This window comes from Nicotiana tomentosiformis, chromosome 2, assembly GCF_000390325.3.
Source record: "Nicotiana tomentosiformis chromosome 2, ASM39032v3, whole genome shotgun sequence".
NCBI classification, from domain to species: domain Eukaryota; kingdom Viridiplantae; phylum Streptophyta; class Magnoliopsida; order Solanales; family Solanaceae; genus Nicotiana; species Nicotiana tomentosiformis.
Window position 1 is genome coordinate 113,864,742 of NC_090813.1, and position 144,179 is coordinate 114,008,920.

General features: G+C 37.9%; 5 protein-coding genes and 2 long non-coding RNA genes across 9 annotated transcripts; 3 read left to right on the forward strand and 4 right to left on the reverse strand.

Annotated features, from left to right (window-relative positions):
- Positions 1–2,279: 2,279 nt before the first annotated feature.
- On the forward strand, positions 2,280–3,552 carry LOC104090767 (uncharacterized). Of its 2 annotated transcripts, none has more exons than XM_009595942.4 (2): positions 2,280–2,909; positions 2,991–3,552. In XM_009595942.4, exons 1-2 carry the CDS (start codon positions 2,430–2,432, stop codon positions 3,054–3,056), a joined length of 546 nt encoding a protein of 181 aa, XP_009594237.1. In that variant the 5' UTR covers positions 2,280–2,429; the 3' UTR covers positions 3,057–3,552. The 2 variants fall into 2 exon arrangements, with proteins under 2 accessions (XP_009594237.1, XP_009594238.1); XM_009595943.4 differs by having other exon boundaries at positions 2,282–2,909; positions 2,994–3,552.
- Positions 3,553–11,310: 7,758 nt separating this feature from the next.
- LOC104090768 (B3 domain-containing protein Os01g0234100-like) lies at positions 11,311–16,626 on the reverse strand. Its single transcript, XM_009595944.4, has 7 exons — positions 16,023–16,626; positions 15,819–15,923; positions 14,778–14,809; positions 14,521–14,683; positions 14,223–14,429; positions 12,402–12,492; positions 11,311–12,298 (listed from the first exon to the last, which is right to left on the reverse strand). Exons 1-7 carry the CDS (start codon positions 16,272–16,274, stop codon positions 11,562–11,564), a joined length of 1,587 nt encoding a protein of 528 aa, XP_009594239.1. The 5' UTR covers positions 16,275–16,626; the 3' UTR covers positions 11,311–11,561.
- Positions 16,627–19,214: 2,588 nt separating this feature from the next.
- On the forward strand, positions 19,215–23,286 carry LOC104090769 (uncharacterized membrane protein At3g27390). Its single transcript, XM_009595946.4, has 9 exons — positions 19,215–19,581; positions 19,692–19,800; positions 19,877–20,072; positions 20,168–20,301; positions 21,007–21,295; positions 21,390–21,496; positions 21,584–21,758; positions 21,998–22,446; positions 22,544–23,286. The coding sequence occupies exons 1-9, from the start codon at positions 19,497–19,499 to the stop codon at positions 22,773–22,775; spliced, it is 1,776 nt and encodes a 591-aa protein (XP_009594241.1). The 5' UTR covers positions 19,215–19,496; the 3' UTR covers positions 22,776–23,286.
- Positions 23,287–40,804: 17,518 nt separating this feature from the next.
- Positions 40,805–42,232, reverse strand: LOC138905237 (uncharacterized). Its single transcript, XR_011413526.1, has 2 exons — positions 41,733–42,232; positions 40,805–41,631 (listed from the first exon to the last, which is right to left on the reverse strand). It is a non-coding gene; the product is annotated as an uncharacterized lncRNA (long non-coding RNA).
- Positions 42,233–45,980: 3,748 nt separating this feature from the next.
- On the reverse strand, positions 45,981–47,832 carry LOC104089708 (cyclin-dependent kinase inhibitor 7-like). 2 transcript variants are annotated; one of them, XM_009594671.4, is made up of 4 exons: positions 47,130–47,832; positions 46,848–46,888; positions 46,534–46,692; positions 45,981–46,399 (listed from the first exon to the last, which is right to left on the reverse strand). In XM_009594671.4, the coding sequence occupies exons 1-4, from the start codon at positions 47,463–47,465 to the stop codon at positions 46,324–46,326; spliced, it is 612 nt and encodes a 203-aa protein (XP_009592966.1). In that variant the 5' UTR covers positions 47,466–47,832; the 3' UTR covers positions 45,981–46,323. The 2 variants fall into 2 exon arrangements, with proteins under 2 accessions (XP_009592966.1, XP_009592967.1); XM_009594672.4 differs by having other exon boundaries at positions 46,117–46,399; positions 46,534–46,689; positions 47,130–47,829.
- Positions 47,833–74,681: 26,849 nt separating this feature from the next.
- Positions 74,682–76,025, reverse strand: LOC138905239 (uncharacterized). Its single transcript, XR_011413527.1, has 2 exons — positions 75,859–76,025; positions 74,682–75,175 (listed from the first exon to the last, which is right to left on the reverse strand). It is a non-coding gene; the product is annotated as an uncharacterized lncRNA (long non-coding RNA).
- An 11,433-nt stretch (positions 76,026–87,458) lies between these two features.
- Positions 87,459–88,673, forward strand: LOC138905429 (uncharacterized). Its single transcript, XM_070193954.1, has 4 exons — positions 87,459–87,617; positions 87,814–87,875; positions 88,028–88,247; positions 88,488–88,673. The coding sequence occupies exons 1-4, from the start codon at positions 87,459–87,461 to the stop codon at positions 88,671–88,673; spliced, it is 627 nt and encodes a 208-aa protein (XP_070050055.1).
- Positions 88,674–144,179: the final 55,506 nt, after the last annotated feature.

Sequence of the window (144,179 nt, forward strand, 5' to 3'; positions counted from 1 at the left end):
AAGAGCCCACCATTTATTATGTTGTAACGATGTTGCTTCGTCTTCTCGGTCATTTGATAGTGTATTATTTAGTTCATTATAAAAATGATAATTTTGTATCAAATTTATTTATGTCCAGGACTATAGTTTGCGATAATATAATGAATGTTATTGATAATGGTATTGTTGGGTATTTGTGATAGTTTTTAGAACTAGTGGGTATAAGTCATGTTCCATGTTTTTCCAAACCAAACTTCACTCAAAACAGATGTCCAAACACATTTTCATCTTCAACCAAACTTCACCCAAATCAGATTTTTCAGAATAAATTTAGAAATTATGGCCAAACCCTAGCTTAAAAAAAGTTTTTAAAGTTGTGCTGAAAAATAAGTTTTGGAAGTTAAAGTTGTGTTTGGACATCAACTTAATTATTTGAAAAAAAGTTGAAATTTTGTGAGTGGAATCAAAATTTTCATCCAAAAACTGCGCTAAACCAGCTTTTGGAAAAAAAATTAAATTGTTTTTCAAAAATTAATCATATTACATGAACAAATAAAGTTTTCAATTTTTTTTTTAAACAAAAATTGCCAAAATTTATGGCTAAACAGAAGCTAAATGACTTGCAAGTTAAATGATGTATTAGTATATTTTCTTGACCCTTTTCCTTTTCACTGAGATAACATCAAAACGCAGAAATGAAACACTAGACTGAATTGGGCAAATCACAACTTACACGTGAGAATTAAGTTTTTAAAATAGAGCATGTACTAACAGCTTCGGCACCAATATATAGTAGCAATTAAAAACTTTAGGTTATAAAGTTTAATTAATGGAGTTTAGTAACAAGCACTAGTTTAAAACTGGTTAAGATCAAGATGACGTGGTCCCCCTGCCAGCTCATTCAGTGCTACTCAATAAAATACAAGTCAAAGGTGAGTCAACCAAATTAGCCCATGGATGCCATCTGCAGCAGCATCTTCTGCGTCTCTCTGAATTCTGTAACCAAAAGCCAACCTCCCCTTTCATCGTTTTTGCTCTGATTTTCTGCTTTCTGTTCACACTCTTTTCTCTCTGCTTGTCTTAGCTATTTGCATTTATAACATTTTTAAGCTGTTGACAAACCCAATGCCCCATCCTCTTTATTATCCATCTTTACTCTTATCTTTGAATCTTTGATATCAAAGATTCATTTACTGCCAAGACCCCACCTTTTTCACTTTTATATATATATATATATATATATATATATATATATACTCTTCATATTTTAACAATATCGCATGCATCCCCAAACCCAAGTTTGAATGTATGTAGTACTAAATAGTGTCAAAGGATGGGCACTTAAAAGCCGAAATAATTTTCAACTCTAGTCAAATATTTTGGTACCCCCAATCAAAGAAATGATTTTAGGAATGAATGCACGAAACACTGTATAACGGTACGTGTAAGAGATAATGAAAAAGAGATGTCATTCAAAGGCACTAAGAGAAGAAAACGTCCAAGAAAAAGGGGCAATGTATGAAAACATAATGAAGTGACAAATTGGCTTTCCTTTGCCATCGGATTCTATCCAAGATTTAATGGTCAGAGGAAACACACTAGATTTATCACTCAATGCCAAACTAACACGTGATGCCAAAAACCCATATCACATCTTGATATGACGTCCATGTACATCCAATTTATAGTCAAAACTTACAAAAAACATCCCCTCTAAACTCTAACAGTGTAATATTTCTTTTGAAGCAGGAGCCAGATCCAGTACGGGTCATCATATAGATATTTTCTACCAAGTGTATATTTTATTCAATGAGTATTAGTACTAGTTTAACTCATAAGGTTAAAAATGCATTGAGTTTAGTGTCAAACATTTTAAAGATCAATTTCATCAAATTAAAATTCTGAATCTAACTCTATTTTAAACTAAACCCTCCCAAACACATCATAGAAGTACAAATGATAAAGATTCTTTCGTTTTTAATGGGACGTCTTCTAATTGAATTCTGAAAACAGAATACCTTTTAGTAGGAAATATTTTTTTAATGGGCCTTATGCACGAATTTGAATAAATCTACCTAATGAATTTTGAATATCGGATGTATATATAACTTTAAAATAATGAAAAACGTATATTTTAGCAGTTTCCAAAATTATAGCAACAAAAATGTATTTTTTGTATATATATATATGTATTGTATACAAAATTATATACTATATTTTAAATACTAGCGATATGAACCAATTTTGTAACGAAAAAGCTCCTCCAAGATCGCAGGGCCTCTACTGGTGATGATATAAATACAAACATCTACTGGTGGGTAAGTAAGAGAGAAAAAAGGGTCCCCTATGAGCAGGGTTGTTGGGGTCATATTTCGCAATACCACCTCAAATTAGTACCAATATGTTGGTCTCATACTTCTCCTCCTCATTCATGGCATGCTTACAAAAATATGTACAACAACAAAAATAACTCCACTGACCACCACAAGTTTGTTTCTTCAATGTCTAGTCCTAGAATCTCCTTCTCCAATGACTTCATCGATTCATCTCAACAACAACATCATCAACATATGATGAAGAATGATACAACGTCCTACTATAGAGATGCTCCTGTTTCCTCTGACTTTGAATTCTCCGTCGCTAATCATTCTATGATTACTGGTGCTGACGAGCTTTTCTTTAAAGGTAGGCTTTTGCCTTTCAAAGAGAAGAAGAGTACTACTACTACTACTACTCTAAGAGATGAACTCCTTAATAATGACGAAGATGATTTTACTTTGAGGATACCCAAAAGTAGTAGTAGTAGTAGTTCTACTAGGTGGAAAGGTTTACTTGGCCTCAAAAAATCTCATATTGGGTCCAAGAAAATCGACAAGAAAAATGAAGAAAAGAGGTCTGATGATCTTGTTCATGCCACCAACAATTCCCAGGTACATTTATGCAACAAAAATAAAGATATAAAGATTTTTTGTCTAGTAAAATGAAGATTTTGATATGAGTGTTTTTTTCAGCAGGAAGCATACAATGGCTCTGGTAGTGGATCCAGTTGTAGGGATATGGATTTTCGTTTTAATTGATATTGTCTGCAATGGCCATAACAAAGATTTTAGGAAAGGTATTTGGGGATGAAAAGGCTTCTGTTTTTTGGTTCAATTTTGAGAGAATCATACAGATTCTGATTTATATGTGGTTACAAGCCTTGGATTTTAAAGCTCATCATTTGTCCTATGGTGTTCTTTCGTTTCAATCAACTGTTAAATATGTTTTAGTATTACAAGTTGGGGGGATTTTTAGAAGTTTGAGTTACAAGATTCTCATTGGCAAATGAGATTGTTGAATCATAATTTTCATCCCAAAATTTCCAGATGAAAAGACAGCTATACTGCATTGCGACTCCATAATGATTGATTGAGAAGGCGACCCCCACTGCCATTTTCCCTTGTAGTGAATTCTTGATTCCATTTTACTCAATTCAATATGTTGACATGCTATTTAATAATTAATACTTAGTGTAGACAAACTATAGTAGTAGTATTGTTCCTAAATACTAATACTAGTATAGGACATGACCAATTGTTTCTTATTTCCTTGTTCTTTTGCAACCATGTTGTTATTTGTTAGTACTAATAAGGAATAGAAAAGAAGTCAAGCAGTCAAAATGACAGAGGGGGAACAGCTGGAAGAGAAGAAGCACAAACCTCCAAATTAAATTTCACTTTTACCAATCTGAATCTGACTCAGAAATTGATAAATGTGCAATTGAATTGAATTTTCCTGTGTTAGAATATTACAGTGAGATAATGCCATAGCGTGGGAGTTGCCGGTCAAAGCGTACTTAGCTACTCTTTTCCTCTGAGTTCATTTGGCAAAGAAGCTTATTGGTCAACTTTTATCGATTTTTTGGTTTTTTTTTGTATTCAATAATATTTGATTTTTTCAAATATAAAAAAAAAATTAACTTTTATTTTTCGAAGTTATCCTTGGTGTAAAAAACCTAAGAATATTTATTATATTTTTCAACAAGTTAAAAAAAAACGCATAAATTCATTTATTATTCATATACAAATTGTGATGTTTTAGCTATTAACCATTTTGCTAAGTATCACCAATTCACCATAGTTGGTTTGCTTGTCTCTTCTTATTTTTAAAATATCAAATCAATTGGATGGTGCTATACGAGCCACCAGTCAATGATTGAATATATTTAGGCCAAGTACTAGAATTGGCAGTCTCTATGACTCTATATGAATTTGGCCATAGTTTGCGAGTTGTCAAATTTCATCATTTTTTGGAAAAGTTTTTTGGATCAATATTAGATTTTTCTATATGTACTATGTCTTGATATTACTTCTACTTGCTCAATATTTGAGGTATCTTTTGTGAGAGCTCTGTTAACACCCCCCTTCAAGTAGGAGCTCGTAGATCGGACTCCCAACTTGCCCAAAAAACTCTGATGAAGAGGTACTGCCAAACCTTTTGTGAAGATATCGGCCATTTGGGCTGTAGTTGGAACAAAAGACAAAGAAATTAGACCATCGAGCAGTTTTTCACGGACGAAGTGGCAATCAATTTCGATGTACTTTATTCGTTCGTGAAAAACTGGGTTTTTCGCTATGTGAATTGCAGCTTGATTGTCACAATGGATAGAGACCGGAAGCGAAGGGGAAATGGATATGCCAGCAAGAAGACGAACAATCCATGAAAGTTCTGCTACCAAACGTCGGATAGATCGATATTCAGCTTCTGCCGAAGACAAAGAAATCACTTGTTGTTTCTTCGATTTCCAGGAGACGGGGCATCCACCTATGCTTAAGAAGAAACCACTAACTGATCTTCGAGTATCCGAGCAAGATGCCCAATCTGCGTCACAATAACCCAAAATCTGAAATGAAGGCTCGGATGAGAAGAAAAATCCCAAACTTGGATCATTTCGAATTATCGAAGAGTATGTAAAGCTGCCTGATAGTGTCCAGATCTTGGAGATTGCATGTATTGGCTCAAGGTCTGTATAGTAAAGGATAGATCTGGTCGGGTATTTGTGAGAAAATTTAGTTTCCCCAAGAGCCTCCGATAAATGATAGGATCAGGCAAAAGCTCACCAGAATCAGCAGTAAGCTTAATGTGTGAATCAAGCGGAGTGCAAACATCTCTCGATTGTAGAGAATCAAACTCAAAAATGAGGTCAATTGCAAATTTCCTCTGAGTCAAAATGATGCCTCCATGCTCGTGTAAAAGTTTCATGCCTAGAAAATAACTTGCTTCTCCTAGGTCCTTAATTCGAAATTCAGAATCAAGGAATGATTTTATCTCACTGATTTCTTCTTGATTGTTTCCTGTTAGGAGAATGTCATCAACATATACGGCTAATATAGTCGTTAGAGTCCCAGATGTTTTGAAGAACAAGGAGTGGTCGTTGACCGAAGAGGTAAAACCTCTGGATCCTAAACAGAGGATAGTTGAGCATACCATTGGCGTGATGCTTGTTTCAAACCATAGAGGGACCTGCGAAGACGACAGACATGGGAAGAGCTTGGAGGTGCAATTCCTGGTGGAAACTTCATAAACACTTCCTCGTCTAAGTCGCCATGTAAGAAGGCGTTATTAACATCTAACTGGTATAAGTTCCATCCCTTCTTCACTGCAACAGTTAACAAACATCTGATAGTTGTCATTTTCACCACTGGTGAAAAAGCCTCTGTGTAGTCTATTCCCTCTCGTTGTGTATCTCCTCGTACTACTAGCCTTGCTTTGAGGCTTTCCAAACTTCCATCAGATTTGACTTTAACTTTGTACACCCATTTGCATGGCAATGCTTTCCTTCCAAAAGGGATTTGAACTACTTCCCAAGTGCAATTGGATTCTAATGCCTCACGTTCTTTTGCCATAGCTGCTTGCCAACCGGGATGAATGTCTACTTCTTGGTAAGTATTTGGCTCAGAAATTTGGCATATAGAGTTAACAAACTATTGATTTGGTTGAGAAAGTGCAGAAAATGAGTAAGAGTGAAACGGGGTAAAAGGTGGGTTTGGTGAAATTACTGAATAAGCAGCATTGCATATGTAGTCTGATAAATATTTAGATGCATTATGCTCTCTAGAAGATCTACGTAGCCCATCTGCTGGAGCAGATTCAACTCTAGATGTAGACATAGTAACAATAGGGCAATCTTTACCTCTAGGACTAGAAGATGATAAAGAAATAACACATGGTGTAGTTACATTAGGTGAATTAGATTCATGTTGTGAAGAAAAAATATGCATTCCCTCATCAGAGATAGGAAAACTGGTTGGAAACAATTTTGACATAGGAGTAGAATAAGAAAAAGGGAATATAGACTCAAAGAATTTGATATCCCTAGAAACAAATACATGATTCGATTGAATGTTCAAAATTCTATATCATTTCTTTCCAAAAGGGTAACCTAAGAAGACTCCAGGGATTACTCTAGGTTGTAGTTTATCTCTATTTCTAGAAAGAGTAGAGACAAAGCATAAACAATCGAAAGGCTTCAAATGAGAGTAATCTGGCAATTTGCCAAACAAAACTTGATAGGGTGATTTATTATTTAGAACTCTTGAAGGGAATATATTAATCAAGTAAGTTGTTGTTAGCAAACAATCACCCCAATATTTCTTTGGTAAATGAGACTGGAATAATAAAGCTCTACATTTCTCTAATAAGTGTTTGTGTTTTTTTTCAACTACCCCATTTTGTTGTGGGGTTCCAATGCATGATGTGTGATGAACTATCCCTTTAGAAGTAAAGAAATCTGAAAGATTTATTTCTGTCCCTAACTCACATGCATTATCTGATCTTATGATCTTAACCTTGGCTGAAAACGGTCTTTCTATAAGAGTTAAAAAGGATTTAAGGGTAGGAAAATCATTAGACTTTGTAGACAAAATATAGGCCCAAGTTGCCCTTGAAAAATCATCCATAATAGTAAAAACATATCTTTCTCCCTTGTAAGTGGGAACATTGTAAGGACCCCATGTATCTATGTGTAGTAATTCAAAGCAATGTTTAGAGCTAATAGAGCTTGTTGGAAAAAGCAATTTGGACTGTCTTGCCATTGGGCATATGTCACAAGGAAAAAATCTGTTTATCTGTTGATGAAAGAGATATATTCTTTATATTCTTCACTGCATGATAAGGTAAGTGCCCCAATCTTAAATGCCAAAGTCTGTTGGAATTCATAGAATCAGAAACTGCAGTTTTATTCATTTTTAAACTTTCATTAGATGGAAAAATTCCTCTTACACATGTTTGAATAGACTCTGGGACAGAACTACACGATTGAACAAAAGACTTTGAGTTGGCTGCACTACAAGTCTTCACATGATTTTTAGGGAAAGGAAAGAAAGGATTATTGGACACTCTAGACTTAGTTGAATCAACTTCCGGCACATAGAGACCAGCAAAAGCTTCACCAAGTACCATTTGCCTCTTCGGAGAAGGGGCATGTACAAGACATTTAGATTTAGTAAACAAAACATTAGAATTTAGCTGCTTACATAATTGGTTAACAGACAAAATATTATGGTTGAAAGAAGGAATATAAAGAATATTATGTAACTCAAGTTCAGGTGAAATTAATACACTCCCTAAACTGTAGACTTTGACTTTATAAGAATTTGGTAGTATAACTTGAATAGGGAAAGAGAGTTGTTTGAAATTGTTTAGAAGTGTTTTATCATGAGTCATATGTTGTGAGGCTCTTGAATCAATTATCCAAAACTTGGATGTGATAGTTGTAAAACAGGAAATAAAGGTGTGAAAAGCAGTACATTTACCCACAAAGTTGGCACTTGCATTAGCATCAGAACCTAAAGTACTTATGTTTCCAACCTGCACAGATTGTATCATCTGAATCAGCTGCTTACTCTGTTCTTTTGTGAACCCCTATGGATTCATTAGGCTAGGTGCAACATCTCGAGTGATAACTGCTCCTCCTCCTGATGTTTCACTTTCCTCAATCACTACTGCATTAGCCTGAACATTTCTAAAGTTTCTCTTTGGCTTAATGAACTTGAAAAATAGTGGGTACTCAACCAGTTTATAACATTTCTCTTTCTGGTGTCCCTGCTTCTTACAGTAAGAGCAGAAGTTGTTTTTCCTTGCTTCAGTGTTACTATTATAATTTCCACCCCTATACTCGCTATTAGTTTTTTGTGCATTAACATTGAAAGCACTGGGCTCAACCGACACATGGTGACCAGAATGTACCTCCCTTTGAGACTCTTCATGTAAAATGATTAAATGAGCTTGTGTTGTGGAAGGAAGGGGCTTCATCATGAGGATGTTTCCCCTTACTCCAGAATATCCATCATTGAGCCCCATCAAGAACTAGATTAGCTTTTGATCTTCATTCATTTTGTGATTGTGAATTTTTGCTCCACAGTTGCACTCATACCCACAAGCCATGAAGGTATTAAGAACTTTCATTTGATCCCAAATTCTTTTGAGCTTGGTAAAGTATGCCGCAACATCATTTGTTCCTTGCAAAATGTTGTTAAGTTCTTTTTGCAGCTGAAATAACTTTGTACCATTAGCTTGGCTATATCTTTGTTCTAGCTCAGCCCAAAGTTCTTCAGCTGTTTGAGAGTAAATGACACTTTCTGCTATATCCTTGCTTAAGGAGTTTAACAGCCAAGCAATGACCATGTCATTGTATCTCCTCCATTGTGCAAAAAGAGGTGAGTTCTCAACTGGTTTTTGACATGAACCATTGATGAATCCTAGTTTGTTTTTAGCAGAAAGAGAGATTAATACCCCCTTCTCCAATTTCCATAACTGGTTCCATCGAAACTGACATTAATAAGGTTTATTCCAGGAGAATCAGAAGAGTTGAGAAAATATGGATGTGTTCCATCCACCAAATTTGAAGCTACTACTGTGGTATTTCCAACAGCAGCATCAAGGATAGTCCCGGGTGTGACTTCTCCAGATGAAATACCAAATTCTGAAGCAACAACTATAACAAGGAAATGATAGAATAGAAAGATGAAGGAGAAAAAAACAACAAAGGATAGAGAAATAAGATCTCTAAATTAGAGCACCTGCTCTTGATACTATGAAAGCAAAAGGAATCTTTTCACCTTCCTCTTTCAACGTATCTTTCTATATGGTATATGTACTTCTACTTATACAAACAAAGGGGAAAGACAAAGAGACAAAGACCCATAAGCCCATAACCAATTCTGTACAAAAATAAGAAAAAAATGATAAAGACCCATAACCAACTATATTTTATACAACTAGACAACTATATGTACTATGTCTTGATATTGCTTCTGTTTGCTCAATATTTGAGGCATCTTTTGTGAGAGATCTGTTAACATTTTCAATGCTCTGATTGCTCATGTTTATGAATTTGCCTTTTAACCATAAGAGAAAAGTCGAGCCATTTTGGTAACCGCAGGAATAGAAACGAGATACTTTTTTTCAACGAAGGATAAAATTGCTTTGTTTCACATAGTCAAAGGGCATTTTTGACCCTTTACCCAAAAGAATACGAAAGTAGACCTCCGGGGAAGTGTACAGTTAGCCACTTATTAGAGATGCCTTTATTCTTTAGCCACTGTTTAAAATATATTTACTCTTTAGCCAGTGCTTAATAAAGTTTTACTCGCCCGGACGAAAATTCCTCTGTGCTAGACATGGGTGCTGTGTAAATATTAAGGATATGGTGTCCATAACTTCATGAATGTTGTGTAAATATTAAGGACAAAGTGTCATGTATTTGCACCTTCTGTTTTTAAACTTTAGGACATCATGTCCTTAACTTCATATGTGCAGTATAAATGTTAAGGACATGGTATCCTTAACTTCATGTGTCCAGGGTAAATGAAAAGGACATAATGTCCTTAACTTGTATTTGCACCTTTTGTTGTTAAACTTTAGGACCTCATGTCCTTAACTTTATATGTGCAGTGTAAATGTTAAGGACATGATGTCCTTAACTTCATGTGTGTAGTGTAAATGTTAAGGACATAGTGTCCTTAACTTTATAAGTATTGTGTAAATATTAAGAACATGATGTTCTTAACTTCATGAATGTTGTGTAAATATTAAGGACAAAATATCATGTATTTGGACATTCTGTTGTTTAAACTTTAGGACATCATGTCCTTAACTTTATATGTGCAGTGTAAATATTAACGACATGACGTCCTTAACTTCATGTGTGCAGGGTAAATGTTAAGGACATAATGTCCTTAACTTGTATTTGCACCTTCTATTATTAAACTTTAGGACCTCGTGTTCTTAACTTCATATGTGCAATGTAAATGTTAAGGATAAGGTGTTCTTAACTTCATGTGTGCAGTATAAATGTTAAGGACATAGTGTCCTTAACTTTATAAGTGTTGTGTAAATATTAAGGACATAGTGTCCTTAACTTCATAAATGTTGTGTAAATATTAATGACAAAGTGTCATGTATTTGCACCTTCCGTTGTTAAACTTTAGGATATTATGTCCTTAACTTCATATGTGCAGTGTAAATGTTAAGGACATGACGTCCTTAACTTCATGTATGCAGTGTAAATGTTAAGGACACCATGTCCTTTATATTTATACATCACTCATGAAAAAGGGTAAAAGCGTCTTTTTATATTAATTTAATAGAGTAGTGGCTATTTTTGCTCATTATTAAAAATACTGGATAAAAACTAAATATCATGTTAAAAAGTGACTATCCCACGCCATTTACACTAGACCTCCTATGTTCAAATCATTCCTTTCTCTTTTTGACCTCTTAAATCATCAAAATTAACGTTTTTAATGATTTTCTTGGATATCTCAGGTATAGTTTGAAGTGATTGATAGCCTGTTTGGTCAAACATTTGAAATCGATTTATTTTGAGAAGTATTTTTTTAAAAAAGTGCTTTTTCTAGAAGTATTTTTGGTGAGAAGAAGTTGGTATTTAGTTAATTAATTTTAAAAAAAAAGTATTTTTTAAATTTTAAAAAAAGTGCTTTTGGGTTTAAAGAAACTTTGCCAAACAAGCTATGAATTTGATAATACTATGTCTGGTCCATTTTAAACAATTGAAGATTTTTGCACATCCATTGAAAAATCACTTAATAGTATTAATAAAAAGGTTTGTTTGACTAAATCACCATTTATTCTTCTCAAAATGAATAATAGCTGTTGAAAAACTTCTAAAAATTTGTATATATCACATATTTGAAACGAAAATTTAACGCTTTCTTAATTATCTAAAGTGGCACTTATCTTTGACTAAATTTGTTTGTTTAATCAACATTTAAAATTATAGCGGAGGTAGTATTAAACAATCCTTTGGAAAATTTTGTTTTAATCCAATGATCAAACAAAACTGGAACAGTGATCATAGAGTCTTGAAAATGTTGGTATACCAGTCCTTGGAAAATCTTAGCTAGGTCTTGAGGCTTACATAGTACTTCAACACAATAACAGCAGAGTTTAGCAGTCAAAAGTACAATTATCATGCTCTCTTAGCTTGATATGTAGTAGTAACTAAGTACAGACTAAGAGTTACTAACAACATTCTCCATTTGCTGCATACTGCATAAAATAAAGTAGAAACATAGAGAACACTACCATGGGGCATTAACTTCTCCTTGGAACATAAGCTCATAGCTCTCAGCTTTTGATTTCAGAGCCTCAACATCAGCACCATATGTTTCAGAAGCTTTTTTCAGTTCCACAAGTTTTGTTTCAAGATTCCTCATCTCATCTTCAGCTCGAGACCACTCGTTTTTAGCTTCCCAGTACCTCTTGGTGTCTGAAGCACCTTCTGAATCAAATGCAAGACTCACCAACCAGCGCAGACGAGTCCTCAGAAACCCAACATTCATGCCCAGAAGTTCAAAAGATTTCAATGACTTCTCCCATATATCAAATTCCATTCGCTGGGTGGTGAGCTTGCAAGCTCTTATCGCATCGGCAATGTTGACGACTTCAAAAATCACACCAGCAACCAACTTACAATGAAGGCCTTGTAGAAGACGATCATGAAGAAAAGCGCTTTTATTGCAGCATAACTCGTAGTACTTTCTTCTTATATCTTCAGGAAGTTCAGAGTTTATGCATACTCCATTCACCAAAATGTGGAACTCCTCAAGGCTCTTAATGTCTCTAAAATTAACAGCAAGTCCAGAGGACCTTGAGCCCTCTAAAATTTCTGAAGCAACCTCATCGCTATCATTTCCCGACTGTGCCTCCAGTGCCAGAAGTTGTTTACTCAGATCCGCCTTTCGTCTCCTCCTATGCACAACAGTTATGGGAAGAGACTTCTTTTGACGCTTCTTTAAGTTATGAGCAGAAGCTCCCTCTGACATGTCACAAGTTGGAAACAAGTTGCTTAGAAGGACCACAAAAGACCGCAAAATATACTATGTTTCACAGTATGACCGGTATAAAATTTACTTACTGACCTGCATCACTTTGCTTGGGTGGTGCATCCAAATTTAGAAGGCTAAGAGCGCCATCCACCTCCTTTAGATCATTCGCTCTTATGACGTATACCTATGAATTCAGAAACAAAGTTCAGATTAAGATTGCTGCTAAAGATCTGTGAATTTGAAGTTAGAAAAACCTATTCTTCAATTTCCACATTTCTGCTTCACTTCATGGTGACAATTCATACTGAGATGGCGTATAATATCTGATAGTAGACCTATGATGAAAACCATCATCACTTGCAATGGATTTTATCATGCTGTTAGCTGGATAAGAATTCATATAAATTCATAGAGCAGTTTTTTAATAGCCCTAATTCAATCAGAAGTTGACTCTCAAGCCTGTAAAATTGGTAAACATCAAGTGCTGCTACGGAAATAACGTATTTGTGATTCTCTATGCCCCTAATAAACAGCCGTTGCACAAACTCAATAATCATCCCCACCTTCAATTGTTTAGACTGTGTCACTGTGGCATACAAATGATGTTGTCTGCCATAATTATGTTTATCCACTACGACATACATTTTCCACCTTCTCCATTCTTTGCAGTAAAAGGAATTGCGACATACATTTTCCATCTTCTCCATTCTTTGCAGTAAAAGCATGCACTCAATGACAAGACTAATTGGTATCCTCTTATTTTTGGTACCTTAAAAAGAATCCACAATATTTCGTGGAATGTTTCCTCGAGTAAGACTAGCAAGTGCATACCTGCCCTCAATTTTAGGTACCATGTGACCCAATAGTTGAAAACATGTAAATTCATACAAATAGTATCGCTCATATATTTATTCCTACCAAAAGATACCTTGATAGATGCTTGGCCTGTAAACAGAAGCTCCTTTAAGGATTAAGTTTGCTTGCTCCAATGTTTTTCCATAGAATCTAATGTTGATCAATTTTTAAAAGAGTTAAACACACATGTTGACATATAACTACACAAGCTAAGTTAAGGTCACAACAATCTCCTGAATGGTGTGAAATATAATATACAGCTAAAATTCCATCTCTATCCACAGTTGAGTCAATTATTTTATGAAAAAAACTCTTCCTACATGAGGAATCAAGGTATGACTGCTTATCTCGTCATTAGATGCATCTTATGCTAGCGTAGAACAAGTTAGATTACTTAACCTTACTTGGTTGACATCAATGGTGATGCCGTGCCAGTTTGAAGGCTGTTAATTTCAGTTCTAGGACTTAGCCGACTGTTATAAATCCAGTTGTTCAACTGCTAAAGCGAAGGCATATGGGGCTTAACGTAATGCTGATAAGACAGTGTCCAGAGACTATTTATGAGACCTTAGCAGAACAACACTGGGAACCAAGCAAGAAGTGTACCACGGCAAATAGTATACTCTATCTGGATCCACGATAGACTAAAGAAAAATGAATCCTTTACCGGGGACAAGCTCTTCACAGAATACAGATACCTACAAACCTTACAACGATGATAGTTCTCTTTACAAACCTATAACAGATTAACATGCCTGCTCTCCATGATTGACTTGAATAGTTCAGCACCGGCTGAAATTGTTTTTACTGCAATTCACACTCCTGTTGCAGAATTCTGATAGACGTGTCACATGTGGATAAGTTGGTTTTACATGGTGACGTCATTCTTATATGCCAGGAAATGGGAAAAAGAAAATCAATCCCACTTATCAGTAACCGCAGTTATCTGCTGCACTTTGTACAGGTAGATGGACTAGTAGGCTATGGCATATAACCGATGCATAAAGCTTAGTTCAAACATGCAAAAAGATGTTTAAAAAAAGAAACTTGGAGTGTCACCTTGAATCTAGTAGGCGCAACTAGTTGGAAAACTAAAACATCTCCCTCAACCAACTTGTGAGCAGTGCAATACTTTCTCCATCCTGCACTAAGTCCGGTCTTTTCAGCAATATATTTTATCTCAAATTCTTCGCCGGTCTCGCTTTCAAGAATAACTGGGGTGTCCTTTCTTGGTAGATGGTTCTTGCAAAATGGCACCGGAAGTCCCTATTGTATGGATGGTAGTAAACAAAGTTACAGGGTTAAGTAAATATTTCCTTAACTAAATCCAAAGCTAAGTTGTTTAGACAAAACTCACCATCCAAAAACAACTACCAACATGTGATCTAACTAATAATTTCATGAAGCTGGGATATTCATTCCCTATACTTGACAGGAACTCCTCTGCTCGAATGATGATTGGTGATTTCATTTGGGTAGCACTACCAGACCCATCAGCTGTAGCCCTCTCTTGTTTGGTGCTTAATGAAAATACAAAAAAACTGTCACTCTCCAGTATCAAAGGTTACAATTGTGTAAGAATATTCAAAGAATATGTTATACAAAAACACTCACATAATTGACTTGCCCCCAGCATCAGCTACTGCCTGCTCAAGAATAAGCGGAACAGCAATAGAGCTGTTAATATCATTTATTGGTACATATAAACAGTCATGGAACGCGACTAAAACTATATAATGTAGGAAATTTTGTAAGATCACAACTATTTTCTGAATCTAAAATTGGCATAACAACAGAGATCTCCTGAAATACTATCTTAATATCGAATGCAACAGTTAGGAAACTGATACCCAGTAAAAGGGATTACTACCAAGTGAGCTACGTATTTGGCATCACGGAGTGGGAATGAGAATGCAGTTTGCACTTTATAAATCTCAAATTTTGTAACTTATTTTGTTATTCAAAATAATAACAGAAAAACTGAAAGCTCATTTCCTCCCATTATAGTATTAGCCAATGGGAGTAATCTGAAGCCACTCCAGATAGTCCTAGACCAAACTTAGACTTCTAGTTAGCAAATACAAATTTTTTATGAGTTTGAATCAACTTTAAGTCAACCCCAATTAAGCTCCATTCATGATGTGCTCAGCTGTCACAACTAGTTTCATCTCCTGTAGTGATCACTCCAACTTTAGAAACTCTACGTCATATTACATTGCCACCCTATTTAAACTGATCAAATCCCTAATAAGAACCAGTTCACATTTAGATTTAAGCGTACAAAAAACCTGAAAGGACTAATTAACGAAACCTATAACAGAAATAGGTCTTTTCAACAGGGAAATGTTGTGGTTGCTTAAGTAACTTGATAGCCGGCTTAGGCTAGAGACAATGCGGGTTTCATTTTACATCAGCCTGTTTGCTAAAATTTTCCCGTCCCAGGTCCATGCAAGTTGCAGTTGAAGAGATCCTAATTGTCAACGAGGGTCGAGCAGTTAGAGAGACTTGGTGTTGCAAATTACTGTAGCAGTTAGTTGAATCTTTATCAGCAAACAAGAGGGAATAAATGTAAGGTTATAATCAGGCTAGAGTATAACAACAAATTTGACCAAATATCAAGTGATCCATAGTTGATTTAAGAGAAGGGTATCTCACATTGTTGGATTGAGAAGCAGAAGGTTGTTTCTTGATTGCCCTCCTCCTGATGGGAATTGGTGAAATCTGATCAATCATCTCCTTGGGTTTCCTCCTCCTTTTACCCTGAACAACATTGGAACCCAGATCCAACAATCAATTCAGTAAATCAAGACTGGCAAAGAGCAAAACAAAACTTGTACAAATTAGAGCAAAAAGAAATACCAGCAAGGAAGAAGAGGGAGTTTGAGCAGATGGGACTACAGAGTTAATTGGGTTGGAAGCATCAACAAGATTCAAATTGTTGTCTTTGCTTGAGTTGGGTATTGCAGAATCAGGCTCAGGTTCAGGTTCAGGTTCAGGGAGTTGAGTTCCAAGTGGTTCCTCATCAAAAACTTCCTTCTTGGGCGTATCTGGATAGAAAATACGATGTTCTTGAGTTGGGTGTTCACTTCGATGAACTACTTTTATCTTCATTTTGCTGTAGGAATTAGAATAAAGATTGTAGCAGATCCTGTTCCTACCACTTCTGGCTGGAAAAACTAGAGAGAGAGAGAGAGAGAGAGAGGGGTCTTTTAGCTAGGTATTCGGTCGAGGGTATATTAGATGGCCGTTTCGTTTGGTTGAACGGTTAAAGAGACGTCCACAAAACACACAATTACAGATGCATTTTGTGGTTTGATCTTTCCTGGATTGCAATATTACTGGATCCGTATAAACAAGAATACTGCAACAATGGGATTAGTGAGGGGGTGAGTTTTGGGGACTGATTTACTGTTGGAGTATCTAGTCTAGTTATGGTTATTAACGATTCTTAGCCACCTGGTTTACACGTGTGTTACTTTAAAGCTTAACACTCCTTGGATTTCCTGACACTGGAGAAAGAGTTGGTTGCCAGTCTTAAGTCTAGTCTAGTTAAACACGGAATAGACTTGGGACTAAAGAAGACCATTCGTTGTGACATGAATGCCAATATTTTGCAACAATACGCATATAAGGAACAAGCAAAATCCATACTACCTATACCTTATTTAGTCGAGTTCATACAACATAGTTTAGTACTTGTTATAATTAGAGGATGGTATTGAACATTTATTTACCTATTAACGAGCTAAAAATTGGCTCAATATTGGCCGACTACCTACTTCAACAATGTATAACCAAAACCATAGTATTCTAGCACTTAGTCATAGATGTTGCAATTTGAGTCAAGTACTAGTAGGTTAAATACTTATTCGTATCCAGGCTAGATTCAGTGCCCAGGACCCTTTTCAAGTATCTCTAAACAACACTGAAATTAAAGAAGCTTCTCAACTTAGTTTTTGCACCTTGATCTTATGTTGCCTTTTGCTCCTGTTTGAAGAAAGCCATCAAACTAGGAGATCGCCAAGAGTACGGATAGTCATGTAAACTCTCTTATCGTTTTAATTCCATACGCGTAATTTAAGTATCCAATTTTCTCGCAAGTTTAGCTCCTTTTTTAAAAGAAAAATTATATCTAGCGAATTCACAATCATCAAGTGCAATTGGAAAATATCAAAAAAGAAAAAGGACTTACTCGTGACAATGTCAAGCAAGAGTGCTACCTGGCTTGGTCTCTAATCTCTATTGATCAGGTGCACTTAAACCACATACTAAAATAGGTAAGACTTTTAATTTCCTCTTTTATTTATGGTAAAAGACTATAATAACTATACTTGACTTATATATAAAGCAAATTGATGGGGATCACTAATCACTTAGGCCAATTTTGTGGCTCTTTGGAAATTGTATGAAAGAACTATAGACAACTATATATATTGTAATAACTATATACATGCAATTCAGTAGATTAGGGACCAAGATTTCAGTTAAATAAGCAGAGTAAACTTTCATGACTTTGTAAGTACTTCCACAAAATTTGAGCAGGTCAGGTTTTGTCTAATTTGCCTATTCAAATGATTAATGATTCTAGGCATGAATAGTCAATAGAAAACGTTATTGTAGAGGTGACTTTGTTCGCTAAAGTTTAGCGACACCCAACTCTCTCTATATATATGAAGTGAAGATTAAAACAACCAATTAAACGATAGGAAAGTGTTGAATTACCCGAAAGGGACGGTTAATTAGCTGTTTGCTATATTCTTAAGCTTATAATTATAATTTTTCAACTGAAAGATTTTCTTTTTGACTGAGGTTTGGTGATAATTAAGACAAAAACAAATCATTCTTGGAATAGAAACATGTATTAGGTTAGTGGTTATGTTTTTTGTGTAGTTGCCAGAGGGGAAGAGAATTGGTTAGGGAAAATGAATTGACAGGTTTTGGGACAATTTAGCTAAAACATGACGGTGTCTTCACTTCAGTCAAAATTAATGGCCTGCTTGCCTTTGACTATCATCTGTGGCAGCCCCCGTCGGAGGACGGGAACTTTTCTGTTTTGTGCTTCACACGTAACCCACCACATGCCTCATTTGCTTCTTATCTTATCACTATTCAGTTCACGACTATTATTTTCATAATCTTTTGGAATAAAAGCACATGTAATTAAATACAAAATATTCCCCATATATATATCTGCACCAAATGCAATATCTAAGGTTGCTTATTTTTCCAAAAGAACAAAAAAAAAAAAAAAGAATTGGTATAACCCCCATTTCTCATCTAGTCACATTACACAGGAAAAAAATGGTATTTGTAGCACTTTTCTTTTAAAAGAAATTTTGGATATACGAGTAAGCAGGTGAAGTGTGAGGGAATTTTGTTATGTGTAAGTTGAAGATGCAGACATAAGTGCAAAGACTTTTCATAGTGCCATTTGAAGAATCCTAATTATTCGAGCCAATATGTTATGAATGCCAGATAATCAAACAAAAAGAAACAAACTACATAAAATTGCAACTTCAATTTATAGTAAGGAAAAATGTCAGATATATTCTTCTACTATCAAATATTATTTACAGTTACCCTTCGTCAATCAAAATAGCCCCCTATCGTCTTACTATCGAACATATTTACCCCTTATTTGACGAAAGTGACACGTGGCAGCCTTCTAAATATTTTTATTACCCAATCAATTGCCCATACTGGATACCCGATATTTATAACCCTAAACCTGCAGTCTAAGTTGTAATATCTAAAATTAGATATTCAGCTTCATTTTTTATGGATTTCTTGCAGTCTAAGTTGTAATATCTTAATCATTTGAAAATAGGTAGCAGAACTTCAGGTGCATTAATTATTATGAGAAGAAATCAAGTACTAGAAGCTATTCCTTTTGAAGCATTAACAATATTTCAACTTCTTCGCCTCTGTTTCTAGAAGACAATCATATTTTATTGGTGTTTTCAGGCAATTCAAATTAAGTTGCCTGACTTTTTTTTATGAAAGAAATAACCAAGAAAGAAAAGTCTGCATAATAATTGATACTTTAAAATTTAACAAAAGGGGCACGCCAAATTCATGTACAAAATTATCTTCCAATGACTCATCCCTAAGCTAAATTAGCACCTTCCTTACGTCATGGACCAAGGCAATAACTCTTAAAGAGTCTTTGTTTCAAGCTAATTGGATTAATATCATAGTATCTTCTTTGTCTCTTGATCCAGAATCCTGCCCAGCTTCTCTCTTTTTGTCTCTCATCCCAAGTTTAATTTCAACAAAGTTGTCCTTCTTAGTTCATCTCCCCAGTTTCTGTTTTTTCTTGACACAAAACTAGGCATGTCCAACAACGTGGAAAATTGGTTAAATGCCGTTTATGTGGTTTTTGCGTTTTGCTCTGCTTTATTTTTGGGTGCTCTTAAAAGTTAGTAATCTTTTTTACCCTTTCAAGATTTTTAATGTATGAATTTGTGATTATGTGCTCAGATTTTCTGTCTCATTTTTGGTTCTCAATTCCTAAATTTGATGATGCAGGTGTGTTAGTGGGTCCAATTGCTGGCCTAATTCTTATTGTAGGGAATGTTGGAGTGATCCTATGTCTCTTCCCAGCACATGTTTTCTGGACAGTTTACACCCTTGCCAAGTAAATGCTTTTTTTAGGTCATTCATTTATTCTTTTTTTCCCTTCGTCTAACATGGATTTCTTCGTTATTGAACAGGACAAACAGATTTGATGCGCCACTTAAAGTTGTTTTCTTGTTTGCTTTGCCTGCGTTATTTGGAATATGGTTGGTTTTAAGCATAGCTGGTACTGTTCTTGTGGGAGTTGGATATGGCTTCTTTGCTCCCTGGGTTTCTGCTTTTGAAGCTTTTAGACATGACGACGAATCAAACAAGTTTATTCATTGCATTGTGGTAAGAATCCGTTCTTGTTTGGTACTGCAGTTTAGTTAGTATTATAATGTCTTTTTGTTGATTTTAAAGTTGTTTTTGATTTGGTCAACTTTTAGGATGGAACATGGGGAACCATAAAAGGTAGCTGCATTGCCGTCCGAGATTGTGCCGATATGTGTTATCATTCTTATCCAATGTATTTGAAAGAGCTGCGGGATTCGCCTTCTTCTCTTGACCTTCAACCTTTTAGGTTTGTTTCTAATTTTTCTTTCTATAGAAAAAAAGAAATAGGGGAGAATCATAATGAATCTGTCCCATTGTTATACACGGTATCATATGCTCATTTTCTAATAGGGACGTATTAATATTCAACTTAGCACATAGGACTAGTATTGTGAGGGAAAAAGTCAATGAACTATTATTGACCCAGATAATAAATGGGGTTGACTTTCCCCGTGCCCTCAATAATTACATTAAGATATTTTCGACACTAGGAATAGTATACTGAGGAAGAAAAGAAAAAGAGTAGCAATCAAGAAAAAGAAGATGGAAATAAGGTAATGCTAAGTGTAGAAAATGATAAGACAAAGTCTGAAGAACTGATCAGTGAAGATGAGAAATGTGTTTGGATGAATTCTAGGAAGTTTTATAAGTATTAAGTAGCAGACATTACCCAAAAATAAGGTAGATGAAGCCATTCAAAAAGAGATTAAATTATGTGTACGGTACAATATTTTTACACCATAAAGATAAGATGGCCTACAACAACAGGCAACCATCTATAGTAATCCTAGTTGGGTAACTTATGTCGTAAAATAACCTGCTTCAAAAGGTTAAAATACATTAATAGCCAGCAGATATATAGTTGAATTGAATGGTGGATGTCCAGGGAATTGAATACCAGTATTTCACAATTCACACATTCTATAGTAATATGCTTAATCTTGTATTGCAGATTCATCCATGTACCAGGATGTATTATGGTTGGTTTAATGGGACTGATTGTGGAAATTCCTCTGTACACTGCTATAGCCGTAGTCAAGAGCCCATTTATGTTGTTCAAGGGATGGTACAGACTCATACATGATCTGATCAGTCGCGAAGGTCCATTTCTTGAAACTGCTTGCATTCCTGTTGCTGGATTGACAATCCTTCTGTGGCCTCTTGTTGTCATTGGAAGTGTTGTAATGGCTATTTTCTCTAGCTTTTTCATTGGATTATATGGTGCTGTTATTGTCTATCAGGTAATTAATTTATCCCTTTGCCCCATTAGTTTCTTTATTCTTCTATTTCAGTGTGACAGTCGGATTTATTATTAGTAAAACTCTCTGAATTCAGGAAAGGTCCTTCCAAAGAGGTGTTGCTTTTGTGATTGCAATGGTGGCTGAATTTGATGAGTATACAAACGATTGGCTTTATCTTCGAGAAGGGTCTATTCTTCCAAAGTAATTACTCAAGTTCTTAGTTTTTACTCTGTGCTGTTCTCATACTTGTTTCTTATCTAAGTTACTGATCATCTTAATCTTAGCCAGGCCTCATTATCGAAACAAGAAGTCATCCAACTCGTCGGAGTACTCTGTGAAACGAAACGGTTCAGTACAAGGCAGATTAAACTCTATATTTGCTGAAGCACCTGCAATGCTTGTGCCAAGCCTAACTTCATCTAGATCAGTTAGGGAGGCAATACAAGAAGTAAAAATGGTGCAGGTATGCTTTTCTTTCTGTATTCTTTTACATGTTTTTTTGTAGTAAAAAGTATGCTAGAAGACGACACTTTCAGGCTAATTAGCAAGATGCATAAATGTTCTACTCGAGTAACATCCTTCTATAAGACTCGATTAAGCTTTTAGATAAGATGGTCACACAATTCAACAACACTGAATTCTATTTTCTTGTCTAGGAAATTATGAATTTGGGTAATTGACATCTCAGGAAAAATGTAACAGGTGTGGCAGAACATGATAAGATCATGTGAAATAAGGGGCAAGGAATTATTGGACGCGAAAGTGATAACTCCCAGCGACCTAGATGATTGGTTGAAGGCGAAACATGGACTTGATGTTGCAGTCGTCAATGTTGGTTTACCATGTTATACATTTCTACAGATCATCTTCTATTCCATTAAAGCTGGATCATACGGATTGTTCCTTCTCGAGGATCTTGAGATCACTCACCTGAACAGACCTCAAGACAGATTATTGGACTGGTTTTTCCAACCAGTTATGGTCCTAAAGGAACAAATTAGAGTCCTAAGTCTAGAAGAAGGTGAAATGAGGTTTTTAGAGAAAGTTGTACTTTTCGAAAGCAATTCTGAACGCTTTAAGGCCTGGGAAAATGGAAGCTTGGCGCCTCAAGATTCTCTAAGGGCTGCTCAAATTGAAGGCATAAGCCGAAGGTACGCCTCTTCTTTAAATTTTCATTAACGTTTGCAGTTGAAACTAGATTTGAGTGTGGTGGTACAGTAAATGATGAAATTATGTTGCTTTTGGCAGGATGGTAGGAATGGTTAGAAGTGTTTCTAAGTTTCCTACTTATAGAAGAAAATTCCGACAAATAGTGAAAACATTGATCATGTATTCCAATCCTAAGGAAGGTTCCACGCGATCCATTTCCCAATCTGTAACGAAGAACAGTTCCACGCGATCCATTCCTCAGTCTGTAACCAAGAACAGTTCCACCAGATCAGTGTCCACGAGATCAAATGGCTCCCTTGAAATTGTTTGAACATTTTGTGGACAATTTAATATCATGAGATCAAGTCTAAGGTGGATTAGTTCTGTAAGTCATTGCATTGATAAAGTGAGTTCAGTTAACATTCATTCTTGAAACTTGAAAGACTTCACAAAGTAGGCTAAAATTTGAAATCCAAGCTCAAGTCTCTGCCTAGGGACATCTTCGGTAGCTTGAAGATATCTTGACAGAGATAGCCAACAACATCAAGAAAGGTTTAAGGCGTAGAGTCGTAGACCATACAGTATTATTCGAGACATTCTATCAACGGAAGATCTAGAGGGACGTTTCAGAGATCATATTTGTCACAGGAGGTTCCTTCAGAGATCATACAGAGTTGTTTTTAGAAATACTTTCTTCTTTTTTCTATTTCAGTTATTTTTCCCTATTTGAAACTTGTAAAGACATGGGTTTTTGAGTGAGGTTTAGAGTTGGATATGGTGTAAATTCTTTTATTCAATTGCTAAGATAGTGGATCATTCTAAGTATTTTTTTCTCTTTTCAAGATGGATATATTTCAATATGCTGTAGAGTGGATAAACTGGCCTAGTTTCCCTTTTAAATGCAGTTCAATTTCTGCTTCCTCTGTTATTTGGGGGGGCTTAAAATAGTGCTTAATAGTCTCAAGACAAATGAAGTTCCCTTCTGGAAAACCTTGATTAGAAAGTAAGACCAAAGCTGGTGTTAGAAATAAGGCTACAGCGTTATGGTTTAGGCACTTTAACAAATTGTTCCTTCAGTGGAGCAAATGGCTTATTCCAGAAATAGGAATTTTGTGCTGTCGTTCTCAGGAAAGGGCAATTTCTCAAGATTGAAGGCTCCAGAGGTAGACTTACACAGTTACATACATAATTTTCTTCTACCATGCACTCTTGTTGAATTTAGTTAATCTGCAACCTTCTTCTGTAATTAAACTATACTCCGATCCGTGTGTTCACAGCTGTTCAAATTAAGGCTCTTTTAGTTTTGCCTAATCCATTATTTTGCTGCACTAATATGACTCTCAAAGCTAATTAGCTTTACTTTTATGCCTATTAAGAAATCCAACAAGGAAAATCTAATTAACTACTATAGTAATTTTGGGTTAATTTCACTTATGGTCATTGAACTATCTTTCAATTTCACTAAAGTCATATAACTATTTTTTGTCACTTAAAAGTAATTAAACTTTATCATTGTCACTTAAAAGTCATTTTGCCTCAAACTCCTACCATAAATATGACATGACATTAAATTTTATGATAAAAATCCAAAAATAAATGCCACATAAGTTAATATGGGTCATACCCATTTTAGATCCATTTATCCTTTAATGTGATTTGATCCATAATCCAAATGAGTTTCGATAAAAAAAACATTAATTCCACATTAGTTTAAAATAATTATCCTATACTATAAAGTTTTGTCTTTTCTGTCACAGCACATTCATAATTATTCTATACTAAAATAATCTATGCTAAAAAATTCTTATGCTGTTTGTATGCCACATCCGAGTCATTCATAATTATTCTATACTAAAATAATCTATGCTAGAAAATTCTTATTTTGTTTGTATGCCCCATCCGAGTCATTTTAATATACAATAGTATTTTAGCTTCAGTAGAGTTATAAAATGACTCAAATGGGGCATACAAACAAGATACGAATTTTCTAGTATAGATTATTTTAGTATAGAACAATTATGAATGTGCTGTGACAGAAAAGGCAATACTTTGTAGTATAGGATAATCATTTTAAACTAATATGGAATTAAATTTTTTTTATCGAAACTCATTTGGATTATGAATCAAATCACATTAAAGGATAAATGGATCTAAAATGGGTATGACCCATAATAGCATATGTGGTATTTATTTTTGGATTTTTATCATAAAATTTAATGCCATGTCATATTTATGGTAGGGTTTGAGGCAAAATGACTTTTAAGTGACAATGATAAAGTTTAGTTACTTTTAAGTGACAAAAAATAGTTATATGACTTTAGTGAAATTGAAAAATAATTCTATGACCATCAGTGAAATTAACCCTAGTAATTTTGCTAGGGGAAAAGAAGTCGAAAAGACATGCAGGGAGATTAAACCAATTATGGTTCCAAAGTACCAATAACTAAAATGAGATCTCCATCCTTTCTGAAAGTTGTATCTTCCAACAATTTTTAAGTGATTCAACTCCCCTTGCAACTTTTATGAGTTTTTCTCTTAGTTGTCCCTTCGTTTAAGTTTTAACAAGTCTTTTCACTTTTGAATGAAGAGTTGAAAGTACAGATGCTGTTATAAATTACGAGAAATGACCAATAAATATATAGACTATAGAGAAATAGCTAATATAAAACTATACAAGAAAAAACGCGCAAATAGAATTAATATAGTTGAATCCATGATCTATAAGCCGCCTTACTGCCTTAAAGTTTAAAGGCTGAGTTTGACAACTGAATATTGTTATTCTTTGGGCTTATAATTCATTATACTGCTCTTGCTTCATTCATACTTGAATTGGAAACATTAAAAGCAATTAAGGTTAATTTCTCCATGATGCACTCCTTAAGCTATTTTCATATCTTTTTGAAATTTAACATAAATTTCTAATTTCAAAATGTTTTACTAAAATTGAAAATACGTGAATAATTTATCGTTGTGAATCTGGTGGGTATCTTGGTACTGGTGTTTTTAAAAGGCTTTTTGGAACTCGTCCGGAGCTCGCTCCTGCGACGAGTACTATCAAAACGCCTTGAGACTCACGTGTGAGGTTTAGTTCTGTGAGGCTTACGCCTCAAGCGCTTGATTACGCGCCCTAAACACACCTAACGCCTAAAGCTCGGGGCTTGCCCAACAGTTATTATTCAAATCATGTGTCAAATTTCCTAATTAGCATTATTGACCCTCAAAATTCTTTAACAATTGAATGATTAAAGTTTTTTTTTCATGTATAGGAATATGAAGATTGAAAGTAACTCAAATAGCGAGTCATAATATTGCATATTTACTAATTGAGAATAACGTGAAGGTGAATATAATTTGAACATTCTTCTAAAAACGATCGCCAAAATTTTATATTCACTTGCTATTGACCTTCATGTCTTAGTTCTATGTCTCTCAAAATTATGAAAGTTATATTATTTTGCCATTTGAAAGTAAGTTTGTATTTACTCGTGAAGGAGTAATATTTTAAATTACAGCACTAGTGAAGTTTATTAATTATTTACTTTTAGGAATGTAAAATATTTAGTTTAATAATATTTATAAGAAATTATGATTTTCTTATTATTTGAAAGTGAAAACGTTATAATTGAATTGTCTCATAGTAACATTAACATTATTGATTGTTTATTCCAGTAAAACATGCTAGATGTTTTATTTTCTATGAGTTTTTTTAATCATTTGTAACTTTCTTAAACTTTTAATGTACTTCCTATTTTTATGTTATTATGCTATTTTATTAATTTATAAAATAAAAAATTTAAGGATTCATGGAGCTTACGCCTCGCCTCACGCTGCCGTTTTTTAAAACACTGCTTGGTACAATTTTGGAAAAATAAATAATTTACCAAACTATGATATTGGTACAATTTTGGAAGAATAAAATACTAGATAAAAAGGCATGGCCGACTTCCTTTATCGAGCGGCTCTCTCTGTTGACGATAAAAGCGATGGTCCGGGCTGTCTGAAATAAGTGGTAATGTTTCTCAGTCCTAATCCTAATAAATACCACGTGAAGCTCGTGATCGCCCAGATTCCTAATGCCTTAATTATTTTATATAGTATAAGTATAGGTGGACTCAAGATTTTAACGTGATGGGGGCATCACTATTCTGCTCAACAAGTACCCCTTAAAGACTTTTAGTGTTCAGGGTGTCAAATCATTTATATAATAATTTTAATATATACATATATATATATATATATATATATATATATATATATATATAAATAAGATTTTTACCGAAATTTACGGAATTTGGTAGGCGGTGACCTCTCAATAATATTACACATAGGTCTGCCTCTATGCATAAGCAGACCTTGGTCTTGTGGCATTAAAAGAAACCATGAGACGATCTGCCAAAATAAGTGCTAATGGATGGCGGTATTTTATTTTGTTAATAGACAATCAAGTAAAAAAGAACACAAAAAAAGCTAACATCAATGGATCCACATTTAGCACTAAGGCACTTTAACGCATTTATGCTAGTAACAATATATGCCCCAATGGTGATACTGTTAATATCTGTTCGAAAATATATTTTTTGCAAAATAAAACGAAAGGAGAAACAAAAGACTGAAATAAAATTAGATAAAAAAATGTTCCGAGCCCAATAGAAAATTGTGTTTTCTTAAGGAATTTAATTCCCTCACTGTTGCCCGAGTTGTTGGATTAATTCTTCTCAGGATAGAACGGAACAACTATTCAGTAATACTGGCAATGGAAATTACAGAACCTCGTCGAACTCAACAAATGGCAGTAAATCACACTGATGCTTACATTTTTTGCTTTTGAAAGACAGTGCAGAAATGCAAAATAGAGAGTGGAGAGTATTCAAATTTTTGGTGGTCTGAAAGTGAGACCAAACCTCTGAATTTATAGCCAAAACGTTTGGGTTAAATAGGTGCGAAAGCACCTGTTCACATGAGTTACATTTTCGGCAAAAAACCTTTCTATTTGGTCGCGAATTTTAATTTCAAAAACGACTGTTAGGCGTTAGGAAATTATCCGTGAAAATATATCAAGAAAAAAAAAAAAAAAAATAACGGAAAACGGGAAATAAATTTGGTCCAAAAAATTATCAATCAATCGTCCGAAGCCGAAGTCGAGGCGAGCGACGACGACGAAGTGAGACACCACTTCTTCTCAACTCTTTAAGAGTTAGAAGATGTGCTTCCCTATATAAGCACAGAGATTTTCTTTCCTTTTTCCGATGATGGAAAAATTGCATTAGTAAAGGAAACAACTTCAAACTTTTCTTTTCCCTCCATTTTTCATTCACACCTCTTATTATATAAAACCCAACAATCTCCCACATGAATGGGGAATGGCTATCTAAAAATATGCATGCATTAAAAACTGTGTGATTTACAAGCAAAGATTAATTGCACCTCGATAAGTAGATTTTCCTTTGAACTTTCCATAGTGAACTTATGTCGGATATACTCGGTCAATCAGTAGATTTTATATCTTTGAACCTCGAACTTTGGTGTATAACTAGACAGCCATAAGTCACACAATCAACCCTTTAACCGCATTTGGTTCTCATTGTTGTGTTCGTTTCACCCATGAACACCGCCTGGCTCATAAGTGCGTAGAGAATGGCCTTACAAAATTCTCCTTGAAGCGGCTTACACTTCACACTTATATAGGTGATTCCTAAACGTGTTATCCCATAGATACACTATTTGATATACTCCGTATCAAACTTAGAAACCATTAAAAAACCTTAACGCTTTATCCTTGGTATTGAACATCGTCTCATCACGAGAATAGACCAAAATTTTATTTGACAATGTTGAATTGTCACTAATGACTTTGTTTGATCTCCTTGAACCTAGATCTTGGGATCTCTAGTCTTCTAGGTAGAGTTACCGCCACAGTGATTTGTCCTCGGCCATAGTCCCATTTCCTTCTATGATTTATCAACTGTCTCTATATTTGTAAGTGGATCCGACACATTATTTTTTGATTTTACGTAGTCAATTGTGATAATTCCACTAGAGAGCAGTTGTCTAACGGTATTATGTCTTCGTCGTATGTGACGAGAATTTCCGTTATACATAACGCTTCCAGCTCTTCCTACTGTCACTTGACTATCATAATGTATGCATATAGGAGCCACTGGTTTGGGCCAAAACAGAATATCTTCCAAGAAATTCCGGAGCCATTCAACTTCTTCTCCAGCCTTATCTAAAGCTATAAACTCATACTCCATTGTAGAGCGATCGATGCATGTTTGTTTGGATAACTTTCAAGAAACTGCTCCTCCACTAATTGTAAAAACATATACACTTGTGGACTTTGTTTCTGATGACCCAGTGATCTTATTTGCATCACTATATCCTTCAATTACCGTAGGATACTTACTGTAATGCAAAGCATAATATTGGGTATGTTTTAGATACCCCAAAATTTGTTTCATTGCCATCCAATGAGTTTGGTCGGGATTACTTGTGAAATGACTCAGTTTACTTCCTGCACAAGCTATATCAGGTCGTGTACAATTCAAGATATACATTAAACTTCTCAACACTCGAGCATAATCCAATTGAGATTTGCTTTGATCTAGATTCTTTGTAAGAGACACATTTACATCAGTCGAGGTATTTGTCAACTTTGAAATCCAGATACTTGAATTTTTCCAGTACCATTTTAACGTAATGAGATTGAGATAATGCTAGTCCTTAAGGAGTACAATGGATTTTAATTCCTAAAATTAAATCAGCAACTCCTAAGTCTTTCATATCAAACTTTCTAGCAAGCATGCGCCTAATAGAATTTATATCCACAATGGTTTTTCTCATTATTAACATATCATCAACATATAAACATACAATGACTATATGAATTGGAGTGTTTTTAATGTAGACACATTTATCACACTCATTAATCTTAAATCTATTTTCCAACATTGTTTGGCCAAATTTCGCATGCCATTATTTGGATACTTGTTTCAATCCGTAAAGTGACTTAACAAGTCGGCATACCTTCTTTTCTTTTTCGGAAATCATGAACCCTTCAGGTTGTTCCATATAAATTTCTTCCTCCAAATCTCCATTTAAGTGTTACACCCTATGCGTCCCAAGGTGATGTATAATGTATATGAGACTTGTTAATCATGATTTAAATGAGTTTAAAGTCATAATATGACTATATATGATGTTTGGATAAAACATATAAAGTTTGGGAAAAATCGGATTAAAGTTGCGGAAAAACCAACTAAGGATTTGCCCTGTAATAAAGCTTTTTGAGAAATATATTTCGTGTGCTATATGAGGTATTTTTGGGACATATTATATACCAAATTTAAGGTCTTGGAATGTAGTTTCCAACGCTCTTAACCGTTCGTTCATACGATATCCGAATAGAAAGATATAAGCGTCGGAAGATGGGCGAATTAGAGGGTGCCAAGCTAGCACCTTTTGACTTTTCAAAAGTTGTTATATTGCTTTAACTCGTCTCTCTCTCTCTCTCTCTCTATCTCTCTCTCTCTCTCTCTCTCTCTCTTCATTTTTACACATAATATGACTAGAGAACTCCATAAAAACGGTCCTTGAGTTCTCTAATAGTGCTTCAAATAATACTAACATCCCGGGTACGAAATCGAGAATCGATAACATCAGAACGATCCCTACGACGTAAGTATCGCTATATTACCTCTCTTTTTCTTTGTAGTTTGAGTTTTGGAATGTATTTGATAGTTAATAAAAATTCCTAATTTCTGTATTTAAACTTTAAAATATCAATAAAAGTTGATAAATTCATTTCCTAATAGTTAGATCTCATGGGACGGTGATCGAAAGTCGTGAGTTCGAGTTATTTGACTTGTAGTGGACTATTTTGTGGGTTATTTTGTGTTATTTTTGGGCTGTCTATTGTGCTGCTGATTTGTGGAGTTTGGAAGGAAAAAAGGGCATGGAGAAACGCCACATGAGGTAGGGTAGTAGGTTGGTCACTCGTCGTTGTAGTTACTAGCTAATTGATAACTTGTTGATTGGGTGTATTATGGTATAATTGGGGTTTTGTTGTATTGAAGGTCCTGAATTGTAATTAGGTTGGTTTTGAGTTGCTGATTGTATTATGTTTTTATCTCGCCTATAGTAGGCTTGAGGGAGCAGTAAAATTAAGGGAAATGTTGTCCGTTTTAAATTTTAGAATCGAGTTATCGTTTGAGATACGTAATATACTGCCCGTTTTATTTTAGAATCGAGTTATCGTTTGAGATACGTAATATACTATCGCCATCTAAATTGTACACGCATTTTTTTATTAATGGGTTGGCGCGCTAGTTGTCATAAGCTTGTTGTTGAGTTGCATTGACGACTTGAGTTATGTTAAGGCTATCCCTTCTTTCTTTTTGGCATGATCTAAATGATACAAACGAAACGAGCAAAATACGCAACTTTCATAAATAACCCTATTCATAGAAATACTAAGGGTGTCTATATTCTTGATTCCCTATGTGAATTATTATTATATCCTCTATTCATGGGTCTCAGAAAAATACGTATTTGATAAAGTTTGTCCGAAAGACATATTAATTTTATGATATTCGAGAAATCTTATTAACGTATTTCTTATGCATTTCATGCATTTATACATGTACATTGACGCATGACCAAAAGGCGTTATATACGCGTATATTATATGTATATGGGATATAGGAAAAGGTTACGGCATCATATACACACCACCACTTGATCAGCTAATATATGTTAATGATTTTGCCTATAGTGGCCGAGATTATACGATGAAATGCCCTCAGAGGCCTGATGATGTTATGTACACCTATACCTATGTATAATATGACATTTACATGCACGTGCATGACATTATAAATATTTCAGGATTCACAAAGTTATTTAGACTCATAGGTGGAATTCTTTACCCCATGTTTCATCTATGTCTTTTATGTACTGATTTTCATGTTTTACATACTCAGTACATTATTCGTATTGACGTTCCTTTTTGCCTGGGGACGCTGCGTTTCATGCCTGCGGGGCGCAAGTAGACAGGTTGACGGTCCCCCTTCTTAGGATCCTTGATCAGCGAGAGTTGGTGTGCTCCATTTGATTCGAATCTGCTTTGAGTTTTGGTACGATGTGTTTGCATACATATATGGGTACGACGGGGCCCAGTCCCGTCCTTTATATAGTTGTACACTCTAATAGAGGTCTGTAGACAATCATGTATAGTTATATAGTATGTGGTCTTGTCGGCTCGCCCTACCATATTCCGTATATATATATATATATATATGTGTGTGTGTGTGTCTTTTGGGCATGTTTTCTCACGTAGGTTGTTCATATGGATTAGTAGTTTATTTCCAGATGTTATACATGGCCTACAATTATTTCATGTTTATATCTTAGACGAATGCTTAGGGGTGCTCGATAGGTAGAACTAAGGCACTCGTCACAGCCCATCGGTTTGGGTCGTGATAAAAGTGGTATCAGAGCAGTTCTGTCCTAGGGTTGTCTACAGACCATGTTTAGTAGAGTCTTGTTAATAGGTGTGTTGTGCACCACACTTATAGACATGAGGCTACAAGATATTTAGGATGGTTACTTTTCTTTCTTATCTTAGATCGTGCGATATAAGAATTCATTTGCCTAACGACATGTTATGTTTTCAGCTATGCCCAAGAAGGCTACAGCCGCCCAGAAGGGCAAGTTCGTGGATGATGAGACTACAAGTAGAGCGCCACGAGTTACCAAGTCTCGGGGAGAGTCGCATAGTGAGACTCCATCTCAGACTTCATATACCATGCCCTCTCTAGATGAGATCCGAGGGGCACCCGCTCCAGTACCCCTAGCTCCTCATTCGACGCTAGGAGGTTGGTATTGGTCATACATATAGGGCCATTAGTGCGAGGGTTCGTGATTTCATTAATTTTGACCCTCCGAATTTCACTGGAGCAGATCCAAATGAGGACCCTCAAGTATTTATCGATAGGATGCAGAGGACTTTGAGGGTAATGAAGGTCACTGCGACTGAGTCAGTTGTGCTAGCTTTCTATAGACTTCGGGATATTGAAATTACTTGGTATGAGTCTTGGGAGTTGTCCAGCGGTGAGGATTCCCTTCCAGCAGTATAGCAGGATTTTACAGAGGCTTTTCTTCGTTATTATTTGCCACCAGAGCTTAGACGGGTCAGAGTTGATAGGTTCTTGACTCTTCGATAGGGTAATATGAGTGTTCGGGAGTACAACCTTCAATTTGATTCTTTGGCTAGGTATGCTCCCACTATTGTAGCTAAGATGAAGGATCGGGTTCACCAGTTCGTGATGGGGTTGGAGTCGCACCTTCTCAATGTCTGTATGTCGGTCTCACTTCATCCCGGCATTGATATTTCTCGTATTCAGGCATACGCTCAGGGTGTAAAAGAGCGTAAGCAGAAGCAGATGGCTGATCGTGAGCATGATAGGGGATAGAGTAAGAGAGCGAGATCTTCAAGTCCTTCTGGTGAGTTTCGAGGTGGTCAGAGACATCAATATCCGAGGTATCTAGCTCAGCCATTAGCTAGTACACCCCCTCAATTTTTCGGTAGGAGATTTGATCGTTCCACATATTCAGGGCCCAGTAAAAGTTACAGGGCTTCTTGTTCTCAGTATAGGGGTGAGTCAAGTCAGATGAGGCCACCCATGACACGACGTGCTCAGTGTGGTAAGCATCATGTCGGGTAGTGCCTCGTGGGGTTGGGTGTTTGTTATACTTGTGGTTATCCAGGCCATGTTATGAGAGATTATCCGATGAGAGGTGGTGCAGGTATAGTTCAGCCAGCGGGATTTATAGATTGTTCATCATCATCAGTACGCCCCCTAGGCAAGGATCACAGGCACTAGCCGGCCGTGGTAGAGGCAGAAGTAGAACATCTAGCTCGAGCGGTCCTCAGAACCGCATTTATGCATTAGCGGGTCGACAGGATCAGGAATCATCACCTGATGTTGTTACAGGTATATTATCAGTCTCCTCATATGATGTATATGCATTGATTGATCCAGGTTTCACCTTATTGTATGTCACTCCGTTGGTTGCTAGCAAGTTTGGAATAGAACCTGGGTTGATTAAACCTTTTGAGGTGTCTACACCTGTTTGGGGATCTAGTGATAGCTAGACGGGTATATAGAGATTGTATAGTAGTAGTTCTTAGTCGTTCTACAGTAACAGACCCGATTGAGCTAGATATGGTAGAATTCGATATTATAATGGGTATGGATTGGTTGGCGTCTTGTTATGCTAACGTTGATTGTAGATCAAATATGGTTCGGTTCCAGTTTCCAGGGGAGCCAGTTCTAGAGTGGAAATGTAATACTGCATCGCCGAGAGGTAGGTTTATTTCCTATCTCAAGGATAGGAAGATAATCAAAAAGGGCTATATTTATCACTTAGTTCGGGTACCGGATGTGAAAGCAGAGTCACCGACCCTCCAATCTATTCCGGTGGTTAATGAGTTTCCCGATGTTTTTACCGATGAGCTTCCAGGCCTTCTGCCAGAGTGGGAGATTAAGTTTGCTATTGACACATTACCAGATACTCAGCCGATATCTATTCCTCCTTATAGAATGGCACCTGTGGAGTTGAGAGAGTTGAAAGAACAACTGGGGATTTGCTTGAAAAAGGCTTTATCAGACCCAGTACATCACCGTGGGGAGCACCTGTGTTATTTGTGAGAAAGAAAGATGGTTCCTTGCGGATGTGTATTGATTACAGACAGTTGAATAAGGCGACGATCAAGAATAAGTACCCACTCCCGAGGATTGATGATTTATTTGATCAGTTACAGGGTGCCAGGTGTTTCTCAATGATAGACTTGAGGTCGAGGTACCATCAGGTAAGAGTTAGAGAGAAGGATATTCCGAAGACAGCATTCAAGACCAGATACGGGCACTTTGAGTTTCGTGTTATGTCATTCGGTTTGACCAATGCCCCAGCGGTATTCATGGACTTGATAAACCGTGTGTTCAGGCCCTTTCTAGATCTGTTCGTGATTGTATTTATAGATGATATTTTGGTTTATTATCGTTCAGAGGTTGAGCATGCAGATCATTTATGTACTGTGCTCGGAGATCTACAAGAAAGGAAGTTGTATGCAAAATTCTCTAAATGTGAATTTTCGATGAATTATGTAGCCTTCCTTGGTCATATTATTTCGGGTGAGGGTATCCGAGTCGATACACAGAAGATTGAGGCAAATGAAGACTTGGCCTAGACCCACGGCACCGATAGAGGTTTGTAGCTTCCTGGGTTTGGCAGGTTATTATAGGAGATTTATAGAGGGGTTTTCTTCCCTTTCAGCACCATTGACAAAGTTGACTCAGAAGGCAACCAAGTTTCAGTGGAATGATGCTTGTGAGCAGAGTTTCCAGGCATTGAAGGAAAGATTGACTTCAACACCGGTTCTAACACTTCTAGAAGGGACCGATGGTTATGCTATCTATTGTGATGTCTCGGGCATTGGATTGGGTTGTGTATTGATGCAGCATGGTAAGGTTATCGCTTATGCTTCTAAACAACTAAGAAACCACGAGAAACATTGCCCGACCCACGATTTAGAGTTAGCCGCGGTGATTCATGCACTAAAGATGTAGAGGCACTATTTGTATGACATTCATGTTGATATCTATACAGACCATAGGAGCCTTCAGTATATATTCAAGAAAAAGGAATTGAATTTACGTCATAGGCGATGGTTGGAGTTACTAAAAGACTATGATGTTGATATTTTATACCATCCAGGAAAGGCGAATGTAGTAGCCGACGCCCTCAGTCGTAGATCTATAGGTAGCTTATCATATTTACAGCCAGCGAAGAGTGAGATAGCTTGTGAGATTCATCAGCTAGCTAATCTTGGAGCTCCATTATTAGATTCAGGTGGATACAAGAGTTACTATTCAGGACACGACAACATCCTCTCTAGTAACTGAAGTGAAGGAACGCTAGTATAAAGATCCTGTGCTAGCTCACTACAGAGATACAACCCCTCAAAAGGAGAAGACATCATAGGAGATCACAGGAGATGGAGTCCTTAGATATTGAGGTCGATTATGTGTTCCTAATGTAGTAGGGTTGCGCCAGCAGGTTATGGGAGAAGCTCACTATTCTCGTTATTCAATTCATCCAGGAGCGACGAAGATGTATCATGATATCAGGGGAATATACTGGTGGGACAGAATGAAGAAGGATAGAGCAGAGTTTGTTGCTCAGTGCCCTAATTGTCAGCAAGTTAAGATTGAGCATCAGAAACTCGATGGATTATTGCAGGCTATAGAGATTCCGACTTGGAAATGGGAAGTGATTAACATGGATTTCATCATAGGCTTACCTCGTGCCCAGCGTAAGTTCGATTCTATTTGGATTATTATTGATAGACTTACAAATTCAACATATTTTATACCTATCAGGACTACGTATTCAACAGAAGATTATGCAAGGATTTACATTCAGGAGATAGTACGACTTCATGGTGTCCCAATATCTATTATCTTAGATAGAGGTGCTCAGTTTACAACTAATTTTTGGAGGTCCTTCCAAAAAGGATTGGGGACTCAGGTGAGTCTTAGTACAACAATTCATCCCCAGACAAACGGTCAGGCTGAGCGTACTATTCAGACACTGGAAGATATGTTATGGGCTTGTGTGATGGACTTCAGGGGTAGCTGGGATGATCATCTTCCACTTATTGAGTTCGCATATAATAATAGTTATCATTCCAGCATTCAGATGGCTCCATACGAAGCTCTTTATGGACGAAAGTGTAGGTCTCCGATTGGATGGTTCGAAGTTGGGGAAACTAAGTTAATAGGACCAGAATTGCTACAACAGTCAGTTGAGAAGATTAAGCTTATACGTGAAAGGCTATTAGCAGCTCAAAGTCGCCAGAAGTCATATGCAGATAATTGACAACGAGACTTGAAGTTTCAGGTAGATGACTGGGTATTCATAAAGGTATCACCGATGAAAGGCGTTATAAGATTCGGTAAGAAAGGAAAGCTTAGCCCTCGGTACATTGGACCTTATAAGATCATACGCAGAGTAGGCCAGGTAGCATATGAGTTAGACTTGCCTTCCAACTTGGAGTCAGTACATCTAGTTTTTCACGTGTTTATGCTCTGCAAGTGTATTAGAGATATTTCTAAAGTTGTTCCAGTTGACAATGTTCAGGTCACAGAGCATCTATCTTATGAGGAAACTCCCATTGCTATACTAGATAGACAAGTTCGGATATTGAGAACAAATGACGTAGCTTCAGTTAAAATGCTTTGGAGGAATAATAATGTGGAGGAGATGACTTGGGAATCTAAAGAAGACATGAAGTCTAGGTATCCTCACTTGTGTCCGCTTCCGGATGAGGATCGGACTGAGACATCACAGCCTTAGGTACATACATGGTACTAGATTCTTATGTTAGTTAATTTCATTAGTTGTATGAGACCATTGGTGTTATTGTTGATTGTGGCCCTGTGTGGCTTTGTATTGTTCGGTTTTCTGTCTGACAGGTTAATAATGGCACCATTACAGAGGAGACTCTGCCAAAAATATCTATAAATGTCTGGGAGTTTAACATTCGAGGACGAATATTTCTAAGGGGGGAAGATTGTTACACCCTGTGTGTCCCAAGGTGACGTATAATAAATATGAGACTTGTTAATCATGATTTAAATAAGTTTATTGTCATAATATAACTATATATGATATTTGGATAAAACATATAAAGTTTGGGGAAAATCGGATTAAAGTTGCGGAAAAACCAACTAAGAATTTGCCTATAACAGAGCTTTTTAAGAAATATATTTCGTGTGATATATGAGGTCTTTTGGGACATATTATATACCAAATTAAAGGTCTTGGAATGTAGTTTTCAACTCTCTTAACCATTCATTCATACGATATCTTCATAAAAAGATATAAGTGTCAGAAGATGGGCAAATCAGAGGGTGCCAAGCTAGCACCTTTTGACTTTTCAAAAGTTGTTATATAGCTTTAACTCGTCTCTCTATTTCTCTGTCTCTCTTAATTTTTACACATAATCTGACCAGAGAACTCCATAAAAACGGACCTTGAGTTCTCTAATAGTGCTTCAAATAATACTAACATCCCGGGTACGAAATCGAGAAGCGATAACATCATAACGATCCCTACGACGTAAGTATCGCTATATCGCCTTTCTTTTTCTTTGTAGTTTGAGTTTTGGAATGTATTTGATAGTTAATAAAAATTCCTAATTTTTGTATTTAAGCTTTAAAATATCAATAAAAGTTGATAAATTTGTTTCCTAATAGTTAGACCTCACGGGACGGTGATCGAAAGCCGTGAGTTCGAGTTATTTGACTTGTAGTGGATTATTTTGTGGGTTGTTTCATGTTTCTTTTGGGATGTCTATTGTGCTGCTGATTTATGGAGTTTGGAAGGATAAAAAGGGCGTGGAGAAATGCCACATGCGGTAGGGTAGTAGGTTGGTCGCTCGTCGTTGTAGTTATAGACTAATTGATAACTTGTTGATTGGGTGTATTATGGTATATTTGGGGTTTTGTTGTATTGAAGGTCCCAAATTGTAGTTAGGTTGGTTTTGAGTTGCTGATTGTATTATGTTTTTATCTCGCCTATAGTAGGCTTGAGGGAGCAGTAAAATCAAGGGAAATGTTGTCCGTTTTATTTTCGAATCGAGTTATCGTTTGAGATACGTAATATACTATTGCCATCTAAATTGTACACACATTTTTTTGTTACAGGGTTGGTGCGCTAGTTGTCATAAGCTTGTTATTGAGTTGCATTGACGACTTGAGGTATGTTAAGGCTATCCCTTCTTTCTTTTTGGCATGATCCAAATGATACAAACGAAATGAGCAAAATATGCAACTTTCATAAATGACCCTATTCATAGAAATACTAGGGGTGTCTATATTCTTGATTCCCTATGTGAATTATTATTATATCCTTTATTCATGGGTCTAAGAAAAATATGTATTTGATAAAGTTTGTCCGAAAGGCATATTAATTTTATGATATTTGAGAAATCTTATTAACGTATTTCTTATGTATTTCATGCATTTATACATGTACATTGACCCATGTCCAGAAGGCGTTATATATGCATATATTATATGTATATGGGATATGGAAAAAGGTTACGATGTTATATACGCACCACCGCTTGATCAGTTGGTATATGTTGATGATTTTACCCATAGTGGCCGAGATGATACAATGGGATGCCCTCAGAGGATTGATGATGTTATGTAGACCTATACCTATGCATGATACGACATTTACATGCACGTGCATGGCATTATAAATATTTCAGGATTCACAAAATTATTTAGACTCACAGGTGGAATTATTTACCCCATGTTTCATATATATCTTTTATGTACTGATTTTCATGCTTTACATACTCAGTACATTATTCATACTACGTTCCTTTTTTTTCCTGGGAATGCTGCGTTTTATGCCTGCAGGTGCAGGTAGACAGGTTGACGGTCCTCCTTCTTAGGATCCTTGATCAGCGAGAGTTGGTATGCTTCATTTGATCCGGAGCTGCTTTGAGTTTTGGTACGATGTGTTTGCATACATATATGGGTACGACGGGGCCCAGTCCCGTCCTTTATACAGTTGTACACTCTAATAGAGGTCTATAGATAGTCATGTATAGTTATATAGTATGTGGCCTTGTCGGCTCGCCCTACTGTATTCCGTATATATATATATATATATATATATATATATATATATAAATATGTATATATGTCTTTTGGGCATGTTTTCTCACGTAGGTTGTTTTTATGGATTAGTAGTTTATTTTCAGATGTTATGCATGGCCTACACTTATTTCATATTTATATCTTAGACGAATACTTAGGGGTGCTCGATAGGTAGAATTAGGAAACTCGTCACGGCCCATCGGTTTGGGTCATGACAAAAAGAAGGTTGTTTTCACATCCATCTTATGGATTTCAAGACCATACATGGCGGCTAACACTATTAACACCTGAATAGATGTAATCCTTGTTATCGGTGAGTATGTATCAAAATAATCAAGACCTTCTAGTTGTCTAAACCCTTTGACAACTAATCCTGTCTTATATTTGTCAATAGTACCATCACCTTTCATTTTCCTTTTGAAAATCCTCTTAGAACCCAAAGGTTTGTTTCCTCGAGGAAGATCAACCAATTTCCAAGTATGATTACTTAATATGATTTTATCTCACTATTGACTGCCTCTTTCTAATATTGTGCTTTCGAGGAAGACATTGCTTCTTTAAATGTTTGAGGCTCATTTTCTAACAAAAATATCAGAAAGTCTGGTCCAAAGGAAGTAGGTTTCCTTTGACGTTTACTACGTCTTGGATTTTCCTCATTAAACGTACTTTCCTTTGCTTCTTCACGAGGTCGCTTAGAATTTTCACTAGACGACTTGCATTCATTTTTATATGGATAAATATCCTCAAAGAATTCAGCATTATCGTATTCGATTACCGTATTAATATGTATGTTAGGATTTTCTGATTTATGAACCAGAAAACGATATGCCTTACTATATCTTGCATATCCTATGAAAACGCAATCAACCGTTTTCGGTCCAATCTTTACCCTTTTGGGTTTAGGAACTTGTACTTTAGCCAAACACCCCCACACTTTAAAAAATTTTAAGTTGGATTTCCTACCTTTCTATTTTTCATATGGAATGGATTGTATTTTGCTATGGGGAACTCGATTGAGTATTTGATTAGCTGTAAGAATAGTTCCCCCCCCCCCCACAAGTTTTGGGGTAAACCCGAATTTAGCAACAAGGCATTCATCATCTCCTTTAAAGTTCTATTCTTTATTTTCGTGATTCCATTAGATTGCGGTGAGTAAGGGGCAGTTGTTTGGTGAATAATGCCATATTCCAAATATTTTTCTTCAAAAGGAGATTCATATTCGCCACTCCTATCACTTCTTATCATTTTGATCTTTTTGTTTAGTTGTGTTTCAACTTCCTTTTTGTATTGCTTGAATGCCTCAATTGCTTCATCTTTACTATTAATTAAATAAATATAGCAATATCTAGTACTATCGTCAATAAAAGTTATGAAATACTTTTTTTCACTGCGAGATGGTATTGACTTCATGTCGCAAATATCTGTGTGAATTAATTCTAAAGGATTTGAATTCCTTTCAACTGACTTATAAGGATGTTTAACATACTTAGATTCCACACATATTTGACATTTCAAATTATCGCATTCAAAATTAGGCAATACTTCCAAGTTAATCATTTTTCGTATAGTTTTGAAGTTGACGTGACCTAAACGTGCATGCCATAAATTATTTGACTCAAGTAAGTAAGAAGAAGCTTGAACTTTATTGATATCAATACTATTACATTCAACTTGAAAAGACCCTCAGTTAGGTAACATTTTCTACATACACATCATTCTTACTAATTACAACTTTTTCAGAAACAAACACATACTTAAATCCATTCTTGATAAGAAGTCCAGCAGAGATCAAATTGTTGCGAATTTCAGGAACATAGAGAACATTGTTTAGAGTCACAACTTTGCCCGAAGTCATCTTCTAAGCTATCTTCCCAACTCCTTCAATTTTTGTTGTTGCGGAGTTTCCCATAAAGATAGTCTTATCGGGCCCTACGGGAACATAAGAGGCAAATAACTCTTTGTTAGCACAAACATGGCGAGTGGCTCCAGAATCAATCCACCACTCCTTGAAATTTCCTACCAAGCTGCATTCAGATAACATGGCACATAAGTCCTCAATTTCATCATTCTTTTCAACCATGTTTGCTTGACTCTTCTTCTTGTCCTTTTTTGGTGCACGACAGTCCACAGCTTTATGTCCAACCTTTCCACAGTTGTGGCAATTACCTTTGAACTTCTTATTTCTCGGGTATTTCTTTGGACCAGATGGCTTCTTCCGCTTTTTGTTGCTTGTAGATACTTCCTCAACTATATTTGCTCCCATTATTGTTGAGTTACCACGTGACTTCTTTTCAGTAACATTGTTGTCCTCTTCAATCCGCAGACGAATAATAAGGTCTTCAAGCGTCATCTCCTTGCACTTATGTTTCAAGTAATTCTTAAAGTCCTTCCACAGCGGAGGCAACTTTTCAATAAATGCCGCAACTTGAAATGCTTCATTTATGACCATACCTTTAGTTGTAAATTTATAATTAGTAAAATAATCAATATCTTGAATAAAAATATTGACTCGGTTTATACCTTCATAAAGGAGATCATGAACAATAACTTACAATTTTTGGACTTGTGTTATGACAGATTTGCCGTCAACCATTTTGAAATCCAGAAATTTTGCGGCCACAAACTCCTTAAGTCCAGCATCTTCAGTCGTGTACTTCTTTTCAAGAGCATTCCACAACTCTCTTGATGTTTTCATGAAGCTATAAACATTGTACAAGCCGTCTTCCAAGCAACTTAAAATATAGTTTTTGCATAAGAAGTCAGAATGCTTCCATGCCTCCGTGACCACAAATCGTTCATTTTCGAGAGTTTCTTCTCCTAAAACTGGAACGTCCTCGCTGTTAAAGCGCTGCAAATTGAGTGTGGTCAGGTAGAAGAATATTTTCTGCTGTCAGCGCTTGAAGTCCACTTCGGCAAACTTTTCGGGCTTTTCTGTCGGTGCCATCGCAGGTGCAGGCGTTGTGCGACTTGAAGACGCAGCCAATGCAATATTCTATTGGTCCGTACTTGTTGTCATTTTTCTGTAAAAGAAATTGACACAACCAGAATTAGTAAGTTGGTGAAGGTTTTATATCTTCAAATCGAATACAAATAACCAAGTAAAAAATTAAAAGAATTTTAATCTCGGATTGAGAAGAAAGCCACAAAGACTTTAATCTCACGGGAGTAAAAAAATTAACGATTTTAATCTCCAAAACGGGAGTAGAAAATCGTTAGATCTTTAGTCTCCCAAAGAAGAAAGTAAGATGAATACAGAATATAAAAAAAAAAAAAATTCTTAAGCTTGTAGAAGCAGAAACAAAAGACAGAAATAAAATCAGATGAAGAACGTTCCGAGCCCATTAAATCTAAGAAGCCGAGTCGGTGGGTTGGTCCGGGTGGAGAGAAAAAAAAATGAATTGAACTTAAAATCTTTTCTGGATATATCCATTTTCCTGGAGAGACAGATAAGATATCTCGATATACCAGCGTTTTGATACCACCAGGAACAGGAAAATGAAATTCCAAGGAATCCAAAAAAGTAAAAAATTGGATCTATGTCCAACGGATTACACCTAGCAAGAAAAAGTTTTTTGTTTTAGTTCGACATGTCGTCACATACGAAATAAGGGACGTTATAAATTTAGCAACCCTTTTTAGAAAATTGTATTTCCTTAAGAAATTTAATCACATCACTGTTGCCCAAGGTTGTTGCATTAATTCCTCCCAGGATAGAACGGAATAACTATTGTGTAATACTAGCAATGGAAATTATAGAACCTCGTCGAACTCAACAAACGACAGTAAATCACACTGATGCTTACATTTTTTCTTTTGAAAGACAGTGCAGAAATGCAGAAGAGAGAGGGGAGAGTATGCAAATTTTCGGTGGTCTGAAAGTGAGACCAAACCTAAGAATTTATAGCCAAAAAGTCTGGGTTGAATAGGTGTGAAAGTACCTGTTCACATGAGGTACTGTTTCGGCATAAAACCTTTCTATTTGGTCGCGAATTTTAATTTCAAAAACGATCATTAGGCATTAGGAAATTATCCGCGAAAATATATCAGGAAAAAAGAAAAATAAATAATGAAAAATAAGAAATAAATTTTGTCCAAAAAATTATAAATCATGAAACCGAAGCCGAGCAGAGCGACAATGACAGCGTGAGTCACCACTTCTTCTCAACTCTTTAAGAGCTACAAGATGTGTTTCTCTATATAAGCATAAAAATTTTCTTTCTTTATCCGATTAGGGACAAATTGCATTAGTAAAGGAAACAATTTCAAACTTTTCGTTTCACTCCAAATCTTTTCCCTCTATTTTTCATTCACACATGTTATTATATAAAACCCAACAGATATTCCAGAATTTAATGGTATAAATAAGAAGCAGCAGGTGCACTACCCAATATAAGGAAGGTCTCGTCAGCAGATCCAAGAAGAATGCTTGTGTAACAAATGATGAAAGCGTAGTTTTTGGGTAATTTTTACTGTTGTACCAGCCCTTTCTGTTACAGCAACCAAAAGTCAATTGACGCACGACCCGCTCTTTGCCGTAGTTTTTTGGTTTTCAATCTCAAGCCATTAAATATATTAGGGAAAAATACTACTCGGGCCTTTAAAATTTTTTGTATCAGTCGTATTATGCAAACGTTAATTAATCGTAAGATATACTATTACAAAAAATATTTAACCATCAACGAATTTTAACCCAGATGATCAATCGATGCCTATTAAGAGACTAGCCTGTAACTACTTAATTAATGACAAGATTTTGAAATATTTTTGGTGCATAAAACTTAGTTCCAACTCAAACTGGTAAATTTCTCCCATCTCAAAGGTGTGTTATTTTCCACCTAACAGGAGGCACCTGAACTTTATGTTTGGTTGAAGCTTAGTTGCAAGCACAACATCTGTCTCTTAGTACTCTTTGGACAACTTTTAATCAGAAAAAGAAAATTTACTATCAAACCTTAAAAAGAATCTCTATTCTAAACGGAAAAAAGGTATTCAACACATACATGCTTAGAGAAAACATCCTATACCAAATCATATGTATGCCATGTTCGCCTACCCTCACCTTTTCATCTCTCTAGTGTTAGATCTATATTTATTTTAATGATGCAAAATAATATATCTTTTATGTGCAAAAACACTCCTGAAGCAAAGTACATCAATCAAGGATTTGGTAGAAGATTAATGAATACACTCCTAAAGCAATGGAAAGGAAGCATCGAAGATTTGAGACAAAAAAGGAAGGAGTAGCGGAAGTTCAAAGGAAAAATCAATCAAGGATTTGATAGAAGATTAAGGGAAGATATTATAGGAAGGACCTTAATCAAAGGAATTCAAGATCGCAAAACTATGCACTGAAGATTCCTCTATCAAAGGAGGACAATTAAAAGCCGGAATTAAGAGATCTGATTTGATTCAAATAACGTGAATATCTGCTCAGAAAAGGAAAAATCCAATCAAGACCACAAGTCAAGGCAAATCAGCAAGAGTAATATCTTATTTTTGGAAAGAATCACTTTATTATTCCTTTCTCGGATCAACTCCCTTGGGTTTGCAATCTCTCAAGATAAGTCAAGAAGACCTCCTATATATATATATATATATATATATATATATATGTACCAGCTTTGAAGACACATACTTTGATCATACCAATTTCATACTTTTTGTTCTACTCTAAACAAGCATTGTAATCTTAGCAAAGTTTACTGTGTAATCAGTAGAGAGAAGAAAGAGAGAAAAATATTGGTGATGCATTGTATCACGAGCGTACTTAGATTCAGAAGTAAGTTGGTGTTCGAGATAACATCAACACAATTGTACGAAACTTTCAAGGAGCTTTGAAGAGAGAACACCCTTGCAACCCAAGGGGACTGGAGTAAGATTCACATTGAATCCAAACCAGTATAAAAATTTGGGTGTCTTTAATTCCTGTATTTTACTTCTGCTTTCATTTATATTCTGTCTTTATTTTCAGTCGACTAATTGGTAAATTAGTCAACCACTTAGGATACAAAAAGAAAAACCGACAATTCACCCACCCTTCTTGTACTTTCATATGGGGCTTGGTACTATGAGAAATGAGCATTCATGAAATGCAAGCATTTTACTAGTTTGGTAATTCTGAATTCTAACTTGTGCAATTAAAATCAATCGATCTATTAATTCAATTATTTAACCCGAGGAAATACTATATAACCAGTGTACTATTCCTCAATCACCAGGCCAAAAGAGTGTAGAATACTTGACCTCTTCTTCAACAACTTTACTCCATGCTCATTTTAAAGTTTAATGGGCTATACTTCATGTGTCTTTTTCCGGGGGCTAGAAAGAGCACATGCGAGTTAGTTTTCGTGCATAATGCCTTCACCAATGAAACCCAAATTACCAAAAGAAAAAATAGAGATGGAATTTGGCCAAGTGCGTAGTGTACTTTGATCTGCATGGAGAGGGTCCAGAATAGTCAAAGCCCACATGGGATAGGATAACCTTTCCATTAAACACGTGTCCGTAACTTACACGGCAAGGCCTACTGCCGCGTTTTCTGTACTGTAAGATATCACTGCCTCCAGCGAATATTCTAGTGCTCCTCTTTGGACGTCAGTAATTAGTCCCATGTATTCTCACTACCAGAGAATGTACATTCGAACAGAATCACCAAAAATCATAGACGAAATATTTCAGTGTCTTATTGGCGAACCAATGTCTACAACGGCCTATTTACCGAAGAGCACAATTGCATTGCTCAATTACAAAATTCACCCAATTATATTGTGAGAGTGAATACATTAGGTATTTTGTGAGGATTTAATAAAAAAGAACCTTTCTTCTCATTTATCAATTGTAAATTTGGAGTTCAGCTTCAGCGTGCACAACTTCTAGATGCAACTAATTTTAATTAACACAAAGGGAGACCGGTTTGCTCCCATACGTGGAAAGAAAGAAGAGAACTAACTGTACATATCCAAACTTAAACCATAAATAAAAGAAAAAAGGAGAAAAAGAGAGAATTATTTTAGAAGCGCAAATACTTAAAATATACTAGGAAATACTAGAATCAGTGCGCTACCAGGAAATTAGATTGAGAAGCTCGTACGTGGTCTTAGCTTGTAAAATCGTGTTGTTAATCTTGCTAATCTCCATTCATCTTCATGGTTTTATAGTCGATCGGACCCACTCGTAGTGACCTTCCAATGGCTTCTCCTTCACAAAGTCAAAGTTGTACCTGAGCCAGCACGCAAATTTTATAAGAATTTGTTATACAATGAAGAAATTAATAGGAAGGAAAAAAAACAAACTTCATAATTAGAATGTGTTAACGCGAATGTCAGAAAAAGAGAGAGAGAGAGAGAAATGTACTTTTTGGTAAATCGTTTAAGGATATCTTTCTCGGCTGCAGCAAAGAATTCTTCAAGGTCAGTCTCCGAGGGCATTTTTTCCGCCGTTAGTCGGCGGCGAGAATTGGCATGGTGTGGTCTCGTCGGTGACTCTATTTGGCGTAGTTCAGCTTTAACACTACTGCAGAGAGACGTTTTGTAAACGAAGGGTGGAATTGAAGGCTTCATAGAGAGAGATATTTGAAACGGCAGAAAGGAACTAAGCGGCTGCTGAAGTGAAGAGACGGGGAGAGGAAATATATATAAGCATGAAAATATAAAGAGACGCATATTTACCTTTCTTTACTCTTCGGCGTTGCAATCTCCACTGTCTCCTCCTGTAAATTCAAAATTTCAAAATTCAAATATTCAGACCGTCGGCAATTTCACCCCCTAAAAAACAATAAAAATAAAAGCTATGAACATCACTAATTCAACAGAATTTATAGTGCGATAAGACAATTCAATACACTTTAAATGCAGCAAGTTGATACGATTAAAATTGACTGAATCATATATATACGAGTGAAAGAATAGAATAAAAACTGGGAAGTAAAATTCGAAGACTTTTGCACATACTTCCAGATCTAGGGATTTCGAGCTTTCATAACTTGCACAGCAAGATGCTAATAAAGCGTCATCAAAGTTAGAGCTAAGAGCAGCGTGAGAACTGAGCTCGCTCGTCGGAGTAACTAAACTCTCCTGTGCAACTGAAATATGTTCAGAGTGACTTCTAACACAAGCTACAGTTGATGAGATCTCTAAATCACCATCACACATCTTCCTCTTCTTTGAACGGCCGGCAACCTCTGAAACCTCCCCTTCAGCTGATGCTGTCATCTTCACTGCTACCTCTTCCACCTGGCCAACCGTCATTTCTCCAATTCCCTTCGACTTGCTCTTATATCTTCTCATCGATGTTTCAGTTATATCTCTCCAATTACAATCCTTCTTTAATTTCCCGCTATTACTTTCGCAATAATTTTGATAGTAGTATTAATTTCTCTCTTCATTGGAGTACTCAAATTCTATGCAATCTAGAATTTTTTTTCTCTCCCAATTAACGCTTACGTCTTATTTAAATTCTCTCTTCGTCGGACACGGATTCTTCTTTGCTATAAACTACTGGAATTACAGAATTTTTGGACACCAGAATCGTACGATCTGAAATGAGGATATCTTCTTTTGCAGCAGCAGAAGCAGCAGCACTTTGTTTCAGTGTGGGGGGGAGAGAAGAAGTGTTGAGAGACGGTGATGGTGATAATGATAGGCCAATTCCATTGAATGATTCGATTGGGTTCGTGTATTATTGGTCGCTTAGTCATGTGGTCCATACTTCTAATGTGACGGGGGATCTTTTTCCTGCCGTAACGGCATTCTGACATCCGTTAGGGAGCTCGAATAAACAGGACTGAAGTCATAACGTTCCTTTTCTCAAAACTGTTAGAGAAATTTGCCGGAACATGGATAATACTTTCAAAGGCATATTTGGAATAACAGATACGGTTACAAATGGGATGGACAAGAGGAGTAAGATTACAATTTTCCCCAAGTCACATTTATTTCTAGTTTTACTTTCAGACTTTTAACCAAAAAAAAACATTAAATAATTTTAAGTTGGAAGAATGAAGATACTCCTTCTCCAATCTTAATTTTTATGTTATTAAAACCATATATGAAGGTTTTGCTTTTATAAGTTAAATGAAATATATAGTTGAGGATCAGTGTTTTAATATTGTCAGTATTTTGTTGAAGCACGACCAACAACAAGTTAAATGTTGATGACCCATGTATACCACTTGAGCATGTGGAGTTTAATAATTTTCTCTTATGTGGGGCCTGAAACATGACTATTTTACCGTTAATTTAATACTTGTTAGCCAAATAAAATTAAAATAAATTATAATTACTCTCCCCGTTCACTTTTACTTGACACGTTTTGATTTTTCATACCTCTTAAGAAATAATAAATGAAGTGCATAATTTACCATGATACCCATATTAATTGATGCATATTTTATTGAATTTGAGAAAATGATTTGAAATGAGTAATAAATATTGTGGGTATAACAGAAAAAAAAATTGTTTCTCTTAATATACGTAAAGTGACAAGTAAAAATAAAAATTTATTTTTAGTATACTTGTCAGTAAAAGTGAACTAAGCGAGTAATTATCTTAACGTTTTGGATTGACAGCGGAGAACACACACCCCTTCTCTTTGGATTAACGGTAGTAGTAGTAGTAGGGAATACCATTGAAAGTTAACAGGTGAATAATAATTGTCACAGAATATTGGAAATATCAAAAGTACTCACTATTTATTATATGACGCCAAACTTGTTTGTGCGTTGACGAAATTTTTGGGAGTAAAATTAAAGCAAGGTATAAGACAGAGAAAAACATGAATAGTTTCCTTTCAAAAATTAAATAAATTCTTAATGTAGTTCGGGCAGAACTGCAGATATTGAAACTTATATCTTATTCTGTCCTTTCACTCTTATATCTTATTCTGTCCTTTCACTTCCCTTGAGCTTCAATAACTTATAACCTAGATACTTTTTCTATAACTTGAGTTATGAGTCTAAATTTTATACCTTTAGGTCAAATAGATTTTACTCCTTTCGGTCCATAGAAATGATTTTCTAGCCTTTTTAATTTGATCTGAAATAAGTGGTTTTTATAAATAAATAAACTATAATATATTAATTATTTTCTTCAAAAATTATCCTTGTCAAATAAATGCTTGAACAAGTTTCTAAGAAGTATTTCAACACCTCTTTGCATTTTTCAATTCATAGGTTAAAGGAGAGAAAAAGAATCTCTTAGTCAAATAACCTTCTTATTAACGTTATTAAGTGACTCTCCTAATGGGTGGTATATGCCAGTGTCACGATCCAAATCAGAGGGACGCGACGGGTACCCAGTGCCTTACTCAACCGAGTACCCACATAACGTATCTTTTTTATCATACCATCATGCGTAAATAGGCCGGAAAGGTAGTCATGAGATAATCAGAATAAAACATAAGGGAATACTCGACATAGGACGACCCAACATAATATACAAACTTATACATGTGACATACGGGCCTATAAGGCCGACATAATCATTTGTACACTCAAACATAGGCCGACATAATCATTTGTACACTCAAACATAGGCCGACAAGGCCTTACAAGTATCCATATACATGACATCTATCTACAAGCCTTTAAGAGTACATAAATGTCATAAGGGTAGGGAAAGGGCTCTGACATACCAATCAATTCATTTCCAAAGAATATTGACCAAATAGGCAACTCTGAAGCAAGTGAAGTGCACCAACACCTTCCGCTGAGCTGATAGCCTAATAAAAGGACCGTCAACCTGTCTATGGGGACCTGCGGGCATGAAACGTAATGTCTCCAGGCAAAAGGGACGTCCGTACGAATAAAGTACCGAGTATGTAAGACTGAAAGCATAAGTAAGAACAATAATGTACAGAGAGATAGAGAAAATATAACCTGTAACATCTGAGTACCTTTGAGGGCTACTGACATGAAATGCATGACACATATATATACATAAGCTTTTTAAAATATTTGCCTTTGTGGTCATCATCATATTTTTAGCAGAGGATCTATCGAAAAAAGTCTCTCTGCCCTTCCAAGGTAGGGGTAAGGCTGTGTACATCCTACCCTTCCCAGACCCCACTTGTGGGATTATACTGGGTGGTTGTTATTGTTGTGGTCATCATCATCATCATCATATCATACCAGACCGAAATAGGTTCAGAAAAAGCGTACCTGGCCATTATTAGGCTAGGCAGAATCGTACCCGGCCACGTAAAACTCGGTAAAACCCAACTGATCAGTGGTTGTACAGTAGTTGTCATTTTCGACCGACTATAGCGCGGCTCGGTAGAGTAGAATTGATGCATATATATAATGCATGCTAGACTCATGGAATCACGTTCTAAACTTTTCGAAGTGACGCGGGCTTGTTACACCTTCGATTAACATTATGGACATTCATACCATCAATATGGACCTCAATAGGATTTAAGGATCATACATACAATCTTAGAATAACTTGATAAGAAAGGAACAACATGGACAACCTTAGTTGCTAGGAGTAGATCCGTTATGAAATAGCGTATCGTTTAAATTTATTTCACTTTAAATCATGCCAAAAGAAAGAAGGAAGTGCCTTAACATACATGTATGATCTCTTCCTTATTCCTCAACCAAGCTCAACACAATTCTTGCGTCTATAACAAGTAAAATGATATTGTCGTCAACATATAATGTCGTACCATCGTATTTGGCTAGTCGTATAGCTTGCGAAAAATTGGGCAGCAACTCCCCTGTTTTTACTACATTCTAAAGACCACTAAGGGTCATCAACATCCCAACAACAACAACAACAATAACCAACAATAGCAATAACAATAATATAATCCAATATGATATTCTCCGATTACCTTAACAATCATATTGAGCGGCAAACTCGTTTTTACTAATAACAAAATATAAATTGAATCCAACTCTTAATCCATAAATTAGTTTACAACTGTTAGAACATCATACTTATATGTACTATATTATTCCTAGTTCAAAACATCCACAAAATACCTTCCAAAACAGCCTTATACGCCTAGCACCTTAACTTTTATCGCCAATCACTTGTTTTTCATCTTTTCTTCTTTAATAAACTTAATTAAAGCCTACAAAAGCTTAACAACAGCAGCCACAATATTATCAAATTATTTCTCATAATTTCCAGCCACCCCAAACCATATATTTAGCCACAAAATAGTACTACCAAAAAGATAACCATATCCCATATTCTTTCAAGTGCTATCTTATGGTTTTTCACTCATACAATAGAACTAACACAAGATTAACCTTAGGCACAATCAAGAAAATATTATACATACCTTGGAAAGAAGCTACAACTCGAAACCCCATCTCAACTTAGCTCCTAGTAGCCCTCAATCACACCACAACATCATAGAAGTATTCTCTTGTAGTCTTTAACACTTTTGATGATGATTTGAGTTGATTCCCCTTGAGTTTGGTTCTTAAGATCTTGGGATATGTTAGAGAGAGAGAGTTTTGTAGAGACCTTGAGCAAATTTTAGGTGAGAAATAACCCGAAATGAGGCTGAAACATCTTTTAAAAAAAGTAAGGTCGGTGGTCGTCTCAAGTGGGTCCCAACAGGTGCTTCTTGTACAGCTTTGCGAAAATGTGAATATATCTCTACTTCTACATTGTATTGATTAACGGTTTAATGCATAGGAAACTAGACTCGTAGATATTAAATTTGGTGGGGAGATCACCCCGTAATTCCAAGTACATTGAGAGAAAAGCTCAGTAACATCGGACCTAAATTTCATGAAAATTTATGAACGTAACTTGTGACAACTTTTGTTTCACAACTCGCTTGGCTTCAAAATTTTACACACGACTCTCATACGACTAAATTACCTCATGACATTACCTTCTTATCATCCTAATCACCCTAGTATCACGTCACAAATACAGGTTATAATACTCCCAACTTGTCGGCTTTCGACGAAACTTATTTTCTTCAATTCGATTAGCGTCTTAACCTTCCAACCCTCACAATACTTCCTTAAAACTTGTCTTAACCAATCATTATCTTTGTAAAGTTATTTTAACTCTCCCTCTCATATTGATTTACTTAATATGAATTCTAACATGAAAGTACGGGGTGTAACATCCTTCCCCCATTTGGAACATTCATCCTCGAATGTAAAGCAATCTTAAAGGAGAAGCTAGTCCTTTCAGATTTTGCAAAAATTTCGATAGAGTGTCCTCTGCAAAAAAGACTATCCCATACCTTGTGTCCAAATAATTTTGCTCTTGAAAATGTTGTAACTCTTCAATTCTGAATATCGATTAATCATAAAATGAGTGTTAATCAAAATCACATGTCATGGGTTATGAAGACACATGGCCAAGCTACAGTCATCAAGAATCTTCTATCTGAAGCAACTGAGGGTACTTAGAATTTATCTATTCTCCAGCTTCCCACGTCTTACCTTCAACGTTCATATTCCTCCATGATATCATTACGGAAGTCACTTTCTTGGTCCCCAACTTGTTGACCTGCCATCTAAAATTACAACTAGAACCTCTTCGTAAGACATGTTCTCTGCAATCTGAACATCATGTGCTTCTGCAACATAGATTCCTGATTCATTAATAGCAACTGGAATCTTCTCCTAAGATCGACCCTCTACAACGTGTATATCATTTAATGCATTTCTTCAATATTGGAACATGATAACCGGATGAACGGATCCTAATTCTGAGGAAAAATTCAATTTTGTCTCTTTCCTAGGTAGTTTGGAGTGGCTTTATATATGTCTTGATTAGCTTGTTTCATTAAGTTACTATGCTCTTCATGAGCGAAGTTTTCAAGAAGGCCTCATTATCAACTCGAGATTTTCTTAAGTCTCGTCGTCGCATTTTAAGGTTCAACCTATGACGCTTCTAAGCACAAACACTCTTGAAATATGCTGACTTTTCTATAACTTGATACGTTAGATCAGGTAGAATAATTCTATCTTTCAAACTGCCTTATGAGGAATCTATATTTCCTTCTGCATCACGCTTTATAATATTTTCTTATGATCCTCCCGCATGTATAGATACTACTATAGTTATTGTTGTGCACTACTCAATAGTCGGTAATTGATTATCCCATCCTTCTATAAAATTTGACATCTTAGCTTGTAACATGTCTTTAAGCATCTGAATTGTACGTTTTACTTGCTAGAATTATCTTATGTACCCATGTTTCTTGAGAGGGATTTCAGAAGCTATCTGTAACTGAGTACCTTTATTAACTGTAATCAAGGCAGAAATATTTTGTACCTGATCTACCTTCTGCACCCTTCCACTTTACATAACCTTTAGTAAGTTGTCCAATAAAAATAAACTGATTTTTATCAAACTAACCACAGCCGTCCGTGTGGAATCGAACTTGCTATATTTGTAACGAATCTTATACCAATCTTTTCTCCTTTCCATATTGGGTTACTTTATTTGTGTCAATCTATTGGGTTCCTGATATTGTATTTTGTCCGATCAGCAACTAGAATATTAAGCTACGAACCCTACAATAATTTCCTTCATGTCGTCCTACCAATGTAATCCTTTGACATCATGGTATACTTTTGACGTTCCGAGATGAATAGAATAGCGTGAATAATGAACCTCTGTCCCAACACGCAATCGGCCATGATATTTCAAGAACCCTCCTTCAATAGACTCAAAAAGTTTTAGTTATCTCTTGTCGAATACTTCTTTTAACTTTTCCTAAAACGAAAATCTTCCCTATCTACAAGATATGACTCTACCATATTTGGCCATTATATTTTTATTATTGAGTCTACCAAGCATATTTCGAACCTATTAATTGGTGAAGACCTCTAGTCAACCCCTTTTTCTTTTGGGGCTTGCTCATTTATCAAACCACTCATGACTTACGACTAAATGCATCCCTTACAATTTTAGTTCCGCTCTTTTTATTCTAGTTCTAAGCCGTCTTATATGAAACATGTATACCATTATGGTTCTCTATTTCTCCTTATATTTCTCACTACCCCTAGTTGTCAACGACATCTTATTTATATTATGATATTGCTTATTTGCAACTCTAATCTAATCCCCACACATTCTGAATCTCTTGTACATATAGTTCTAGACCTTATATATTGGTTTCCATCTTTTTGTTACCGTAAACATTTGACGTATTTCTTCGTTGGTTTAGTTTCGATTTATAGAAGAAACTGACGTTGTGAAATACCTTACCTTCATACTGCTTCTTTCTACTTCATCCTTTCCTTATTGTCTATCCTAAGTCTTATCCTTGATGTCGACTTTATTGTTTCCACGTTGATGGTTTCTCTTCTTTAGATTTGTTTTCCCTGAAATATCATACTAACTCACTTGTTCTTGTTGTCATCTCGATTATCCCTCTTGGTTGCAACATTTAGACATTACCATGGTCTATCTTTAATTTTAAGAGTCATCGTACTTGGGTCCATTTCTAACTCCTTATGATTATTCTTCCTTCTCCTTTCAAGCTCAACAATTTCCTTTAGAGTTATATCTTCCAACTTTAATGAATTCTTTACGTTAAAATTCCCATGTATAAAGTGTTTGACTATACTTATCTTCTATTTATAAACCAATATTGTCTCTTTTCCATATCCTTTGTACCCGTGCATTACTTTAAAATTGCTTATACACATTTCTGTCCCAATACTCCAATCTTTTTGTTGTTAAACAAAAATGCTCTTGACTTAGTGCTTTACCACCTCATCTCCCCCCTACCCCTAGGAAAATAGTTCAATGTTTAACGCTTGAAGTCCTACTCGTCTTTTCGCCTTCCATAGGTCTGTATTCCTAGTAACTTACAATTTTCCTATGGGTAACCTTTCTTCCTCTGAGACAATTTATAGGGGTCTATACATGTAACGAGTCATACGTTCTTCCTGGCATGCCTTCTTTCGATGAGTTTAACTTTAGTTCACTTGGCTTGTCAAGGAGATCTTTATAAATTTCTTTTAGGGTTCTTCTCCTACCGATCCTCTTCCTCTTTCTGCTGATTCACTCATTTTATCACTGCAATGCTAGCTAGTGTGGGAGCCCTTTGAGTCTCTAATCGGTACCTTAGTTCTAGTTCATCCTAAGACATCCTCTGATATCAGTACCTCGCATTTGTATGGTTAAATTGACCTTCCGATAATCCCCGTTAAAATTACTAATCCACTTTTAATGAAAACGGGGCCCATATTGCTTTATAACCTTAGAGCTCACTTGCCTACGAATCTTATTGTACTCCCATACTTTAACTTATGTCCCTTAATAGTCCTCCATATTCACTCATATTGGTCTATTTGGTTTCGCACAAACCTTTCACAACATTCCACTTCTCGTTTCTTTCTGAAGTAATTTCAACAAAACATCCTTGATTCTCAACTTCTCGTACTCTAACAGGCCTCACTCTTTAGTTGTCTAATATTAATTTATTTATCTGATCACATGCAAGTCACTACGCAACTCCAATCTGCTATAACCTACCACCATTAACTGTCCTGGCCCTCTTAGTCCATCCCATAACTTCATCAAAATCATCTCATAGAAATATAGATGACTCTTGCTCTCTAAACTCATGAGGTTGTGAATTTCCTGACCATTCAAGGGCTCTATCACTATCAGGGGCTCTCTGGTGACGCCAATCCTGAGAGGAAACCAACTGTGTCAATATATGTACTGTTGTTCTTACATAGACAAGGTCGATGGTGGAACTCAAAGATTTAATGATGCCAGAGCCTCCCTCGATTCCTCTAGTACTAGTGGAATCGGGGCTATCTGAGGGAGTGACTCACCCTGATCCTCGGACGGATCTATCTCAATAGAGGGTGTGCATATCATACCTCCCCCTAATCCTTCCTTAACATCCCGACTAGCCGCAACTCTTCTGGGTAATGACATTTTTGTACAACCTATATCAACATATACATTAGACTCGATTCCCTACAACTACGATATTTCGCATGATCTAGAATTTGAAAGGAAGGGAACAATCCTAAATGTCCCGCACACTCCTGTTTATAAGTGCGGCGCGAAACACACTCATAAATAAGACTCTACTAGACACGGCTTATAGACATCCCAAGGACAGACCTGCTCTGATACCAAGTTTGTCACGACCCAAATCGGAGGGACGCGACGGGAACCTAGTGCCTTACTCAACCGAGAGCCCACATAACGTATCTTTCTTATCATACCATCATGCTTAAATGGGTCGTAAAGGCAGTCATGAGATAACCAGAATAAAACATAAGGGAATACTTGACATAGGACGACCCAACATGATATACAAACGTATACATGTGACATACGGGCTTATAAGGCCAACATGATTATTTGTACACTCAAAACATAGGCCGACAAGGCCATACAAGTATCCATATACATGACATTTGTCTACAAGCGTACACAAACGTCATAAGGGTCGGGACAAGGCCCCAACATACCAATCAATACATATCCAAGGCATACTAACCAAATAGGTAACTCCGGAGAAAGTGGAGTGTACCAACACCTTCCGCATAGTTAATATCCTACTAGGAGGACCGTCTACCTATATATGGGGACCTGCGGGAATGAAACGCAGTGTCCCCATGCAAAAAATATGCCAGTGTGAATAAAGTACCGAGTATGTAAGGCTGGAAAGCATCAGTAAGAACATTCATGTAAAGAGAGATAGAGAAGATACAACATGTAACATTTGAGGGCTACTGACATGAAACGCATGACACATATATATACATAAGCTTTTAAAAATATTCACCCTTATGGGCATCATCATCATCATATCATTGACGAGCGCAAAACACACATTTAATTTGTGCTCGCTAGTCAAATATAGTATAGTATAATATCATGTCCACATGGATTGGATTTAAACAGTATTCTCGTAGTTTGTAGCTAGATCGCTATTCAGGAGGACCAACAATGGGGATTTATGTAATTAATAATCTAAAATCTCTAGCTATTGACTAGTGACAATCGCAACAAAGGTAAGCAATAGAGTTATCAATGAGAGAAAATATGGGTTGATAGGATATGTACAAGATAATTGTTCGGGATCTAACTCTAGATAATTCACTCCTAATATTCAAGTGAATCTCTCGAATTAACTTAATTATTAGTACAATTGTTTAGTAGAAACTTCTCTCTCGATTAAGTCTCAACCTCACCATATGAACCAATTTAAGCTCGGTGAAGATATGCAAGAATTCGTAATGGATTGGTCTTTAGGTGAACCTCTTTCGATTATTCTCCTAACTAGGTTTAATCAATGATTCAACTAGCCTCTTTCGATTACTTAGCAGAATCTATGAACTCAATCAACAATATAATGCAAACATATCACAAGTTATGTCTCTTTTGATTATAAGAATAAGTGAATATAGATGCAATAATTAAATCTTTCAAAATGATTCAAATACATAAAAATAGAGTTATAATACACAAACAATCATCAATACACCAAATCCATCAAAACCCAAAAGGATCTACTCCATAGGCATGGAGAAGTTCTTCACAAATATAATTAAAGTATAGGAAAATATAGATTCAATCCAAACCCGGATCTTGAGTGAGGAAGGAATGATGAAAACCTTGTTCTTGTGTTCTTCCAACTCCTCCTTAGCCTCCTTGGCCTCATTAGGTCGAAAATCTGTCAAATGTCTAGAAATAGTATTTTTCCCACGTATTTAACTATCCCCCAAATAAACCCCAGATAAAAATATCCTTTTTAGCAGAATTGGGAACATACTCTAAGAATTTTACACTACCGCGCCGGATGCCGTGCCGCACCATGCGGCGCGCTTGTGGAGAATTCCAGAACATTTGAAAAGTCACTTTTTGGGCACATTTTGCACAGCCGCGCCGCACCTCGCACCGCCCAATGCGCCGCGATAGTTGGAGATTTGGGAAAATGTAAACATGAAAGTTGTAGCCCTTTTACATAGCTTTCCAACGATATATTATGGTGCCCAAACGGATTTCTGAGCGAAAAGTTATGCGCATTTTACTCGACAATGCACACTATGTCTGCTCGATTCTTCCTTTCGTTCTTAAAGTGCACTATCATCCGTTGATCCCCGAATACAATTCCAACTTAATCCTTGGACTTTTACTCAGACTTCAAAGCTCCAGAATAGCTTGAATTCATTCTATAATATCTAAATAACTCGGAATCACTCCTACACGGCATAAAACACACAATAAGTGTAAAACACTGCTAATTAAAGCTCAACATGAGTAAAGCGCAATAAATTAGAGTGCAATACGCGACTAAAATACAGGATTATAGCCTACCATCAACACCCCACACTTAAACCATTGCTCTTCGAGCAATCAAACTATACTTCACATAGACACGACCTTTTAAACAACTCTCCTAACTCATCACACCAAGGATAATAGAACAGATTAAGCACAATACCGTAACATCCTCGATTCAAGATTTTACTCAAAATCACCATGCATTTTTCACAACATGCTCACTTACTCTAACACAGAGGTCAATGACATTACCTTTCCTTCATGAATCAAGTGCCCTCACCCAACAATAGAGAGTAGTTCCTCACACAATAAAAGTTAAGAATAATTAGGAACTCAAGATAGAAAAAATTCACTCACTCTCAGAACAACATTCATATGCCACAAAAGATCCACCATAGTCTTGCCCGTAGTGTACTACTCTACTAATCGAGCTTGTTCAGTCAAGGATCAAGTAGGACTTTAATTGGTTGTAATGTAGGTTGCGGGACGGGTAGGATACATTTAGATATAAGAGTAACTACACCTCTCTAAGCACTTTTAATACATATACTTAACCTTTAAACCCCATACTTATGTTAAACCATAATTCCACCTTCACATCTGTATATGTTCCCAAATTCTTTAAGCATAAATACATCAAGAGTTACCACTATCAATGAATATAAATTATTTTTTTCTTCATCTTCTTTTTCGATTCAAGTGGCTCATACTTTTTTACAACAGTGCACCTATCTCCTTATTTCAACATTTCCACTCAAAAGCCAAACCAACCACCCACACTTCAACTTTTACAAAGTTCATACCAATTTCAAGTGATCATGAGAGGTAAATGGTTCAAACAGCTAAGACTTATAATGTGATTACCAAAGAAATAATATTACAGGCTCAACGGGGTTAACTACGATACATAACAATTTTGTGGGTAACATATATAGTTGGCTCAACAAACAAATGCCTATATCACTTCCACGACTAAACAACTCTACTATTTCGCTTTGTAAATACACGGGGAAAGTTCTAGACATTAATTGCACTACACATAATACACAAAGCCTCACACACACACATGGCACAAAGCTCACTCAGGATCAGACTCATCAAGACACTCTAATCAATGTAGTTAAGCAAAGTTAAGAACATACAATTCAAGATGTTTATACAAGAGTCAAAAACTGAGCCTAAGCGTCACAACTAAAGCACATATTATTCTCAAGGCATAAAAGTCAAGAGATATTGCTTTCATTTAAAATCCCAGCACAAGATCTCCTACTCCTAAAATAATTAACTATAACCGGTTCAAACAAAACCCTTGGAAAAGAACCGCGGCACAAACAAAAACCAAAGGGGGAATTTATACACTACCTAACAAAAGAAAATCTTTTTGTCTCTTTCCTTCGACTTTAGTCCCTCAAGAAACTTGTCGAATGATATCCATCATGGGGAAAAATCGAAAATTTTAAATTTTTTATAGTTTTCCAATTTTTTTTTCTATCAAGCTACTACAAACTAACATACAAAACTAACACTAATACACACACAACATACATACAAATATATCAATATACACACAACATACATACAAATATATCCCCCACCCACACTTAAAGTTGTGTCATGTCCCCATGACACACCATTACAAGCATAAGGTAGAGGAAACTTCCTTGAATCTCTGGTCGGGGTCTGAGTCGAAGTCGGGCTCCATTCTTTGCTCCCGAACTAGTGCACACATCCATGAGAATAACTTCTTATCAACCTTATTAGGGTACACCCCGTACTTATCAACCTTCTCCTTTCTCACCCCCATTTTTACATTCATCTCGAAGGTCATTGTCTCCTCACCCACTCTAAGCATGAGCTTTCTATCATGTATGTCTAATATTGCCCTGCCCGTCGTTAAGAATAGTCTTTCTAAAATAAGGGGGTCTATTTGTTTTCATCTATGTTTACCACAATGAATTCTACAAGAATTACAAACTTATCTACCCGAACTAAAACATTTTTAACTATCCCCTTAGGTATCAAAGTTGTTTGGTCAGCCAACTGCAAAGAAATTGGTGCTGACCTTATCTCTCCAATCTTATGCTCCAGCTTCTTGTAAATAGACAAAGGTATTAAATTTATTGAGGCACCAGAATACATAAAGATTTATCAAATAAGAGTGCCTAAAGAACAAGATATAGTGAAACTCCCTGGATCTCCACACTTTTGAGGGAGTTTATTTTGTAAGATTGTGCTGCAATGCTCTGTGAGCTTGACAACCTTCGTATCTTCTATCTTTCTTTTCTTTGTAAGGATCTCCTTCAAGAATTTTGCATAAGCTGGCAATTGTGAGAGCACCTCTGTGAATGAAAAGTTTACATAAACCTATTTCAGTACATCTAGAAATCTCTCGTACTGATTGTCCAACTTTTCTCAAGTCACCTTTTGGGAAAAAGGCAGCACAGGCATATACTTGCTCTCATCGGGTTCCTCCCTTCTTGATTTTTCATCATTCTTTTTCTCAGTTTTCATCGAGATTTATTCTTTTTATCAACATCGCCCTTCACCTGCTTCCCACTTTCTTTTACAAAGTCCACATCATTTTGGATCGGGTTGGAATCTTTCAACACTTGCCCACTTCTCAGAGTTACAGGATTCACTATTTCTTTGGAATTTCTCTCAGAATCAATGGGAAGTGTTTCTGGGGCTCTCTCCAACATTAGAGTGGCTAATTGTCCAACCTGTTTTTCCAGTCTTCGAAAAGATGTACTCAATTCTTTGATAGCTGCATCATGGGCATCAAACCTCTCACATGTCTTGATAATGAAGATCTTCAATAGATCTTTCATGCTAGATTGATTTGACTGTGGAGATTAATACTGCTGCCTCTGCTGATTTTGAAAACCTGTAGCTCCTTGTTCCTGGAATCTAGGGTTGTTTTATTGCCATGCATTTGCAGTACCCCCAAATGAACTCCATGAAAAGTCGGGGTGCCTCTGACCCATTGCATTATAGTTTCCTACAGCATTCAGTTCCTTAGTTAAGGCTTGACAATCATGGATGAGGTGTCCTCTTCCACATATATCACAAGTTGCGTGGTGTACATTTTGCATCGAAGCTACAGTTAGCATCCGTATTTCTTTAGCCATATATAGCATCAAGTTGTACTTGCGCAGATGTAGTAGCATCAACTTGGTGAACACCAGTTGATTTTCTTCTTTCCACTCTTAGAGGGCCACTGATTAGCATCTTCGGATAATTCATCAAGAATTGTAACTATCTCCTCTGGAGTCTTCTTCATTAAAGGGCATCCAACTGCATTGCTCAAAGTTTTACGCGAGGCTGGTGTCAATCCATCCCAAAAATCCTGAAGTTGCATACAGAGTTTAATTCCGCTATGTTGACACCTTCTAACTATTTCCTTAAACCTTTCCCATAGCTCAAAGATAGTTTTATTCTCTTTCTGGCAGAAGTTATGGATTTCTCTTCTAAACTTGCTCGTCTTAGCTGAGGAGAAATATTTATCAAGAAATTTTCTGGTCATTTCCTCCCATGTTCTAATTGACCAGTTTGGCAAGCTTCGAAGCCACTGCTTCGCATCATATTTAAGTGAAAAGGGGAATGCCCTTAAATACACTGCATCTTGTGATACCCCATTATATTGAAAGGTGTTCATAATCTTCTCGAAGTCCATCAGATGCGTGTTTGGATCTTCGTCCATCTTCCCCCTGAAAGCGCAGCTATTTTGAATGGTTTGAAGCAAATCTTGCTTCAACTCGAAATTATTAGCTGTAATTGGATGTGGTCTAACACTTGACAATCCTTGATTGTAGACTGGTCTGACATAGTCACCCAATGCTACCAGTCTTTGGTAGCGCATTCTCGAACTGGTCTTCGCTCAAGGGTCGATTTAGATTGAATCTTCGACCTTTATTGTCTTCGACAGTTTCCTCAGCAGCTCTATGGGCTACCTCAGCAGCTCTATGGGCTACCTCAGCAGCTCTATGGGCTACCTTAGCAGCTATCCTTGCAGCTACCTCTACCTCATTGTCATCATTATTAGCCATGTGTTCTTGGGTTGAAGGCTATCCTAAGAACGTTACAGTGAACTCTTTCTCCTTCATCAGTTGCCGCAGGTGTTTTTCCAATTTCAGTTTGTAGGGTATTACTTCTCTACAAGAAGATCATGTCATACACCACAGACTTAACATGTTGCCTACATACGGAGGAGAAACCCGTGAAGAATAAAAATAAAAGTAAAAATAAATTCCTGAATTAGCACTACAAACTATTTCCAACATTATTAATTGTCAATCCCTGGCAACAATGCCATTTGACGAGCGCAAAACACACACATAATTTGTGCTCGCTAGTCAAAGATAGTATAGTATAATATTGTGTCCACAGGGATTGGATTTAAATAGTATTCTCGTAGTTTGTAGCTAGATCGCTATCCAAGAGGATCAACAATGGGGATTTATATAATTAATAATCTAAAATCTACAGCTATTGACTAATGACAATCACAACAAAGGTAAGCAAGGGAGTTATCAATGGGAGAAAATATGGATTGATAATATATGTGCAAGATAATTGTTCGGGATCTAACTCTAGATAATTCACTCCTAATGTTCAAGTGAGTCTCTTGAATTCACTTAATTATTAGTATAATTATTTAGTAGAAAATCCTCTCTCAATTAAGTCTCAACCTCACCATATGAACCAATTTAAGCTCGGTGAAGATATGCAAGAATTCGTAATGGATTGTTCTTTAGGAGAACCTCTTTCGATTATTTTTCTAACTAGGTTTAATCAATGATTCAGCTAGCCTATTTTGATTACTTAGTAGAATGTATAAACTCAACCAACAATATAATGCAAAGATATCACAAGTTATGCCTCTTTCGAATACAAGAATAAGTGAATATAGATGCAACAATTAAATCTTCCAAAGCGATTCTAATACATAAAAATAGAGTTATAATCCAAAAATAATCATCAATGCACCAAATCCATCAAAACCCAAAAGGATCTACTCCATAGACATAGAGAAGTTCTTCACAAATGTAATTAAAGTATAGGAAAATATAGATTCAATCAAAACCCAGATCTTGAGTGAGGAAGGAATGATGAAATCCTTGTGCTTGTGTTCTTCCAACTCCTCCTTAGCCTCATTGGCCTCCTTAGGTCAAAAATCTGTCAAAAAGTCCAGATGTGGTGTTTTTCCCGTGTATTTAACTATCCCCCAAATAAATCCCGGACAAGATACCCTTTTTAGCCGAATTGGAAACATACTCTAATAAATTTGCACTACCGTGCCGCATGCCGCGCTGCACCATGCAGCGCGCTTGTGGAGAATTCCATAACATTATCAAAATCACTTTTTGGGCACATTTTGCATAGCCGTGCAGCGCCTCGCACCGCCCCATGCACCACGGAAGTTGGGAATTTGGAAAAATGTAAGCATGAACGTTGTAGTCCTTTTAAATAGCTTTCCAACTATATATTGTGGAGCCCAAACGGATTTCTGAGCGAAAAGTTATGTGCATTTTACTCGATAATGCGTAGTATGCCTGTTCGATTCTTCGTTTCGTTCTTAAAGTGCAGTATCATCCGTTGATCCCCGGATACGATCCCAACTTAATCCTTCGGCTTTGACTCAGACTTCATAGCTCCAGAATAGCTTGAATTTATTCCATAGCATCAAAATAACTCGGAATCATTCCTACACGACATAAAACACACAATAAGTATAAAACACTACTAATTAAAGCTCAACACTAGTAAAGTGCAGTAAACTAGAATGCAATAAGCGACTAAAATACAGGATTATATCCTACCATCAATTGTACCCGGCCGTAATAGGTTCGGTAAAAACGTACTCAGCCATCATCAGGCTCGGCAGAATCGTACCCGGCCGCGTGGAGCTCAGTAAAACCCAACTGATCAGTGGTTGCATAGTAGGTGTCGTACCCGATCGACTACAGCACAGTTCGGTAGAGTAAAATCGATACATATATATAATATATGCTAGACTCATAGAATCGCGTTCTAGACCTTTCGGAGTGACGTAGGGTTGTTACATCTTCGATTAACGTTATGGACATGCATACCAACAATATGGACCTCAATATGATTCAAGGATCATACAAACATGCTTAGAATAACTTGATAAGGAAGGAACAACATGGACAACCTTAGTTGCTAGGAGTAGATACGTTATGAAATAACGTATCGTTTAAATTCATTTCACTTTAGATCATGCCAAAAGAAAGAAGGAAGTGCCTTAACATACCTGTATGATCTCTTCCTTATTCCTCAACCAAGCGCAACACAACTTCTTGTGTCTATAACAAGTGAAATGATATTGTCGTCAACATATAATGTCGTACCATCGTATTTGGCTAGTCGTATAGCTTACGAAAAATTGGGCAGCAACTCCCCTGTTTTTATTACATCCTAAAGACCACTAAGGGTCATCAAAAGCCCAACAACAACAACAACAATAACAAACAATAGCAACAACAACAATATAATCCAATATGAGCTTCTCCGATTACCTTAACAATCATATTGAGCGGCAAGCTAGTTTTTACTAATATCAAAATATAAATTGAATCCAACTCTTATTCCATAAATTAGTTTACAACCTCTAAAACATCATACTTATATGTACTATATTATTCTTTATTCAAAACATCCACAAAATGCCTTCCAAAATAACCTCATACTCCTAACACCTTAACTTTTATCGTCAATCACTTGATTTTCATCTTTTCTTCTTCAATAAACTTAATTAAAACCTACAAAAGCTTAACAACAGCAGCTAGAACATTATCAAATTATTTCTCATAATTTTCAGCCACCCCAAACCATATATTTAGCCAAAAACAATCCAACCAAAAAGATAACCATATCCCATATTCTTTGAAGTACTATCTTATGATTTTTCACTCAAACAACACAACAAATACAAGATTAACCTTAGGTACAATCAAGAAGATGTTATACATACTTTGGAAAGAAGCTACAACTCGAAACCCCATCTCAGCTTAGCTCGCAATAGCCCTCAATCACACCACAACATCATAGAAGTATTCTCTTGTAGTCTTAAACACTTTTGATGATAATTTGAGTTGATTCCCCATGAGTTTGGTTCTTGGGATCTTGGGATATGTTAGGGAGGGTTTTGGAGAGCTTTTAGACGATTTTTGGGTGAGAAATGATCCGAAATGAGGCTGAAACATCTTTTAAAAGAAGTAAGGTTGGTGGTCGTCTCAATTGGGTCCCAACAGGAGTTCCTTGTGCAGTCTAGCGAAAACGCGAATATCTCTCTACTTCGACGTCGTATCGACGAACGGTTTAATGCGTTGGAAATTAGACTCGTAGGGCTTCAAGTTGATAGGCAGATCACCTCGTAATTCCAAGAGCATTGAGAGAAAAGCTCAGTAACATCGGACCTAAATTTCATAAAAATTTATGAACGTAACTTGTGACGACTTTTGTTTCACAACTCGCTTGGCTTCAAGATATAACACACGAGTCTCATACGACTAAAATACCTCATAACATTACCTTCTTATCATCTTAATCACCCTAGTATCACGTCACAAGTACAGTTATAACAATCCCAACTTGCCGGCTTTCGACGAAACTTATTTTCTTCGTTTTTATTAGCATCTTAACCTTCCAACCCTCACGATACTTCCTTAAAACTTGTCTTAACCCATCATTATCTTTGTAAAGTTTCTTCAACTCTCCGGCTCATATTGATTCACCTAAGATGAATTCTAACATGAAAGTACGAGGTGTAATAGCCAAATCCTTAAAAAAATGCACTTATAACGTACATGAGGGAGTATCTTATCAATGTTTTACTTATTTTATTGAACTATTTAGGACCGGAAGGAGTATCTTACTAATCAACGCCTCATAAAACCTTTTCTTTGTGATTTTATGTCTTTCTCAAAAATTGTCACCTACGATTATTTTAAATAATGAACATTAAAATAATTTAAGATATATACATAATTCTGGTATATATGTTTTAAATATTTGAATTACCGATAAATGTTGCTCCTTTAAAAAGGGGTTGTCTAAGCTATTGAAGAAATACAGGAAGTATCATTTGTCAACTCCAAGAAATTAAAGCAAATTGGCTAAAACTTCAAATGTCATCACACGTGAGGGCAAATGCCTTAAAAGTTGGGACCATACGCTCATTACCCAAATTTGCCATGCAATAATTGCGAATGGAACTTCGTCGTTTTCGAGTTTACCGTGAAAGGTTTACGTTGTTGAGGATTTATGAACACCAAAATAAGAGAAACAAGTATTTCTTTTTCCATTGTATAGAATCCTCGTTTCATCAACAGTTATAAGTGGTAAGAATTTAATGAGACAAGACGGAAAAGGCAATGTAAGAGGCAGGAGCACGTATAGAAACTAACCATCAGACGCAGAATCATACCTTTAAATACTTTTTAGTTCTCATCAAATGTTGAGCCACGATTGCGGTATGCCGATTGTGAATTTGCCGTCAAATTCATTGCGTTAGTTATAAGGTTCGTAATTAAATATTTATGTTTATAATAATTTTTAACACAAATAGAAAGTAAAACAAAATTACTGAATTCGTCTTAACTATCGTACCTGATGAAATTCTATAGGTCTACTTCTGGTTCTCATACGGCGGTAAATAATGTAAGAAACACTGTGCAAAGGCATTAACTGGATTTGTGCAATATTCCCACTTGAGATTTCTCTGGTGAAGTTTACAGCCGCTGTCTAGAAATATGGAGCGTTCTTTTACTTACCATCAAGCAGAATTATTACAATGGAGTTGTAGATTTAATTAACCAAGCGCAAAGCCATATACAAACCGAATATTGAAATGCAGATTGTTAAAACATCATCCTATAAATGGTAGAAGAAATAGAAAGAATATTTCTACTTTGAAAGAATTAAATCCAAGATCTTGAAGCGCTTGAGACTTCAATTCCATAAATTTAGGTAGCTATAGTTAGATTAGACATTTGCAAAACGTTGCAAGTTTCTTTCTTTCCTTTTTTTTTTTTTTTTTTTTGCTAGTAACGTAGCGAAAGTTGATTTGGTTCCACTATATATGCTCATTTTTTCAAGCGCATTTGGGCGCTTGATTTTTAAACAGAAATATATATGTAACATTTAGAACTAGATTTAGAGAAAAATACACATTATGAGCATGCGTTGAATACGACATTCCTCTAAACTCTATATGGATAGTTGACTAAAAAATTTGTTATCTATGTATATATTGATACATACGTCTGTACTTATATAGTTACTAAAAATGCCACCTTTAAATTCATATATGTAATGAATCTTGTGTTACTTTACACTAGATAATTTAATATTTCAAATCCTCCTTTACTTAGAGAGAATATACTTTAATCAGAATTTAGACCCTAAATAATTACCATCGATCTTCTCCACGGAATAATAGTGTGTAAAATGTCAGAGATCTTGATATTGTACGTCTTGTTGTGGAATATATAGGAAAATATTATTCTCACTACGAAATCATTTGATTCATCTCCAACTGTAGTTTATTATGTTCGTATAATTTGGTATTAACATGCTTGATCGAGGGGACATAAGCACTCCATATTCCTGTTCCCACCTTGTGCGCGGCAAGATATGACAAGCCAACTAAGATTCACCATCTAACTTTAATCATTGCTTAAGTACTAAATTAATTAATTACTCCCGACGACTAAAGGTAAGTGGTATGTCTGTATATTAAGATCAAACATAAAGACGTACACTAACAACAATTAATAAAAGGTAAGATTCCTTCATCACAAATTATGATAGGTGGTGAAATAAAGGGCAATGGACAAAGGCACATGGACCTTTATGTATATAGGGATTTGCACGGAAAACTAGAGCAGATTTTTGGGTCATCTTTACTTTTGAAAATTTTGAAAAAGAAATACGAAGGCGGCAGTCATCGTGTTAAAAGTGCATCTTGGCCCTCTTTATTTCTTTAAGGATTCAACTTCAAAAAAATAATTAGACAAATTAGTACTTTTCCTTACATACTTTAATGTTTCATCTGACCTGTTCAAAACATTAAAAAAGAAAACGATGCAGAGCAAGAGCGGGAATAGAAAAAAGTAACTTTCCCACTATCGAAAACGTTGCTGCTTGGAATTTGGTTTATACTCCTCTCATCTACTTTAATTCACCTATTAAGTTAGTACTCTATTAATTAACAATGATCAAATTAATCATAACTATTTATTCATTGAAAATATAACAAATACTCTTAGGTTTTTTACTCCAAGAATAACTTTGAAAAAAAAAGTTAACTCATTTTTTATATCTGAAAAAATCAAATATTGTGGATCACACCAAAAAATCAATTAAAGTAGATCGAGCGAGTAATACTTTGAAATATGAAGTATGTACGTAGGATACAAGTAAAAAGTATCGTACTTCCTCCGGTCCACAATAAGTGACCAATTTGACTTTTTATTTTGGTCCAAAATAAGTGTCCATTTATATAATCAAGAAAAAATTTAATTTATTTTTTCAAAATTACCCTTATGTACGTATTCCTAAAAAGTCTTTTACTTCTCACATTAACTATGCTGCAACATTTAATTAAGGGTATTTTAGTCATACTAACTATTTTTATCTAAAATTTTATATTTTCTTAATGGGTGTGCCCAAGTCAAATTGGTCACTGTGGCCCGGAGGGAGTAATAATTTTCCATTACAGAATACCGTGAGTTTGCAAATTGTCTTTCTCGATTCCAAAAGGATGTAGTAGCAGTTTATTATAAGATGGTAAAATGATATGGAGTAATTAATTTCGTTAATTCATGTTAGGTGGTGATACAGAAAGAAAATGGGATGTTCTTACTCCTTTAGTTAATACTACATTCTTATAGGGTGTGTTTGGTACGAAGAAAAATATTTTTCATAGAAAATATTTTTCTGAAAAATATTTTCCTGGAAAATGAGTGGTTTTATTATTTATTTTTTCTTGTTTGATGGTGAGGGAAAAACTTTTTTCGAAAAATATTTTCTAATGTTTGGTTAGAGAGTAGAAAATATTTTTGTATGCTACTCCCCCCTCCCCCAAGTCTCTAAAAATTGACACAAACACAAAGAAACTAATATGTTGCTTTATTTTTTACGCAATATCTGTGACCGGGGATTAGGGGGTGTGGGGGTAGGTTGGTGGGGATGGGGAATAAGGTGGGAAGGTTGAGAATGAGTTTTAGAAAATGTTTTCTCATTTCTTGTTACGGAAAATATTTTCCTCCAATTAGAGAAAAATATTTTGCAAAATATTTAACCCAACCAAGTATGATAAAATTGGAAAATTCATACCAAACACACCCATAGTATATTCTCCAAAATCACAACTGTAAACATACCACCTCACGGTTCTCTTAAACTACATTGCACGGCCTGTATTATTTCTTACTCTAAAAGTAGTATTGAGTCATTAATTGTTAAGACGGATAAGTATCTCGGAGGAATTAACGAGAAAATCTAGTTAATTTCTTGAAGGAATTACAGTAGCTGAATACGAACATTATTTATTTCCTCCTGTTCTTTAGCCAACTACTATAATAGTGGAAACTTCGGAGGGAATTATAATGTGTGTGTTGGTTTTTTTTCTTTTTTTTGGGGGGGGGGGTGTGAGGGGGTGGGGTGTTGGGGTATGGTGGCTTTCAAATTGAAAAAGACAATGGATATCAAATGTAACCTCGTAGGGCGAAATATTCGTTGTATTTTTAGAATGCCCCCAAGACACAAGGTGGTGAATTGTGTCAATTTTGATTTTCGCGTGTTAAATGACCTAGTTTTTTAACCTCATAATTCTATACAAAAATAGAAAACAAGTATGAAAATTAAACAACACAATAATTTTTACGTGAAAAACCTTCTTCCTCAAGGGAGTAATATTACAACTTATCTTTGTAGGATTTGCCTCAAAATTTACTAACGTCAAAGAGTAATTTTAGATTACAATTCAATAAACAAATGAACTAACTTTAGTCAACCCCTAATATCAATCCAATTGTGGCTACCCTTTTCCAGACTTCTACTCTAGCCTAGAAAGCGAAACAAACTCTCAAAATTAAGACTATTGTTTTGCCATCTTTTTCATGAAAATTAAGCAGTGCAAAGATGTAATCCGTAATCCCAAGGCTTGTCAAAAGGTAGTGAGAAAAGAGAGAAAGCAGAAAGCCGAAAAAGGCAAAAAAGGTGGGAAAGAAGATGAGGAATCTAGCAACAGAGGAGATCGTGGAAATTAACAATCAAAATTTGAAAAGGAGTCTGACTTGAATATGCAACTTTAAAGAGAGATTTCTTTTCATGTCCAAGACATGTTTTCATGGTTAGTGCGCCAAATGGTCCACTCTTTTTATTTTCAAAGCATCTTAGTTTTCATTTTTCCAAAAGCGTTATGGTATTCATCGTTATTGAACAGACATTTTTGTCCTCCTGCCAAAGTCTCCTTCAAACTCCTTTTGTCCTTTTTCTTTTTCCTATTTATTTTACGTGCTTCGTATAATTCACGCTAGTATACGACTCAAGAAAATAAGAATCACTACTGGAAAATGGCAGATTTCCGACCGCCAAAACGGTCGGAATTGGTCGGAAATCACGAATTTCCAACTATTTTTCGACCGAAATTGGTCGGTCGGAAAACAATTTCCGACCAAATTCGTCGGTGATCTCCGACCAAATTGGTCGCAAAGTTCAAAAGGTCAGACGACCAAATATTTCACTTTTTCGACCAAAGTGGTCGGAATTTACCGACCGAATCAGTCGTAATAATACAAATAAATTATTTATTTATTTAAAATTAAATAATATAAATATATCATTTCCGGCCGAATCGGTCGGAAATTAAAAATTAAATTTTATTTAATTTCTGACAGAGTTTGTCGAAAACTATTGAATATTAATTTTTTTTTAAAAAAATCCGACTAAATCGGTCTGAAATCTGGAAATTTATGGTTAAATCTGGGCAGTCCGACTTCTCCCATCGGAATTCAGTCGAATCTTTTTATAAAACTGGGCAGAATTCTGCCCAATTTTGAGCTACACCACCTGTCAAACTATTACAATACAATAATACCAACCAACAATACATTAACACAATCTAAACCAACAATGCATTAACACAATCTAAACCAACAATACATTATCACAACTTAAACCAACAATACTAACCATTAAACCTAACAATTTTGGGCATAAAAACATCCAAATAGTAGCACACATTCAAGTTTAAAAACAATACATAAAGTTGTCTCTCACAATCAAGTTTACCAATCAACCAAAACATCACAACTAAACTACTACACATCATATTCAGTTTGTTCATCCTCATCATCAAATAAATCATGCCCATATTTTTTCATGAATTTCTGCATCTTAACAAATGTTCCTTATTGGGAGTCTAATTGTTGCTTCAAATCATGAATTTTGTTTCTCATATCTTCCATCTGTTCTTGATTTTGAGAAGAAGAAGAATTGGCTAAGAGTGAGTTTGGATGGCATGTAGGTCGACGTACTCCTAGTCACTAGACTCTGCCTTTGTTTACTCCACCCACTGTCTCTATCCACAATGAAGCCATATCATCAGGTGTTGGTTGAGTTGAAGGATGTTGAGTTTGTTGCCATTCTTTCACCCTTTTATGTTAATCTTCCTGAAATGAAAACATAACTATTATGTAAACAAACTAATATTAATAAACCATAAATAATTATGAAGTTAAAATTTTACATATGTGTCTGACGCACGCGTCTCAACCCAGTGTTCTGTTGTACCATCCTTCTTCTTTTTCTTATGCATCTCCTCGAAGACCTCAGTGTGACTCATATCTCGCCCTCTTTCCTTTTCCTTCATAACAAAAAGTATGAGTTAGACATTACAAACGTAAAATTCTATATGTAAAACTAAGCAAAATTTTATAAGTAATTACCAATCTTAGTTTATGGGCCGCAAAAGTAATCGAACCTCTTGTGTGCAACGAGCCACCTTTACTAGAGGCACGTTTTGCCTTTTCTTGTTCACTCTTCGCCTTCCATTCTGCGGTATTCCATTTCTCAAGAAGTTTATCCCAAACATCTTTTCTTAACCAGTCTGGCATTTTACAGGCATTCTGAGCAGCGAACATAGTATCTTTAATCTGCTGAGCAGCCTTCTTCTCAAAAATACTATTTATTACATTTTGATGTTGAGAATGCTATGTACGCTTTGTCTACAATATAAAAAAGTAACATTAGATGAAGACGATAATTATTAAATAAATATAATTAATTTTTACCCTAAATTGATTCCACATTTACTCTCTGATTCTGTACGGTATTTGTCTACAAGAAGTCCACGGCTCATGATAAAAATATCTATAATTAATTTACATATAATAAAAATCATGTTAAATAATAAGTAATACTTTCAAATTCTTTAAACCACTCTGAAAACATGGGATAAACAACATCTTGCCCATATGTACCCACAAAGTAACTGCCATTATAACATTTATTAGTTAAATCAGTGGTAGATCTAATATAAAAGTCCGTAATATATACGAATATATACTTACCTATAATAAAGTTGGACCTCGGGGCAATTCAACAATATATGTGTATTTAAAATAATTTGATTTATTTATTTCTCACCCCCTGCACGATTAGGATGATTCCTATTATACATCCATCTACGATGCACAAATTCCATCTACACAAATAGAAATCTATAAATGAGATATTTAAAATAATTTGATTTATTTAAACCGGTTACAACGTTATACTCTTTCAAAGGTTCCTTTTAGAAATATACATATCATTGTGTCAAAGCACTTTAATTAATATATTTTATTTTTAAAATTAATATTTTTTAACACTCGAAATCTCACATTAATCCCTATTCTAAATAATGTAGGTCTTTAAATATACTAATTAAATTTGAATAGCTTCTTAAATGTTCATATAATCCAAATTAATTAATGATTTCTCAAACAAAAGAAATAGTCGTAACTAACAATTATTTAAACTATTTCAACATATAAAAATTAAAGAATTCAAATAGAATAAAAAAATTAAGGCATTTAATTTAAAGAGCATAATTGACATAAGTCATAGACTAATCTACAACAACAATTTAATAATTTAATGGATGAAAATGTTAATAGATTTCTATTAAACTTAATTCCATGAAAGTCAAAAAATATTAAAAAATTTATATGCTATTGAATTTATGGCAAAGATCATAAAAGTGTATACAATTTATATATTTTTTTATATAACACACACACACACACACACACACACACACACACACACATATATATATATATATATATATATATATATATATATATATTCGAATATTATTTTGAAAGTGGTTATATAATATCATTTCCCTTGAGTTTATGTGAACCCCAAACCAAACTTTTAAATTCTTTTTCTAAAAGAAAGACTTTTAAATATCCTTGGTGTCAAGACAATAGAAACAGAAAAGGAAAAATGAATTAATCTTATATGAAAGTAGATATTACAACTAAACTTATACAAGTGATCGCAACGGTGCCAAAAACTTGTTGCGACCAAACACACCCACGCATGTATACGTGGTCGTCAAGTAATAGAGTAGCGAGTAGAGTATCGTTCCCACAAAGACTTATGATTAACTTTTGACTAATTCAAACTCAAATAACTTATCGAATCAAGCGATTTCTCACAAAATAGATAATTTCCTAATTTACTACCTAAAAACTATCAAGTAATGAAATACTAGAAATCAACCACAATACTTAAACAATTTCGAATAACAATCAATAGGAGATAATATTCTAGGGTCACGGGTTAGCTATCAATCATGTTGTGTTATTAGCTTAAAATGACTAATTGATTTATCTGGATTGTTGACTGACAGGGTTGATATTACTCATAAGAATCTGACGAGTCCTTACTCGCCTATTAAAGCTAACTCAATGCCTATATGTCTATGGAATTAAGATTAACAAGAATGCATTTACAATTCCTGTATTTCAATCGAGCAAGACAATTAGGTATATGTCTATCCTAATTGCGAATCTGTTCTCCAATGCCCGGGTTCAAGAATTTGCTCTATTTAATTCTATATGCAATCTAGAATTCCCAACTTTCGAGTTCAACTCTAGATTCGTAGATAGTATTTCACTGTTAGCTACTCAGCAAAATAATTCAGAACGAAATTAAATAAATAACCCAATATGATAAAATCCACTTCGTCAAATTAAACTTCAAACATCAACATTCATGTATCACACATGACCCTAGAACAATAGGGTTCTTAGCCACTCATATTCATACAATCATCAAAAATAACGTTTTCAAACATAAAATCAATGAGTACTAGAAAAGGGATGGAAGAATTGATCAAATCCGTGCTCCCGAGTGTTTGGCGCCTCCCTTACTCTCTCAAAGTCACGCCTCCCCTGTAAAAATAGGTTTAGGTTGGCTTTTATATGATTTGAGGGTGTCTAGTGGTCGAAATAATCGAGTTCTAGTCGAAAAAGGCTACTTTCCCGTCTGAGCGTCTAGGGCAGCGTGGGGCGCTGGCCCTGGCGCTCAAATATTTTAGCTGCTGTAAATTGCGCCACAGCCAGCGCCCCACACTAGTTGTGGCCCTCAAATTTCACTTTTTGCCATTTTGTCCAGATTTCGCTCCAATTCACGCCCCTTCGTCCCAAATTACATCCGAATGATACCTACACATAGAAATACTAAAATTTAGCACAAATAATCATATTAAACATCTCAAATCGTCAAGACATGAGCAAAATGTGAGGCGATATATATCAAAATATGCATACATTAAACCGATTATCAGAGGTTAAATTGAAAATATAATTTGTTATTGTACAATGTTTCTGCTTGACCTAATAGTAGGATTTGAATAGTTACCACAATCAATAATATCTAAGAAAAGTGTCGCAGTATTACTTCACATGCCTTCTGTAAATCCCCACAATATAAGACATTTATAAATTATTAACTCATGGAAGTAATTACACAATGCACATCAGATAAATATTTAACACAACAAATACCATTTCTCTTTTATTATATTGCAATATATAAAAATGTCTTAAAATATCATTATCTAAGAATCTCTAAGTTAATTTATGCATCTCATAATTTACTCAGTCCAAAATTATTAACTTTGGCCTTCCAATAGGGCATAGATTTACTTTACGATCCTAAATTGTATACACTTTTACGATCTTTGCCCTAAATAACCAACATATAAATTTAATTTAGCTACTAACAATAATCATAGATTTACTTTAGCTAACACCAATCAATTTTTACAAAACCAAACTAAGAGCAATTAAACAAAATTAGTGTATTTTTTTAAAAAAAATAACAAAGGAGGGTGAGGGAAACTTACCTGGCAGTGGAGGGTCGTCGACGGACCTGCAGCTGGGCAACGGCGCCGGCGAGTGCTGCTGGTTGATGGCAGCGACGGTTTTGGGTGGGGGAAGTTTGAGTGAGTGAGAAAAGAGAGAAGGAAGAAAAGAGGGAAAAGAAAAGAATGGGGTCGTTGGGGGTTGTTAAAAAAACGTTCCGACCGATTCGGTCGGACATTTGGTCAAAGTAGTCAACCCTCGTTTTACTAAAATATTCCGACCGAAGCGGTCGCTACTATTTTTTTTAATTGTTTCCGACTGATTTGATCACTAACAGTGACGCAGAATTTTTCGCCAAAATTTACGACTGATGTAGACGGAATATTAATCATAACTATTATTAAAAATTGAAAAATATATTTTTATGCATTTTTCGATCGATTCCATCGGAAATTTTCGATTACTTTTTTCCGTCGGAAATTTCGATCGGAAATGGGCTATTTTTTAGTAGTGAATCGTGATATGGAAGAGGCATGAACAAATAATAATAGTCGAAGCAAATGATCGAGGTGATTTACAAGAATGGCCTTGTTCAATGGGCAAAACTTTTTACCTTGGACCTTGTTTAATAGTTTACTGATGAGGGTCAAAAATTCGAAATCATACTTTTCTAAGGACATTGAGCATGTAATTTCTTGAAATGATTGAGCAAGTCATACTAGCCAACTCAACTGGTTGCTCAACTATTGTCAGTTAGCATAGTTTATTTTTTAGATCTGAATCTTAATCATTAAGACTGTTTGTTTTTTCAATTATTATAATCACTTAGTGGATCTGAATAGATCTTAATGATTAAAATATATATAACAAAGTTTTAATATCATTAAAATGTTATACATTCAAGAATTTTTGTAAATATAGTATTTCACTATTACTCTTACACTTTCACCATTAATCACCACTACCACTACTATAGTTGTCCTCTACTATTATAGACCATCACCATCAACCACCATTACCATAACAATCACCAATCACCGCTATCAACCACCACTATATATCACCCATCACGGTTATCAGTCATCACCGCCATCAAATACTATCGTTAACTACTACTCATCTACCATCTACTACCCATAATCACTACTATCAACCAACACCAGCTACTACACAATCAACACCCATAACCACCACTGTTAACCATCATCACCATATAATTTTTAAAAAATATTTATTAATAAAGTATTAAATTAATAAGTACTATTTGATTAAAATTTATACTTATTAATTTTTTAATAAAGACAATAGTTACACATTCAGATGTAGAGAAAAGAAACAGTCTTAATTATTTAGTATTTAAATTTTAATATAATATCATAATATTTAGATGTATTTTTAAATATTTTAATCTTAATATACATATTAATATTTAGATGTGTATTCAGATTTAGTCTTAAGCTTAATAAAAACAAATGAGTACACGGAGGCGTCCACACAAATGCGAACTTTATACACCTGCAATTAGAACAAAAGTTCTGATTTTCACCTTTCATACCAGGGACTACGCATAAAATGCATGTGCACATACGGAGCGGGTCTGCATATTAAATTTGTTTGATTGGTCACTTCCATAATAATTGGCCCAAGTGTGCATTATATTCGAGAGCATGCATGTTTCTGTACGAGTAACGGAGCAACATGCACAAAAGGGATGTCAACCATACCCCGGAAAATTATATTATATATATATAGCTTGATAATTTTTTAAAAAGTATGTATATATATATATTATATAATGACACTCCTTGACTTTTTGGTGAGTTTGTTTTTTTATATTTTGATTCCCCTTAATAAAAAATTTAGCTCCGCCACTGATGTACTGCGATTAGAGGACCACGTTTTTTTCTTTTTTCTTCATATGCTGTTTTATGTTAGCGATTTTGTCTAGATTGAACTTACCTGCGCGGATAATTTATTGTTTTTTTAAATAATACCGTGTGAATCTGATTTGTTAAAATAGGTTGCATATCTTATTTCAGCTTCTATTCCTTTATTATAGGCAGGTAGTTATCTTTTTAAATGATAGTAAAAATTCTTTTATACTTTTAAATTGTAGAAATTAAATTCATTTGTTTGTATCAAAACTGAAACAGGTTTCATGCACATATATATGCCTCAAATGCAGCGACCTCAAGATTTTTAGATTGAATTTGAACTCCATAAAGTAGTTGTTCTGCAGAGAGCTGCTAATTAAACCACCTTAAAGTAAGTGTAACTGTATACGGGTAAAACTGGGCTCATGATACATCCCGATCTCCGATAAAATAAGTCAAGCTCGAGACATGATGATAAGGGACCGAAATCGAGGCAAAAATCTCATCGAGTCAGAATCCGGGGGTCATAACGCCCGCCATCGAGAATATCTAGTTCATGGTTCGGAATCGGTCTTAGCCTTGAGCAGCATCGAAGAACATTGTCATGCAATCAAGCACGGCTAACGGAAGCTCGTAATATCCGTGACCGGCCGGATATCACGACGGGGATCTCGGCACATATCAGTGAAGAACCGGCAATCAGTTAATCAGAGGAGTTTTTACCTTTTATAGAGTTGTACCTAGAGTAGGATTCCCCTACTATATAAAGGGGGTCTCATAATTCATTAAGGGGACTGCAACACGCATTCTAAAGCAATATATTATTATTTTCTCTGTTATTAGCTCTTCTTTTGTTCATCAGTGCTGGACATAGCGTGCCCGGATCGAAGGCGAATATTTCACTAAGGCTGAAATTATCCACCTTGTGTGGTTTGAATCCATCTTATCTTTGTTTGTTCAATTTGACTTAATTTATCGCTTTGTATCAAATTAATCCGCGTATCCTTAATACCACTTACAAATTTAATTGTTATCCGATTTTGAGGGTAAACAGTTTGGCGCCCACCGTGGGGCTAAGGATAATAGTGACAATTTGATACAAATTTTCATAACACACCCTACTTCACACTTATTTTTTGAAGTGTCTTTGGTTTCAGATCCGCGTTTAAAATGTCGAACTTCCAATCTGCCCCTCTAAACACGAATGCTGAGTCTAGCCGCCATGGAGAGAATAACAATATAGCACCCGGTAACGAGGTACCCCCCCTCCCCGGCCGATCCCAACGGAATTTCGATCGCTGACCCGATCAACACCAGCTCACATGTGGCCATCAACACGAATTTGCCTACCTATCTTGAGAATAGAATTCGTGGGGGAGTCCGGTCGACAGCTCAAAATGCTCGTGACGGTGAAGGAGATGGGATCAGCTTACGGGTGATCTTCGAAATGCTGCAGGATCAGCAGGCAGTGATAACCCAACTGCAGAACCGAAGCTGCGCTCCCAGTAGAGTTGAGCCCGAATCATCCCGAAAAAGCACTCGCATAAATGAACCAGTCGCAGATAGGCCAAATGAAGCTAAGCCCAGAACCAACCCCGAGATAATAAATATGATTGAGGAATTGAAAAAAAGGATGGAAACGGTCAAAAAGAAAATCGATGCCAACAGGAAGGTGGAAACTTACAACTCGAGGGTCGATCAATTTCCTGGAGCGCTACCGATATTGAAAGACCTAAACTCCAAAAAGTTTGTTAAGAAACCCTTCCCTCCGAGCGCAGTCCCAAAGCCAATCCCTAAAAAATTCCGCATGCCTAAAATTCCTAAGTACAACGGGACAACTGACCCAAATGAACATGTGACCTCATACACGTGTGCCATCAAGGGGAATTACCTAGAAGATAATGAGATCAAATCTATCTGGCTGAAATAATTCGGGGAGACCTTGTCAAAAGGAGCTATGATATGGTATCACAACCTACCTCTTAATTCTATAGACTCGTTTGCTGGCATGTGGGTTGGTCCTGTCCCTAAACGGGCTAAGTGGGACGGTCCAAACGGTTCCGATCCCAAAATAAACAGTCCTAATGGTCCCGGGCTAAACGGTCTTTTTGTAAGAATAGGCCTGGGATCGGGCCCACGAACTCATGGTCCCGAGCTAAATGGGCCGGGCCCGCAGGCTAAGTGGTCCTAACGGCTAAATATATATATATATATTTTAAAAATTAAATAAAAATTAGAGACAAAAAGATGTTAAAAACATATCTAAGGCAATGCCTTATAAATTTTATTATAGAATGTGACCTAAATCTTTTAATTCAAATTTAAAGACAAAAATATTATTAAGAGATATTCAAAGCAATGCCTTGCATTTTTATTGTAGCATTAAAAAAATATGACAATATTTTTCTTAGTCTTCCTCGCCCCTATGGAATGAGCACAACAAGGTACTAATACCACCATTGAGAAGAAAAAGAAACTAATCAAGATGTGCCAAAATACAAGTTACATAATACATACTAATTTTTGTTAATACAAGTTACATGGTATCTATTACAAACTTCATAAATCCTTCAAGGTCCGGAGGAATTTCCATTGGTGGTAGCGGAAAAGTAACTTGGTCATCGCCACTTCCATTGTCGGGCGAAACAGCATCCTCCGCAAGTTCAGCTAGCATTTCTGGTATACCCTGTGCGTCCCAAGGTGACGTAATGTATATGAGACTTGTTAATAATGATTTAAATGATTTTAAAGTCATAATATGGCCATATATGATGTTTGGATAGAAAATATGAAGTTTGGAAAAAAATCGGATTAAAGTTGCGGAAAAACCGACTAAGGATTTGCCTTGTAATAAAGTTTTTGAAAAATATATTTCGTATGCTATATGAGGTCTTTTTGGGACATATTATATACCAAATTGAAGGTCTTATAATTTAGTTTCCAGCTCTCTTAACCGTTTATTCATACGATACCCAGATAAAAAGTTATAAACGTTAGAAGAAGGACCAATGCTAGGGTGCCAAGTATCACCTTTTGACTTTTCAAACAAAATGGATATTTATATCCTTATCTCGTTTCTTTCTGCAATTTTCCAGAACACACAATCAAATAAGACCCCTAAATTTTCTCTTAAGCTCTCTACAAGAGCTTCAAATAAGATTGTCATCCCGGGCACGGAAACGTGCACTTTCTGTATTTAAGTGATTAAATATCAAGGAAGGTTGATAAAATCATTTTCTAATAGGTAGAACTCACGGGACGGTGATCGGAAGCTGTGAGTTCGAGTTATTCACTTATAGTGGACCATTTTGTGGGATGTTTCATGTTGCCTTTGGGCTATCTATTTTGCTACTATTTAATAGAGTTTTGGAGGACAAATGGTGTGGAGAAACACCATATAATGACGGAATGGTGGGCTGGTCGTTCGTCGTTACATATTTTAGGTTATTTGACACTACTTTGGTTGTCATTTTTTATATGAAGTGATTAGGGTGTGTGGGTTGTTTTGTGGGTTGTATGGAGATAAGGTTGGAAAATGATGCTTACATGCTGTTATTGTTGTGTTCTTATTGTTGTTGGTATATGGTATTGGAGGAGGGCCTAGTTAGAGGGGAGATGCTGCCCAAATTTACGTAAACGAGCTACTAGTTTAAGTTGCGGACTTAGCCTTTACTCAACACTGATTTTAAATCTCCTTATGCTATGGTAGATTGAGTTGAGTTGTTTGAAGAATTTCTTGGAAGGTATTAATGGCTCAACAAAGTTAATGTATGTTAAGGCTAAACTTTTCTTTTATTTTGGCATGATCCCGTAACTACATATGTTTGATAACGAGACATAAAGAGAAGTTCATATTCATGAATTTATTCACATTATACTAGTTTCAGAAGTTACAGTATTCTCCCTTATCGGGACTTTATATTCAGTTAAGTATATTTTTCTACCAGTCAAGAGAGCATATATATATATATACAATATTACAGTATTTTCACCACCATCGAGCTATAATCGATGGGTAGGCCCCTATTGGGAAACCTATGATCAGATGGTAAGTTATATACCGAGCCTACTGTGGTCGAGCGCCTATGAGCGAGCCCAGGATTGCCGAGATACAGAGCCTAGTATGGTCGAGCGCCTATGAGCGAGCCTACTATGGCAGAGCAGTTACACATACTGAGCCTTATAGGTCCAGACAGATATTTTACTTACTATATTGAGAGAGATGAGTAAGTATCAACAGATAAGCATATCTTCATATTATATTTGACTCCCAGTTACTTTCAGTTATTATATTATCATCTCAGTTTTAGCTTTCAGCTATTCTGTTCATTCCTTACATACTCGGTACTTTATTTGTACTCACATCCCTTTTGCCTGGGGACGCTGCGCTTCATGCCCGCAGGTCCCGTTAGATAGGTTGAGAGTCCTCCAAGTAGACTATCAGCTCAGCGGAAGGTTTCGATGCGCTCCATTTGCTTTGGAGTTGCTAGTTGGTCAGTATGATTAGGAGATGTATTGATTGGTATGGCGGGACTCTGTCCCAACCTTTATGATATTTATGTACTCTTAGAGGCTTGTAGACAGATGTCATGTATATGAAAGATTGTATGGCCTTATCGGCCTATGTTCAGTGTACGAGCGATCATTGTGGCCTTATAGGCCTGTATGTCGAATGTATAAGTTTTTATATTAGATTGGGTCGTCTTATATTGAGTATTCCCTTATGTTTATTCTGGTTAGCCCATGACAACCCGTTTGGCCCATTTGCCAATGACAGTACGATAAGAAGGATATGTAATGTTGGTACTCGGTTGAGTAAGGCACCGGCTGCCCGTCGCGGCCCAACGGTTTGGGTCGCGACAACTTCTTCGTAAGCTTCGTCTTCCTCTGGAAGTGATTCAGCAAGTCCAGAATAACAGGTGTAGAACGGATATGGGGTTTGGGTCAGGGAGCCGGGGGCAGGGGAGGAGGAACAACATGACCACTAGACTCTTCACTCTTGGATTTTCCCTTATTCTTATTTTTGGAAAATTAATTTTTTAAGGAAGCCATCTTAATTAATCAAGTAATAGCAAATAAATAAAACAAACAAAAACTATAATATTATGATTTAAGAGTTGGAACGAGTTTACCAAATTGACGAACAACTTGTTAAAAATTGATTATCGTTGAAGACTTGAATACTTTAATTCACCAACTTCACAATTGTTTCACAAATTGTAACAATCTCAATATTTTTGAACTGTGTTTTGGAATAAATTAAGCAATAGTAGCAATTATAGGAGAAAATTAGAGAGAGATTGTGATAGATTGATATTGATTTTGTAAGAAAAATGAAAGAATAAGGGGGTATTTATAGTTGAAAATAGAAAAAAAGTACAACTATAAAAAGTTTGGGATTAAAACAAAGTTGGTGGGTGGGGGGGTTAAACGACTATTTTTTATAAATAGCCAACGACTATGTTTCACAAACCAACGGCTAGTTCTTTTAAAATTTTTTTACAGTTGGGACCGTTTGACCCGCCAAGGGACCGGTCCGGTCCCGGTCCCTTGGCGGGCCAAATGGTCCCGGTCTTACTAGTTCCAAAGCCAAGAACTGGTCCACATATGCCGGTCCTACTGGTCCCGACCCACTTAGCCCATTTGGCCCATATGAACCGCGGTCCCGGGCCGGTCCCGATTTCGGACCGACCCACTTGCCACCCTTATGTGAATCTAATTTGTTATAATAGGTTGCATGTCTTATTTTAGCTTCTATCCGTTTATTATAGGCAGGTGGTTATCTCTTTAAATGATAGTAAAAATTCTTTTATACTTTTAAATTATATAAGTTAAATTCATTTGTTTGTATCAAAACCGAAACAATTTTCATGCACATATATACGCCTCAAATGCAGCGACCTCAAGATTTGTAAATTGAATTTCAACTGCATAAGGTAATTGTTCCGCAGATAGCTGCTAATTAAACCTCCTTCAAGTAAGTGACAATGTATACGGGTAAGAACGACCTCATGATACACCCCGGTCTCCGATAAAATAAGCCAAGCTCGAGAAATGTTGACAGGAGACCGAAATCGAGGCAAAACTCTCATCGAGTCATAATCCGGGGGCATGACGCCCGCCCTTGAGAATATCGGGGTCATGGTTCGGAATCGGTCTTAGCCTTAAACGACATCGAAGAACATTATCAGGCAATCGAGCACGGCTAACGGAAGGCCGTACTATCCGTGACTGGCCGGATATCACGACGGGGATCTCGGCACGTATCGGTGAAGAACCGGCAATCAGTTAATCAGAAGACTTTTTACATTTTATAGAGTTGTACCTAGAGTAGGATTCCCCTACTATATAAATGGGGTCTGATAATTCGTTAAGGGGACCGCAACACGCATTCTAAAGCAATATATTATTATTTTCTCTCTTATTAGCTCTTTCTCTTGTTCATCAGTGCTGGCCATAGCGAGCCCCGATCGAGGGTGAATATTTCACTAAGGCTGAAATTATTCTCCTTGTGTGGTTTAAATCCATCTTATCTTTGTTTGTTTAATTTGACTTAATTTATCGCTTTGTATCAAATTAATCCGCATATCCTAAAAACCTCTTAGAAATTTAATTGTTATCTGATTTTGAGGGTAAACAGTTTGGCGCCCACTGTAGGGCTAAGGATAATACTGGCAATTTGATACAAATTTCCATAACACACGGTTTGGGTTGCGATAAAAGTGGTATCAGAGAAGTTATGTCCTAGGGAGTCTACATACCGTGTCTAGTAGAGTCTTGTTTATGAGTGTATTGTGCACCACACTTATGTAGCTGTGGAAGAGTTGAGTCCGATAAACTAGATTTTGCGTCATGCTTATGATGATTAAATGTAAGGCCTTCAGTAGATATGTGTGTACTACGACGTGTGAGCCTCTTGATAAGGAGCCCTAAGGCATGAATATCTATCTACCCCTATGGTAAAAAGAAACGAGATAATTAGAAGGTAGATACAAATTTCAACAAGTAAAAGAAGCTAGGTGAAGAAGGATACGAGGTACTCAGTTAGTGAAGATTATCTGTATTTACAATTCAGGCAGAGAAATATAAGCCTTATGAGTTACCTTCAACAATAACAAAGATAAATTCACTTGACAACACTCATTTCAGTTATGCCCTGTGGGAGCTAACATATATAATTTAAGAGAATAATGGGATATCGGCATCCAGCTGGGGTTAGAGTAGCCCAAAATTATGGATGGATTATTATCATTACCTCACATTTCCAAGGGATATTGCAAACGTGGTAATAGTTCTCCTTGTGAGACACCCAGATGGTGCACTCTAGAATAGTACAATTAGATGTGAATACTAGAATGTTCAGAAATTTCATAAGATTGGCATTTGAATCCTAGAAGGGGTAAATATTTACCTTTGTATGGCTCTCGTCCCGAGTAAAGAGAGAGTGTTAGGCGACCCGAAGAGCCAGTGAGTTGAATCAAGGGGGCTAAAAGTGAAGGAATGTTTTGAAGAGGTTTTCATAATAAGGTGATAGAAATATTAGCATGAGAATAAGAAGAAAGTAAATGAAGCATTATGAGTAAAATGTGATAAATGGATGATATCGGTAAAAATCAAAATATGACAGGACTACAGATTCTATAGTCAAGTGAAGGAAAAGACAAGAAGTTACAGGCCTTGAGACAATAAAAGAGTATAAGCCATAAAGTCATGTCCCCATTTCGAGAAATGAGTTGGTGACTCATACGTGATTACCAGAAGAAAAAGTTAGACCCCCGGAGTAATAGAAATTAGTATGGGCTAGTGAATAAGATAAACTGAACACGAATTCGGGACCGAAGGATTTGATAATAGTTGACATCGTGAGAATTTCAGAGATCGCTTTCCGGCGATAATTGAATGGACAACAGAAGAATAACCTTTAAAGGTTATTTAGGAAGGCGCTTTCCTAAAACAAGCGATGTGAGCAGAGTTAAGCTTAAGGGACTAAGTGTGCCAGTTATACTAGGTGTCACCTTCGTGTATAAGAAATTCAGTTATACCTGGTATAAAAGGGTTACCGCAAGGCAAGTAAGAGTTTGTGAAGATGTGAAAAGACGCCAAATATGAAAAAGTGAAACATTTATAGGTAAATCTTCATAGCAATAAATGTTAGTACTCCCCTAAAGGGGGAAGATGGTGTGATATGATATTAAATCGGAGTTATGTGGTGCAGGTAACTATGGAATAGTAAAGGAAGAATGTGGTAGAAAGGCGAAAGGAATGAGATTGCATTTATTCAGATCCTACAGATATGATACGACTCTAGAACATTATGTAAGCATGACGATGGGGAGAGACAATAATGGTTCTATCACTAGATGTTATTGATAAATAAGTGCAAATGAACACTGGATACATAAGGAGCCAGTGTGTGGGGTAAGTTAAGACAGGATATCACCCAAGAGAGATTACATAGAATATAGATATGAGAATGGACTAACGTGTAGTTAGTAGTTGATTCAGGAAGAGCCTAGTCATGGCTAAACAAGAGAATACAAACAAAATAGTAGGTTGTGCAAGATAAACATAGAAACCCAACATAGGGAATTCAATCTCGAAAATAAGATGACATTGTAATCCTTGAGAAATATTCAGATAGGAGTTGGGGGTGTTAAAGGTACCGTATAAGTGTTACAAAAAAAATGCTTCCATTAAGAAGACAGTCAATAATTTCAGTTCAGAATCAACCTTACGAGCACAAGGGCGCGAAGGTAAGTAACTAAGGATATTTGTAGGCGAGTAAGAACATCAAAAATTCTTTCGGGTATATGATGTAATAAGCTCGCAGCTTTACAAAGTCAAAGGGTCTCTCTTAAGTACTACAAAGAAAGACTAGATGAGGGAATAAGTAAGAAGGCTTCAACTTAAGCATAGCGACATAAGGAAGAAATGGTCTTGTAACAACAGTTTCACAACAATATTGTATGCACTCCATAAAAAAGTGGCACCTATCGTGACTAATGAACGAGAAAAAAAAATCAAAAGATGATATTTGAGATCATATGAGTTACAGGAAATTCCAGTATTTGTGGGCAATGAGATAAGACATGTATTCATGCAACAAGTGGCAGAACGACCATGAAAAGTAATTGCTTATGTTTAAAGACAACTAAGAAAGCACAAGAAGAATTATCCGACCCACGATTTAGAGTTAGCCGCGATGATTCATGCACTAAAGATGTGGAGGCACTATTTGTATGGTATTCATGTTGATATCCATACGGATCATAAGAGACTTCAATATATCTTCAATCAAAAGGAATTAAATTTATGCAAAGGAGATGGTTGGAGCTATTGAAAGACTATGTCGTTGATATTTTATACCATCCGGGGAAGACGATTGTAGTAGACGATGCCCTCAGTCGTAGATCTATGGGTAGCATGTCATATTTACAGCCAGAGAAGTGTGGGATAGCCCATGAGATTCATGAACTAGCTAGTCTTGGAGTTCGATTACAGGACTTAGGTGATACCGGGGTTACTATTCAGGACACAACAACATCCTCTTTAGTAACTAAAGTGAAGGAACGACAGTATGAGGATCCTGTGCTAGCTCATTACAGAGATACATTCCCTCAAAAGGAGAATACACCATTAGAGATTACATGAGATAGAGTCCTTAGATATCGAGGTCGATTATGTGTTTTGATGTGGCAGGGTTGCACCAGCAGGTTATGGGAGAAGCTCACTATTCTAGTTATTCTATTTATCCAGGAGTAACGAAGATGTATCATGATATCATGGGAATATACTGGTGGGACGAAATGAAGAATGATACAGAAGAGTTTGTTGCTCAGTGCCCTAATTGTCAGCAGGTTAAGATTGAACATCAGAAACCCGATGGATTATTGCAAGCTATAGAGATTTCGACTTGGACATGGGAAGTGATTAACATAGATTTCATCATAGGCTTACCTCGTACCTAGCGTAAGTTCGATTCTATATGGGTTATTGTCGATAGACTTAAAAAAGCAGCCCATTTTCTACCTGTCACGACTATTTACTCAGCAGAGGATTATACAAGGCTTTACATTAGGGAGATAGTACGACATTATGGTGTCCCTATATCTATTATCTCAGATAGAGGTGCTCAGTTTACATCTGATTTCTAGAGGTCCTTCCAAAAAGGATTGGGGACCCAGGTAAGTCTTAGTACGACATTTCATCCCTAGAGAGACGGTCAGTCTGAATGTACTATTCAGACACTGGAGGATATGCTACGGGCTTGTGTGATGGACTTTAGGGGTAAGTGGGATGATCATCTTCCACCTATTGAGTTTGCATATAATAATAGTTATCATTCCAGCATTCAGATGGCTCAATACGAAGCTCTTTACAGACGAAAATGTAAGGCTCCTATAGGATGGTTCGAGGTTGGGGAAACTAAGTTAGTAGGACCAGAGTTGGTACAACAGACAGTTGAGAATATTAAGCTTATACGGGAAAGGCTATTAGTAGCTCAGAGTCGTCAAAAGTTCTATGCAGATAATCGACTGAGAGACTTGGACTTTCAGGTAGATGTCTGGGTATTCCTAAAGGTATCACTGATGAAAGGCGTTATGAGATTCGGTAAGAAAGGAAAGATTATCCCTCTGTACATTGGACCATATAAGATTATACATAAAGTAGGCCAAGTAGCATATGAGTTATACTTGCCTTCCAAATTGGAGTCTGTACATCCAGTATTTCATGTGTCTATGCTCCGTAGGTGTATTGGAGATCCCTCTAAAGTTATTCTAGTTGACGATGTTCAGGTTACAGAGCAACTATCATATGAGAAAGCTCCCATTGCTATACTAGATAGGCAAGTTCAGAGATTAAGAACTAAGGATGTAGTTTCGGTTAACGTACTTTGGATTAGCAATAATGTGGAGGAGATGACTCGGGAAGCTGAAGAAGCAATGAAGACTAGGTATCCTCACTTGTTTCCACTTTCATAGGAGGACCAGACTGAGACATCACAACCTTTTGGTACGTATATGGTACTTGATTCTTATGTTAGTTATTGTTATTGGTCGTGCGAGGCCATTGGTGTTGTTGATGATTGTGGTCCTGTGTGGATTTGTATTGTTGGGTTTTATGTGTGACATGTTAGTAGTATTACCATTACAGAAGAGACTCTACCAAAATTTCTATAGATTTCTGGGAGTTTAACATTCGAGGACGAATGTTTCTAAGGGGGGAGGATTGTTACACCCTGTGCGTCCCAAGGTGACGTAATGAATATGAGACTTTTTAATCATGATTTAAATTATTTTAAAGTCATAATATGGCTATATATGATGTTTTGATATAAAATAGGAAGTTTGGAAAAAATTGGATTAAAGTTGCGGAAAAACCGATTAAGGATTTGCCTTGTAACAGAGCTTTTTGAGATATACATTTCGTATGTTATATGAGGTCTTTTTGGGAAATATTATATACCAAATTGAAGGTCTTGGAATTTAGTTTTCAAATCTCTTAACCGTTCATTCATACGACACTTGGATAAAAAGTTAGAAGTGTTGGAAGAAGGACCAATGCTAGGGTGCCAAGTAGCACCTTTTGACTTTTCAAACAAAATGGATATTTATATCCTTACTCGTTTCTTTCTGCAATTTACCAGAACACACAACCAAATAAGACCCCTAAATTTACTCTTAAGCTCTCTGCAAGAGATTCAAACAAGATTATCATCCCGGTCACGGAATCAAGAAACGATAACATTAAAACGATCCCTACGACGTAAGTATCGCTATATCGCCTCTCTTTTTCTTTGTAGTTTGAGTTTTGGAAAGTACTTAATAGTTAAGTAAACTTATACTTTATGTATTTAAGTATTTAAATATCAAGTAAGGTTTATAAAGTCGTTTCTTAATAGTTAGATTTCACGGGACGGTGATCGAAAGTCGTGAGTTCGAGTTATTCACTTGTAGTTGACTGTTTTGTGGGTTGTTTCGTGTTGCCTTTGGTCTGTCTATTCTACTACTGTTTAATAGAGTTTTTAATGACAAATGTTATGGAGAAACACCACATAATTACGGAATGGAGGGCTGGTCATTCGTCGTTATATTTTTTAGGTTGTTTTACACTACTTTGGTTGTCGTTTTATCTATGAAGTAATTAGGGTGTATGGGCTGTTTTGTGGTATATTGTGATGGAGATAAGGTTGGAAAATGATGCTTACATGTTTCTATTGTTGTGTTCTTATTGTTGTTGGTATATGGTATTAGAAGAGGACCTAGTTACAGGGGAGATGCTGCCCAAATTTACGTAAACGAGCTACTAGTTTAAGTTGCGAACTTAGCCTTTACTCAGCACTGATTTTGAATCTCCTTATGATGTGGTAAATTGAGTTGAGTTGTTTGAAGAATTTCTTGGAAGGTATTAAGGACTCAACGGAGTTAAGGTATGTTAAGGCTAAACTTTTCCTTCATTTTGGCATGATCCCGTAACTACATATGTTTGATAACGAGACATAAAGAGAAGTTCGTATTCATGAATTTATGCAAATTATACTAGTTTCAGAAGTTACATTATTCTCCCTTATCGGGACTTTATATTCAGTTAAGTATTTTTTTCTTCCAGTCAAGAGAGCACAGGGTGTGTGTGTATATATATATATATATATATATATATATATATATATATAGTATTACAATATTTTCACCACCATCGAGCTACAATCGATGGACAAGCCCATATTGGGCAACTTCTGATAATATGGTAAGTTATATACCGAGCCTACTGTGGCCGAGAGCCTATGAGCGATCCCAGGATGGCCGAGATACACAGCCTAGTATGGCCGAGCGCCTATGAGCGAGCCTACTACGGCAGAGCAGTTACACATACCGAGCCTTATAGGACCAAACATATATTTTACTTACTACATTGAGAGAGATGAGCCAGTATCAGCACGTAAGCATATCTTCATATTATTTTTGACTCCCAGTTACTTTCAGTTATTATATTATCATCTCAGTTTTAGCTTTCAATTATTCTATTCATTCCTTACATACTCGGTACTTTATTTGTACAGACGTCCCTTTTGCCTGGGGACGTTGTGTTTAATGCTCGCATGTCCCGTTAGACAGGTTGAAAGTCCTCCAAGTAGGCTATCAGCTCAGCGGAAGGTTTCGGTGCGCTCCATTTGCTTTGGAGTTGCTAGTTGGTCAGTATGATTAGGAGATGTATTGATTGGTATGGCGGGACTCTGTCCCGACCTTTATGATATTTATGTACTCTTAGAGGCTTGTAGACAAATGTCATGTATATGAAAGATTGTATGGCCTTATCGGCCTATGTTCAGTGTACGAGCGATCATTGTGGCCTTATAGGCTTGTATGTCGAATGTATAAGTTTTTATATTAGATTGGGTCGTCTTATATTGAGTATTCCCTTATGTTTATTCTGGTTAGCCCATGACAACCCGTTTGGCCCATTTGCCAATGACAGTATGATAACAAGGATATGTAATGTTGGTACTCGGTTGAGTAAGGCACTGGGTGCCCGTCGCGGCCCAACGGTTTGGGTCGCGACAATTTCTTCGTAAGCTTCGTCATCCTCTAGATGTGATTCAGCAAGTCCAGAATAACAGGTGTAGGACGGATATGGGGTTTGGATCAGGGAGCAGGGGGCAGGGGAGGAGGAACAACATGACCACTAGACTCTCCACTCTTGGATTTTCCCTTATTCTTATTTTTGGAAAATTAATTTTTTAAGGAAGCCATCTTAATTAATCAAGTAATAGCAAATAAATAAAACAAACAAAAACTATAATATTATGATTTAAGAGTTGGAACGAGTTTACCAAATTGACGAACAACTTGTTGAAAATTGATTATCGTTGAAGACTTGAATACTTTAATTCACTAACTTCACAATTGTTTCACAAATTTTAACAATCTCAATATTTTTGAACTGTTTTTTGGAATAAATTAAGCAATAGTAGCAATTATAGGAGAAAATTAGAGAGAGATTGTGATAGATTGATATTGATTTTATAAGAAAAATGAAAGAATAAGGGGGTATTTATAGTTGAAAATAGAAAAAAAGTACAACTATAAAAAGTTTGGGATTAAAACAAAGTTGGTGGGTGGGGGGGTTAAACGACTATTTTATAAATATCCAACGACTATGTTTCACAAACCAACGGCTAGTTCTTTTAAGAAAAAAATTACAGTTGGGACCGTTTGGCTCGCCAAGGGACCGGTCCGGTCCCGGTCCCTTGGCGGGCCAAATGGTCCCGGTCTTACTAGTTCCAAAGCCAAGAACTGGTCCACATATGCCGGTCCTACCGGTCCCGGCCCACTTAGTCCATTTGGCCCATATGAACCGCGGTCCTGGGCCGGTCCCGATCTCGGACCGACCCACTTACCACCCTTATGTGAATCTAATTTGTTATAATAGGTTGCATGTCTTATTTTAGCTTCTATCCCTTTATTATTGGCAGGTGATTATCTTTTTAAATGATAGTAAAAATTCTTTTATACTTTTAAATTATATAAGTTAAATTCATTTGTTTGTATCAAAACCGAAACAATTTTCATGCACATATATACGCCTCAAATGCAGCGACCTCAAGATTTGTAAATTGAATTTCAACTGCATAAGGTAATTGTTCCGCATATAGCTGCTAATTAAACCTCCTTCAAGTAAGTGACAATGTATACGGGTAAGAACGGCCTCATGATACACCCCGGTCTCCGATAAAATAAGCCAAGCTCGAGACATGTTGACAGGAGACCAAAATCGAGGCAAAACTCTCATCGAGTCAGAATCCGGGGGCATGACGCCCGCCCTCGAGAATATCGGGGTCATGGTTCGGAATCGGTCTTAGCCTTAAACGACATCGAATAACATTATCAGGCAATCGAACACGGCTAACGGAAGGCCGTACTATCCGTGACTGGCCGGATATCACGACGGGGATCTCGGCACGTATCGGTGAAGAACCGGCAATCAGTTAATCAGAAGACTTTTTACCTTTTATAGAGTTGTACCTAGAGTAGGATTCCCCTACTATATAAATGGGGTCTGATAATTCGTTAAGGGGACCGCAACACACATTCTAAAGCAATATATTATTATTTTCTCTCTTATTAGCTCTTTCTCTTGTTCATCAGTGCTGGCCATAGCGAACCCCGATCGAGGGTGAATATTTCACTAAGGCTGAAATTATTCTCCTTGTGTGGTTTGAATCCATCTTATCTTTGTTTGTTTAATTTGACTTAATTTATCGCTTTGAATCAAATTAATCCGCATATCCTAAAAACCACTTAGAAATTTAATTGTTATCTGATTTTGAGGGTAAACAGTTTGGCGCCCACCGTAGGGCTAAGGATAATAGTGGCAATTTGATACAAATTTCCATAACACACCCTACTTCACGCTTATTTTTTGAAGTGTCTTTGGTTTCAGGTCCGCCTTTAAAATTTTGAACTCCCAATCTACCCCTCTAAAACACGGATGCTAAGTCTGGCCACCATGGCAAGAATAACAATATAGCGCCCAATAATGAGGTACCCACCCCTCCCCCGATCCCAATGGAATTCCGATCGCTGACCCGATCGATGCCAGCTCACATGTGGCCATTAACACGAATTTGCCCACTGATCCTGAGAATAGAATCCTTAGGGGGGAGTTCGGTCGACGACTCAAAATGCTCGTGACGGTGAAGAATATGGGATCAACTTACGGGTGATCTTCGAAATGTTACAGGCTCAGCAGGCAGGGATAGCCCAACTGGAGAATTGAAGTCGCGCTCCCAGTAGAGTTGAGCCCGTATCATCCCGGAAAAACACTCGCAGAAATGAACCAGTCGCAGGTAGGCCAAATGAAGCTGAGCTCATAACCAACCCCGAGACAATAAAGATGATCGAGGAATTGAAAAAAGTGGGTGGAAACGGGAGAAAAGAAAATCGATGCCAACGGGAAGAAGGTGGAGACTTACAACTCGAGGGTCGATCAATTTCCCGAAGCGCTGCCGATATTGAAAGGCCTAGACTCCAAAAGGTTTGTTCATAAACCCTTCCCTCCGAGCGTAGCCCCGAAACCAATCGCTAAAAAATTCTGCATGCCTGAAATTCCTAAGTACAATGGGACAACTTACCCATATGAACATCTCACCTCATACACGTGTACCATCAAGGGGAATGACCTAGAACATAATGAGATCGAACCTGTCTTGTTGAAAAAATTTGGGGAGACCTTGTCAAAAGGAGCTATGATATGGTATCACAATCCACCTTCTAATTTTATAGACTTGTTTGATGGCATGTGGGCCGGTCCGAACGGTCCCCGTCCAGGGCCGGTCAAAAAATAAACGGTCCCCGTCCAGGGCCGGTCCCAAAATAAATGGTCCCGGGCTAAATGGTCTTTTTTGTAGGAACCGGCCCGGGACCGGGCCCACGAACTAATGATTTCTGGGCTAAATGGATCGGGCGTGCAGGCTAAGTGGGCCCAACGGCTAAATATATATATTTAAAAAAAAATTATATTGAAATTAGATACAAAAAGATGTTAAAAAAATATCTAAGGCAATGCCTTTTAAATTTTATTATAGAATTGTGACCTAAATATTTTAATTCAAATTTAAAAGGAAAAATATTGTAAAGAGATATTCAAAGCAATGCGTTGTAATTTTATTATAGCATTAAAAAAATATGGCAATATATTTCTTAGTCTTCTCCCCCTATGGAATGAGCACAACAAGGTGCTAATACCACCATTGAGAAGAAAAAGAAACTAATCAAGATGTGCCAAAATACAAGTTACATAATACATACTAATTTTTGTTCATATAAGTTACATAGTATCTCTTACAAACTTCATAAATCCTTCAAGGTCCGAAGGAATTTCCATTGGTGGTGGTAGAAAAGTAGCTTGGTCATCGCCGCTTCCATTGTCGGGTGAAGCAGCATCCTCCGCAAGTTCAGCTAGCATTTCTTCATAAGCTTCGTCTTCTTCTAGTTGTGATTCAGCAAGTCCAAATTTTTTCTTACCGAACGGATCCAATCTCTGAAAAGTATTAATTTTTCCAAGCTCTTCCTCGTAGACGATCTATAATCATCGAGTTGAAGTCTTGCGTGACTGAAAGCGCTCTCCGATGCCACTGTTGTAGCTTGAATAGTCAAAATGTCTCGGGACATCTTTGAAAGAACCAGAAAGTATTTTTCTTTGTCCTTCCACCATTGCAAAAGATTAAAGAAGCCATCGAGATTCACTTCCTCAATTCCCTGCAACAAATAAACTTCAAGCTTATTTAGTTGTGAAAAATTACTACTACAAGAACCTTGAGAACCCCTAAACCCCACCCAAGCACTAAGTGATCTTACTCCCGCGGTTCTTTTAGATGAATGAGAATAAGAAGAATAAGGGGTTGTTACATGTGATCTAGCATGATTTAATGCAATTTGATAAGCATTATAAATAGTTTGAGCATTTATTCTAATTGAGGCTATTGCTACCGGAAGTTGAGACAACTCATCATCTTCAAGTGCTAAACCATTATAAACAGTTTCATACCAAAATTGAGGACCTCCTAATTTCATACAAGGATTTAACAAAGCAGCAACACCATAAATAGGGGGAATAGGAAAAAAATATTTTTAAAACTTTTTTCTCATATAATCAATAGCAAATTTATAAATTTTCCCGCCCTTCGTAAAATGAGCAAACAAATTAGCAAGTTCTGCAATATAAACTAAACAGTTATAAATAGTAGGATAATATTGCCTAGAAAATTCATTTGTAGCAGTATGAAATTTTTAAAAAAAATCAACAAGCATTTTAACATTAGCCCAATCCCCATTCGTACGGTACTCATCATCATCACTTACATGTGCATTAAACGTTGAGTTTATGGGGTTTCTATATTTATATGCAATAATCAAACTTTCATATATGTAATTCCATCTAGTTGGACAAGGTTTAGGAACCTTTCTTTATCTTAGGCCACATTTATCGCAATTTTTAAAATATTCTCTAAGTCTACTTCTACAGTTTGAATAAAAAAGCTAGTTAAGAGCCATTTTAACCTTTTCAACTTTAATATTTAAAATTCTCTTACCATCACCCATAATTAAATGGTAAATATGACAAATACATCTAACATGAAAAATGTTACTAAATGCAGGATTTAGCGTAGTGGTAAGAAAGTCTATAACATTTGGGTAAACATCAGGAGCAGTACTAGTGGGTGTATCATCATCCGGTTGAGTTTAATCAAGATCAATTTCCTCATCATCATTTCCATCAACAATATTATAATTATTAGAATAAAGAGCATTCATTAATTCATGGTATAATTGTTCACCGGGTGCTATATTATGGCAAAATTGACTCTCGATAAATTATAATAAATTATTATCGCTATCAAGAATAACAGGTGTAGGACGGATATGGGGTTTGGTTTGGGGAGCCGGGGGCAGGGGAGGAGGAATAACATGACCACTAGATTCGCCACTCTTGGATTTTCCCTTATTCTTATTTTTGGAAAATTATTTTTTTAAGGATGCCATCTTAATTAATCAAGTAATAGCAAATAAATAAAGCAAACAAAAACTATAATATTAAGATTTAAGAGTTGGAACGAGTTTACCAAATTGATGAACAACTTGTTGAAAATTGATTATCGTTGAAGACTTGAATACTTAAATTCACCAACTTCAAAATTGTTTCACAAATTGTAACAACCTCAATATTTTTGAACTATTTTTTGGAATAAAGTAAGCAATAGTAGCAATTATAGAAGAAAGTTAGAGAGAGATTGTGATAGATTGATATTGATTTTGTAATAAAAATGAAAGAATAAAGGGGTATTTATAGTTGAAAATAGGAAAAAAGTATAATTATAAAAAGTTTGGGATTAAAATAAAGTTGGGGGGGTTAAAAGACTATTTTCTAAATAGCCAACAACTATTTTTCACAGCCCAACGACTAGTTTTTTTAAGAAAAACATTACCGTTGGGACCGTTTGGCCCGCCAAGGGACCGGTCTGGTCCCGGTCTTACCGGTTCCAAAGCCAAGAACTGGCCCACGAGATCGGCCCAGGCCCACATATTCCGGTCCTACCGGTCCCGGCCCACTTAGCCCATTTGGCCCATATGAACCGCGGTCCCGGGCCAGTCCCGGTCTCGGACCGGCCCACTTGCCACCCTTATTTGAATCTAATTTGTTATAATAGGTTGCATGTCTTATTTCAGCTTCTTTCCCTTTACTATAGGCAGGTAGTTATCTTTTTAAATGATAGTAAAAATTCTTTTATACTTTTAAATTGTAGAAGTTAAATTCATTTATTTGTATCAAAACCGAAACAATTTTCATGAACATATATACGCCTCAAATGCAGCAACATCAAGATTTGTAAATTGAATTACAATTGCATAAGGTAGTTGTTCCGTAGATAGCTGCTAATTAAACCACCTTCAAGTAAGTGCAACTGTATACGGGCAAAACTGGGCTCATGGTACACCCCGATCTCCGACAAAATAAGCCAAGCTCGAGACATGATGACAGGAAACCGAAATCGAGGCAAAAGTCTCATTGAGTTAGAATCAGGGGCCATGACGCCCGCCCTCGAGAATATCAGGGTCATGGTTCAGAATCGGTCTTAGCCTTGAACGACATCGAAGAACATTGTCAGGCAATGGAGCACGGCCAATGGAAGGCTGTAATATCCATGACCGGCCGGATATCACGACAGGGATCTCGGCATATATCAGTGAAGAACCGACAATCAGTTAATCAAAGGAATTTTTACCTTTTATAGAGTTGTACCTAGAGTAGGATTCCCCTACTATATAAAGGGGGTCTGATAATTCGTTAAAGGGACTTAACACGCATTCTAAAGTAATGTATTATTATTTTATCTGTTATTAGTTCCTTCTCATGATCATCAGTGCTGGCCATAGAGAGCCCTGATCGAGGGCTAATATTTCCCTAAGGCTGAAATTATCCTCTTTGTGTGGTTTGAATCCATCTTATCTTTGTTTTTTTTAATTTGACTTAATTTATTGCTTTGTATCAAATTAATTCGCATATCCTTAAAACCACTTATAAATTTAATTGTTATCATATTTTTAGGGTACACCATTTGGCGCCCACCGTGGGGTTAAGGATAATAGTGGCAATTTGATATAAATTTCCATAACATACCCTACTTCAAGCTTGTTTTTTGAAGTGTCTTTGGTTTCAGGTCCGCGTTTAAAATTTCAAACTCCCAATCTTTCCCTCTAAAACACGGATGCTAAGTCTGGCCACCATGGCGAGAATAACAATATAGCGCCCATTAATAAGCTACCCCCTCCCTCGATCACAACAGAATTTCATTCGTTGACCCGATCAACGCCAGCTCACACGTGGCCATCAACATGAATTTGCCCACCGATCCTAAGAACTGAATCCACGGGGGGAGTCCGGCCGACAACTCAAAATGCTCGTGACGGTGAAGAATATGGGATCAACTTACGGGTGATCTTCGAAATGTTGCAGGCTCAGCAGGCATCGACATCCCAACTGGAGAACTGAAGCCGTGCTCCCAGTAGAGTTGAGCCCGAATCATCCTGGAAAAACACTCGCAGAAATGAACCAGTCGCAGATAGGCCAAATGAAGTTGAGCCTAGAACTAACCCCGAGATAATAAATATGATCAAGGAATTGAAAAAGTGGGTGGAAACGGGTGAAAAGAAAATCGATGCCAACGGGAAGAAGGTGGAGACTTACAACTCGAGGGTCGATCAATTTCCCGAAGCGCCACCGATATTGAAAGGCCTAGACTCCAAAAAGTTTATTCAAAAACCCTTCCCTCCGAGCGCAGCCCCGAAGCCAATCCCTAAAAAGTTCTGCATGCCTGAAATTCCTAAGTACAACGGGACATCTCACGTAAATGAACATGTGACCTTATACTCGTGTGCCATCAAGGGGAATGACCTAGAAGATAATGAGATTGAATCTGTCTTGCTGAAAAATTCGGGAAGACCTTGTCAAAAGGAGCTATGATACGGTATCACAACCTACCTCCTAATTCGGGGAGGAGGAACAGCATGACCACTTGATTCGCCACTCTTGGATTTTCCCTTATTCTTATTTTTGGAAAAATATTTTTTTAAGGAAGCCATCTTAATTAATCAAGTAATAGCAAATAAATAAAACAAATAAAACAAATAAAAACAATAATATTAAGACTTAAGAGTTGGAACGATTTTACCAAATTGACGAACGACTTGTTGAAAATTGATTATCATTGAAGACTTGAATAGTTCAATTCACGTACTTCACAATCTTTTTACAAATTGTAACAATCTCAATATTTTTGAACTATTTTTTAGAATAAAATAAGCAATAGTAGCAATTATAGTAGAAAATTAGAGAGAGATTGTGATAGTTTGATATTGATTTTGTAAGAAAAATGAAAGAATGAGGGGGTATTTATAGTTAAAAATAGGAAAAAAGTATAATTGTAAAAAGTTTGGGATTAAAACAAAATTGGGGAGGGGTTTAATGACTATTTTCTAAATAGCCAACGACTATTTTTGAGCGCCCAACGGCTGTTTTTAAAATTTTTCAAACGACTAGTTTTCTTAAAAAAAACAATTACCTTTGGGACTGTTTGGCCCGCCAAGGGACCGGTCCAGACCCGGTCCCTTGGCGGGCCAAATGGTCCCGGTTCTACCGGTTCCAAAGCCAAGAATCGTCCCAGGCCCACTTAGCCCGTTTGAACCGCGGTCCCGGACCGGCCCACTTGCCATTCTTATGTGAATCTAATTTGTTATAGTAGGTTGCATGTCTTATTTCAGCTTCTATCCCTTTATTATAGGCAGGTAGTTATCTTTTTAAATGATAGTAAAAATACTTTTATACTTTTAACTTATAGAAGTTAAATTCATTTGTTTGTATCAAAACCGAAACAGGTTTCATGCACATATATACGCCTCAAATGTAGCGACCTCAAGATTTGTAAATTGAATTTCAACTGCATAAGGTAGTTGTTCCGTAGATAGCTGCAAATTAAACCACCTTCAAGTAAGTGCAAATGTATACGGGTAAAACCGGGCTCATGGTACACCCCAGTCTCCGATAAAATAAGGCAAGCTCGAGACAAGATGACAGGAGACCAAAATCGATGCAAAAGTCTCATCGAATCAGAATCCGGGGGTATGACGCCCGCCCTCGAGAATATTGGGGTCATGGTTCGGAATCGGTCTTAGCCTTTAGCGACATCGAAGAACACTTCCAGGCAATCGAGCACGGCCAACGGAAGGCCGTAATATTCATGACAGGCCGGATATCATGACGGGGATCTCGGCACGTATCGGTGAAGAACCGACAATCAGTTAATCAAAGGACTTTTTACATTTTATAGAGTTGTACCTATTGTAGGATTCCCCTACTATATAAAGGGGGTCTGATAATTCGTTAAGGGGACCGTAACACGCATTCTAAAGCAATATATTATTATTTTCTCACTTATTAGCTCTTTCTCTTATTCATCAGTGCTAGCCATAGCGAGCCCCGATCGAGGGCGAATATTTCACTTAGGCTGAAATCATCCTCATTGTGTGATTTGAATCCATCTTATCTTTGTTTGTTCAATATGACTTAATTTATCGATTTGTATCAAATTAATGTGCGTATCCTTAAAATCACTTACAAATTTAATTGTTATTCGATTTTGAAGGTAAACAGTTTGGCGCCCACCGTGGGGCTAAGAATAATAGTGGTAATTTGATACAAATTTCCATAACACACCCTACCTCACACTTGTTTTTTGAAGTGTCTTTGGTTTCATGTCCGCGTTTAAAATGTCGAACTCCTAATATGCCCCTCTAAAACACGGATGCTGAGTCTGGCCACCATGGCGAGAATAAAAATATAGCGGCCGGTAACGAGGTACCCCCTCCCCTGGCCGATCCCAACGGAATTCCGGCCGCTGACCTGATCGACGCCATCTCACATATGGACATCAACATGAATTTGCTCACCGATCCTGAGAACAGAATCCGTGGAGGAGTCCGGTCGACAACTCAAAATGCTCGTGACGGTGAAGGATATGGGATCAACTTACGGGTGATCTTCGAAATGTTGCAGGCTCAACATGCAGCGATAGCCCAACGAGAGAACTGGAGTTGTGCTTCTAGTAGAGTTGAGCCCGAATCATCCCGGGAAAACACTCGCAGAAATAAACCAGCCACAAATAGGCCAAATGAAGCTGAGCCCAGAACCAACCCCGAGATAATAAAGATGATTGAGGAATTGAAAAAGCGGGTGGAAATGGGAGAAAAGAAAATCGATTCCCACGGGAAGAAGGTGGAGACTTACAACTCGAGGATGGATCAATTCCCCGGAGTGCCACCGATATTGAAAGGCCTAGACTCCAAAAGGTTTGTTCAGAAACCCTTCCATCCGAGCGCAGCCCCAAAGTCAATCCCTAAAAAATTCCACATGCTTGAAATTCCTAAGTACAACGGGACAACTGACCCAAATGAACATGTGACCTCATACACGTGTGCCATCAAGGGGAATGACCTAGAAGATAATAAGATTGAATCTGTCTTGCTAAAAATATATGAGGAGACCTTGTCAAAAGGAGCTATGATATAGTATCACAACCTACCTCCTAATTCTATTGACTCGTTTGCTATGCTCTCAGATTCCTTCGTAAAAGCACACGCCGGGGCTATCAAGGTCGAGACCAAGAAGTCAGACCTTTTCAAAGTGAAATAGAGGGATAATGAGATGCTCAGAGAATTCGTGTCCCGGTTTCAAATGGAACTGATGGACCTGCCTCCGTTCGCGGATGATTGGGTCGTTCAGTCCTTTACCCAAGGACTTAATACTCGAAGCTCGTTGGTTTCGCAACAGTTGAAGCAAAATTTGGTAGAATATCCGGCCGTAACTTGGGCCGATGTGCATAACCGATATCAGTCAAAACTTAGAGTTGAAGATGATCAAGTTGGGGCCCCTTCCGGGTCTATTTATCTTGTCCAAGATAGTGACAGGCCCAAAAAAGACATTGATTGTGATCCAAGGCCAAGTAGGGATTGATATTAGCCGTATAACGGTGATTGACGGGGTAACGGATCTTCACATAACCCTGTGATAAATGAAAGGAGAATCGATTGGAGTCAAAATAACTAGGGACTCATGAGGAAAAATGGTTTTGACAGGCCATCGGTCCTAAGGAAGCATCGAGGTTATCACAGTGTAACTTCAATGTCGATGTTGTTGCTATCGTATCCTCCATCGGACGCATCAGAGACAACAAGTGGCCTCGACCTCGACAGTTTGATCCAGTCCAAAGGGAACCTAACCTAATATGCAACTATCATGGCACTCACGGCCACAGAAGAGGATTGTCAACAATTAAGAGAGGAAGTAGCTCGGCTATTCAACAACGGACATCTTCGATAGTTCCTGAGCGATCGAGCTAAGAATCATTTCAGGAATAGAGATTCTAATAACCAGATCGAGCAGGAGGAACCTCAGCACGTCATTAACATGATCGTTGGTGGGGTCGACATTCCTTAGGGGCCGATGCTGAAGCGCACCAAAATATCCATCACAAGGGAAAAACAGACTCAGGATTACGTGCCAGAGGGAACCTTGTCTTTCAATGATGGGGACGATGAAGGGATCATGCAGCCCCACAATAATGCACTAGTAATATATGTACTCATAAATAAATTTTGAGTTAAGCGTGTGTTAATTGATCTAAGCAGCTCAGACAACATCATCAGATCGAGGGTCGTGGAATAGCTTGGTCTACAAAATCAAATCGTGCATGCAATTTGAGTTCTAAACGGGATCAACATGGCATGTGAGATCACTAAAGGGGGAATAACATTACCGGTGACCGCCGACGGGGCCATTCAGGAAGCCAAGTTCTATGTAATCGAAGGAGATATGAGGTACAATGCTCTATTTGGGAGGCCATGGATCCACAACATGATGGCAGTACCCTCGAATCTGCACCAAGTGTTGAAAGGTCCCGATATCCTCATTTACAATGACAAAAGGTATGGGTTCGGTCACCGAGGAAAAATCCAAATAGAAATTACCAACATCGGCCTCGACCCAACTGGAAAAACTAGGGACCAATGAAGATGACAGCTACGACGTTCCCAGGTCTATTATAATCCCCGATGACTTCGACGCAACCAAATCGACGGTCGAAAAACTGTTGCCCGATCAAAAGGTAATACCTGGGCACGGGGTTAAGTCCCGAGTTCAGGAAAAAACTCGTTAAATTCCTTATGGATAACGTGGATTATTTCCTTGGTCCCACCTTGATATGACAGGGATCACCCTGGAAATAACCACTCACAAGCTGAGCCTGGACCCGAAGTTCCATCCAGTCAAATAGAAAAGGATACCTCAGTCCGAAGTCAAACATGCATTCATCAAAGACGAGGTATCTAAACTCTTTAAAATAGAGTCCATTCGGGAGGTTAATTACCCGAATTGGTTAGCAAACGTAGTGGTAGTCCCTAAAAAAGAGAATAAATTAAGAATGTGTGTAGACTATAAAGATTTGAATAAGGCATGTCCCAAGGACTCTTTCCCTTTGCCCAACATCGATCGCATGATCGATGCGATGGCCGACCATGAGATTCTTAGTTTTCTCGACGCGTATTCCGGGTATAACCAAATTCGGATGGACCCGGGCGATCAGGAAAAAATGTGCTTCATTACTAAGTACGGTACCTACTGTTATAATGTAATGCCATTCGGACTAAAAAATGCCGATGCCACTTACCAACGCCTAGTAAATCGGATGATCGGAGAATAGATAGGAAAATCAATGGAGGTTTATATTGATGATATATTGGTTAATATCACGCCTCGAACTTAAGTGCGAGATCGGCACCCTGTGCCTCACCTAACCTAGTGTATCAAATTGCGACTAAGGGACTGTGAACATATAATGTCATAATTTGGCCATGGGGCCACATTGCAAGACAATTTACGAAGAAAAATATAAAACTGAATGGAAACTAGCGGTGACTAAACTTCAATATAAAGCTGGGCCGACAAGGCAGTCATAACTACTACAGCCGACAAACCACCAAAATATACATATTAGGCCTACAAGCCCAACATACTACACTAACTAACAGGATATGTCTATAAGCCTCTACTGATGGTTGCATTGTCATTGGAACAGGGCCCCGACCTACCCATAACATATATACATACATACAAAAGATGTACACGAAACCCTAGACCCAATAACTCTAAAGGACGTGGAGCTTACCGATCAGTCTGAACTCAGGGAACACCTACAGAGGAGGTCTACCCGTCTTTCTATCTGAACCTGCACGCATGAAATGCAGCGTTCCCAGAAAAGGGACGTCGGTACAAAATAATGTACTGAGTATGTAAGGCAATAACAAAACTGAAAACTGAAACTGAACTGATAATATAATAACTGGAAGTCCACTCCTTCAATATAGTAAGTAAAATAAATGTCCAACCCTATAAGGCTTGGCACGTGTAATTGTTTGGCCATAGTAGGCTCGCCCATAGGCACTCAGCCATACTAGGCTTTGTATCTCGGCCATCCTTAGCTCGCTCATAGGCGCTCGTCCACAGTAGTCTTGGTATATATATATAACTTACCATCTGATCAGAGGTTGCCCAATAGGGGTCTGCCCATCAATTATAGCTCGATGGTGGTGAAAATACTGTAATAATGTGTGTATATATATATATATATATATATATATATATATATATATATACACACACACACACACACACACACAACTCTGTCATGACCGACCCAATTCCACCTATAGGTTGTGCTGGCGCCCAACACTCTAGCTAGGCAAGCCAACTAATAAATTAAACATATATCGATAAAATTTAATTCCAAGAAAAATATAAATACCAAATTCTACCAATGTGTGCGCCAAGACCTGGTGTCACAAGTGTATGAGCATCTAGTAGATTATACAAAACCTCTAATACTGTCTGAAATAAAAATAGACAGAATAAAAAATATAAGGAGAGACACTAGTAGCTGCAGAACGGCTCAGAAAGGCAGCTGACCACGATGCCCCTAGATAATGTGGGTGTAAGACGATAGGTCCCCCACTAGTACTTGCCTCAAGTCCTGCACAAAAAAGTGCAGCAAGTGTAGTATGAGTTCGTAAGCAACGTGTACCCAGTAAGTATCAAGCCTAATCTCGAAGTGGTAGAGATGAGATGACCGACTTTGACGCTCACTATGGGTCAATAATAATAATTGAAATACAACTAGAATATCTAAATCAACATGATTTACAGAATTTACAAGAATTTATTTAACCAGCAGAAATAATCAAATTTCTTCAAATGCAACAATTCTCAATATATTAATTAAATTCCTTCAATTCAAATAATTTTCAATTTATCAATTAATCTCATTTGCAGGAATAATAATTAATTTCTCAACAAGCAGGCATAATAATTCATTAAATTCCAAGGATTCTCCAATTTATCAATTAGTTTCGCAAGCTGAAATAAGCTATTAAGGTATCATGTGATTATTATTATTAAGCACGATTTCTGCCGAGGACGTACGACCCGATCCAGAGTGTCGTGTACACTGCCGAGGGATGTGCGGCACGATCCATAGATGCATCTATCCTGCCGAGACATTCAGCCCGCTCCACAAAAAAGGAGGACATTTTCTTATGTACCTCCGGAATGAGAGTATATTTATTATAAGATAAATTCAGGAGGAATAACAATTACTCTTAAAAATTAATTAATTTAAATAGAAAAATCATGTGTGTGTGTGTGTGTATATATATATATTGTGTATTGTTAGATAAAAATATTAAAGGATGATTAAACAAAGAATATAATTACACAAGTAATTCATGCTTCGAGCCCTAAACTACAGGGACTTTCGCATTAATAGTAGCTACGCACGGACTCTCGTCACCTCGTGTGTACGTAGCCCCCACAATTAGCAAAAATTATTTAATTTTTAATCACCTATGAGGTAATTTCCCCCTCACAAGATTAGGCAAGAGACTTACCTCGTGTTGCTCCAATTTAATCAACTAGAAGGCCTTTTCCACGATTATCTAACTCTGTCTAGCTCGAATCTAGCCAAATTAATTCGATACAATCACTAAAAATTATAGGAATCAATTCTATAATAAAATACTACATTTTCAATAAAAATTCCAAAATTAATTAAAAATCTGTCTGTGGGGCCCACATCTCGGAATCCGGCGAAAGTTACGAAATATGAACGCCCGCCCAACCACGAGTCTACCCATACCAAAATCACTAAATTTCGATTACAATTCAGCCCTCAAATCTATCCAAGAGGGGTTTCAAGCTTTTCCAACTCAATTCACCAATTAAATGATAAAAATAGTGATGGATTGGGGTAATTTAACCAATATTGAGTTAAGAACACTCACCCCGTTGTTTTCTCGAAAAATCTCCCAAATATCGCCTAAATTCGAGCTCCAAATCGTTAAAAATGGAACTTAAACTCTCTACCCAGTGATTTCTTCTACGCGATCGCAAACTTCCTCACGCGATCGCGTAGCACAAATTTTTCTGCCCAAACATTAACCCTACGCGATCGCGGAAGATATAAGCTTCCGAAGTGAGCTCAATGACAACAAATTTTCTTCTTCGCAAACGTGAAGCTTCCTCCACGAACACGATTCACTAGTTTATTTTTTCCATTTTACTATTCGCGATTGCGACTAATGCTCCGGGATCGCGATGTACACCCCGAAGCCAAAAACCAACATTTGAAAATGGCCTAGTCCAAAATCAATTTGAAACACACCTGAGCCCCTCGGGACCCTGTCCGAACATACCAACAAGTCCCATAACATAACACGGACTTACTCGAGGCCTGCAATCACGCATAACAACATCATAACCACGAATCACACCTCAAATTGAACTTAATGAATATTTCAACTTTCAACTTTCAAAACTCGTGCCGAACCATATCAAATCTACTCGGAATGACCTCAAATTTTGCACATAAGTCCCAAATGACATAATGAAGTTATTCCAATTCCCGGAACCACAATCCGAACCGGAAATCATCAGGGTCAACTCCCGGTCAAACTTATGAACATTTCAAACCTTCAAATTTCCAACTTTCGCCAATGCACCAGGTTCCGACTCTACGTGATCGTATCCCTCTTCACGCGATCGCGTAGCACAAACGCGTGGCCCAGATTCCTCTTAAATTTCCCCTACGCGATCGCAAACAATGACACGTGATCTCAATGCACACACTGGCCAATCCTACGCGATCGCGAACTTGTCCACGCGATCGCAGAGAACAAATTCCCAGCTGCCCAAATTAAGCCTACACGATCGTAACCCCATTCACGCTATCGCGTAGAACATATACACCTCTGCCTAAATTACTCTACGCGATCGCAGACCAACCTATGCGATCGCGTATAAGGAAATCAGAAGAAAATACTAGCAGTTAATAACAGTGTTCCAAAGGCCAAAAGTGATCCGTTAGTTATCTGAAACTCACCCGAGCCCCTCGGGACCTCAACCAATTATACCACCAAGTTCCAAAACATCATACGAACTTAGTCGAACCCTCAAATCACACCAAACAACGCTAAAACCACGAATCATCCCCCAATTCAAGCTTAATGAAACTTAAGATTTCCAATTTATACATTATGTACCAGAACCTATCAATTCAAGTCCGATTGACCACAAATTTTGCACACAAGTCATGAATGACATAACGGAGCTATGTAAATTTTCGAAACTGGATTCTGATTTCGGTATCAAAAAGTCAACTCCCCGGTCAAACTTCCAAACTTAAATTCTTGTTTTTAGCCATTTCAAGCCTAATTTAACTACGGACTTCCAAATAAAATTTCGAACACGCTCCTAAGTCCAAAATTACCATAAGGAGCTGCTGGAATCGTCAAAATTCTATTCATGGGTCATTTTCTCAAAATATTGACTGAAGTCAAACTTCGCCTCTTAAAGCCAACTTAAGGAACCAAGTGTTTCGATTTCAACCTAAACACTTCCAAATCCCGAACCAACCATCCCCGCAAGTCATAAATCATTAAAAGCATATATGGGAAGTTTTATTTTAGGGAACGGAGTTTTAAAAGTTAAAATGACCGGTTGGGTCATTACATTCTCCACCTCTTTAACAAACGTTCGTCCTCTAATGGGTTTAGAATTGTACCTAGAGTGCCGAATAAGTGTGGATATCAGATCCGCATGTTTTCCTCGGCCTCCCAAGTCACTTCCTCGACTGGTTGGCCCCTCCACTGGATGTTTACTGTAGAAATCCACTTGGACCTCAACAGGCGAACCTGTTTATCAACAATGGCAACTGGTTCTTATTCATAGCCCAAATTATTATCTAGCTAAACTGTGCTAAAGTCCAACACATGTGACAGGTCAGCATGATACTTTCGGAGCATAGATACATGAAAAACTGGATGAACTCCCGATAGACTGGGAGGCAATGCAAGCTCATAAGAAACTTCCCCAACTCGTCTCAACACCTCAAATGGGCCTATAAACCTTGGGCTCAACTTTCCCTTCTCCCCAAATCTCATAATTCCCTTCATCGGCGAAACCTTCAAGAGAACTTTTTCACCTACCATAAATGATAAATCACATGCTTTTTGATCCGCGTAACTCTTCTGTCTATACTGTGTTGTACGAAGTCGCTCCTGAATCAACTATACCTTTTCCAAGGCATCCTTCACCAAATCAGTATCATATAACTTAGCCTCACCGGGCTCAAACCATCTGATAGGTGAACGACATCGACATCCATATAAAGCCTCAAATGGAGTCATCTCGATGCTGGATTGGTAACTATTATTATAAGAAAACTCGGCCAAAGGCAGGAAATGATCCCACTGACCTCCAAAGTCAATCACACATGCCTTGAGCATATCCTCCAAAATCTGAATTGTCCGCTCTGACTGCCCCTTGGTCTGTGGATCAAAGGTTGTGCTGAGCTCTACACGGATCCCTAACTCACTCTGTACTGCTCTCCAGAAATGTGAAATAAACTGAGGACCTCTATCTGATATGATGGAAATTGGCACACCGTGCAACCGAACTATCTCCTGAATATAAATCTGGGCCAACCTCTCTGAAGTATACGTAGTCACAACAGGAATAAAATCTGCTGACTTGGTCAACCTATCAACAATGACCCAAACTGCATCAAACTTCCGCAAGGTCCGCGGCAACCCAACTACAAAGTTCATAGTGATGCGTTCCCATTTCCATTCTGGTATATTCATCTGCTGAAGTAGGCCGCCTGGCCTCTAGTGCTCATATTTAACTTGCTGGTAATTTAGACACCTAGCTACATACTCAACTATGTTCTTTTTCATTCGTCTCCACCAGTAATGTTGCCTCAAATGACGATACATCTTTATAGCACCTGGATGAATAGAATACCGGGAACTGTGTGCTTCCTCTAGGATCTTTTTCCTCAGTCCATCCACATTAGGAACACATAGACGATCCTGGAGTCGCAGAACACCATTCTCGCCAATAGTAACTTCCTTGGCACCACCCCTTAGTACCATTTCTCGAAGAACCATCAGGTGTGGATCATCATGCTGACGAGCCTTGATCTGTTCAAATAGTGAAGACTGAGCTACAACACATGCAAGAACTCGGCTGGGCTCTAAAATGTCCAACCTCACAAGTCGGTTAGCCAAGGATTGAATATCCAAAGCTAATGTCCTCCCCTCTGCTAAAATGAAAGCCAAACTATCTATACTCTCCTCCTTTCTACTCAAGGCGTCTGCAACCACATTTGCTTTGCCCGGATGATATAGGATAGTAATATCATAATCTTTCAATAATTCCAGCCATATGCGCTGCCTCAAATTTAGGTCCCTCTGCTTGAACAAATGTTGCAACCTGCGATGATCAGTATATTCTTCATAGGACACCCCATAAAGATAATGCCTCCAAATCTTATGAGCTTGAACAATTGCAGCTAACTCCAAGTCATGTACTGGATAATTCTTATCGTGGGGCTTCAGCTGACGTAAAGCATAAGCAATGACTCGCCCTTCCTGCATTAATACACAACCCAAACCAACACGTGAAGCGTCACAATACACTGTATACATCCCCGAGACAGAAGGCAACACTAACACTAGTGCTGTAGTCAATGTTGTCTTGAGCTTCTGAAAGCTCACTTCACAATCATCGGACCATCGGAATGGAGCACCCTTCTAGGTTAATTTGGTTAAAGGTGCTGCAATAGATGAAAAACCTTCCACGAACCGACGATAATAACTTGCTAAACCCAGAAAACTCCCATCTCAGTCGCCGAAGTGGGACGATGCCAATTCTAAACTGCCTCAATCTTTTTGGGATCAACCTTAATACCATCACCCGATACAATATGCCTCAAGAATGCTACAGACTCTAGCCAAAACTCACATTTAGAGAACTAAGCATATAGCTTTGTTTCCCATATGCTGCTCATGCTCCTCCTTACTGCGCGAGTAGATCAAAATGTCATCAATGAAGACAATGAAAAATGAATCAATATATGGCCTGAATACCCTATTTATCAAATCCATAAACATTGTCGGGGCATTAGTTAAATCGAAAGACATTACCAGAAACTTATAATGACCATATCTAGTTCGGAAAGCAGTTTTTGGAACATCTGAATCTCGAATCTTCAACTGATGATACCCCGACCTCAAATCGATCTTAGAGAACACCCTAGCACCTTGCAACTGATCAAAGAAATCATCAATATGCGACAACGGGTACTTGTTATTAATAGTAACTTTGTTCAATTGGCGATAATCAATACAAATTCGCATTGTGCCATCCTTCTTCTTCACAAATAATATCGGTGCACCCCAAGGCGATACACTCGGTCTGACGAACCCTTTGGCTAGTAACTCCTCAAGTTGTTCTTTCAAATCTTTCAATTCTTTCGGAGCCATGCGATACTGTAGAATAGATATAGGCTGAGTATCTAGAGCCAAGTTAATACATAAATCTATATCACGATCAGGTGGCATACCTGGAAGATCTGAAGGAAATACATCGGAGAAATCCCGAACTACAAGCACTGAATCAATATCCAGAGTCTTTGCAGTGGTATCCCGAACATAAGCTAAATAAGCTAAACAACCCTTCTCAACCATGTGTTGAGCCTTTATAAAAGAAATAACCCGATTAAATGAACTAACCGACGAACCCTTCCACTCCATCCTAGGTAAAGATGGAATAGCCAAGGTAATCGTTTTGGCATGACAATCTAGAATAGCATGATATGGAGATAACCAGTCCATACCCAGAATAATTTTAAAATCAGTCATCTCGAGCAATAAGAGATCTGCTCTAGTTTCATAACGACATAATGTAAAAATACAAGACTGGTAGATCCGGTTCACAATAACAGAATCACCTACAGGAGTGGACACATAAACAGGAGTACTCAAGGACTCATGAGAAACACCAAGGAATGGAGCAAATAAAGATGACATATATAAATATGTGGATCCTGGATCAAATAATACTGAGGCATCTTTGCCGCAAATAGAAATAATACCTGTAATCATAGCATCTGAGGCCTCTACATCTGGTCTAGCCGGAAAGTCATATAACTGAGCTGGAGCGCCAACTGGATGGCCTCCACCTGGCTATCCTCCACCTCTAGGATGGCCCCTACCCACCTGTCCTCCACCTCTTGGTGGTCAGACTACTGGTGGAGCAACTGGTCCTGAAAGCATAGGCTGCTGACCCTGTTGTACTGGTCTACCCCGAAGCATGGGGCAAAACCTCCGCATGTGACTAGGATCCCCGCACTCGTAATAACTCTTCGGTGCGATGGGATGTTGACTAAGTGTCTGGCCCTGGGGAACTCAATACCCACTGGGAGGACCCTGAATAGCTGGTGGGTGGTAAGAACTCTCTGGTATATCACTGAGATAAGGTCGCACTGGAGCACCTCGAGGAGGAGGTAGTGCTGGATATGGGGGCCTGTTAGACTGCCCTTTCAGAACTGACCTCTGCCCCGAGACGGAGCACCTCTGAACTCTCCAGAGTACCTGAACCGCTTATCTCTCATAATCTGCTCTCGGCTCCGCTGACGTACACCCTTAATCCTGCGGGTTATCTCCACAACTAGCTCATAAGAAGTACCCATCTCAACCTCTCGATCCATGGTGGCCTAAATGCCAGTATGTAAACCAGCTACAAACCTCTGCACTCTCTCCATCTCAGTTGGGAGTATCATAAGTGCATGGCGATATAATACAGAGAACCTCACCTCATAATTGGTCACTAACATCTGACCCTGCTAGAGCTGCTCGAACTGAAACCGCAACTCTTCCCTCTGGAAGGGTGGAATATACCTGTCCAAGAAGATACGGGTGAACCTATCCCAAGTCATGGGAGGAGAATCTGCTAGTCTGCCAAGAACATAAGACTGCCACCATCTACGGGCCCTGCCCTCTAGCTGAAAAGTAGCGAAGTCAACCCCATGAGATTCCAATATCCTCATGTTGTGTAGTCTGTCCCTGCAACGATCAATCAAGTCTTGTGGATCCTTATGTCGCTCATCCCCAAAGACAGGAGGATGTAGTCTAGTCCATCGGTCCAATAGCTTATGTGGGTCAGCGGCTACAGCTGGTCTGGGCTCAGGTGTAGCTACTACCACTAGCTGGGCTCCACCCACGGGTAGTGCAACCTGTGTATGATATACATCAGCTGCATGTCCATGAGCCTATGTGATAGGGGTCTGTGCTCCCCCGCCCGCCTGAGATGTGGTTGGGTCTGCCGGAAATAAACCGGCCTGAGTCATATTGTCCATGAACCGCAACATACGACCCATGACATCCTAAAATCCTCGTGCAAATATGAAATCAACCGGAGCTGGCTCTGCCACAGGCACCTCATCTTGTTCCTCAACAATAGGGTTCTCTGCTAGACCCACTAGCGGCATAACTGGAACAGTCCTGAGACATCCTCGTCCTCTACCACGGGCTGGAGCCCTCCCCCGGCCTCTGCTTCGGCCTCTAGCAACTGGGGGAGTAACTCTTCCTTGGTCTGGAACTTCATTCGAGCACGTTCTCACCATATGTGAGAGAATAAGAGAAGGATATTTAGTACTACATAAATTGCACGATGGAATATAAAGAAAGGTAATTTCCTAACACCCTATAGCCTCTCGAAGATAAGTACAGACGTCTCTGTACCGATCCGCAAGACTCTATTAGGCCTGCTCATAACTTGTGAGACCTATGTGAACCTAGTGCTCTGATACCTTATTGTCACGACCCAATTTCACCTATAGGTCGTGATGGCGCCCAACATTATAGCTAGGCAAGCCAACTAATAAATTAAACATATATCGATAAAATTTAAATCCAAGAAAAATATAAATACAAAATTCTACCAATGTGTGCGCCAAGACCTGGTGTCACAAGTGTGTGAGCATCTAGTAGATTATACAAAACCTCTAATATTGTCTAAAATAAAAATAGACAGAATGAAAAATACAAGGAGAGACACTATTAGCTGCAGAACGTCTCAGAAAGGCAGCTCACCCCTATGCCCCTGGATAACGTGGATGTAAGATGATAGGTCCCCCACTAGTACTTGCCTCAGGTCCTGCACAAAAAAGTGCAGCAAGTGTAGTATGAGTACGTAAGCAACGTGTACCCAGTAAGTATCAAGCCTAATCTCGAAGTGGTAGAGACGAGAAGGCTGACTTTGACACTCACTATGGGTCAATAATAATAATTGAAATACAACTAGAATATCTAAATCAGCATGATTTACAGAATTTACAATAATTTATTTAACCAGCAAAAATAATCAAATTCCTTCAAATGCAATAATTCTCAATATATTAATTAAATTCCTTCAATTCAAATAATTTCTAATTTATTAATTAATCTCATTTGCAGGAATAACAATTAATTCCTCAACAAGCACGCATAATAATTCATTAAATTCCATGGATTCTCCAATTTATCAATTAGTATCGTGTGATTATTATTATTAAGCACAATTTCTACCGAGGACGTACGACCCGATCCAGAGTATCGTGTACACTGCTGAGAGACGTGCGGGACGATCCATAGATGCATCTATCATGGCGAGGCGTTCGGCCCTCTCCACAAGAAAAGAGGACATTTTGTTATGGACCTCCGGAATGAGAGTATATTTATTATAAGATAAATTCAGGAGGAATAACAATTACTCTTAACAATTAATTTATTTAAATAGAAAAATCAAGTATATAAGAGATTTCCATCCTTTAATTTTTGTATCTAACAATTCACCAAATAATATTAATTAAACAAAGAATACAATTTACACATGTAATTCATGCTTCGAGTCCTAAACTACCCAGACTTTAGCATTAATAGTAGCTACGCATGGACTCTCGTCACCACAATTAGCAACAATTATTTAATTTTTAATCACCTATTAGGTAATTTCCCCCTCACAAGATTAGGCAAGAGACTTACCTTGTCTTGCTCTATTTTAATCCACTAGAAGGCCTTTTCCAAGATTATCCAACTCTGTCTGGCTCGAATCTAGCCAAAATAATTCGATACAATCACTAAAAATTATAGGAATCAATTCTATAAGAAAATACTACATTTTCAATAAAAATTCCAAAATTAATTAAAAATTTGTCAGTGGGGCCCGTATCTTGGAATTCGGCAAAAGTTATGAAATATGAACGGCCGCTCAACCACGAGTCTACCCATATGAAAATTACTAAATTCCGATAACAATTCGGCCTTCAAATCCTCAAATTTATCCAAGAGGGTTTTCAAACTTTTTCAACTCAATTCACCAATTAAATGATAAAAATAGTGATGGATTCGGGTAATTTAACCAATATTGAGTAAAGAATACTTACCCCGTTGTTTTCTCTGAAAATCTCCCAAAAATCGCCTAAATCCGAGCTCCAAATCGTTAAAATCAGAACTTAAACTCTCTACCAAGTGATTTCTTCTACTTGATCGCGAACTTCCTCACGCGATCGCGTTGCACAAAATTTTCTGCCCAAACATAAACCCTACGCGATCGCATCAAGTCCCATGCGATCGCGATGCACCAGGTTCCGACTCTACGCGATCGCATCTCTCTTCATGCGAACGCCTAGCACAAATGCGTGGCCCAGCTTCCTCTCAAATTTCCCATACGCGATCGCAAATAATGACACGTGATCGCGATGCACACACTGGCCAATCGTACGCGATCACAAACGTGTCCACGCGATCGCAGAGAACAAATTCCCAGCTGCCCAAATTAAGCCTACGCAATCGCAACCCCATTCACGTGATCACGTAGAACAAATCCACCTCTGCCTAAATTACTCTACGCGATCGCAGACCAACCTACGCGATCGCATATAAGGAAAACAGAAGAAAATACCAACAGTTATCAGTAGTGTTCCAAAGGCCAAAAGTGATCTGTTAGTCGTCTGAAACTCACTCGGTCCCCTCGGGACCTCAACCAATTATACCAACAAGTCCTAAAATATTATACGAACTTATTCGAACCCTCAAATTACTCCAAACAACGCTAAAATCACGAATCATCTCCCAATTCAAGCTCAATGAAACTTAAGATTTCCAACTTCTACATTATGAACCGAAACCTATTAATTCAAGTCCGATTGATCTCAAATTTTGCATACAAGTCATAAATGATATAACAGAGCTATGTAAATTTTTGAAACTGGATTCTGACTCCGGTATCAAAAAGTCAACTCCCCGGTCAAACTTTTAAACTTAAATTCCTATTTTTAGCCATTTCAAGCCTAATTTAACTACGGACTTCCAAATAAAATTCTGAAAACGCTCGTAAGTCCAAAATCACCATACGGAGCTGTTGGAATCTTCAAAATTCTATTCAGGGGTTGTTTTCTCAAAATGTTGATCGAAGTCAAATTGGCCACTTAAAACCAACTTAAGGAACCAAGTATTCCGATTACAACCCTAACACTTCCAAATCCCGAACCAACCATCCCCGCAAGTCATAAATCATTAAAAGAACATACGGGATGTTTTATTTTAGGGAACGGGTTTTAAAAGTTAAAATGACCGGTTGGGTCATTACATCCTCTGCTCTCTTGACTGGAAGAAAATAATACTTAACTGAATATAATGTCCCGATCAGGGAGAATACTGTAACTTTTGAGACTAGGATAATGTGAATAAATTCATTAATATGAACTTCTCTTTATGTCTCGTTGTCAAACATATGCAGTTACGGGATCATGCCAAAATGAGGGAGAGGTGTTGCCTTAACATACCTTATCACAATCTTTCTAACCACCAAGTTGAACTCGCCTCTTCGCACCTTAATCTACAACAATAATAATAATAATATCATTAAGTTACGAAAGGTACAACTATCGCACAACGAACGGCAAGCTTATTTTGTATTAAAACGGGCAGCATCTCCCCTATAATCCTTTCTTCCTCCAAATTCAAGATAACACCAACAACACAAGAACGCAACAATAACAACATATATACATTATTTTCCAACTTTATATACACCACAAAATACTACAAAGTAGCCCAACACATCCCCAATCTCTTCATACACAAAACGACCACCGTAGCAGTGTCAAACAAACCAAAAATATTACGATGAACGATCAGCCCACCACCCTTCATTTATATGGTTTTTCTCCAAACCCTTCCTCCTCCAAAACTCCACAAATAAGTAGTAAAACATGCAGCCTAACAGCAACACAAAACAGTTCACAAAATAGTCCGCTACAAGTGAATAACTCGAACTCACGGCTTCCGATCACTGTCCCGTGAGTTCTTACAAATATAGAACGACTTACTATGCATATACAGTAGAAAAAATGGATGAAATAGAGTAGTAAACTTACCTTATTTATTGTATACCTCAGCTCCTATCTTGGTTCTTCAAACTCTAGGCTTTACCTCCAATTAGAACTTGAAAGGGAGAGAAAATCAATTGGGGTTTGTAGGCAATTTTTGGGAGGATTTTTGCAGGGATTATGTCTGATTATTTTGCCTTATTATCAGTCTAATTTATGAAGGGGATAGGCCTTTAAAAATTCCTCTTTGGACGACCTGAACTGGCCCATTTTTGGACGACCCGGACTAGCCCTTTTTAGATTCTCGTTTAAGCAAGTAGGTGACAGTCTGTGCAGTCTTGCAAAAATGCCCATATCTCTCTACTCCGATATCATATTGACAAACGGTTTAATGTGTTAGAAACTAGACTCATAGATCTTTAATTTGATTGGTGTAACTTGCCATAACTCTAAGTATATTGGGAGAAAATCGCAGTTAACTTTGACCCAAATTTCAGTAAACCTTATGAACGTAACTTGTGATGACTTTCATCGATTTTTGTTCCACCACTCGCTTAACTTCAAAACATAACACCCGACTATCATACGACTAACATAATGTGAGACCCCAGGTGTTTCTCTCTTCTCTTACGTAATATACGTAACGTGGCGTGGTTATATTAGGTATATATGATTGGGTATAGCACATTGGGAGAATAAGACTGAAAATGTGTGGTAATATCAAGGAACTAAACTAAAGCTTTAATTCAAAGGAATCCCTTAAACAAAGGTTCATGGTTAAAGAAATGGCTCGGGTAGCACCCCGCGCGTTCGGAAGGTTTAAGTTAACTTGCACCTGTGGGATAAGACTAAGAGTGTATAATATGCTAAGAATAATGTGTTATGAGGTATTATAATATCACACTGGTCACATGTTAAGTTTTGGAGTCAAGCAAGTTACGAAATAAAGGTCGGCAAAAGTTATCGTAAATTTCTATAATAAATTTTCTAAACTTTGGGTCACATGTATTAGATCATTTCTCCAAATATATAAAGGGTTATGGGACCCACAACCTACCAAATCGAAGGTCTACGAGTCTAGTTTGCAAACAAAGAAATCTCATATCAAACCGACATTGAAGTAAAGCGTTATGACTGTTTTAACGCAGACTGTCCGGGATGAAATCGGGTCGCGAACCGGGTCGGGTCAAACAAGTGGTATAAGTCAGAAAATCCGACTTTTAAGACCCCAAAATATTTCATCTTCGTCCCAAAACAGTGAGAAAGATTAAGATAGGGTTTCATGGTGTTCTTGAGTGATTAAGGTACGTTTTTAACGATTTCTATCGTTAAAATTTGCCCCCGTGCCTAGAAGCGCAATCTCTACGCTTTGCAATCATTTTCCCCTTCTATTAGTTGTATTTGGAGCTATTTTTGGAAGATAGGAAATTTTTGTTCTTGCTGGTTCTTCAGGATTTATACTTGGTTTGCCAAGGTAATCATCTTGGGACTCTTTTATGATCGTTTTTACAAAGTTCTACGAGCGTTTCGTCAAGTTAGGGTCATATGGCAAATCTATCGATTTAAACTCATTTATGAACTGTTTATAGGTGTGTATAAGCTGCATATATATAGTGATTTCAAAGCTTAGGACGTAAGGAACAACTTTCGTGAAGGAACTACAGGCATTCGGACGTTCGTTGGAGAGGTATGTTAAGGCTAATCTTCGTCCTTCCTTTTAGCATGAATTTTGGGAAATTCCTAAGACGCCAAATGTGATATTTTACTATTCTGTTGCTAGAAAGACCTGATGTGAAAGGCATTGGTATCGTAGCTGAAGTATTTTCATGATGCTATTAGGTTTTATATTCCACTCGTTCGGTTAAAAAGGGTATTCGACATCTATATATGTCATTTTGTCGGCTTTCTTAAATATATGTCCATATATATGAATTCTTATTCGTCATTGGGTTGTGTGACTTAAAAATAAAGGCATTTAGTATTTGCGATCACTCCTTCTTCCTTGTTAAAGTGTATTTTAAAATCTCTAAAGTGACACGTCGATTTCAAAATTCTCAAATATAATTTTTATGTTTAAACTACTAAAAGATTTGATTTTTTTTGAAATACTTTCTTTTACTAATTATCAAGAAATCAGGTATAAGGACTAAGTGAAGCACCTTAAGCTTTTTATGAATATATTCAGAGTTAAGTTATCTTTCTAAAAGTCGAGTTAAGTTTTTAAACTCACTAAAAACGATATGAGGTTCCACGAGACATTTGTATGCGATACGAAGGTGATTATGAGATTATGAGAATAAGAGTACCAATAAGCCAAGGTTGGCTAAGTTCTTGTTATGGCCTATTATGTGCATTCAAAGTTCATATCATACATGACATATTATGCATGTACTTCGAGCTATAATCGGAGGTAAGGGGCCTATTTGCCCGAAAGACTATATATATTGTACAGATGGCCACAAGTTGGCAATATGATACCGGTTAGCTACCGGGAGAGACCGCCATTGCTAGCATTTGGTTGGGTATGTCATGCATTTACATCAATTTATATGTATTCACGACATGCGATTACACGAACATACCATGCATATTTTATTACTATGAGGTCGGATGTCGGCCATGGAGGCTATCAGAGTTTCAGTGTCAGGTGGTATCTTTATTACCTTTTTACATCAGCTATGTATGATTCTACTTTCTTCCTTAGATACCAGTACATTTTTATTCGTACTGACGTCCCGTTGCCTAGGGACACTGCATTTTTGTTTCGTGCGTGCAGGTCCAGGTAGGGACTCTGATGACCCCTCCGCTAGGATTTCGGGGTTCAGCTGTGAGTTGGAAAGCTCCACCTCTTCCTGGAGCTTTCATAGGATGGTTACTTTTGTTGTACAGTTTGGCTATAGTTGGGGCCTTATCCCGACAGTGCTTATGACACTCTTAGAGGCTATTGTGGACACAATATTCTGGGTTTCTTTTTGCTGCTTTCAGTCTCCAGCCCATAGGCTTGGCATGTATATATAGGTGTGTAGGCATGTATGTCTTCAGTCGCGGCCTCGTCAGCCAGCTAGTATTTTATTATTTTGGCTTGTCTACCTATGTTTATATGGCTTATTGTTATTCATGTCATAACCTTACGGTCCAGGCTTAGTATTTCAGATGTTGTGCTGCCCGATCTGTTGGGCCCCCAGTCTAGTTAGCTAGTATGTTTAGTGGCTAACTCGATCGAATACAGTATCGAGTGCCAGTCGTGCCTCCCCTAGTTTGGGGCGTGACACATAACTCATATCATAAGCTCCTTATCATGTTAAACACTCTTGTATAACTCCAAAATTACATGCTATAACATTCCCAACTTGTTGACTTTCGATGAAACATTATTTTCTTCAATTCCTTTAGCTTCTGAACCTTCCAACCCTCTTTGTACTTGTTGTTCATGATCTTCAATATTTGTAAACTCCAAGGTAATATGATTAACTTACTTTATATACTGTCAAATAGGATATCATTTTCAAACTTACATCAATTGACTTACGACGTACTTTCACGTACAAAAATATGGGGTGTAACAATTAAGTCCATGCTAGAAGAGGACCATTTGAAGCATTTTCAAGAAACCTTCGACATATTAAAGAAGTACAATATGAAGTTGAACCCAGAAAAATATGCATTCGGATCGAATCCGAAATGGTGTCCAACCGGGGGATCGAACTCAATCCTAATAAAATCAAGGTCATAGAGGACATCGTTGTAGTGGACAACGTCAAGTCCGTACAAAGGTTAACCGGACGCATATGTACTTTGGGTCGACTTATCTTGAGGTCCTCCGATAAGAGACATCGGTTCTTATCACTGTTGAAGAAGAAAAATAACTTCTCATGGACTCCGGAGTGCCAACAAGCCTTGGAGGAACTCAAACGGTACCTCTCGAGCCCACCTTTGATTCACACTCCGAAGGCAGACGAACAGTTATACCTATACTTAGCAGTATCTAAGGTGGCGGTAAATGGAGTCCTGGCCCAAGAAGAAGAAGGTACATAATTTCCTATCTATTATGTTAGCAGAACTCTAGGCGAGGCCGAAACTAGGTATCCTCACCTAGAAAAATTGGCGCTCGCTTTGCTAAGCGCCTCTAGGAAGCTAAAGCCATACTTTCAATGCCACCCCATATGTGTTGTAACTACATACTCATTGAGGAACATAATGCGTAAACCCGAGCTCTCGGGATTATTGGCCAAATGGGCCGTGGAAATCAACGGGTACAATATCAAATATCGACCCCAGACTGCCATCAAATCTCAAATTTTGGCAGACTTTGTGGCCTACTTTATGCCAACCCAAATACCCGAGGTCGAAAAGGAGTTGTTGTTTAACTCGGGGACTTCTTCGAGAATCTGGACCCTCTTTATAGACGGTGCCTCGAACGCAAAGGGGACTGGACTTGGCATCGTATTAAAGCCACCTACATGTAATGTAGTTAGACAATCTATTAGGACTGTAAAATTGACTAACAATGAGGCCGAGTATGAGGCCATGATTGCAGGTCTTGAACTGGCTAAAAGCTTGGGGGCAGAGGTGATCGAGGCTAAGTACGACTCCCTCCTTGTGGTGAACCAAGTTAATGGGATGTTCGAAGTCAGAGAGGAGCAAATGCAAAGATACCTGGATAAACTGTAGGTAACGATGCTACACCGGTTCAACAAGTGGACTCTACAACATTTACCTCGGGATCAAAACAGTGAGGCTTATGCTCTTGCTAACTTGGGATCGCCAGTCGACGACGATGAGTTCAACTCGGGGACGGTCGTACAACTCATAAGATCAGTAGTGGAAGAGGGTCATGCCGAGATAAACTCAACAAGCCTGACCTGGGACTGGAGAAACAAATATATAGAGTATCTGAAGATTGGAAAACTGCCCTCGGATCCTAAAGAATTGAGGGCTCTACGTACAAAGGAGACTCGGTTCAACTTGTCCGAATACGGTACCTTATTCAGGAGAACGCTCGATGTCCCACTCACAATATGTCTAGGACCAGGAGATACCGAGTATGTCATGAGAGAAATCGACAAGGGCACCTACGGGAACCATTCGAGCGCAGAGTCATTGGTTTGGAAGATAATCAGAGCCGGCTATTAATGGATCGATATGGAAAAAGACACAAAGGAGTTTGTACAAAAATGTGACGAGTATCATAGGCATGATCGGATGATCCACTAGTCAGGGGAGCCGTTGCATTCGGTCTTGTCACCCTGGCCATTCATGAAATGGGGGATGAACATCATTGGTCCCCTGCCTTGGGTACCCGGTAAGGCTCAATTTATCTTACTTATGACTGATTATTTTTCTAAGTGGGTGGAAGCCCAGACATTTGAGAAAGTCAGGGAGAATGAAGTTATTGATTTCATCTGGGACCACATAATATGTCGGTTTAGAATGCCGACCGAGATCGTGTGCGACAATGGGAAGCAGTTCATCGGCAATAAAGTAAGCAAGTTTTTCGAGGACCATAAGATCAAAATAATCCTATCGACATCCTATCACCCTAGTGGGAACTGGAATGTAGAGTCCACGAACAAAACCATACACCAAAACCTCAAAATGAGGTTGACAGACGCCAAACTGGGAAGGTCCATATCAAATTATCGAGATCACCGGAAAATGATTGTACAAACTTGGAGCAATGAACGGTGAGCGACTACCGAACAACTGGAACGTAACCCACATGAAATGATACTACTGCTAAGGTGCCCCATTCATTTCTTTTCTTTACATATTGGACTAACACTTACAGGTAACGGTCAAGGAATGATACAACTTTCAGGCCTGAAAGCACGCGTTGTGCTCTTTTTTCCTTATACTGTTTTTGTCCCAAACGGGTTTTTCGGCAAGGTTTTTAATGAGGTAACAATGGATCGTGCTAACTTAGAATTGAAGACCAGCTATGAACCTGTGTCAAAGATCACGTCAACAATATCCGAGGCTTCTCTAAAGTTCGGCTTCGAATATTGGGGGGCATCACCGTCGGACAGCAATTTTAACAAGGAAAGAAACTTTGCGCTCAAACAGTCTAGGCTCGGTGGATAGGATTTACTGTAAGAAACAAACAGTCGAATGAACCGTGCCCACATAGACCACCCAAGCCATAACAAAAAGCTTGAACACATTTAAAACTTTGTATATTGCGCACAGAAATGAAAGAAAGTTTCTACCTTCTAGAACAATACTTTGTCTCTAAAAAATTATTACTTTCTGTTCCCTTAAGACATCAAGCCCAAGGGCCACCTCTATCCGGGTCCAAGGGATCACTCTCACTCAGGGACTGTCGTCCAAAGACAAACCCGGACAGCTCGGGCTACGAAGCCCGGGGGCACGAAAACTTATTAGGCAATGCCCGAACTTCAAAGTTTATAGCCATCTCTATTCGAGGACTATTGTCCCGGAATATCCCGGATGGCTCGGGGTAATAAGCCCATTGGGCAACACCCGAACTTAAAATTCTATGGCCATCCTAGAACGGCTCGGAGACGTCTGAGATCCATAAAATTTCTAAACCGGTTCGAAGGCTACCCTTAACCAAATTATAAAAAATTCTAAGTAAACATTTCGGGAAAAGCTTCCGGTCATACCAAGCCCCCCACGAGTATTAAGCAAAATAATATCGAAAACGAACAATGTTCGAACCTCCGAATAAGACCTATTTATTACATACTAAGGCATCTGAAATCTTTGCAATCATAAAGAAAAAAGCAAAGGAAAACAAGCTTGAAAATTGCCGAAGGGAAAACGCCTTTTATATATACGTAAATTTTTACTATGGCCAAATGGCCTCAACAAAATGCAAAAGTACAAAAGCCAAAAATAATAAGGTACCTAAGAAGTCAGATCCTCACCGGAGCCCGCCTCATCACCGGGACCATCAAGGTCTTCTCCGCCCCCAGATCCACCGGAACCCTTGAAGTCTTCTTCGTCCTCGGGATATGCCAACTTCTTGGCCTCGGCCTCGAGCCCCTTAACATTTTCGATCTTAACCAATAAATCAAAATCCCGAGCGTGAACCTCCTCGAGGGCCTCCCTTCGGGACTGCCACTTCACATATTCAACAATGTCTTTCAGACGGTCCTGGGATTCCTCAACATCGGCTTTGTACTGGGCTACCATCTCATCGGCACCGGCTTGGCTATTTCAGCCACTGACTTGGCTGCTTTAAGCTCCTTGGCAACGGTCTCCCGATCGACAACAATCGGGCTCAGTTGAGATCGGAGCTCCTCAATTTTTTTGGGACTGGGCCTTAGCTTTCTCCCTCATCGCTAAAAGTTGAGCCTCCGCCGAGGCCAATTGTGCCCAGGCAGTCTCCTTTTTCGAGGCCAGGCAATTCATCTTGTCCTTTCACTCTTCGGCCTCGGCTTTCATTACATCCAACACGGCCCGGAGTTGGTCGATCCGATCAATCTTCTGTTGGACCTGTGGGTTGTGACCATTAGTCATCGTGTCTAGCTCATCATCACTAACTTCAAAGATTTTTACCTGTTCCACGAGGTCGGCGTGTTCTTTCTGAGCCGCATCCAACTCGGCTCGAAGGCTCTTAGCCTCTCCTTCACGTTGCTCGCTGAGGAATTTGTATATGTCTCTCCTCTCAGCAAGCTCTTTGACTTCGGCCTCAAGTTGGCTCAGCTCATCCCGATACTTTAGGAAGGTTTCAAGGTGAAGCACTGAGGCCGGCAAATAGGAGAAGAAATATCAGAAGCATCAAGAAATAAAGCTGAAAAACAAAAAGGTTTGGCAACACCGTACCCGGTTCAGCGCCTGTTCTCCCTCGTTGAACATACATGGCGCATCCACCTCGTTCATTTTTTCCTGGTCTTCGTCGTTTACCCAGCATCGGAGGTAACTAGCTACCCCAAAAGGGGAGGAAAGAACCGAGGCATCCTCCAGAAACAATGATGATAATTGACCGCTTCCGACCAGGATCAACACTCGGGGCAAGGAACCGGTTGACCAGTCTCGAGCTCACTTAGGCCCACCTGTCTCCGAGGACGAGCTTTTCTTTGGTACCTCTAATTCACCTAACCCGTTGTCATCATCCATGGCAGTGGAATCCACTCCATCAAAAAAATTAGCGGGGGGGATCGTCCGCTCTGTGGCCCCCTCGTTGGGTTGTTCTTTCACCGTTTGGGCCTAGTTGTACATAAACTTGGTAAACGGGGGTGTCTAGGTGATGTCTATCACACCAAGTGCCTCATTCGGGGCACTTCCCGCATCCCCGAAAGCCTCAGCAATGGCCTCCTCATCGACCTCCCTAGCCTGGGGAAGATTGGCCTCGCGGGTCTCTGGTTCAACGGCCACATGCTCTTCGAGGGGCGACGGCTCGCGGGCCACAAAAACTAAAGGCTTTTCCCCCTCAGACTCGTTCATAAGCCGATAGAGCAAGTCTGATGTTGGTGCTCAGGAGATGGTGTTTTCCTTTGGCTTGCACACCAGCCTTCTCTTTGGTTTCTTTTTCTCTGAGCTCGGGGAACTCGAAGCCCTCCTCCTTTTCCTCTCTCCGGCTTTCCCCAGAGCAAGAGAATCAACAGGCAAGTCCCCGACCGGAGGCCTAAGCTCGATGTTCTTAGGCAAACCTGCGAAAGAAAGTAAAGGAGATAAGGACCCAATGTTAGAAGAAAAAGTTTAATACGACTTGTTCGGGAAAAGAACCTTTCCATGGGAATGGGCCTCCCAATGGCCTTTTGAAAATTTGCGCCATGAACGCTCAGAGTAGTGCATCTGTGATATAATGCCCTCGAGGGATAGCATTCGGAACACGAGAAAGGGCTGTAACACAAAAAACACAGATAAGAAAAGGGAAGATAAGGCATAAAATCAACGCTTAAAGGGAATGCTTATGTAATGCGTTCCTCCTTTCGGGTAATGACCTCCACTCTGCAGGTACCAGGCCGGCGGTCCTCATTCCAACAAAACGTCCTTGCCAACCTCGATCCCGGTCCTCGTTGATACTCGAGAATTAGGTTTTGGTGGCCTGGCATACTTAGCTTTATAAGTCCCGCCAGAAGATTTGGGGACTGTACAAGCGTAGTAGATGATCGATGGTAAATGAGCACCAATCGATTTTGTTCACAAAGAATCGGAAGAGGATCACGATCCTTCACAGTGATGGATGGATCTGGCAAGGCATATGTTATACCTTTTACAGACGTCCAAGATGACCGGGTCTGTCGGGCCCTATGTAAAGGGATAGGTATAAACACCTATATATACCTCGATATTGGTGGTAATGGCCTCTTCGGGGTCGGGGACCACTATGTCTTTGTCGGCCCAGTTGCAGTCTTTTCGGACCGTGGGGAGGACCTCTTCGGCAATTGAGTAGATATATCTCGAGGCATCTTCACGCCGACCCAGGACAGAAGAAGGCTTCTCAACCTTGAAGTCGTCGGTGACCGAACAACCATCGGGAATGAACATCTTCAAGGGGGCTTTTTCGCCGGTTCATCAACAACCATATCAGGGGCGGTCTCCTCGATCTTAGTGGTCGGTCTCGAATAAGATGGATCATCCTACTGAGGAACATATTTTGAGGGTTTTGCCATGGTTATGGAAGAAAAAGCTTGGAAAAGATGGAGAAAGATTAAAAGTTGAAAGATCAGACTTGTTGGCTTGAGTAGGAGATGAGTAAAAGTTTTTGCAAAGTACTGATGAACCTTGAGTAACGGAGGTAAAAACGTTAGAAAGTATTGAAATCCTAAAGATACGAAGGTAGAAGATTTGTTGTAAAGTGAAAAATGGACAGAGGAGGAAGTATTTATAGGAGTTCAGTGACGTTTTGCATCCAGGAACGGCCGACCGGCGGCTAACATGCATTTAATGTCATTACGACATGACTGACAAGACGTTTCGAGTGTTTTGTCATTTCTGTCGCGATGTATCGAAGTAAGAATCGAGAGCTCATATCGTTTCTCGTCATTTACTCTTTGAGAAACGAGAGGACTATCTGTATACATGTAAAATTGGGCTCATGATACACCCCGGTCTCCGACAAAATAAACCAAACTCGAGACTTGATGACAGGGGACCGAAATCGAGGCAAAAGTCTCATTGAGTCAGAATCCGGGGGCATGACGCTCGCCCTCAAGAATATCGGGGTCATGGTTCGGAATTGGTCTTAGCCTTAAATGACATCAAAGAACATTGTCAGGCAATCGTGCACGGCCAACGGAAGGCCGTAATATCTATGACCGACCCGATATCACGGCGGGGATCTCGGCATGTGTCAGTGAAGAACCGACAATCAGTTAATCAGAGGATCTTTTACCTTTTATAGAGTTGTACCTAGAGTAGGATTCTCCTGCTATATAAAAGGGGTCTGATAATTCGTTAAGGGGGCCGCAACACACATTCTAAAGCAATATATTATTATTTTAATTTCTCTATTATTAGCTCTTTCTCTTGTCCATCAGTGTTGGCCATAGCGAGCTCGGATCGAGGGAGAATATTTCACTAAGGCTGAAACTATCCTCCTTGTGTGGTTTGAATCCATCTTATCTTTGTTTGTTCAATTTGACTTAATTTATCGCTTTGTATCAAATTAATTCGCGTATCCGTAATAGTTAATATCACTTACGAGTTTAATTGTTCTCCGATTTTGAGGATAAACAGTAACTTTAGTATATTGAAAATGCTTGATCTCTGTCACAAAATTGGACAAGAAAGATTTATAGCTTCAAATTTATTAATTTCACCTTCCTCCTCTAGAGATTTTTCTTTTTCTTTATTTGCTTAACTAAAACCGCTAGGGTGTGGTGGGAATTAGGCATTGACACATACCCGTATTCTCTGGGCAGGAATAGTTTTCTTACACTTCCCTAGTTTCATGACCTAGGGAGGTGATGGAATAAAAACAAAAACAAAATTTAAAGTATTAAAAAAACATATTTTTTTTAAGTGAAGTGAAAACTATCACAACTTAGTTACTTGGCTAACTACCTGAATCAAAGTTGATCCGTTTTTTAAAATGATCGGCCGAATTAACCGATCAATTTTGATCAATTTTTTTTTAATATTAATTTTTATTTATTTTTAGTGAAAACCAAAGTTGGTCGGAGCAGCAAAGTTGGCAATAGTGTTATTCATGAATGAAAAGGGAAATGGTCCTCAAACAGGTAATTAACTACATAAGAATAAGAAATGGGAAATACGGTACCAGCACACCTCCGCGCAGTAATTGCTTGCTACCACAGTGAGAGTACTTCGTTTTATCCAATTTCTATTCCTATGCTATTTACATGAAGAACGAAAGATGTTAGTATCACTTCACTTACTGTTTCCTTTTCTTCTCATATTTTCAATTTATGGCTTTGATTGAGCTCCTCTTTTTTTGGGCTCAATTTGGAACGGTTCAAGAAATCAAGTACAGTTTCTGACTTGAACTGTTTTTTGACATCTTGCAGAATGCATATTGAAGTTGGAATCATGACTAAATTCTTATATTATAGAAAAATGTAGTGAAATTCGAAAAATAATAGTAATAAATTTACAATCTCGTGAAGTGAATGTTAAATATCAGGTAATCAGATTAATGACCAAGCTAACCAGTGCTACAATAAAATACACAATAAAGTAGGACAGTGTCAGTGTCACGGTCCGAATAAGCAATAGGCGTACTTGATGTGGGGGACTAATTAAGCTAGCCAAAACCAGTAAACCCAAAACTTTAAGTGCTTGACAATGGCAACGTTTAGATTTTCAAAAATGGGAAAGTGGTCCAATATTACATTGAAAGATAAATTTCGCACTAGTAGTTTGGATACATTAAAAGTGGTCGCACTAGCTTATTAATTATTGCACGAACTTGCTCTTTAGCAAGAAAATGACCCGAGGAACCAGCTAGCTGAAAGTTTTAGCACTCAGATGTAACAGGATCTGGTCCCTGATTATAATATGTTTATGTGCATTGCATGCATGTTTCCAGAACGTGGTCCACTTCCTAGACTTAACCGTATTTTGTCTTTTTATTCAATGCTAGTACTTCTTAGGACAAGAATCTCCTCCCTCTATCCTTTTACCTAATGAACTAAGCAACACTTGAGCTATCATATATGAAATTCTTTTGTAAAGATAAAGAATAATGATTAGTAAGAATTATAACCAAGGGAAATAATCGTCATTAATACAAAAGTGCGTCAGACAACCAACATATAGTAGATTACTTTTCTCCACTGGCAACCAACATCAAATCTAGTGGAATCTTATAAATGAAATTTGAGAAGAGTAATGTGTACGCAGACTATACTCCTATCTTGATACATAATTTTTTCCACGAGCCATGCCCATATATTTTTCTGTCTTTTCTGCAAAAACTTATAATGCCTATTTATCACTTTAAGTTTCGTTTTTTCCTCCGATGTGCATGAATCGTGATAAATATCACTCAGTACTTAAACTAGTTTAATAACACCGCACATCCATTTTGAAGCGACACTAGGATTAGGGGGTTCGTCGGTCGGTACGGTACATTATTTAGATATTTCGGTTCGGTATATTCGGTATTCTGTTTCTTAAAATGCTATATAAATACCGTACCTAATTAAATTCGGTATGGTTCGATTTTTCTCCTTTCGGTTTCGGTTTATTCGGTTCGGTAACTTCGATTTATTCGGTTTGAATACTAACTAGTGCATAGAGTCATAGACTATAATATTCTTAATTAAATACTCAAAATACAAAACTAAAACTTTTGTCCAAAACCATCAAATATCAACCCAGAAAGAGAAAACTCTACATAAATGAATAGATTTGATCATTAGAAATATTTTGTTAATTGCTTAGTGTTAATTGATGAACTTAGAGAATAAAGGATTTTATATTTATATTATAATTAATAATATGTGTATCGTATAATATAACATATATTTCGGTACGATATCGGTATCTCGGTATTTCATTTTAAAATACCAAATATCATACCTAATATCAATTTTTTTTTAAACTTAAACCAAATACCATACCGAATACCAAAATATCGAATACCAAATACTAAAATTTTTGATTTTAATATGGTAATTTAGTATTTATCAAATTATGCAAGGCCTAATTAGGATTATAAGGCAGCAAACTTAGGTCGACACAGTAGCAATCAGACGGACAACAGAACGTGGGCTTTAATTTCAGGGTCACTCGCTATCCTGTTCAAGCCCAGCAAATTGGGTGGGGTCACGTAATTTGTACTGTTTTCATAAGCTAATTTAGCTTTTTAATCCGTCCCTTCGACAAAATTTCGATGAAAATCTAGCTTTTAAAGCTGGTGAATGTAGAATAGTACCTTAGACATATTGCGCCATCGTAACAATAAATTTTGAACTTTTTTAACTCTAGTCTCTGTCCATACAAAGTAAGAGCAGAAAACGACAGATTACATTTCACACGGCTAAGTGTAAAGCAGTGTGTGTTATGGATATTTGTATCAAATAATCATTATTATTCTTAGCCCCACGGTGGGCACTAAACTATTTACCCTTAAAATCGGATAACAATTGAATTTATACGCGATTTTAAGGATACGTGATATAACTTGATACAAAAATAAAAAATCATATTCAAATTGAAATTAATGATAAAAAAAGTAAATGCAAACTACACATGTTGAACAATCTTGGCCTTGAAGGTTGGTCACCCTCGAGTCAAAGATGCTCCAATCGGTGCCGGAACAGAGTGATGAGATAATAATGATTAGAAATAATAGTTTATTGCTTTGGGATGCGTATTACAATGTCTCTTACAAATAATCAGACCTCATTGATATAGTAGATGTGTCATACTTTAGGTACAATTCTATATAAGGTAAAAAAATCTCATGATTCGCTAATTAATCGGTTTCATTGATACGTGCCGAGATTTTTGCCATGATATCCGACCGGTTACGGATATTTCGGCCTTCCGTTATTTTGGTTCGATAATGTTTTCTCGAGCTAATTCAGAGTCGTGGTCAGTTCCAGGGTTACAGACTCGATAATTTTGAAGACGCATGTTCTAACCTCTTGCCTAGGTTCGGTGGAACCCAGGGTCGATCTTCAATCCATTATGTTTCATCCCCGATCTGTCATGCAATAGATGAGCTCGGTTTCTACCGTATACAGATAGTCCCCTCATTTTTTGGAGAGTAAACGACGAGAAACGATATGAGCCCTCGATCCTTGTCTCAATACTTTGCGCCAGAAACGACAATATGAGCGAAACGTCTCGTCAGTCACATCTAAATGGCATTAAATGTCTGTTAGTTGCTGGTTGGCCACTACAGGTTTTGAACCGTCGTTTGCAAACTATAAATACTTCCTCCTTCATTCATTTAAACTTTGCATCCAATCTTTTCCTACTCTTGTTCTTAAAGAAACTTTGCATTTTCTAGCGTTTTCCCCAATTTCTTGAGAGATTTGTAAGGGTTTCTCCTTTGTCTGAACTATTCTAGCGTACCCCTTTAACTCCTTCTTCTTCATCTTCATCACAAAATGGCGAAGACTTCTAAGTCTGTTCCCCAAAAAGAAACTCCCTCTGCCTCGCGAGCGGCTGAAGAGGAAAATGTTTCTGCTGCTACTGAGGAAACGACAATAGAGCCCCCTTGAAGATGTCCGTTCCTGTGGGGTGCCCGACCGGTGCTGATTTTAAGGTCGAAAAAACTTCATCGGTCCCGGGTCGGTGCGAGCCAGTCTCAAGATATATATGCTCGGTCACCGACAATTTCCTCTTCAAGGTAAGGAGGATTACAACTGGATTGGTAAGCACGTGGTAGTGCCTACGCCCGAGGAGGTGATCACTACCCATCTGGAGGGTTTCGTGAGTATTTACACTTATCCCTTTACGTTGGGCCTCTTGGACCCGGTCATCATAGCCTTTTGTAAGTGGTACGAGGTGACCCTAGGACAAATTCATCCCTCCTTCTGGAGGATAGTCATCCTCCTCCTCTTCTTTGTAAACAAGATCGAGGGGTTTCCCTTCACCATCGATCACCTCATGCGGTTGTACAGTCCTCGACTCTATCGAGGGGGATAATAAAACTTGCATGTCGGGCCAGTAAGGCCCCATTCTCGGGCATCGGCGAGGATCGGGACCGAGGCTGGTTAGGTCGATTCGTTCGAGTGAAGACCTCAGACTTAATCTCGGCTGAGGACATGCCATTTCCTGAGAAATGGAACTTGAAGTGTAAGTATATCCTTGCCATTAAGATTTTGTTTACCATTTTTCTTTTGCCCTTCTTCTTATCGATTCTTTGTGATGCAATTGTTGCTCGGATGTCGGATGCAGTTCCTCGACTCAAGGAGTGGGTCGAGGGCATCGTGTCGCAAAAACCCTATTTCGAGCACGCGTGGCACGAACTTTCGAAGGGCCGGTGGGAGGCCCGTGCTCACGGTGAGATTTCTCTACTGAGTGAATTAATACTTAGTTTTCTTAGCTACATTCGTTCTCACTTTTTCTTCCTTTGTAGGTCTTCCCAAATATGTCAAAATGAGGCCCCCGTCCGGTGATGAAGACATTCTCCCCTAACCATCTGTTCCGAGGCAGGATAAAGAGAAGAAGAGAAAAGGGGCTTCGAGTTCTCCGAACTTGGAGAAGAAAAAATCAAAAAGGAGGCTGGTGCGTAAATCCAAGAAAAGTGCCAGCGCCCGGGAGGTCCCATCAGATTCGCTCAGTCGACTGAGAGATGAGTCCGAAGAAGTAGAAGAAGAAGCCTCCGAGATGATGGCCCACGTGAGAAGCGATACCGAGCTGCCTCAAACCAGGGTAGCCGATGAGGAGGCAGTGGCTGAGGCCTCCAAACCAGGGAAGCATGAGGCCATTTTGCCCCTAGCTGGGAAGGTCGACAAGGAGACCACGGTCGGTACTCCTTGGGCTAAGGGAAATGCCCCGAAGGATGCGCTAGATCTTTTCGGGTCACCATCATTCACCGACTCCATGATAAACGAGGCCAAATGCTGAAATGACGCCCAAATGAGGGGCCTCAAAGGGCGGCATATTCCTTCAACAACTTTTTTGATGGCTTAGATTCTACCGCCTCGGAGGATGTCACCGGGTTAGGAGACTTACCGGTACTAAAGAAGATGTTGTCTTCGGGAGCCAGCAGATCTTCTTCGAGTCTGAGATTAGTAGACCGATTCTAAGCCCCCAGTGCAGATCCTAACCGGAAGTGTTCAATCATCATATCCATACCAGAGGATGTTCAGATTATTTCCGCCCCCGTTTGGGTTGCCATCTATATTCGATGCCTGGTGACCAAAAAGGATCAAGCCAAAATGGACGAGGTGAAGGCCCCCTGTCTTTTCAACGAAGCACAACAGGCGTTGAATCGGATAACTTCAAATGCCTTTTTTATTATGTACTTAGATTAAATTTCAAAGAATCGTAGCATTCTTCTTTGTGTTCGCAGGCCTCGGTGCTTCATCACAAAACTTTTCTCCGATATTGGGAAGAGTTAAACCAACACGAGGCCAAAACCTGGGAGCTTAATGAGAATAGGGATGCTTACAAGCTCATTAGTGAGAAGTTCCAGGCCGAGTTAGAAGCAACTCGGAAGGAGCATGCCGACCTAGTCGAGCGGGTAAGATGAGTATTTGAAGTTAGTGACGATGCTTCAGACACAATGGCTAACGACCCGAAACCGTAGGTTCAAAAGAAACTTGACCAGATCGAGCAGCTTCAGGCAAGGTTGGACACGGTGAAAACTGAGGCAGAAGAATGAAAGAAAAACATGGACCGCTTGGCCTCAGAAAATGAGACTGCCCGAGAAGAATTGGCTTCGACTGAGGTCCAGCTTCGGGCTGCAAAAGAAAAGGCCTTGGTACAGGCCAAAAAGATCGAGGAGCTCCAGTCTCAACTGAGCTCGGCGATCTCCAGCCAAGAAAATCTGGCCAAGGAACTTGAGGTGGCCAAGTCGGAGATTATTGTGGTTAAGGCCGAGGCTGATGAGAGGGTGGCCCAGCATAAGGCTGATGCCGAGGCGGCTCAAGATCAAGTGAGAAACTTAGTGGAGCATATGAAGTGGCAATCCCGAAATGAGGCCCTCGAGGGAGTTCGAGCTCAGGGTTTTGACTTGTTGTCCGAAAACGAGAATGCCAAGGTATCCGAAGCAAAGGCCAAAAAGCTGGCTTATCCTGATGAGGAGGATTTTGAGGGATCTGAAGATTCGGATGAGCCCGAAGGTAGCGGAGACCCCGAAGGTGATAACGCGGCCCCCGACGAAGGCTAGGCCACTTAGGATCTTTTTAAACATTTTTTTGCCTTTTTAGTTTTTTGAGGCCGTTTTGGTTGTTGCAAACTTTTATATCGGGGCCATTCGGTCCTTGTAAAAAGAAATTTTTGATTATGAATATAAGGCCTTTTCCCTTCAACAGCTTTCAAATTTTCTTTTTGCCTTGTTTATTTTTATTTGCAAAGATCTAAATGCCTTGGCATGAAACAGTTGGTTTTTGTTTAGAGACTAGAAGAAACCTTGCCTTCAACTATTTCGTTTTAAGGCGACATGGGGGTTTGAAAATTTTCTTTCCCCAAGGGATTCGAAAATCATAGTCTGTCGAGGGTAGCCTTTGAAACCGGTTAAGAAATTTCAAGGCCTTGTTGTTTTTGTTACGGGCCTCGGACGTCTGTGAGCCGTGTTTATGTGGTGGTAGCCTTTATAGCTCGCACCTTCCGAGTTTGTTTTTCGGACGACAGTCCCCAAGTAAGAGAGTGATTATTTGAACTCAGGTTAAGGCGGACCTTGGGCTCGTTTTCTTTAGGGGATCGGAATCAGGGGATTCCTTAAGAAATGTAAAGGAAAAAATATTAAAAGACAAGATGTTTGCAAGGAAGAGGCTTCTCTTTATTCTTTTGCATAATAGTAATGTATGTGTACATGCTTTGTCTCAGGGTTCGAGCAGTCTATGTAAGCATGGTTCATTTGATCGTTTGGATCTTACATTGAATCCTATCAATCGAGACCCTTCAATCCAGAAGTCTCTTTCCATGCTAAAGTCGATATCAGAGGGTAATTCCCCCCAGCGTTCGGGGTTGACCGATGAGGGGGCTCGAACGTTGTTATGATCATCGTCATCAGTTTATTTCCGGCCTTCAATTCTAATTTAGCACGATTTACTTGTTGCCTCGTTAAAACCTTGCCGGAAAACCCATTTGGGACAAAAACGGCTCAAGGGGAAAAGAGTACAACGCGTGCTTTTAGACCTAAAACCTCGTATCGTCCCTTGTTGGTTACCTGCAGGGGTTAGTTTAAGATGTAAATAAAGAAAATAACGGGGCCATACCTTAGCAGTAATATCGCTTTAGGTGAGTTATATTCCAGTTGTTCCGTAGTTGCTCGTCGTTCATTGTTCCAAGCCTGTAGGATCCTTTTGCGGTGATCTCGATAATTTGGTACGGTCCTTCCCAGTTTGGCCCCAATTTTCTTTCGTTCAGGTTTCGGGTGCTTAGTGTGACCTTTCTTAGTACCAAATCCCTGGTATTGAAGTGTTGAAGGTTGTCCCTTCGATTATAATATCTTTCGATCCGCTGTTTTTGGGCGGCTAACCGAACAAAGGCGGCTTTGCGCCTTTCATCTAATAGCTCCAGGTCCATACTCATAGCTTCGTCGTTCGATTCCTTTGTTGCATATCAGAATCTGATACTTGGTTTCTCCGACCTCGACCGGTATCAAAGCTTCGGCGCTATAAACCAAAGAAAATGGGGTAGCCCCGATACTGGACTTCGAGGTTGGAGTATGGTTTTAGCTTCCTAGAGGCACTTAGCAAAGCGAGCGCCAGTTTTTCCAGGTGAGGATACCTAGTTTCGGCCTCACCTAAGGTCCTACTAACATAGTAAATTGGAAATTGCGTATCTTGATCTTCCCGAACTAGGACTCCACTTACCGCTATCTCCGAGACCGCCAAGTACAAGTACATTTGTTCGTTTGTCTTCGGTGTGTGAAGCAGGGGCGGGCTCGATAAATACCTCTTGAGTTCCTCCAAAGCTTGTTGGCATTCCAGGGTCCACGAGAAATTGTTTTACTCTTCTTCAACAGTGTGAAGAATCGGTGGCTCTTGTCGGACGACCTCGAAATAAATCGCCCCCGGGCGACTATTCGCCCAGTTAACCTTTGCACGGCCTTTACGTTGTCCACGACCGTGATATCTTTGATGGCTTTGATTTTATTGAGATTGATTTCGATACCCCGATTGGATACCATGAATCCGAGGAACTTACCCAACCCAACTCCAAATGCATATTTTCTGGGTTCAGCTTCATATTGTTCTGCTTCAGTATGCTGAAGGTTTCCTGCAAATGTTTTAAATGGTCCTCTGCTCGCATGTACTTAAATAACAGGTCGTCAATGTAAACGTCCATTGATTTTCCTATTTATTCCTTGAACATCCGATTTACTAGGCATTGGTAAGTAGCACCGACATTTTTTAATCCAAACGGCATTACGTTATAACAGTATGTGCCGTATTTAGTGATGAAGGAAGTTTTTTCCAGATCACCCGGGTCCATCCGTATTTGGTTGTACTCGGAATAGGCGTCGAGAAAACTAAGGATCTTATGGTCGGTCGTGGCATCGATCATACAGTTGATGTTGGGCAAAGGAAAAGAGTCTTTGGGGCATGCCTTATTCAAATCTTTGTAGTCTACACATATTCTTAGTTTATTCCCTTTTTTAGGGACTACCACTATGTTTGCTAACCAATCCGGGTATTTAACCTCCCGAATATACCCTAATTTAAGAAGTTACCTCATCCTTGATGAAAGCATGCTTGATCTCGAACTGGGGTCTCCTCTTCTATTTAACCGGGTGAAATTTTGGGTCCAGGCTTAGCTTGTGAGTGGTTATCTCCGGCGGGATTCCTATCATATCAAGGTGGTACCAAGCAAAACAATCTTCGTTAGTTATAAGAAATTGAATGAGTTTTTCCCTGAGCTCGGAGCTTAGCCCCGTGCCCAGGTATACCTTTCGATCGGGCAAGCTTTCTCGTAATATGACTTGTTCCAGCTCCTCGACCGTTGTTTTAGTGGCGTCGGAATCATCGGAGGATATAAAAGATATGGGAACCCCATAATCATCATCCTTGACTTCCTTTTGTTTGTCTGAATCTGCCGAAGATGGTATCAATGATTGCTATTTGGCCCCATTTTTTACCATATGGTTTGGGCCCTTCGATGTTAAAACTATAGATGCTGGTATCACCTCCTCGGTCGCAAACATTTCCTTCGCAACCGGCTATTCTCCGTAGACTGTTTTGACTCCGTCAGGTGTTGCTAATTTCAGTGCCTGGTGTAGTGTCGAGGGCACCGCCCTCATGTTGTGGATCCATGGCCTCCCGAATAAAGATTTATACCTCATGTCACCTTCGATCACATAAAATTTAGTATCCTGGATGGTCCCGACGGTGTTTACGGGTAACGTTATTTCGCCCTTAGTGGTCTCACATACCATGTTGAATCCGTTCAGAACTCGAACTGCAGGCACGATATGGTCTTGTAGACCGAGCTGCTCCACGACTCTTGATTGAATGATGTTGGATGAGCTACCTAGATCAATTAACACACGTTTAACCCAAATTTTATTTACGAGTACAGATATTACCAGTGCATCATTGTGGGGTTGTATGATCCTTTCCGTATCCTCGTCGTTGAAAGATAAAGTTCCCTCCGGTCTGTACTCTCGAGTTCGTTTCTCCCTAGTGATGGATACTTTGGTGCATTTCAACATCGGCCCATGTGGGATATCAACCCTTCCGATGATCATGTTAATGATATGTTGAGGTTTTTCTTGTTCTTCCTGTTTGTTAGAATCCTTGTTCCTGAAATGATTTTTGGCTCGGTCGCTCAAGAACTCCCGAAGGTGCCCATTATTGAATAGACCGTCCACCTCCTTTCTCAACTGTCGACAATCTTCCGTTCTGTGATCGTGAGTGCCATGATATTTGCACATCTGGTTAGGATCCCTTTGGGTTGGATCAGACTATAGAGGTCGAGGCTATTTAGTATCTTTGATGCATCAGATAGCTGATACAATGGAGGCAATATCGACTTGAGGTTATATTCCGATAACCTCGGTTCGTCTTTGGACCTGTCGAAGCCATTTTTGGTCATATATCCCCGGCTGCTTTGACCTCGGTCATTTCTCCTTTCGTTTCTCATAGAGTTTCGCCCGAACCCGCTGCTTCTCCGATCTCCATTATACGGCTGATACCAATCCTTGTTTTGCCTTGGTTCGCGATCAATATCTCTCTTTACTCTGTCGAGGGTTCTGACGGGATAGACAGACCTTGAAGGGGCCTGGGGCCCTGAGTTGATCATCTTCGACTCTGATTTTTGATTGATACCGATTATGCACGTCAGCTTATGTAATAACCGAGTATTCTATTAAGTTCTGCTTTAGCTGCTGTGAAGCTACCGAGCTTCAAATATTAAGTCCCTAAGTGAAAGCTTGAACAACCCAATCATCAGCGACCGGCATCAGATCCAATCGTTCCATTTGAAACCAGGACACGAACTCTCTGAGCATCTCGTTATCCTTCTGTTTGACTTTGAAAAGGTCCAATTTCCTAGTCTAGGCCTTGATGGCACCTGTGTGTGCTTTTATGAAAGAATCTGCAAGCATAGCAAATGGGTCAATAAAATTAGGAGGTAAATTGTGATACCATATCATAGCTCCCTTCGACAGGGTCTCCCCAAATTTTTTCAACAGAACGGACTCGATCTCATCTTCCTCCAGGTCGTTCCCTTTGATAGCACATATATAAGAGGTTACATGCTCGTTTGGGTCGGTCGTTTCGTTATACTTGGGTATTTCAGGCATACAGAACTTCTTGTTGATCGGCTTCGGAGCCGCGCTCGGTGAAAAAGGTTTTTGCACGAACTTCCTGGAATCCAGGCCCTTCAATATCGGAGGTGCTCCAGGGATTTGGTCTAGCCTGAAATTGTAGGGTTCCACCTATTTGTCGTTAGCCTCGATCTTCTTCTCCCCTGATTCTATCCATTTTGTTAGCCCCCTCGAGCATTTTTATGATCTCAGGGTTAGTCCTAATTCGTGTTCGTTCGACCTTTCTATGACCGGTTCATCCCTGCGGGTGACTTCCCAGGGAGGATCGGGCTCAACCCTTTTCGGTGCACAGCTTTGGTTCTGTAACTGAGCTATCCGCTTGTTGAGCCTCCAATATTTCGAATATCACTCGTAGACTGATCCCGTCTCCTTCAACATTTTGCGTGTTTTGAGTTACCAATTGAGCTCTACCACGAATGCTATTTTCAGAGTCGGTAGGCAAGTTTGCATCGATAGCCACATGCGAATTAGCGTCAATCAGATTTACGATCGGAATTCCAGCGGGATCAGCAGGTGGTATCTCGTTATTGGGCCCTATGTTGTTATTTTCACCTTGGTGACCTCACTCGTTGTCAATATGCAGAGGTGCTCATTGAGAGTTTGATATTTTTGTATTTTAGCCTGGAATCAAACACACTTCAAAGAGCAAGTGTAAAGCAGTGTGTGTTATGGATATTTGTATCAAATAACCACTATTATTCTTAGCCTCACGGTGGGCATCAAACTGTTTACCCTTAAAATCGGATAACAGTTGAATTTATACGCGATTTTAAGGATACGTGATCTAACTTGATACAAAAATGAGAAATCATATTCAAATTGAAATTAATGATAAAAAAAGTAAATGCAAACTACACAGATTGAACAATCTTGGCCTTGAAGGTTGGTCACCCTCGAGTCAAAGATGCTGCAATCGGTGCCGGAACAGAGTGATGAGATAATAATGACTAAAAATAATAATTTATTATTTTGGAATGCGTGTTACAATGTCCCTTACAAATAATCAGACCACATTGATATAGTAGATGTGTCCTACTTTAGGTACAATTCTATATAAGGTTAAAAATCTCATGATTCGCTAATTAATCGGTTTTATTGATGCGTGCTGAGATTTCCGCCATGATATCCGACCGGTTACGGATATTTCGGCCTTCCATTATTTTGGTTCGATAATGTTTTCTCGAGCTAATTGGAGTCGTGGTCAGTTCCGAGGTTACAGACTCGGTAATTTTGAAGACGCATGTTTTAATCTCGTGCCTAGATCTTCAATCCATTATGTTTCATCCCTGATCTGTTATGCAATAGATGAGCTCGGTTTCTACCGTATACAAGCTTATTAATTCGTATCAGTATTTACATCTAATTTTATGAATTATGTTTAAATGATCCAATGAGGTAGAACTATATATTAATCAATACGATTATGTGAGAGAAGTCTATATGTGTTTAGCAATTAAGTGTAAACATAAGTTTTTACTATATGACGATTCCATAAACTTGATACCAAACTTAACTTTTTGAAAATGTTCTAACCTCGGCAAATTGGAGTAGAAAGGAGTTAGTCCAGGGATGGATTAATTAGGTCAGTCAACAATGTGTTTCAAGGGTTTAACCTGTAGGCATACTAAAATTGTTCTAGAGATAGTCCATATACAAACACAAATTAGAGTAGAGGGGTCACCGAACCCGTTGTTTCGGCAAAAATCCTGGGTCCTCTTATTACACACATAGCAAACAACACTAAAAAGTCTGTTGCTTTGAAGCTATTTGAATATAAACTCGCTCATTGTAATTGAATTATAACTATACTTAACTTCTGAACAAGGCTAAATTTACCAATCTGGCAAGACAACTAGACAAGTATGTTCCTAAACTATTTTTGAACAAATTCCTTAAACAAGACAAAAATTAAATAGCAGCACGGAAGTATCCGATTTCCGCAAAATCTCCTATTGGCCAATAAATAGTTGTTTAAACGATAGCTTTATTTCAATTGTGGCTGACTATTGAATACTACTCTTTTATTTTAAGAATATTTTCCCTCTAGTTTCAATATACTTGAAGACGAAATTTTCAATTTTCAAGGTCTTTCCCTTCCCCTTACCAAGCCTCCCCACCCCTAAAAGCTTGAAGTAGAAAAAATATTTTTGAATGCTTAGATTTTTTGTTTATATTTGATCTTGCATTATATCCTAACTGAACAAAAGGTTGATAAAATAATTAAATTATTTGCAACTTTAATAAAATAAAAATATGCAGCTAAAAAGTAAAGCATGGGATGAGCAATTTTAATGCTGGCTAAGATCAGTGTCCGGAATCAAAATGTGGTTCTTTTGGACTCAAAGAACCAAAATGTGTAGGAAAAAAATATAGTGACCAAAATATATATAACGCCCTTTTAAAGGGCGCTATACCTTAACGGTCATTTTCCCGTTAAGGTATATCGTCCTTTTAAAAGGCGCTATATATATATATATATATATAACGCCTTTCCTTACCGCACTATACATATTATGTGGGCCCACCAATAATTCTTTTGGGCTTAACTCACATAACAATAATTCAACTGAGTATAGCGCCCTTATTTAAAGTGCTATACCTAAAATAATTGTACCCCGGATTAGTTTTTGCCTTATTTAAAGAGGTTAAGGATTTTCTATAAATTCATTCACAAATATTCTCAAGTCTTCTGAAATATTTCTTCATTAAGCTGTTTTGCATTGTGTCATAATGTATGAAGAGCGAAGAATAAGGGTTTCATTAAATTGGAGGGGGAGGTTGTGGTGGCGAATAACTCAGTAACCTATAGTTTATTTCCACAGTGTCATGTTAAGTTGTCACTTACAATGGAGTACGATACATTGGTATCGTTGTTATGTAAAACAAATTAGTGTGAGAAAACATTCGGTGAACCTTAAAGTAACTGCAAGATATCTGTATTCTGTTACTCTGTAAGGGTTGCTTGTTATGCCGAGTTTAACATCGAGGACGATGAAACTCAGAGAGATTTTTTGAGGACTCCGGAAGAATACCGGGAATTTCTTGTGATAAAAATCTTGAAAAAGGGTGTTGAATTTATGCCAATACCAATGAAAAGATTTGAGAAATACAGGCGGCGAGCACATTGACATTCATATTTACAGTATTGCAACGAGCGAAATATTTTTGAAGTTCGCACCGCTATCCATCAAAATCGAGAAAATAATACACACACCGAAATGAAGCCAGAAGGTTATGCTCTTGTGGGAAATGATCCATCTACCACATGCCATGCTCACATGCCATCAAGTGCTTTCAACATACAGGTTTAGGGTCAACCAACTACGTTGATAAAGAATATAGTATTGCTGCATACTTAAACACCTATAGTGGGCAGTTGCGGCCAGTGGGTGCTGAGTATTATTGGCCGCCGGAACCATTCAAAATGGTGTGTAACAAGGACTATGTACGTTAACGACAAGTGAAAAAAAGAACACGTATATGGAACCAAATGGATGATGGTGATACCGTTTATGCGCGCAAATATGGCATATGCTCGTAAGCAGGACACGACCGTCGTAAATGTCCTTCAACTGGTTTGGGTGGCGGTGGTAATCCATCTCCTGGTGGAAGTTCATCTAATGTGACCAACTATCAAGGATACACGTAGTATTTTGTTTCCGTAATATGATTGTAATAAATGTATGTACTTGTTTATCTTGCAGAATGTATGAAATAAAATTATGTTTTCATTGCTGTTAAATCTTATTGATATTTAACATTAATACTTTAGTACAACAATCTAACATAAACCCATTTAAAAAATAATAATTGTCTTGTCGACCTGGATAGTTGCTCGCCTGCAAAAGCTATCTTCTGGAAAAAATGTATTGTACCCGAAAGAATCTTTAACACGCGAAGCATAGCTCGGTGAAATACTACGTTATGTGTGTTGTCTTGTAGATCTAAAAAGTTGCTCGCCTGCAAAAGCTATCTTCTAGAAAAATTGTTTTGTACCCGAAATAATCTTTAACATGCGAAGCATAGTACGGTGAAATACTACATTATGTATGTTGTCTTGCCTATAAATAACTAGCGCATTTTAGTTATTATCTGCGCTTAACCAAAACAAATAGCAAAACTTCCATAAATTTTTTATTTTTCTTGCATTAACAAATGCCTGGACGCAATGACCAACCAAGGTGCTATTGTGGCAAACGTGCGATTTTGAAGGCATGTTGGTCAGATGGTAATGTTGGACGCAAATACTGGATATGTCAATAATTGTTTGGATGTAATGACGAAAATCAATGTATGTTTGAGGAATAGTATGATGAACCCATTAACCAGGAATACTACAAATCATGTTTGCAGTATGTTTGGAATATGAACGGTGAATACCAATGCCAAATCTCTGAAATGCAACCAGAAATTGCAGCAGTGCAGGAGAAACTAAAAGAGGCAGAAGAAGAAAAAAATAGGCTGGAAGAGAAATTTAAGTAGTTGGAGCAAAGAATAATAGGCTGTAGTGACTAAACAAACACATGTATGTATTGAGTGTAGTATTTTATTTTTATGTTTTTCGTATCATATATTTTCATTAGTTGTACTGAATTTAAATTATGTTAAGTTGCTATGTTTGTGTTTGTGTTGTAGTATTAAAATAACGAAGAACCGGAGAAATAAAAACATAATGCTCATATAATATAAATAATAAAAATTATTGCTATTATTTACCGAATGTCATATGTACATAAAATAAAAAAAATCAATGTGTCCCACATCCTGTATGCTTTAAAGGAGCTGTTGGCCTGAGGCGCATCCCATCCCGCTCGGCTATACTATCAGGATCATCCTCATCACGTCGCCTGTTTATCGGAGGATGCGCTGTAACATGATCGTCAGTAGGGCTGGCAGGCTCGGTAGAAGGGGTCGTCGGTCCAGCAGTAACCTACAAAATAATAAGATATTTTAGTATATGAAATATGTATTAGTAATGTACGTGTTAAGTCACATAAATTTAAATTGTCTTACCATAGTCTCATCAGGCTCCTCAATATAATCATCCGTCGCAGCCATGTCAGTATAGCATAAGGTGGCCTCCATGACGGGCGAGGATGAAGCCTTAAAAAAAACATTTAGATATTTTTGACTAATCAATGAGATAAAAACAAATATAAAAAATAGTAATACAAACAAACATGCGCCTGTGAAAGATCCTCAGCATCTCTCGATGATGAGCCATAACTCAGCCGGCGCCCACTATCCACATCTCGTGTGGGACGATCATCATCAACGGTCGATGGGTCAGGAAAATACTAATCCCACTCCTGTCGCGTCATGGCCGTGCCAGCGATCAATAATGGAGCTGACGGGGTCACCTGTGAAGTCCCTAGAGTAAGCTGAAGGCTGAATGACAACATATCTCTTGGAGCATGGTCTGGCTCATGGTGGTCACCCGGCTGATAAACTCTAACATCCTCAACATGTGCCTCAACGGCCCCTTGCTGGGGACCATGTCCTTGCCGACCCCTACGACCTCGTGGGACATCCCTACCTCTCTGAGCACGCCTGCCACATCGACCACGTTCCGGCTCTACTGGTGGACCACGATGGTACTGCTCTGGAGCCATATACTCATCCTTGTATCCTAATCTCTCATCATCTCGAGCTCGCCTCAATGTCCGGGAAGCCAGATCGGTAACCTGCCGGCCATACTCGTGCAAAACGGTTGCTCCCTCGCCGGTATGCTGTTGCATCTGCAGTCCCAACTGGTGGAACAGATGTAGGCCAATAGCCTGCACAACA

Excerpts from the sequence above, each read along its gene's own strand:
- LOC104090768 (XM_009595944.4), bottom strand. The coding sequence starts at position 16,274 with ATGAAGATAAAAGTAGTTCATCGAAGTGAACACCCAACTCAAGAACAT. Across the intron at positions 15,924-16,022 it reads CTCCCTCTTCTTCCTTGCTG|GGTAAAAGGAGGAGGAAACC; the intron begins GTATTTCTTTTT and ends AATGTTGTTCAG. Across the intron at positions 14,810-15,818 it reads CTGCTTCTCAATCCAACAAT|GCAGTAGCTGATGCTGGGGG; the intron begins GTGAGATACCCT and ends ATTCTTGAGCAG.
- LOC104090767 (XM_009595942.4), top strand. The coding sequence starts at position 2,430 with ATGTACAACAACAAAAATAACTCCACTGACCACCACAAGTTTGTTTCT. Across the intron at positions 2,910-2,990 it reads ATGCCACCAACAATTCCCAG|CAGGAAGCATACAATGGCTC; the intron begins GTACATTTATGC and ends TGTTTTTTTCAG.
- LOC104090769 (XM_009595946.4), top strand. The coding sequence starts at position 19,497 with ATGTCCAACAACGTGGAAAATTGGTTAAATGCCGTTTATGTGGTTTTT. Across the intron at positions 20,073-20,167 it reads AGTTTATTCATTGCATTGTG|GATGGAACATGGGGAACCAT; the intron begins GTAAGAATCCGT and ends GTCAACTTTTAG. Across the intron at positions 22,447-22,543 it reads ATTGAAGGCATAAGCCGAAG|GATGGTAGGAATGGTTAGAA; the intron begins GTACGCCTCTTC and ends TGCTTTTGGCAG.
- LOC104089708 (XM_009594671.4), bottom strand. The coding sequence starts at position 47,465 with ATGAGAAGATATAAGAGCAAGTCGAAGGGAATTGGAGAAATGACGGTT. Across the intron at positions 46,889-47,129 it reads CGAAATCCCTAGATCTGGAA|GAGGAGACAGTGGAGATTGC; the intron begins GTATGTGCAAAA and ends TTGAATTTACAG. Across the intron at positions 46,400-46,533 it reads CTTAAACGATTTACCAAAAA|GTACAACTTTGACTTTGTGA; the intron begins GTACATTTCTCT and ends GTGCTGGCTCAG.
- LOC138905429 (XM_070193954.1), top strand. The coding sequence starts at position 87,459 with ATGTATCATGATATCATGGGAATATACTGGTGGGACGAAATGAAGAAT. Across the intron at positions 87,618-87,813 it reads TTTCGACTTGGACATGGGAA|ATAGAGGTGCTCAGTTTACA; the intron begins GTGATTAACATA and ends CTATTATCTCAG. Across the intron at positions 87,876-88,027 it reads AAAAAGGATTGGGGACCCAG|TTATCATTCCAGCATTCAGA; the intron begins GTAAGTCTTAGT and ends ATATAATAATAG.